The following is a 117,534-nucleotide window of genomic DNA, read 5'->3' as shown; positions in this document are numbered from 1 at the left end:
TTTTTCAACGAATGTCCATTGTGCTTCAGAATTTGGGCTCAGTAAATCTTTTGCACTTGCTCCTGCTGTGGCAATGTCATACATAACATGTGTTTTCCACTCACCCCGAACATGCCTCTAGTCCCTGGTAAAAGACGCAGTGCTAATTGCACTCTCGTTTTAAAAACCACACCCTCACCCCACCTTCATGTAAATAAATGAGAGTAGAATTCCCTGTCAGCGTTTGACACCAGAAGGACTCTGCTTAAGCTTCAGAAATGTTCAGATCACCTAAAATCCAGGCAGTCTTGCACCTCTATTAGGACAATTTTCCCCAAAATAACCACAGCACAACGCGTGTATCCTGTCAGATGTTACCTGCCCACTTCAATGCCACCCACAACTGGTAGATCCCTGCCTCCCCAGGTCTCTCCCTCCCACCTTGAGACACCTTCAGACAATTAGCCAAATCTTAGAATCCTGTGGACACCTCCCTTTGTGCGAGGACAACAGAAGGCCCATCTACGGCTTGTAGGATTTAAACGGCAGACGCAGCTTTGATGTGGACCAGCAAAAGAGTGCAGTTTGATGAAATATTGATGGTTATTCTTTTGTGTGTCCTGAGGGATGTCAGTCAGCCTTTTGAGTGCCAACGGTAGGCTACGTATCGCTGCGCCTCTCCCTGACGAACGGCGGCGAAGATCGCTCCATCACTTCAGGTAACGCTTATTGGGCTTAATGGCTCATTAAAGCGTGCGCGTCTTTCAGTTCAGTGCACATGTAATACAACCATGCTGATCAAAACAAAAGGAGCCGCTTCTCTTCATATAAGCCAGAGACCGACGAACACATCTTAAACATTTGGGAGGATCAGCCGTCCGTGAAACCTGTGGTTGAGATTAATGGCTCAGGGAATTTTTTCAGGGAATCGCTCATTATTGCACCCATTATGCAGCAGCAGTAGCTGAACGGTTAACGCTGATAAAGAAGGATGTCTGGAAAAGCTGATTTCTATTGAAAGATGAATCCATACTATTGATCCCCAACAAGTCCCATAAGGAGGTCACATACTGTAAGAAAGTAAATAATGTCACATCAATTCTCAAAGAAAATAATGCATCCTTGTCTCCTAACAGAGTGAAACTACTACTTTGTGACCCAATATTCAAATATGTACTTAGCTTCGTATCGAGAGCAGCGTGAAATAAGATTTCCAGTGGTGGCAGAGAGAGAAAAAAAAAAGTTTGATTCGAGTTTGTGAAAAAAGTGACCCACATTCTAGCAGCGACAAAAGAAGAAGTCCGTGCATGAAATACACACATATATATAATTTTAAAAAATCTGAATATTGATAATCGCCTCGAGTGCTTTTGTCTGCAAGCCAGTGTGAGCAACATCCTCCAATTGGCAGAGAAGAAAAATGAGAGAGAAAAAGCAAGGGATTAATTGTGCTTGCACGCTCACGTTCATACACAGAGATAGCCAGCCAACATAATGACTTCTGTAGAGCTCCAGCGATTACTCCAACTGAAGACTGGGAGAGAGGGAGTGGGGGGGGGGCAAAACAAGGAAAGAAAAAGGAGGAGGGAAAAAAAAAAGGAGAACAGAGAAGTTGAGAGGAGCCAGGGGCAGGAGATATGGGCTGTGAAAAAGGTCTCAGTTTAAGTGAAATTAGCATGCTTTCGCACTGGCGTCCATTAGATAATCATATTCATGCCACACAGGGCTCTGAGGCCCCTCCCTTTCATTGCGCCCCTTTAATCCCCGCCGATAAGGGGGCGCAGGCAACGTCGTTTTCATTATGTCGTCATTTGCGAAGCGGCATGGGATACCCCCCCCGGGACCTTATCATGGGGAAAATTGCTTAAATAGCCGAAGTGGATACAGTTTTGCGTTTATTATTTCTGACAGATTCAAAATAACTCTGCAAAATATCCCCTTTCCATTTTTTGGCAAAGGGGGGGGAAGTGGGGTGGGGTGGGGTTGAGGGTGGAGCCGGGAAACGGGCTGTTATCAGTCATACGCACTAATGGCCCCTCGAACACACCAAATATACCTCCAACAGGCAAAGGGGTAGGAAGAAAGGAAACGAAGATGGAAGGAGGAGGCAAGTGGGAAAAGAGGGAGATGTTATCTTCACCGTTCGCCCCAGATTGCCGTGAGGCGGCGAAAATGTGTTAAAGGCACTTGAAGCTTGTATACAGAGCGGCAAAAATAGTGCCTGATGTAAGACTGGAGTGGATCAACTATCAGTAATCTGGGCTTTGTGACATGTTTGAGCCGAGCTGCCTCCCCAAAGAATAAAGGCTTGGGAGCAGACAACAGGTTAAACACAGTCTGTTTGCGAGCTTGTAATCCCTTGCTGAGAACAAAAGGAAGGCAAACAAGGTTAAGTCAATGTTGAGACATTCCTTATTCAGAGGCGTTACACCACGAGCACCACGGAGCTTCACAAACCCTTCAGATGGGTTTTAGATTGTGCTACACAATCATAAGAGTACACTGTAAATTAATAATAATAATAATAATAATAAATAATAATAAAGTGAAGTGATTGTCACATGTGATTACACAGCAGCACAGCACACGGTGCACACAGTGAAATTTGTCCTCTGCATTTAACCCATCACCCTGAGTGAGCAGTGGGCGGCCATGACAGGCGCCCGGGGAGCAGTGTGTGCGGTGCTTTGCTCAGTGGCACCTCAGTGGCACCTTGGCGGATCGGGATTCGAACCGGCAACCTTCTGATTACGGGGCCGCTTCCTTAACCGCTAGGCCACCACTGCCCCAAAAGTAATAGTGACGACACGTTCTACATTCATTATCTTTACATGACTAATTAACAACTGGAATGAATTCTATATTATTTATTCTATGCATTGCAAGCATTGCAACGGTAATATTCGCATATATGTTTAAATTCCTGCATATTTAAATAATTCACAGTTTCTTTGTCTGTCCGAATTTTAGGCAGTTTATACAGATTTATCGGATTGCTGTATAGTCTGATCTTTGCATGCTTATCTGTATATCCGGAAGTGTGTATGTGTGTGTGTGTGTGTGTACACCACCCTGATGGTGAATATCAGGTCTGGAACAACCAGTAGTTCCTCCTTAATTGGGGTGAGATCAGGGGCTTACAGAAGGCCAAGAAGGGACCTATACCCCTTTCTTTCTCCTCCAGAATGGCTTTGGCTCTGGAGGCGCTTTTTGATGTGTGCTTTGGCTCTCCAAGTCCTACTTTGGAATATGTTCTTGGGAGACCATTGGTTACTTGCCTCCAGGCAGACTCTCAATCCCTGGGATCCTGGCCCTCTTTGATGGAATACTTTTGGGAGCGGCTAACCCCCCAATCTTCAAATCCCCAAACTGCCTCCACCCCTTCCATTCATTTCTGTTTCCCCTTTCTCGACTTCTAATATGATTTCTCTCGCTCCCTCTGTTTTGCAGATATTCATACCACTTTATGCTGTCCAGATGAAGCAATTATCCATGTCTGAGGGTGATGCTCCCTGACCCTAGTAAAAAAAAACTAACAAATGAGATCAAGAGAGATCACAAGTACACATGTGTGCACCATACACTTTGTAGGCAATTATTATATGAATCAGAAGTTCTATATCACAGCTACGATACACTGCAAGTACCCTTGATGTAGTAAACACGTGTTTTTTATTACAGACTGCATGGGCTTCAGTAGGAAATAACAGCACAACCATATGAATATTAAAATAGTCCATCTTTATCATCTCATCTCTGTGCACACATGCCTAGATATTTTTCTTCTTTTTTTCTGCGATTGAAGTCTCAAAAGTATTTGGGCTTTTTCTAGTGCGGCTTGATTTCTGCATAATTGGAATTGACTAGCTCAAGTATTTGAGACACAAGTCCACTCTAGTAGAGTCTCTCATATCTAGAAGGTGCTAACGGACCTGGTAAAACTGTATTGACTGTTTATTGAGTGCAGGCCTTCTGATCCACTGGTATCTGGCTATCACCGACGTGGACATGGGGCGCGCTAGTGGCTGGCGTTGGAGTCTTGGGTCGATGAAGCTTGGACTTGGAGGGTGAGAGGGCGGTGGTTGTGGTCCGGAGCGCGGTGGACGGCGCAGCTTCTCTCCGTGGTCGCCGGGGGGCGGGTGGTGGAGAGAAGAGGAGTGGAACTGACCTCGGTGTAGTGGGTGAGGAAGGCAGCTGGCTGTGAACGTGGTTGACTGGCTTCTTGGGTCTCGGATACAGTCTCAGAGGCTGGCCTGGAATCTTGGCCGTGGATGGAAAAACGGGTCGGTGACGTTGAAAGGCAAAAGAACAAAGGTCAAAGGAGGCCGGCGTGCTCTGTGCTGTCTTGCCTGTGGAGTCCCCTGTGCCCCCTGTGCCCCGGCGGATGAACGGCAGTCGCGACACTGGCAGAGATGTTGACCGTGTCTCACACAGTCGCAGTAGATGGCGTCCGTCGCTGGACGTTTCCTATTGGCCACACGTGAACAAACATACACAAGCAAAGCTGAACAGATTATCCTGTGATTTTCTTCACCTATAATCCCCTACCTCCTCCTATTGATTGATCACGGGCCCAGGAGCCCTTTTTACTACATAATTTCCTCGTATATTGATTATGTATATTGATTATACCTAACCCTACAGGAAGGGTCTTTTTTCTTTGCTGTTCTCATTAAAGTCTCACTTTAAGCAGAGCTCCCCGGGGCCAACGTTCCACCCGGTTTGCACTTCATAAATCTACATTTTCCTCATCATAAGTAGCACGGTCGGTCGGTGCCCCAAAAAGGGGAATGAAGTCAGTCAGAGCCGGGTGTGGTGGCTCAGGTGAGCTTAGAGGCGGTGGGATGAAATGACTGTTTATTAGGTTTGCACCGAACGTGTTACAGCTTCCCTATTAAAAGAACATTTGACTTTTTTTTAATGTTTCATTTCTTATTAAACCGTTCTGCAAGTCCTAATGTCCTGCCCTCTCACAAAATATTGCTAAAAAACTGTACCTAACTGTATTTTTTACATAAAATAAGGTTTTGTGTGTATTCCTTCTTAATGTGTGACATGCTACACGCACTGGCTGTGTTATTACTAGCACCTGCATGACACATGGTGACACACGCTTTCTAACACAAAGTGACCTCTGACCTCTAACGCTGCAGCGCATGTCCAGTTGAGTCCTGTTGTTGACTGAGCACCAGCTATTCTAGCTGCCTTGTTTAACAAAATAAAACCAGTGGTCAGCATGTTTCTCGCTTCCCTCCTCTTCATCTCATTTGCTCAGTTTTGTTAAAAAAAACTGCATTCGGGTGGCATTTTGTGCCCGAAACACTCACTGTTCCCTTATAATGCTGAGGGGTAAGAAACGGAGAGAAAGACAGGCCTGTTACCAGTACTGGAGAAGCCATCACGTTTTAAAAAAGATGTTCCAGTCTCTTTCAGACCTGTACATGAGACCTACCCATTTAATGCCAATTATGACATTTCTCTGTGTATATTTCGCTCTGGTTGGTTATCAAATAGTGGCCAAAATACAAATAAACGTTATTTCATACCTTTCTATACCAAAGTTCCCATGCTCTGTCTGTATACAAAACAGTTTGATATATATGCAGTACAGGCCAAAAGTTTTGACACACCTTCTCATTCAATGTGTTTTCTCTATTTACATTGGTAGATTCTCACTGAAGGCATCAAAACTATGAATGAACACACATGGAGTTATGTACTTAACAAAAAAGGTGAAATAACTGAAAACATGTTTTATATTCTAGTTTCTTCAAAATATCCACCCTTTGCTCTGGTTACTGCTTTACACACTCTTGGCATTCTCTCGATGAGCTTCAAGAGGTGGTCACCTGAAATGCTTTTCCAACAGTCTTGAAGGAGTTCCCAGAGGTGTTTAGCACTTGTTGGCCCCTTTGCCTTCACTCTGCGGTCCAGCTCACCCCAAACCATCTCGATTGGGTTCAGGTCCGGTGACTGTGGAGGTCAGGTCTCCACTTTTTGTTAAGTACATAACTCCACATGTGTTCATTCATAGTTTTGATGCCTTCAGTGAGAATCTACCAACGTAAATGGTCATGAAAATAAAGAAAACACATTGAATGAGAAGGTGTGTCCAAACTTTTTGGCCTGTTCTGCACATAATAGATATCACGTTTTATGCAATAGCCGATAATTTTGAAGTTCTGAACTTCAGTATTAGCCTACACGTACGCCAGAGTTGTACTCAACTCGCGAGTAAATATGTAAGTACACGAACGTATATGTCCATATGCACGAACGCGTGTAAACGAGTACGGGCCCGGCGCTCGTGCTCTCGGTACGACACCGCGAGAGCAGGAAGTTTGCGACCTCGCGCTCTCAGGAAGCGGCGCGCGGGGCCGGGGAAGGAGGGCGGGAAGGAGGGAAGGAGGGAAGGAGGGAGGGCGGGACGGAGGAAAAGAGCGGAGAAGTGGAGAGGGGAGGAGTCGGGCGGAGGAAGGAGAGCAGCCGGGGTTCGGGCTCCCTCGGCGCGAGAGAAAGTACCGTGGAGGAGCGAGAAGCCGCGTCCGTGTTTTTTTTTTTCCACGCACACACACCCCCACCCACCCACCCACTGCCCCGCACGCGGCAGGTATGTAGGCGGAGTCGGGATTTTTTAAAAACGACTTAAAAAAAAATCAAATAAGAGAAAAAAGAAAAACAGTAGACAGGCTGTAGAGGAAAGTGGGAAACGGAGAGGAGGAGGAAGAAGAAGAAGAAGAAGAAGAAACTCTTGACAGGGCGAGTTTTGGGGAAGAAGTTCCGTCTCTCGGCCACGACTCCCAACATCTGCCGGCGGCGGGAAAGGGCGACGGGAGCGACGACTCCAGCCTGCGGACGCGTAAGTGCCGCCAGACGCGGGACTCTTCACGGAGTTTCGAACAACAGACGAGGAGGGTGGAGACGGGGGCGCTTCGCCGAAATCCGGCTCGGTATCGCGTTTCGATCAAGTTGCAGCCTCGGAAAAAAAAAACTAAACGGGAAAAAAGTTGGCGAGCGCGAGAAAGAAGGGGGGAAAAAAAGCCGCAAAACTTTACAAAAGTCATTTTAAAAAAGTTGAAAACATTTCCGTTTTGCATAAATATGTGATGTTTAAAGAAAGAAAAGTGCTTTGCCCGGGTGCGGGACGGCGTGAACGGATCTGTGTAGGCCCAGAAGTTCTGGACTGTTCTGCAGGTTCTGTAGGAACTTGCGCGCCATCTCCTCATTTAAAAAAAAAAAAAAAAACATTAAAAATAATAGCAATAATGAACTTAGCAAAAGTGTAGTTTTGCATTCTGCGTGCGCTCGGTTAGACGCGGGGAGGCACGGCGGAGGTGGATGGAGAACTCCGGTCCCGGCCACACCTTGCAGGAGGAGGCGAGCGGTCTCGCGTTCCGGTTCGTGGAGCGAAAAAGTTTCTGACCCCCCGCCGACCCGGCCGATGCCTGCCTGCATTTCTGGCTCTACGCCTCCCACGAAACGTATCGTCCGTCGTTACAGCGGGACGGTAACGTGTCGCCGTCGCCGCCACATGTGTCGGTGTTCGTTCGGAACGCGCCAGCTGTTCCACATTCTTCGGCGCCTCGGGTTTCAGCGCCAATAAAACCATCGCACGCAACACGGGTCAAACAACAAAACGCACGTTTTCGTGTGTTACTTCACCCCCCCCCCCCCCCCCCCCCGTATTCTGTATTTTTTTTTTTATTATCTCACAGTTTTTTTTTTATTATCATTTTTTATAAGCGAGGCGAGAGGCGTGACTTTTTTTTTTGGCGTCGCTGTAACTTTCCAAAACTCCAGTAACATAAAATTCCATCTAAACTTATTATATATATTTATTCATAATGATTTTCTTTCGTTTATTCAATTGTAATACCAGTTTAGTTTAACGTCTAATAGCAGCGTCTAATTAACAACAGTAAAAAATGGCAGAAGGGACGCTGTGTCCTTTATTTCATTACAAATAAGGAAAATGTTTTTGATTTAATTTATTTTGCATGATCCTCGTGCATATATTAATCGTACATAATCAACACATCAATTACAATTGACAGGAATACACGTTAAACTTAATGACTGAAAGGTTAATTTTAAAAATATGTTTTACTGAAACATGTTGTTCTGAAATATCTCTTTTATAATGAGTTCTGAAATTAAGCATTTAAAAGTGGTGTGCTGTTGGTTAAATAATGATTATTTTGGTCAAATTATCGTCACTTCAAATTGAGATCAGAATTGATTTATGCATTAATTGGGTGAAAAGCTTATGTCATTGCGTTTGAAGCTCAGTAGTTCGGCGTTTGAAAAAACAAGTGCAATTTTGCGCTAACAAAAATCTTGTAATGAATAATTCATAATTGTGCTTTATAAAGCGTGAGATGGTAATCTGAGGGAAATTGAACGCTTAGTCCTCATTCCTCATCGTATCCGAGGGTAATTTGAAGGCACTCGGCTGGTATGGAAAAATTGTCCCTCGTCCCTTGTCAGATGCCGGTGGCTGGGAACCTTTTTATCTGCGCGCTGCGGCACCTTCCGCATTCAGATATGCGTTGCTGCAGCACAGCGGAGCATGAGGGGTGCAGGGGTCACCCTCTGCCCCCAAAACGCGGAGCCGCCTCGCTGACAAAATAGCTGCTGTCACCGGCTAATATTAATGCCGTGAGATGACATGCGATTATCCCCAAAGTCAAGATGCCGCTCCAGCGCGCCTTCAGGGCCGCTGGGCCGCTTCTCTGCGGCACCCGTTCGCCGAGGCCTTATCTCTGGGCTACCTGTCATTAGGGGTGTGTATTTATGCAAGACGCACCTAATGGGCCAATTGAGGTGCTAATGTGTGTTTGAAAAGCCCTTTCAGAGCGAACAAATGAATCAGCGTCGAAGGACAGATATGGTGGAAGCTTATTGCTTGCTCTGGAGCGATGATGTGTGTACAGGGGGACGTTCATAGTCAATGGTGTGGTGAAATCTCGTACTTTGTTTTTTTTTTTTGATGATGATGATGATGAATTATAAAAAAAATACGCATAATTAGCAGTGAAATGTTCATTTACCTCCGTCTATTGAACGCTGATTCTTTTTTGTCAGCAGCTTTCCTGCACTTTTTTGTTTAATGTCTTCGATGAGATGATCATCTTCACCATAACACGAAGCGGTGACCTGAGAAAAGGAAATGAGTCTAACGATGTAGTTGGGTTAAAAAGGTCGGTAGGTACGAAGGTGCGGGCCGCTGTGTCTCTGTGTGTGAGCGATAGCGCCTGATGAAAAAGTTTTGCTGGGCGGTGTCGGGAACAGCGGATGCGTCTGAAGTGTCGGAGCGCATTTGCGCCTGAGCGGCGTGGAGACGAAGGGGGTCTGTGGGCGTCCTCCTCACGGAGGCTCTCTCCCCACCCCAGCCCTAATCCCCCAGACCCGACCATCCCTTCAGGGCATGCCTCAGATCAGCATCTGCCCTTCTCTCCTGTCTCTTTCTCTCTCTCCCCTCCTCTGCCTCTCTCTCTCTCTCTCTCTCTCTCTCTCTCTCTCATGTCCTCTTTTTTTTCCTCTCTGTCGGCCCATTTAATATGCCTTGTGTTCCAGCTCCCCTCGGCTCCCAGTGTGGGACCCCAGCTCTCTGCCTGCGAGCAGCACTGCTAAAGGCATGTCTCGCTGGGTCGGAGGCAGGCTGGATGGCTGGTGTGCGGTTGTGTGTGTGTGTGTGTGTGTGTGAGAGAGCGTGTAAGTGGGCACAATCACTCCTAAACACCTACACTCGTGTGACCCATCTCCTGACCCTAACAGTTCTCGCACTCAACGGACCCTACTGCTCACGTCCGGGTGACTCGAATGCCCTCCGAACACTCACAGTCACGTCTAAAAGAATCTTTTTAGGGTAATTAAGCCCGCCTTTCCCAGCGGCTGGATCTATTCTGTCCTTTCTTTTTTTTTTTTTTTTTTTTTTAAATTCTCTCTGCCGCGCGAGCGTGTTTCGGTGTTAAATTTGACGCTGTGGGTTTTGTCATGTGAGTGTAAACACTGCCGGTCTCGTGGTGGTGAGATGTGTTTGGCAGTTCGCTGCGACTGTGTGAAAGTGTGTTTAAGCTCTCGCTGCGAAGCGTGGCGGCAAGCGGCGTATTTATTGCCGAGGAGCAGTAAACAGCTTTTGTTTTGTTAAGGCCTTGTGTTTGTTGAGTGAGGGTGTCTGCTCTGAAACCAACTTGTATCGCTCACGCACGCACACACACACGCACACACTGCTCGATTTCATGCATGTAACGTATGTGTTATAAAGGTGTAGCACTATGTTACAAGAGTTTTCTCAACCTGACTTCACAAACGTTTCTTTTAAGTCATAATCTTTTTTAAAAAGGCATTTTTCGGCAAACTGGCAACATTTCACTTAAATGTTTAGATTAGTGAAAATGACACATTCAATATTTGTAAATATTGTTGAAACGATCTTTTGAATGATCATGCTACACGAATATTAAATGAATTAAAAAGAGGGACATTTCTGCACGCTCGGTATGCTGAAGGTCAGGCTCACTTGGTGTCTGCTGTTATTTATACAACGCGATGAATGAATCCAGACAACAGTTCGCCGCTGAGCTGCTCGGCTCAGGTCGTTTTTTTTTTTTTTTTTTTTTTTAAAGCCCCCAAAATGAACTTCTGAATGAAGTTCCTGCCTCGCTTGTGCAAATTGTTTCAACTAAGACCTGAATTCTCTCCTCCCCTGAATTCTCTCTTTTTTTTTTTTCCTCAAAGAGGGGGCTACGGCCCCCTCAAATGCCCCTTAAAATTGATGAGGCTTTTTTACGGCCCCTGTTTACCCCCTAAGACAAATAATGCCTCAATTTAACTACAAAAAAAAGGGGGGGGTCTACTGTCCAGGCAAATCTCTGCTGTACCTAAAGGCCCCTGCTCCTGCCAGCAGGGCAGTTTAAGACTAATCGTTTTTTCTCATGCAAAGCGTGCTGGTTTAAGGGCCCAGACGGGGAGAGAGAGGAGAGAGAGCAGAGAGGTGGGGGGCTTTGTTTTAACAATACTCCGCAGGGAGTAAGGGGAACGGGAGGTAGGGGCTGGGGAAGGGGTTTGGGGAAGGGGGGTTGTAAGGGTGATTGAAGGAAGGGGGGGCTGTACCCCCTGCCTTTGCTCTTGAGATAAAGCCTAGTTCCTCCTTACAGGGCTGTGTGCAATGAAGAGATGGAGGGGGGGGGGGGGTTGCAAAGTTGCAGAGTAGTTCCTTGAAGGAGATGGAGGGTGGAGTTGCTCGGGCGGTGTGGCCATGGTACTCGTACCTTCTGCTGATAATCTCCAGCAGGAATACACTCAGCTCCTGGAGGAGAGAAGGTGTATGGCGGCCAGGCTACTCCACCTTGCCCGTGACGGGTGGGTTTATTAAGAGGACTTGACTCAGTTTGGAAATACATCTTATTCAGTATGTCTTATTCATGAAGGTCTCCTCCGAAAAATTCATTATTTTCTCTCTGTCTTACACACACACACACACACACACAGACACACAGATGGCCTCTCAGGTCGCAGTCTCTCCTCTGAGTATGGTGAGAGTGTATTTCTGCAGCATGGGACAGTGGGAAAGAGTCCATTTGTCAAAGATGCTGGAGTCTCTCTCTCTCTCTCTCTCTCTCTCCCCCTCATTGTCTGACTGAAGGCAGGACATTAGTCACCTCAGCGTGAGACAGCCTGGGGGCCGAACTGCTGTAGCCCCCTTGTGTGTAGTGTCTCGTCTTCTGTGTGTAGTCTTCTTCAGATCCTACTCTACTTTGCCTGACCCAACATCTGTGCGGAGAAGAAATAAAGACGATCGACATTAGAGCAAAAAGCGAGAAAGAGGAGAGAAAGAGAATGAGCATGATAAGCAGGCTAAGACAGAGCGACAGAGACATTATTAGTGGAATTAGAGAATTAGACAGAGATTAGAAGAGAGGTGAAGTAGAGACTAGTGAGAAAGTGTGTGTCTGTGTGTGAGAATAGTCAGATTAGAAAGTGAAATGAGAGAAAGAGATCGAGATGTCACCTTGGCGCTCTCACGGTCATTTCTCACTCTTCAGAGTCAAATGGAATCAGTGGTTTCTTGTGACTCTTTTGCACATATCTTTAAAGTCAACTGCAAATAACAGTGACAGCAGGGCATTTCATTTTAAAATTCTATCATTATTGTGAAGGCGTGTTATTGAGACAAAATTATGAGCTTATTTATATGTTGAATTGAGATCCTTATCAAGGCATAGAACCTAAACTCAAGCATAGTGTTCCCATGGTCATCAAAAAGCTTAACAGAACCTATACTTGCAATCCGTGGTACCGGACCAGAACACAGTGGAGTGAATTTACTCGGTGTGTGTGTCCTGTGGTTAGTGTTGTTAGCAGGAGGTGTGTGTGGAGTGTAGGTAAAATGAATCCTGCTCTAGAGGACACCTGTTATAAACCAGGGATAGATTCTCCTGTACGTTTACAGGGCAAAGAGAGTAGCCTAGACGTTTGTCAGATATGTGTGTGTGTGTGTGTGTGTGATTTGGGTTTGTTTGGTGAGGTGGGGCGTCAAGAGTGACTACAAAGTGGATTCCTTAGCTTTCAGAATTATTTATAATCTGTGGCTATTGTGTGGCAGCATAAGTCCTTGTCCCTTATTGTTAGGTCTTATACATCCACTGCATCCATTTCCACCGTGAGAACTCCCTGGCGAGCACTGATCATGAGACGTTTTATTTAATTTTTTTTAGCAAGTGTTCTAATATTGCCCCTTTATCATAACCGATCCCCAGATTTCCTGTGGTGGCATTACGCTTTTTCTATTAAGGCAAAATCTTTATGATCTGTCACGCTGAAGCAGGTGAAGGAAGCTGGGTCACGCAGGTACAAGGAAACTTATTCATCGAGGTCTTTAAGTTCCTCCCTGGGCACTGACCAATTAATGATCTGAATGATCACAGGTGAAGTACTGAGAAATATTAAATAAAAATGCTGACAGATATAAAAACACTGATTGGACCAGTCAAATGTTGGGACGCACCTACTCATTTATGGATTTTACATTATAGATCAAAACTGAAGATACAGGACTTTAAAATAACACCACATCATAGGTCATCCAAACTTCTGACTGGTACTGTATATTCATGTAAATGTTGCGCAATTAAATATATGTTTTGCATAACATTGATTATGCAAGAATATTAAGCAAATTGTAAATGATGATGGTGTGGATGTTCAGCAATAATGTTTTCTTCATACTTTAGATGCACCTATTACACGAAGATGTATAAAATGTTGAAAAACAACTTACACCCTCAACAGGTTGCTATACCACTGAAGTGAAAGTGAAGTGACTGTAGCGAAGCCCTCGTGCAGAAAGCAACCCTACCCAACTCATTCGTGGGTGTATGGACCGTATTAAGTGGCATATGTTAATATTGTTTCTATTGGCTGCTGTGGGCAGATGATTAGAACACTGTCCCAGGCTGTAGGTCCACCTGTCCCTCTGGGCCGCCGATCAATGCAAACCAGCTCACCCTGGTTAATAAGCCATGTAATGTCATTAGCAGCGGAGCCACCCGCCGCATTTACATACACTAACCATGCATTAATCAGCCGCCTGTCTGCACCTCGCCGCTCCGGCAGGAAAAAGTAATTATGTCTGTGTGTTAAGTATGTGTCGGTTAGCAGGTGCTTTTCATGTGATTTGATTTGCGGACGGGCGCGTGCGTTTGGCGGTGATTGCGTTACAAGTTCATCAGGTGCCAATGCGCGAATGCGCCATCACTTTATGAGCAGTGTGCTGATGTATGTGCGAGCCAGCGTGTGTGTGATAGGTACCAGATTGCGTAGCTGGGAGCCAGTCTGTCTAGGCCTGTCAGAAAGAGGGAGACAGAGAGATGATTACCACGCGCCGTTCCTCTGATCCGATTCATCTTTTGCTGCCTCGCTCTGGCTGAACTTATTATCCGGGATTCAGCCTCGGCGGTGGAGCCAGCTGCTCTGTACGCTTCCCAATTAACCCTGCGCCCCCCCTCTGGCCCTCGTTGCCATTAACCACTCTTCACATTCCTACGGCACTCAGGAAAGCCACACCGGCAAAATCAGGGCTAACCGAACATGAGTTTGTTAGTTGGTGTGTTTGTTTGAGTGCCGTGGATTGATGGCAGTTGGGGAGAAGGGACCAGATGCTTGGCCTTGTCGGCCTGTCTGTACATCTTGTGGTGTGTGCGCGCGCGTGTAATGATGCCTCAAAATGATTTTTGCCATTTAGTGGAGGTGGCAATTGTTTCTGATTTCAAAAGGACCTCAGATATCGCAACGTTTTTCAGTTTCATTTCAATGCTCATTCAGGTTGTGTAAAATGTGTGTCTGGGGCTCAGGTATGGTGAGGTGATGCGAGTGCTCAGCGGGTGGGAGGTTCAGGAGGGTCTGGTGTTGAGATGAAGCGAGTCTCCGTCACCTGGGGATTTTCTTTTTGTGTGTGTGTGTGTGTGTGTGTGTGCACATTTGAGTTTGATCCTCATAGTCCCTAGTCAATCCTGCATTAGTGCAAGCGACAGAGAATAGTGTCTGCTGTGAACTGTGATGGCCAAACATTCAGAGAAGTCACTTTAAGAAGAAGTTATTAGTAGAATGCAGCATTATTGACACATGCAGATAAAGTGTAAACAACAAGACTTGGTTGATTACCCGTCGTAATGTATATATTACGACGGGTAATATATGAATGGATGATTGTTAGAGTAAACAACCTTTGGATCATTGTACACAACTTTCCAATGAAGCGGTCTTACTATATAATCAAACCTTTACTATATGACCAAACTATATGACTAATGTATGATTTTTCAGTCCTTACTGCTCATTTGGGTCTCCATCGTTTGTCCAGCATATCTTCTTGCTGTCTCTGTGAGGTCCCTCTTTCTGTTGTTCCAATTGGCTCCAATATGAGATTTTGGTGGGTGACCTCTGGTTTAAGGTAACGTTGTCTGAACCAGGCTTTAGGTACCACCCAAAAAGAGAAGCCACCCTTTTCAAGCATGATGAACTTAATGAATTGAGCATCCTGAATCGGGATCAGCTCTTAATTTTTTTTTATTTGCTTTACCAACGACCATAAATCCTCAAATCTGATTCCATCTCTTCCCTGTGTTCTCTCAATTGTTAATTTTTTTCTCTTGTTCATGGCAAGAGTGTTGCACCGGGACGACTTCATCTCATTTAACATCCCCCTCACAATCCCCCCTCCTGCTAAATAAGGTTTAAATGACTGGGCCTGCGAGGGCCCAAACAAGAATTAATCAGAGCCAATAAAGAGTGCCGCCGGGCCATCCCCCGTCCATAAGTAAACATTATGACTTCTTGAGGAGGGGTGCAGTGATGAATCACGCCACGTCTGAGGGGAGTTATCTCTCGCAGATGCACTGGAGTCACACGGCGCCCTGCTTTGCCTGTCTGATTGGCTGCTGTGCTTTTTTCTCGTTTGGGTTAATCACGTTCCTCTGGCCTCCCACCTCTCCTTCCCCTTCTCTTTCTTTATTCCTTTCTTATGAGAACAGATGTCTATGTCTGGTTTTTGAGGTTTTCTACACTACATTTACATTTACAGCATTTATCAGACGCCCTTATCCAGAGCGACTTACAATCAGTAGTGGAGCAACTTAGGGTTAAGTGTATTGCTCAGGGACACAATGGTAGTAAACGGGATTTGAACCTGGGTCTTCTGGTTCATAGGCGAGTGTGTTACCCACTAGGTTACTACTTACATTTACTGCATTTATTAGATGCCTGTATCCAGAGCAAATTACAACAAATAGTGACAAGGACAGTTCTCGTGTCTTGCTCAGGGACCCGATGGTAGTAAGTGGGGTAGTAAGTCTTTTGGTTCACAGGCGAGTGTGTTACCCACGAGGCTACTACTATAGCCTATATGTGCCTGATGTGTGGGCAGGGATGTAAGGACAGAGTCTCACAGCTGTAGTGTTTAAATGTGTGTGTGTGTGTTGGGTCAGATCTCTTGTGGAAGTAGAACCTGTTGAGAAAGTTGTGAGATGTGACAGGATGGGGGAAGGGTTCTGATGGTCCTGCGGGAATGGGCAGCACACAGACACACACACTGCTTCATCTCAGTCTCTGGTGATCTTTGTGTGTGTGTGAGACAGAGAATGTGTGTTTGCGTGAGACTGACTTTTTCATCAGCAAAGGAATTTCTCTGCTTCCACTCATCCGCTCCCTGGGGTGCCTTTTCATAGTGATGCTTCTTGTATGCGTGCACAGACACACACTCCGCTCATGAACACGTTTTCTCTCTCCCACACACTTGCTTTCTCAATCGCTCACACAGTGTCACAAATACACACTCACGCACACTCACAGATGTGCACTATCTGTATCTCTGCAACAGATGTGCAGCAACTGGAGGCACTTTTTGAGGTAGTCACACACACACACACACACACACACACTCTAATGGCCAATGCACTACGAAGTGCACACACACAAACACATACATGTGTCTGAAGTAAAGGTGAGCGCTGATACATATTTCAAACCTGAAAGATCTCAAGAAATCTTCAAACCACCATCCTTCCTGTACCTGTGAATCAGATGATTATTAAACTCTACATACTACATTCTCCACAGTCTACACCCCAGTCTGTATACTTTGGACGTAGCTCAGGGCCAAATGGTTTGTTGAGACTGAAGACAAAAAAAATTTGAACCAGTGCAGTCACGTCAATTTGAACCAACTTCTCTTTTCTTTTCCTCACGAACCCTGAATTATTGATAAGGGCCTGAAGTGTTATAGAATTCTGTTAGAACAACAGACTTTGTGCCATAAGCAATGCGCAAAGTACCGCAAAGGTTTGCAGATTATTTCATTGCTTATTGTAGAAATGGGAAGAGACAGAGAAGTAGCCGCATCTTTGTGTGTCTGTCATCCCGTAGGCGTTGTGTGTATGAGTCTCTGTTGATTCGTTAATGCTTCTTGCCATTCACACTTTGGAAGCTGCCTTCGGTGGGCGTCTATGGGGGTTTTTATTCTGCTCTGAAGTAAAGTATGAGATGAAAAGATGGAATGTAGAGTTCTCTGTAGAGTCGGATTGCATATGTTGTGTTGAATTAGCACTTTGTGTTGGATAATACGCATGGGTCAGGAGAGTGGTAGTCTCCGTCACCCCCTGGACGTTCACTCACTTCTAGATACATAAGGCCTGTAAATGGGGAAAGAGCCAACCAGTGTGTTTTTTCCCCTTTGTCTTTGGTTTTTGGGGCTCTCTCTCCACTCCATATATTGACCACAATCATTTATTTAATAAAGAAAAAAACAAGCTCATAAGTACTGGATCTGGAGACTTGCATTGTGCCCTTAGCTACTGGCTAGCCCAGCGCAAAAGACAAAACGTGTAAGTGTCAAGATTACATCGTGAGGCATTTGTTGCTATGGAAGGGTAAGATGTAGCCTAACGTCTTAAAGGGGGAGGATTGGGGGACGTGGAGTGGAGCGCAATGTGATGTGAGGATAATCTTATTAGAGCCACCACTGACACTCTGTACTGGGACACAATCGCAGCAACGTTTGTCCTTGAAACCTCCCCCAACCCTTATAGAACACACGCCAACCCCCCAGCTCCTTTAGATTGGATGTGCATTTGTGTCACTTTACTGAAACAAGCACCGGTTTTCTTTTTGCATTTTTTTCTCGTCTGGCTGCTGGTGGAAATGAACACAGGGGACTTCTTCAAAGCAGCTGGAACAAAAAGCTCAGGAAGTTGTCGTACAGGGCCCATCCAGGCCTGCGTGTGCAAAGACATTTACAAAAACATGCATCTTAATTGAAACGAGACATTAAATGTCAATATGTGTGTGTAGATTGGGTTGAGGAATTTCACTTTGAAGCACCAGCTTGTAACAGCCTCACGTGTAAGGTGAAGTGGGTGGTAGTAGCCTAGTGGGTAACACACTTGCCTATGAACCAGACTTACTTACTTCCATTGTGTCCCTGAGCAAGACACTTAACCCTAGTTGCTCCAAGGGGGGGACTGTCCCTGTAACTAGTAATATTAAGTCGCTCTGGATAAGGGCATCTGATAAATGCTGTAAATGTAAATGTGAAGTCTAAACTACAATACCGTGCATTGCTGAACATGCGATTGGTCCATTGCAGCCTCGTATTCCCACAGAGCCAGAAAGCTCTCGGTCGTTTCCTGCGTAGACACTAAGTTTCAGATAGAGGCCGTTTGTTGACTGTAGCATGCGTGTGAAGCCGGAATAAAGGTAGAGGTGGTGGCACGGACATGCACAACTCAAAATTAGTTCATACCCAGCCACTCAAATTCTTTGAGTGCACATGTAAATATGCACTCAAAACAAAATGTAGATTATTTATAGAGCTCATTCAGCTCTATATATTAGGAATTCACCTATATTACGAAAGCATTATGGCTGTAAATGACATTATATTATGTATGTACGTTCTTAACTAGTGCGTTAGCAGCACATAAGAAAGTAATAGAAAATCATTCCTCATCCTGCATTTTGACAAGTCTAAAGTTTGCTGCAGTTTTTGACTTTGATGTGCCATTTGCGGATGACTTTCTACTCCGAGCTATTGTCACCAGAAGTGTATAATTTATGTTAAATTGATTTGCTTAATGTGCTTAAAATACGAATATTCTTCTCCCTTGGGAACACTGTGAATTGTGGTATTTTAAACCTGGTTAATCACGTCTCTTTTTGTGAGGGGGGATTATAGAGAAATACAAATAAGAAGAAGCCTCATTCTCCCCTTGCTAATTGGGTGTGGGACACTGTCATTGCTGGGAGTGAACATTTTCCGACGGAAATTTGCATTCATCTCGCAACAAGGGAAACACGCGAGCTTTGTAAACTATTTCTGTGCATTGTTCCCTTGTGACTAACACCAACGCGTTCAGCCTTTACCATCTATAGGCGTCATTTAGAGGTGGAACTTGTGTAAAGTAAAATTCAACTCGTCGCCGAACACAGTTTTGCTGGCACGCTGTGTTCACTTACTCGTCTGTTTTGAGGGCGAGTTCACAGGAGCAGCAAGACTCAGCACAACTCGCAGCGCTGGTGTGTTACGGGGTTGAAAGAAAAGATTTTAATCATTTTGGATGGAAAGACACAATTAAACAGATAGGAATGTTTATGCCCCCACTCTCTTTCCTTCTGCCTTTGTCCTCTTCCCTTCATTACTTGCTGCTCTCAGCTTGCCCCAGCAAGCTCTCCTTTCTTTTCTTTCTCTCTGGCTCACCCAGGGGGGGAGTCACAAGGAAAGCAAGAGATGTGTGGACTCGCACACACACCTCCGCACTCCGATTCACATGGAGTCAACACTAAACACACATTTGCCGGGGCGCACACGTGCATGTTACATCCAGAGGTCAGGGGTCTGTAGATAATGATCGCAGAAGAGCCCCCCCCCCCAGATCTCCCCTTGCCTGCCTCGCCAGGTCCCAGTCAGCACGTTGCATCGGCTAGAAAAAAAAACTTTGGGGCCGTTTCTTCTGATCTTTTTTTCTCCTTTTCACACACAGGCCACCAAGAGTTTCTATTCTTTTTTCGATTCAAGCGGCCGGGCTCCATGCTCAGCTTTCCACACAGGACCCAGCTCAGTTTGTGGCAAAAGTTTATCAGAATGTTTTTTCTCCTGGAATAAAGGTTCAGAAGCTTCCTAATGGTCTTTTCAGACAGCTAAATAAGTTTTTAGTTGAAATCTGCTTCGAGAACGGAAAGCAATGAGCTCGGCTTTGGATTGACGGGGGCCTGTGTATTCATATGGGTGCAATTAGAGGAAGAGCTCTTGTTTAATTCGGTTTTGATTGGTCGGAGGGCTGTAATTGCTCATTTTTCTTTTTTTCTCTCTCTGTAAACCAGCAGTGTTTGTAGATGTTTTTTCAGAAGTTGAAGGGGGTGACAAAATCGGTTTATTTTTAAATGGCGGCTTAAAAAAGCACAATAATCCAAACAAATAGAGATTGTCTGAGGCACTTTCGCCGCCCACATTGGCTCTCCTGGAGGAGCCTTCTATCGCCAGAGAGCATGAGCACAATGAAAAACTTTGTTAGGTAATGAGACCTCTCTCATGATCCCAAAAGTTGTGCAGACTAAATATTTCCAGTAATTAGAACAGAATTATGGCACGGTCGGGATGTAATTGAGCGATTCGGAGAAGTGGGATTCAGGCCGTTTTGCTGCTCTGTCATTACGCCGTTGCCTTGACGAGTCCTGGACCATTGCAGGTCTCTGAACTCTTGCACCAGAACTCAGTGGGACGAGCGCAGAAACTGAGCAGAAAAAAAACAACTCCAGCAGTAAAGAAGCATTTACTGGAAAGGGGGGGGAGAAAATGGCCTCAGCACCCGGCTGTTCCCAAAGGGCCTTCAAACAGCTCTTCGTTTGAGGAGTGTGAGCTTTTCTTTTTGTGTTGAATCCCTGCAAGGCTTTCAGAGTTGTTTCTGAAGCATTGTTTCTGAGGCAACTTTGGCCCATACCTTACTGCAGACTTTGCTTTGAAATACTTAACTTTATTTACTGCGGTGATCCTCCCCGAAAAATATGTTGAGCAAACAGAAAGAACCACCAGTTCTAGACTTGTGTAGGAGAGATGCTCCGAGCACAGAAAAGTAAAGAGTCCTGAAATGGCTTATTCCTAGGACAACAAATCCAGGAAAGTGGACATGTATATAACTTTTGAAGTCCTAAAATCTCACCATGCCAGTATCCTTCCTCAGGTGTCGCGATTTGATGAGGTGCTGAGGAATGCGCAGTTGCCATGGAAACCCAGTCCCAGGCCAATTCTGCAGCTGAGAAGAAGAAGAGGGTGGAGACCATCGTGGTGACCAAGGGCTCCTCCGGCCGCAGTGACATCAGCGAGAAAGCCGTGGCCTCCAGTACCACCTCTAACGGTAAACAGATCAACTCCATACCCTGCCACGCCTTGTCTTGTCCTGTCAGCCCCGCCCCCTAGACTTCTTCACACAGATTGTTTTATCAGGTTCAATTAACTCATTTCCATGTGACAAGCTGACTGACGTTAAAAATGCCCTCAATCAGAGAAACCTCGCTCAGAAGCAGACAAACTAAGACGATCAGATCCAAGCGAGTCACAAAAAGGACGGCGCAGCTGCAGAAATAAAGAATTAAAGTAGCGTCGAGTTTACATTTCAAAAACCACGTCTGCCTGCGGTTAGTACAAACAAACAGAGGAAGAGGGTTTGACCATGAGCCACTCTGCTGGACCGGCCCCGGGGCCGCTGCAGACAGGCAGTGCGGGTCTGTGGAATGTCAGACTTCGATGTTTGGGGATGACAGTGGGGGGACACTTCAGGCAGCCCTGCAGGGGGGTTTAACGACTTGTCTGGCCCGTGGTATTTACAGTGTAATCCCCTTGCTCGGGCAGGAAGTCACAGAGAGCTGCTGTGTGTGTGCCGGCTAAGAGTGCATCCTCATGATGCATCATGGGAACACTTTTGCCACACAACTCATTCCCAGATGGCCGACGCCATTTCATTAATTAGAGGGGGTGGGGGGAGAGTTTTTTTTATCGGGCTGAAAAAGCATGGATGTAATTTGGCTTTGTGATTGCGGATTTTTCTCTGTAATGCGTTGGTAATTACACCAAGCGGAGACACATGGTTTGTTTTGGAAACCTGGGCCCTGTAATCATCACAAACACACACACACACACACACACATTCACCTGAGACACACACTTGCTTGTGTTACCAACTAAAAAACTTCAGAAAGGAGAACATTTGGATTGAGGATCCAGTGCCAGTTCGGGGTGTGTCTCCAGTGAGCTCACGTTTCCCCAACATCCCCCAGGGCTCCGAACCCATTATCAGGTGCAACCCAACCCCTGCCTCAGTCCTAACCCCTTTAGCCTCTGCCGCATGCCTCCTTGGCTAACAGAAGGTAATTGTAAGCAGCTGGGCGGGTCGAGATGGTGTCCCACCTCCTTGGCCCCTGCTGAATGGATGGGGTCCCCCTGAAGGGGGCGGATACTGTACTGACACATGACTTTCCATGCAGTTCAGGAGGTTTGTGGATTTAATTTCCCTGTGTTCAATAACCACTATAATAAAATGTATCTATTTGGTGCCGATTAATAACACAATCATCCATAATATTATGCATTATGCATAAATTAACACTTCAAACTTGTTGGGGTTTTCCTCAAACCTTTCTTGAGCCATTCCTTGGTAAGTCAAGTTCTCTCATTTTCCCGCTTTCCTCCCTCTCTCTCTCTCTCTCTCTCTGTATGAGTAAGTAACAGGATGCAGCTCTGCTTTGTGATTACTCCTGTAAGGAGCGTTCCCACATGGTGGCTTCACCCCGTGTTGCATTCATCGGTGCACCCGCTCCCCTGGCCCGACAGCTCAAAAGGGCCGACAGAGCCGCAACAATGGTCTGATTGGTTCCCTTTCGGTGGGGCATGGGGGTGCCCTCCCCCCCTTGCCCTCATCATTTGCCAGGCAGGTGGACCACAAAGTCCCCTGATTCTTTTGTTGCTTTCCAAGGCCCCAAAAAAAGATGTCCGTGCTCTTTGCCTGAATAAATCCTGTCGTCATGGGATAATTTGCCAATAAAAAAAGAGAGGGAAAAAACGTGAAGGAAGGGGGAAGAAAAAGGACCTTCCATTGAGAAAGAGAGAGAGGGGGAGAAGAAGAGAAAAGAGAGCGGGAAAAGGACAGAAAGATGGGACAAGAGGAGCGCAGTAAGAAAGCATGAGTGAAAGGAGAAAGAGGAAAGAGACTTCTGGAAAATTGTGAAGGAATGCGTGCCACAGCGTCGCAGGGTGTGATCTTTGCAGCTTGCTAGAGAGAGAGAGAGAAGTTCTGTCTTTCCTTTCTTCCCTTGCTCTAATTCTTTCTCTTTTTGTTTTATTGCTTGAAGTTTTGAAGGGACAGTGACAAAGTGGAAATCAAATGGAGAACTATCATGGTGAAAAAAGTCAATGGTGTTTAATAAATATACTTACGAAAGAGATGGAGCCAACAGAGGGGAAGGAATAAAGATTTTTTTTTTTTTTTTTTTTAAGGTGGGCATTTAAATGATCAGGCGCGGAATCGAGGGGGAATGTCATCTGACAGAAATGAAGTTCCCCCGTTAGCCGCGCAGCTCAGAAAGTCATTTACAGATACGCTGTCCCGGCCCATCTTTGTGGCGGCCAGATAAGGTTCCATTTCAGAAACGGATAGCAGCCACTTCCTCCGCCCGCCCCATTCTGCAACACCTGTGATAACAGCTTGTGGACCCTAATTGAAAATGGGCTTCAAAATGGATTTTCAGTTTTCTTCCTCCAACCCCCCCCCCCCCCCCCCTTTCCTTCTCTCCTTTTTTTCCCCTCTATTCTTCCCCTCCTTCTCTATAACCTTCAGCCCACCCCCCTCCCTCATAACCTACACCGCCACCCGTTCTGTTAGCGAGACCCCCCTCCCCTTTTCTATGTAGGCGCTGACGCTCTTTTGGGGAAATATTGAATGGAGAGAATGGATGGCGTGCTGTGAGAGGGGTACAGGAGCCAGGCTGGGCGCTGTCGGTGGCTCATCCCTCAGCGCCGTGACAACCAGTGATCAGCACAGTGATCAGTCTTATAAATGAAAGCATTGATCATCTGACTGCGCACGCGATCAACTGCTCCGCTCCATCCTGCTGCCCCCACCAGCCAGACAGACCCACGCGACAGCAGGTCTTTCTGCTTCACATGCAAAACTTTCTCTCACCCGTGATATTTGCTCCATAAAAACAAATTTGCATTGAAGATATTTTAAGTTACTTAGAATGCATCTGGTATATATTTGTGAGTATGCTTGACTGATTATGGTATTGTGTGTGTGTGTGTGTGTGTGTGTGTGTATAGCAGTAGGTAGTAGGAGGTAACAGTGGAGTGTGTGGGGGAGGTCACAGAAGTCATCAGACACCCTGACCTCTAACCCTACAGGGGAGAGGTGAGCCTCAATCACTCAAAGACTTCTCTGTCTGACTCTCGCTGTCCACTCACACACACATACACAAACATACACATCTCTTTCCTTCAGTGCTTTCTGAAATGTTCTTACATTGGTGTATGTGTTGGCAACTATGATTTCATTTACTGCATCATAGGCATTAAGTGAAGCACAGCACACTGTGACACAACAAAATCACATCACTAAGGATGATGGGTTAAAAGCACCATGTGCTGCATATCACAACGACAATCACTTCACTTTCACTTGAAACGCTGGGCCACCACTACATCTACACACAATGTTTGAGTTTAGATGCACATACATACTAGCCTCCACATAGTTGGTTGCATTTCTGTGTGATTCAGAATGAATTTGTGTCATGAGTGAATGTCAGTGTGTGCACTTGAGTGTGTGTGTGAGCGCTTCCAGCCCTCCTCAGGACTCTCTCTGCTGAAGGTAATTTCCTGCAGCAGTGGGGGAGTCAAGGTATCGCGGCGGCTCTGCCGATGGCCGAGACGCTAGATAATCCCAACCCTGCTGGGGCAGAGAGTGTGATAATGTGTGTGTGTTTGCATGATTGTCGGTGCGTTCTGTGTGTTTGTGTGTATGAGCTTGTGAGCCCCCCCCAGGCCAAGCTGAGGACCAGGTGCCCTTCACCTCTGAAATACTCCTTGTGCATTTTTCCTCTCAGTGCAAGCAGGCCCTGCAAAGACAGGAGGCAGAGGTAATGCCTCCTGTTTTTGGAGACTCTCTTCTGGTTCCTGTGTCTGAGGTCACGGGAAAGCTGTGCTTCAATCGTAAGTCCCGGAAGCACTCCTCGTCTGTTTCAGAAGGAATACAGCTGAAAATCCTGCTCTTCCCTGACCGTTCGGAGTTGTCCAGATAAACTTGCACCCCCACGTCTTCTCCTTTTCCTCTCATTTCCCCTCTTCTCCTCATCTCTCATCTCTCTCCCTGCCGTTTGCCGTGTGAAAGAGGAGTCAGGATCAAAGGCCGTCTGGCGTGGCCCTGATTTTAGGTTGATTAGAAACAGAGGAGTGAAAGGAGGTCTCTGTTTCCCCCACAGTTCTTGCCGTCTCTCACTCACTTTCTACTACTCCTCCCGGCGGTTGACAGGGTGAGGAGTTTGTGTGGAGGTGAATATAGGACCTGGTATTCGAGTATTGTGGGATTGTACCCGCAAACGTCTGTCTACTCTGTTTCTTTCTGTCTGGAAGACAGTTCAGGTCAGGGGTGCGAAAAGGCTAACCATTTTGGATTTCTCCTGGTCAAGTTTGGCACATTGCTCCGTTTACACTGTGGGGTGAGTGTGAGTTGATCTGATTGTCGTCTTTATCAGATCTGGATGGCGACTATGTAAGTGCGAAGCCTGGTGCGGAACGTGTGAGGATCGATTAGCCGAAGGAAGAGCTGCTTCGGTGAATTGAACTCAGATGTGTGATGGAGGCGGGGCCTGTGCTGAGCGTCCTCTGGGGATTCGGCTTCAACCACATGTGACAACATGGTGAGGGCAGGATGACTGAACTTTGGCAGACCTCTCACTAGTTTGCTGCGGATCATTGTCAGTTTTGACCAACAAGTCAATGAGAAGGGTCGTCCTGGAGACGCGGCCCGGTGTCCTATTCCATTTATTGTTTTTGGCTGTTGGAGCAAATTTTCTTGTCTTTCTCTTTTTTTCTTTCTTTCTTGCTTTGTTTCCTTGAAGGATAAAGTGTGTACACATTCTCTCGCACGCGCACACACACACACACACATGCACACACAGTGTACACTCACGCATGGGCCTCTCTCCTTATTAACAATTTGGAGACCTCATGACTTCATTTGGGCTGCCGTGCGAGGGCCAGAGGCGGTCCACGTTACGTCTGCTGCCTCATCAATGAGACCTTTGTTTCTGTCTGGATTCCATTCAGCTCCACTGAGAGAAGGAGAGTGAGAGGGAGGTGGGGCTGTGAGGGAGGGGGAGAGGGAGGGAACATTTGGTAGAGAGGCAAAGAGGACGAAAGACGCTGGGTCACCAAGTTAATGATTTTGTGTTTGAAACATCAGAACAGAGTCGGAAAAAGAAAACAAAGAAAGGACCACGGCAGAGATGCAAAAGAACAAAAAAAAAAGTGGCGGAGAGGATGATGCAGTCACAAATCAAGAGGTGCCAACAGTGGTTTCAGTGCCCGTGTAGTGAGACAGCAACAATTCTTCAGGCGTGATTCACCAGCAAGTTTCTAACTTGTGGCTCCTGGTTCTGCCACCTGGTTGATTAAAGCAAAACCCAAACGGATTCCCACTGAAGTGAGACACAGATTTAGATTGTGGTTTTAATATGGACGCTTCATTTGATGAGTCACTTTACAGTGATTTATATGTTTTCTTACATTTATTTCCTTGTTTGTGAGTCTTAGTTCCACTAGGCTGAAGGGCAGAGGAAGAACGTAAACTTTCATTAACCATCGGATATTTTTAGTTAAAGTGCAGGATGTGGTCCACTTTTTGGTCTTCGGTATTTTGTCATGGCATTAAAAGGCCTCAAGAGTAGCATGCGGAATGTGAAATGAATGGGAGGTTAATGTGTTGATTAAAGATTATGGGAGGTTTATAGATGGAGCTCTTGGGAATGACTGGGAGGAGGATTACATTGGCTGGAGTGACAACTGAGGTCATGGAGGAGTATGTCGTTAATGGGAGAGAGTCTGGGTGGAGGAGAGAGGACCGGAGAAGGACATAAATACATGGCATATGAGGAAGAGAGGAGCAGACAGGCTACAGCACAAGATCAGTGGAATAAGTGAAGGATTTGGAAAAAGGAATGACTGGAAAGGTGGGATTAGAGGATGCTGGAAGAGGGAGAGATTAGCCACCTGGATTTATGAACCTCTGAGGTTTTCTTTCATCTAGAATATTTTCAGAGAATACTTCTTTTCTTTCTCACAGGAAATATTACTGAATTGTCAGGATCACAAGTCAATTACAGCGTTACTGTCATCTAAGCCACGTACAGCAATGGACACAGCCAAATTAATGTGATCTCAAAAAAGACAACAGCATAAACAACAGCATAACATGGGGTAATAACTCAGGGCAGTGAGTACTATATCATAATTGTAAGTTCCACAGATAAAAAGCAGGTTTGCTCATTTATAATCTTTTTTTTTTTTAATTGTTCATTTGGATGGCCAGGATTTTTTACAGACCTCAATGCAGATTCCAATAACAAAAAACGGTTTTAATGTGATCTGCCTGTTAACTGTGCTATTCAGTGCTTATTGCTGTGTGTTGGTTAATACAGTGCTGCACTGGAACCACTTCCTTCCACAAACCTTTTACTTTTCATTTCATGTACTTGACAGTGATCAGGAGCTCTTTAACCTTCTGACCACTTGCTGCCAATATTTCACAACTTTTTCACTCCTGTCAGACGCTGGGCCCCATCACACAATAGGTGTGCCTAACAGACTTAAAAAAAACACTCCAAACTTTGAAATCTTGCTGTACCCCCTCATCTTTCATCACCTTGAAAGGCATGGTGGTCTTTCCTAATCTATCTTCAGCAATCACAGTGTAGAGTAGAAACCACCACGTCACCCACAACCTCTCTCAGCTGCCTCCTCCTCAGACAGGGCCTGGCTCTGTCTGTCTGACCCGGCAGCTCCTCTAATCTGCACCCGTCCTAATGAGCAGCTCTGGCCTTCACAGCCCCCCCGCCAGCCAGGCAGAATTGTACGTCCGGAGCTGGCCTTGAGATCCCTTTTCTTCACCGACACTGGCTAGATGAGATGAGAGAAAAAGGGAGTAAATGAAGGGAGGTTGATTAAACACTGAAAGTGGTGTTTTGTGACCCTCCTCTTGGGGGTTCTCCTTGTGGTAGGTCACAATGGCAGTAGAAATTAAAAGATTGAAATAGAAAATTGTTTTAAATGCCTGCAATAACCTGTCCAACTAGAAACATCTGACATGGATTTGATTTTGTGCAGTTGTGCAGTTTGTTTTATTTATAATGCTTTTTATAACCTGTAATGTGCAGTTTGGTATCCTGAGGGTAGTTTTATGGCACTTGGAAGAAAGTTTTGAAGATTGTAGGTTTAAAGGCACTCCAGAGGGTGGTGTGTTGTAGTCATTGTTCTCGCTGACCAAACCGTGAGCGTGTGCACTGCGGGAGGTTGACTGGGTCAATGACCCTTTCAGTGGGGAAGGTAATGATTTGAACATGTTAAAAGAATGTCCAAAAGAAGAGAGGTTGGAGCCTCAGTTAGTGTGTTAAGTGTGTGTGTTTACCCCGTGACGGACTGGCACCCTGTTTGCGGGTTGTTCCTGACTTGCTGGGATCAGCTCCAGCTCCCCTGTTGCCCTGTCTTGGATTAGCCAGTTTAGAAGAGGGATGTGCTTTGCTGTTGTTTGGAGTTTGGAATGGATTTGGGAAGTGTATTCAAATGTCACTTGGAATCCAGAGGATGATGTTATTTAATGGAGTTTGGCACACAGTTCAGAATCCTGATTGCCACGGTATACTGTAGAAAAACAGCTGTCATGTTGAACATCTTGCCTAGATCCGACACAGTCACATATGCACAACTTTTCCTAAGATAAATTAACATGTATAACTGGAAATATAAGATAATCCAGCCACCTCTTTCAAAACTTCTCATTAAAAGGCTCAATCAACCATCGTGCCATGTTTTTGTCTAGATTGCAAATGTAAGACGACATTTGAAAAGCTAAAACCCTAACAAATGATGTTTAATGCATTGAAATGAATTAATTTCACAGAAAATGTATTATTTAATCAAGACAGAAAGGTCAAATTTTGGCAAGTCAAAAGTTTGGTCTACTATACAGAAATTGAACAAATTTACTGCAAATACAAAAAGCTTGAAGGACTGCATCCATGCGATTTGGCAAGAATTCATACAATTTATTGATGAAGTCATCAGGAATAGCAAACAAAGCAGTCTTGCATGCCTCCCAGTGTTTATCAATATTCTTTGGTTTCGTCTTCCATGCTTCCTCTTTCATCCTACCCCACACATGTTCAATGATGTTCATGTCTGGTGACTGGGCAGGCCAATCCTGGAGCATCTTGATCTTCTTCACTTTGAGGAACTTTGATGTGGAGATGGAAGTATGTGATGGAGCACCATCCTGCTGCAGAATTTGGCCTTTATGGTTGGGAAAATAAAAGGTAGCTAAGATTTCTTGGTATTACAGACTATTGATGTTGCCTTCCACCCTGCAGATCTCTCGCACACCCCAATACTAAATGTAACCCCAGACCATGATTTTCCACCACCAAACTTCATTGTTTTCTGGGAGAATCTCGGATCCATGCGGGCTCCAGTAGGTCTCCAGCAATAATTCAACAGAAGATTCATCTGAAAAATCCACTTTCTGCCACTATTCCAGCGTCTATCCTTTTAGCAGGCTGTTGGCCTTGGCAAATGCGACACGGTTTTTCAATTTACATTTACATTTACCTGCATTTATCAGACACCCCTAACCAGAGCGACTTACAATCAGTATTTACAGGGACCGTCCCCCCGGAGCAACTTAGTGTTTAGTGTCTTGCTCAGGGACACAATGTAGTAAGTGGGATTTGAACCTGGGTCTTCTGGTTCATAGGCGAGTGTGTTACCCACTAGGCTACTACCACCCCTACCTTCACCACCAATTGTATTTTGTTTAGTGCTGGCTTCTTGGCACTGATTCGACCATGGAGGCCATTTCGAGACAGAATCCTGTTTTGGTTGACACAGTGACTCTGCTACAGGGAGCTCTGCTGCAGTGGCCTTGGATTTTCGAGCCACTGCGGGCAGACTTGCGGGGTCTGCCTGACCTGGGCTTGTCAAAAAACGTCTCCAGTCTCTTCAAATCTTTTTTTAATCCTCTATACGTGACGCTGAGACACATTGAAGGTGTCTGCCACATCAGCATTTGATCTGGTCTTCAGCCTCTTGATAATCAACACTTTAGTCTCAAGGTGAATCTTGTTTGCAGAGGTCTAGTTGCAGTTGATGTGAAGGTCTAGTGTACTGGACTTCTTTTATACACACCTGAGACCTAATTGATCCTCATATGACAAGGTGAAAACACTTACATCTTTGCAAAAATTGACTCAATGGGCTTTACCAAGATTTGAATATTAGAATACTTTTTGACAGTTTCGTTTTGCACTTAAACATTATTACAAAAGCTGTTGAGCCATTTCTTGTAAAAAAAAAAAAATCTTGATTAGAAATATATTTCAGCGGAATTTGAGGTCAATTTTTACACAAGCTACAAGACTTTTGTCAGGGACTGTAGATTATAGTACAATAATGAACATTATTCACATTATTTACACAGGAATTGAACATTGTTTTAGTCATAGTTTAGTCATGGAAACAAGATATTTTAGCATCAACACAATACTGTTTTGTTTAAACTAAACATAACATAGACATGAAAGATACATGAAATAATCTATTAATTAAGATAATTAAGATAATAATAATAATTAAGATTGCTGTTATAGGCTAATGTACTTTTGGGAACATTTTGGGCTTTCAAATTACTTTCATGACAATATAACATATACAGGCCTTTTGCCTGGTGGAAAAGACATTTTTATTTAGAATATTAGTTTACCTTCATTTAGCTAATTTCGTTTAGTTTTTGTTTTCAAATTTTCTTATTAAGATTTTTTGTTTTTGTTCTTATGGAAGAAAGAGCAGGATTGGACACTGCATCTGCCCGTCCTGCACTGACTGTTCTCAGTGGCGGGGAGGGGAAGTTGGTGAAAGTGGACGCTCCACTCTGGGCCTAGACATTTTCTCCGTCATTGATAAACTGCTTAGCACACCAGGCAAATTAATGAATCTGGCCTGACTGAAAACGGCTTTTTTTTGCGTGGTGAGAAGGAGGGGTGACGCGGGGGTAATCCTGTTCCAGCTAAACGGCTGATCCTTCTCATTCCTCACATATCAAATGTCAGAAGTTAAATTAGCCTGCTAGCCCTAGATAGGAGTTAACATGCTTTTAAATGGGATAGGAGCAGAGAATGAAGGAGTGACGGGGGGTGTGTGAACCCCAGTCCCCCCTCACCCTCGGGATCTCAGGCAGGTGCCTTTGAAGTGTCTAATTATCTGTCCGCTGCTAAGTGCCAGCTAACTGTCTTAACGGGCCCCTTCCATCAAGGGCGCTCAATGTATTCACCCATAACATTGCAATGCTGTGCAATGAAAGCAGCATACCAGTATTCCCACAACCCAGTTATTACAATCAAGAATGGAATAATTCTTACCTGTCGTTTTGATTATTTGAAGTTGCAGTTTGAGGAATGCAGTCAGTTTAAATTACTGGCTCACACCTGAAAATGCAGCCCCTCTAAAACAAAAAACATTTAGGAATATTTACAGTACTTTTTTCTGACATGAAATCTGAAAAATTCTGGCCCTTGTGTCTGTAAGAATGATGAGGTAGTGAAGGTGTACTACTTGGGTTGATTGTAAGATTTTCTTCCCCCAGAGGACCAGTTTTTCCAAAATTACCAATTTCCAACTATATGAATGGATTGATTTAATCTCATAATGAATTAAAATATCTGAATCACACACAAAATAGAATTAAAAATTTCCTCTTAACCGACATCAGAAAATCAGGAGGCAACATTTTTTTTTGTAAATCTGAAGAGCATGCCTTGATGCACCAAATATCACTAGATGGAAGATAAGAATGTACACCAAAGGAGGCATGAATGAATATGTTAAGTTGTTTAGGTAGGTGGTCAAGGCTCATTTTGAATACCGATCTTAAACAAATAATTGTCTTATATTTTATAATACAAATAATTAATTTTTAATTTATTTTTATAAAACATTTTCAGTATTTCTCACAGAAATTCTCTTTCAAATTATCTATTAACATTGTAATGCTTAGAGGAAGCTTTTGTGGATTTGTGTTCACAGACTGTCTTTTTTAATTTAAATATTCCACACTGAATTTGAAGTAGCCCATAGGCTTAGTTAATAATGAGTGACAATTGTTACCATATAATGTAACAATTGTATTTTTCCCGTAATATACAAAATGAATATACAAAAATTAAACATAGGAGGGAAAATTCTTAATTAAAGTATTTTTCATAGGAAAAAAATATGGGAGGGGTGGGGGTAGGTTTGGACCTGACGCTGATTTGATGTGAGTTTGTAGATGGAGTGGGAATCTCACTTTGTCTTTGATTCCCCTCTCGCTCTCAGATGGGACCAGTAGATGCTGGTCTCTGATGGAGGTCCCAGCTGAGGCCCAGAGGCACAAGCCAACTGCTCAGCACCCAGGAAGGCAGGAGGGTGGGAGGAGGGTGTGTGCACCCGACCAGCCAAATTAAGATGTGTGGGAGCCGTCGAATTCTCATAGATGAATATTGAGGAGGGCTTCAGGGCTGCGTGGGAAATCAAACTTTGACAACGGGCAGCCGACGAGGATAAGCAGCTCTCTCAAACTGCCAACCAGATCTCACTTCAATTGCTGCAAACATCAGTCACAAGGTGCTATTTAAATTGTGCCCTACAATGGCCCTGCCTGGCATAATGAAAAGAATGAGTAAATGTGTACAATTTTTATATTTTGTTACAAAGTTTTTTCTGTAATTGCCTAAGCGTCTGTCTCATTCACACAGAGTAGAACAACAGATAAAAGTCCATATTTTTTTTCCCTGCCTCAGATTTAATCAAACTTCTTGGCACTAGAGCAATAGTTTTCAGTAGGGTGTAGCCAGTATCTAATGACACAAAATTAATGTTATTTGTGTGTGTCTGCAAGGGAAAAAAACGCCTGGAGAATATCTACCTAATCATGGAAAGTTCTCTACAGCCAGATATTTATAGCAGCGCAATCGCTGCCAGTTTATTACCTCTTAGTCGTAAATGTTTTTTTAATAGATATCATAAAATACTGTAATGCAATGCTGTTTATTTAGAGAAACAATAAAGGTCTGTCATAGTGTGACCATAGTGTGAATTTGTTTAATTGAAAACTGTGGTGTCTGACAACTCCGGGTTGCCAAATAACCTCTGAAGCATGGCTGTAAAATGCATGCTGGGATTTTTCTTTTTTTCCGATTGAGCGGTCCAAAAATGCTAACAGAAAATGTTATTTAATTAGTTTAATGAAAGAGAATTTTTTTGTGAACAGTTGACAAGCTTCCTGAAGACTTTTTCTCTGATCGAGTTCTCGGGGCGGCATTACAGCTTATGGAGTGGAGGAGGGGGAGGTTAAGCGGGATCTCTTGGCGAACTCTGCTCTGTGACGCTGAACCCTACACAATTGCCATAATCCCCGCGCGCAGGCTGCGCTGTGCTCCACCCCCTCAGTGGCGAAGGTGCCGCCGTCCTCCCCGTGGCCGCGCTAATCGCCAGTGATTTCCTCCGCAGGTGCCAGGCCGCGGTGATCCAGGTAGCGCTAATGCCACTAAGCCGCTTGGAGAGGTGCTCTTATTAAAAATACCGCCAGATGTGGGAATTTACACACAGCCCCTATCCATCTCATTGTTAATTGGGGGAATCTTTTTTTTTTTTCCAGCAAGTTGATTTGCACGAGAAAGAAAAAAGAGCGGGAGAGAGGAGGGGAAAAAAAGAGAGCAGAAGAGATTATCGCGCAGGAGGAGTGTAGCTTTGAAGAGTGAAGCTTTGTGTTTTCAGAGTGTATCCTCTGCTCCCGTCTCTTTCCTCTCTCCTCCCTGCTACCCTCGTGTTGCCAGGCCAGCACGCGCTATTGACAATGATGCTTTCAGAAGTACTGCAGGTGGAAAATCTGCGCGGCATTGGCTCGGTCTCAGAGCAGTGAACCGCACCTCTGCACCAGTAGGGGCTCTAACAAAGCCGGCTCGCCGGAAAACAATGTGCAACACCGCGCAACGCTGATGCAAACACCTCCCGTGCTCACCTGTGTCTTTTGAACTGACTGGCATTGACTGGCGCCACGGCTGTGGGATGCTGGGTAAAGCCTCGAGGGCGGAGACGTGATTGGCTCTTACACGCCGACCCCTGTGCACTGCGCTTAAACTGCGCTCCCCCGAGAAGCTGCGTCGTCCCACAACTTCCGTCCCGGGCCTACTTCTGACCCCGGCCCGGCTCAAAGGCCCCACTCCAACTTTTTTCATTGTTGTTTAGTCATTTGCTGTTTGTTTAACCCCCACCCATTTTTTGACGTCCAATTAATCTTTTTTTTCCTCGTTGACGCTCGGGCCCTTTTCCTTTCAAGAGATCCAAGCCAGAACCCCTGGAAAAGGAGGCTCCTAAGTATAAAACGAGAGAAACCTGTGCATTAGGATTTAATGAGGGGCTGGCTGGGGAACGTCGAGTGAGTGATTGAGAGAAAGAGAGAGAGCGGATGGATGGACGGGGTAAGAGAGAGGGGGAATGAGTGAGAGAATGAGTGCTTGAGCAGAGCACCAGCCTCCATTATACCGGGAGAGAAAGCTCCTGAAATACTAGAGCCGGGGCGTGCGCTCTGATCAGGGCGGCAGCGAGCACAATTACCTTCTTTTCAAATCCTTCAGTGACACTGCGGGAGGAAGGAGGACTTTGAAACTTGAAAGGCAGGAGTTCGCTTTCAACCTCAAACGCGAGCAGGAAAGGGCTCTGAAATTTGTTCAGTGCTCCCCATCCACCATTAGCTTGTTTCTTCCTCTTGCCTCCAGGCATTTAAGCGCTCTTTGAAAAGATGTTAAGAAATTCAATCACCACAGAGAGACCAGGCTCGTTTTTTCCCCCCTCTGTTTTTTACTGTGGAGCATGCTTTCCCCCTGGTCCATGGAGGACAGGCCCGGTGCTTTTGTGTTGGGGGGTGAATAGACCTGTGAACCGGCGGAGGCCGGGATGGGGCAATCACAGAGAAAAAAGACAGCACTGTGAAAGTGGGATGGAAAAAAGTGAAGAGAGTGATGTGAATGGGGTCTTAGGGAAATGGTCAGGGCCTGGAAGTTTCTCTGACGAGTGCTCTGTACTTCAGAGTAACTATTCTGACAACAATCGAAAAAGTGGTTTGGGATTAGCATAGGTTGTTTTGTTTGGGTAAAATTGAAATGACATATTTTCAGGTACTTTATGAAGGGATTAATCTCAAGCAAAGGTATAAATTGTACTAATGGTATAAAGTTGTTTTTAACTGCTCAGTATACTCATACATATAACTTCGGATACATTTATTATATCATGATATATCAGAAATCTGTGAAATATTGATTAAAACAATTGATGATTTGATTTGCCAAATGTAAATTAATAATTTAATTCTAACAAAGTACTCATGCACTTATTAGGCCAGGAAAAGGGGGTTTGTTCTGCAATGAGGAGTGGTTGAGAGGTTCACTCTCCTGTTTGCTCTCAGATTCGAGGGCCGTTGACCCATTCAGTGCTCAGTGTTTACAGAGACATTTATTGCAGACAATTCAACAGAGACAGACCCTCATAAGGTTCTTTACTCTAAAATAATGAACCCCAGCAGCTCTACTCATCGTGGCAATTGCAAAGAGGATGGGGGTGACCCTCCCATTGAGATCTTTTTTATTTAGCTGACCCCATTAAAAGAGACAAAACCACAGTAAACCACATCTAATTCAGAATCAGTAGTTTATGGATATATATCCCTAAACTGATTATTTATTCATTCATTTATTTGTAATATTTAAATTAGGTACTTATCTTTTTCAATGTTTTGAATCTTAATTCTTTTTTAATTATTTGTGACAGATCAATTTCATGAAATAGAAATTGATCTGTCAAAGGCTAAAAATCAAATTAACAGATTATAATTTGTAAAATTAAACAGTGCCTTCATGTCAAATTAAACAAAAGATTATTTACAGTCGAACAGTGTAGTACTGCCATAGACAACGTTCAAGGACATGTGAGTCTCTGGGAGTGTTTGGGGGCTTTGTCCACAGTTCAGAGTTCACTGCTCTAAATTAATGACACAGCCAGAGACCTCTGTGGCAGCAGCACCTCTGTCTAACCTGACCTGTCTCTATGGACATTGCGCCTCCTCAGTAATCTGGAGATGAACCAGCAGAACCAACACAAACAACAGAAAGTTAAAAATATATATAAAAATGGGACACTTCTCTGGGGTCTGATACTTTAAAATGCCCTTGAAAGAAACTATTTTATTTGAGGATTTTGGTCACTTTGGTCATAAATCTATTGGAAAACATTTAAGGTGGACATTGTTTTATCTGATAATTGAGCAAACCAAAATGGTTTGTGTGTCTGTGCATTTTTGTACCTGCTCCTATGGGATGTGTGTTTGTTCAATTCCTGGCCTCCAGTAATTTCAGTTCTGCACACTTATAGAGCAGCCTGCCATACCCACGTCTCTCAAATCTGCATTAGGAGGACAGGAACATGAAGGGGAAATCCCTTTATATTAATATTTCAGTTTGCAAGAGCAGACCTATTAATCCAGATTTAGTAGCATCAGTGCCATTATTCCCTTAATAAGATCACACAATATGCAGTATAGGATTAAATACTTACAACGTAACAAACGCTCGGTTCTCTTGGACTGAAGATGCTGCATCTCACTCTTTTTTTTAATGCACACCCTATCTCTCTCTTGCGTACCCTGTGTGTATGTAGTTATGTGTAATTTTCAGGAAATTAGTGCAGGGGAACTACTGTGAGGCATGGATGAGAGAGTTTTAGCGCCAGGAAAGGCTGCACAGTGTGGCTCCAGCACTGTCCTAATCTGTCTTCCTCTCCGGCCTCTGGTGCCTCCTCTGCGGTCGGGGTTTGCTGACTTGGCCGGGCAGCGATAGCTCACTAACGCTGCTGAGCTTCAGCTGTTGGCTCCTGCAGCAAATCCCACCCCCACCAGGCCTCCAGAACATCAGAGCATCGGCCGTGGAAGTGACCAAGTGGGGTGGACCTCCGGCGAGCTGAAGTGGGTCTGGGCTGGAAGAAGGGGATGAACTCATTGGACTGGGAACTCCGGCCTGGCAAATCTGAAATGAAACAGAAGTCCGAAATTAAGCGGAACGGAGCGAATTACTCTGAGATAAATGAAATGCTATTAAGGTATTAAAATTTAAGTATTTGAGAAACTGTAGGAAATTCAAGTTAAAAGGCATTAGAGGAATACCAGAGGAAAAATACTGCGATTAACATGGAAGGGCATACAGTAAATAAATACTTTTTTGTTATATTGCATTCGATTTTTTTTTTTTAACAACAACGAAAGCAATGAGTGCTGAGTCACATGAAGTTATTTTTTTGCACACACATTTTATTTATTTTCAGTGGTGCAGTTGAAATTCTTTTATAAGATGAAGGTGAACACAGTCCCATGTGAAAAGAAGCAAACAAACAGCATGATGAAATATACTTAGGCTTCAACGATTTACACGCTTGGTAATACATGTCAAATAAACACTTATATTTCACTTACATCATTTTACAAAGGGGTGGTAGTAGCCTAGTGGGTAACACACTCGCCTATGAACCAGAAGACCCAGGTTCAAAGTTGCTCCAGGGGGGACTGTCCCTGTAACTACTGATTGTAAGTCGCTCTAGATAAGGGCATCTGAAAAATACTGTAAATGTAAATGTACAAATGATGGACCCACATATGCTGAGATCATTTTTGGTGTTTTTTGTTATTTAAAAGTTCAAGCAGCAAAATTGTGGCAAAGCTGAACCCAAGTGTAAGTGAAACGATGAATCACAAGAAACCGTGGGCTTTTATTAATGTAGCCAATCCCAGCAGTTTCGAAATACCGACAAACACAACGAATGTGTTAATTTCTGCTGTCAAGTTTTGTATTGAAACAATGCATGTGTATTGATATCATGAAATTACTAGTTTCCCAAAAGCCCCAAAATGTCGCCTCACAGTGTTCTCTTATCCTGCTGGCCAGAGGTCGACGACCTAAAGCCAAGGTCAGGAGTCCCAGGAAACTTTAGCTCTTCCATCCACACTGGATAGAGATTCCCCTGAGACTCCATCACTGTTCTACATTGTCTTAGCATTGGAAAAGAGACTATTATTATGGAATGCCGAGATAAGAGCTACAATGCAACTGAATCAAAAACAGCAGGAGAGACTAAAAGGGAAAAGGAGGAGAAAAAGGAATAGAAAGACCGAGGTGTGTGTTGATAGTACCCATGATGACATTTAACAGCAGGTCAGAATTCCAGGGAAAAGTCTAGGCTGCCCTCTCCATGGGAATTCTTGTCTTTGAAAGGAAAAACACACACATACAGACAAGAAGAAAAAAGGAAAGGCAACTGACAGAGAGCAGTGACTTGTGGTGAAATCCTCTGCTGACTGCAGCTCAGATGTGAAGTTAGGACCTGTTCTTCTTTACAGAGAGCATCCACATGCTCAGCTAAGGAGTTGAAGGGCCCAAACTCTGGGGGGGTAGGTGGTTGTGCAAAAAATACCCACAATGCTTCATCCCAACAGCAAATGGCCCATGGAAGACTGCTTAACAGCGCTTTCCTGGGAGCTTTGAACGTGACCTGACTTGCTCCCTGCTTTTAAGGGGAAGTGTGTGCATTTGTGTGTGTGTGTGTGTGTGCTAGAGTGTGAACATGTCCTGAGAAGTTCGCTTTGACGGTAGCAAATTATTTGTCATTCAACTAAAAGCTCTAGAGTGCATGTTCCCTCTCAAAGAAACTGAGCAGGTGTGTAGGTGTGACCTGTAGTAAGCAGTGACCAATTCAGCCTGATGCTCTAATTGAATAATTTGGTCTCTCTCTTTCTCTGCTTCGCAGAAGATGAGGCCACAGGCCTGTACCATCGAGAGAGGCGCAACGCTGTCAGCTCCCCCAGCCCAGCCTCCGGCAAGCTGAGCGAGGAGCCGTCAACCTCTGAACAGCGCTCACCGCTGGTGAAGAAAGATCTGCACGGCTCACTGCCTCACATTGCCGACCACGCCCTGCCCTACCGTGGCACGCTGTTCGCCATGGACCCACGCAACAGCTACCTGGACTCCCACTACAGTGAGTGATGGTGCAGTGCAGTGTCATGGTAAAACCTCCATTAGGAGTATTTAGGGGAGTTTCTGGAAAACCAGCTTTTAAAGGGGTGTTTTAACGTGGTCCACCTACACCGTAACCTGTCACCTGAACATGATATAATGAAAAATGAGTGTGGTGTAAGAGAAAAATCTTCTGGTATGTAAACCTCTTGGACTGAACTTGTCCAGATGTGACCTGAGAAAGCAAACATGTCAATCCACCCCTTATTTTTTTGTTTTGGTTTTAACAAGCCAGGTAAGTGCACTAAAACATTCAGAAGGCCTCAGTTGTTTAGGGACAGTTTAGTGTGCAGGCTACAGTCCTCAAGCAGAATATTTTTAAAGCACATTGTGTTTTGTTTCATGATTTTTTTTTACCACCCAAGAGAAAGTAGTTGGTGATGCTTGTGCCAATCAATATGTAAAACAATTTCTTATCAATGGACCTGTGCACCAGCACATCAGGCTAAACAAACTGACAGATTAAAAAGAAACAATTTTCTAGAAACAAACAAATTTCACCCCAATTATATCTGTATGATAACTCTTTAACTGGCTAATTGCTGAGCATCACGGTGACTTACAATTTCTGAAATGTTCAAGCTTTGGAAGTTCAAGTCTTATGGCTCAAGGACACACCTGAAACATGCTCAGCAGAGGCATGTGTTTCTCCCTCCTTCTCTGTTTTAAGGTGAAAGGCAAAGCCGAGCGCTGAGTGATTGGGCATGACAGTTGACTAGTTGCCCTTTCTCTCTCTTTTTTTTCTCCCCCTTTCCCTTTTCCAAGGGAGTTAGTATGGAGGACGGCTTACGCTGCTCCGTAATTCCCTCATTAGAGTCGGCCTGAGTACCGCTCTCGCCTCTACTTCATCAACACACAGATCAAAGCCTCCAGCTCCCCCTCTACACTCTCTCTTTCATACACACACACACACACACACACACACACACACACATTCAGAAACTATTCTTCCCATTCTTCTCTCTCTGGGAAAGGAAGAAAGAGAGAAAGAAAGGAAGGAAGGATAGAAAAAGAGATTGATGAGGCAAATGTAGGGCCTTTAGGAGGTTAATTGCTCAGACCACCGTTTGCCTGGATGTCGCCCCTTGGACAAGGATTCGTTGTGATGGCTTGTTTAGTTGCGCTAAATTGGCTCTGAATTGGTCCTGACAGAGTGGTTTTAATTCACCTGACTTAATGAATAGGTCTCTCTCTTTCTTTAACACACACACATACACACACACACACACTCCCAACCATTTACTGTATCTCTATTTATTTAGCTCCTTCATTAGCTTCCTGCTCCCTGTATTGGTGCCTTGGCTGTCACAGGCTCTACTAATTCCAAAGGTTACTTAAAGTTAGACCCGCGCAGCTCTGGGCCTTTGCAAGTGGAACATTGCTGTCCATTACTGGCCAGGGCCCAGCTCAGCAAGCCTGCCACATTTGATTGTAGCAGTGGGCAGAACGGGGAGCTGGGGGTTGGTTTGGAGGGAGTCTGGCTGGCTGCTGTCCAGAGGGGTTTGATGATGTGGGGGTCTGGCTCTGTGGGGGTGGCAGTCATAAGGGAAAGTCAGTGTCTGAAACAGTGGCCGGGAAGTCAGAGGGTCCACACTGTCTTAAAAGGTCTCCATTATTTCCACATGGGGGCCCAGAGAAACTGTAAAATGAACAGGGTTAGAGGGGGTTAGAGTGGCAAAGTGCATGGGGCCCACTTCAGCATTTCCCTGTATCTCTCTTCCTCTATCTTTTACTCACTCCCCACATGCCCCTTGCACCCCTACCCCCCACCCCCACTCTCCCCCTCCCCACGACATGCCAAGTGATTTTTGGAAACTGCTTTGTTTCATTTTTTCTGTCTTGACTGATAGTGTGCCTCTGTGATAGATGAACTAAAAGCTTATGAGAACTGAAGCTGTCAGTTTCAGCGATATGGGCGTGTCATTGGAACAGACTGGTCTCACGCTAGCTCCCCTGCTTAACTGAGGATTAAAACATTTCCTTCTCTTTCTGGCCCAGTGCTTTTGTCTCATTCGGCTATAGTTGAGAGTCATAGGACTGTTGGTGCATGTCCATGGATTTTATAAAATTGATTCCGTCTCTGAAATGTTAGTAAATTTCTTAGAACAAATTGTGTTTAGGATTCATTACAACAAGAGCAATTCTTTTTGTATATTTCTTACTATGACTCCACTTCCTCTTCAACTTGGGCTCCTGCCCTTTGACCTTGTCTTGTGAGGGTCTATAAAGATCAGGGTTCCCCATTTCCCCAGTCTCTTTTAAGGAAGTCTTGGCGCCAACTGTTCAAAAGTCTCAAGGTGTGAAGAGCATTGACCCCCATTTCTGGCACCATCCCTACCCTTTGGAGGCTGTCACACTCCATCCATCACCTCCTAAATGCATCCCAGGTGTGTGCGGGTGTGATGGAGTGGAGGCCGCGGGCCGTTGTGCTGTGTTTGCATAGTGAGCTGGGCAGGACAAGAAGGGCCAGGTAAAATCCGATTACTCTTCTTTGGCGCCCAGTGACAGGCTCCTAATGTGCCTAAAACGCGCCAACACCTGCAGTCCCCCCTCAGCACACCTGGCTGGTGTGTCAGTGCAGCACTGTGCCCAGGAAACTGGGTGTCAGGTGCAAAAAAAAGTTTATAGACCTGGGTTCCCTGCCAGTCTTCTTTTCATCAAGACCTTCCTGCTCTCCCACCCTTCAGAGCTTGAGACCGTAAGTCTGTTTCAATTTTTTTTCTTCACTCCCACTTCTTCGTGTAAGTAAGGAAGCCTTGGGTGGAAAAATAGCACTTTATGATAGCATTAGTGAAGCTATTGCCATTCTTGAGCCTTAGGCTCTTTTCTTTAGCAAACACTGGATAAGAGTCAATCTCCTGCTTACCACAACGTTAAGACATGGCAGCTTTTCTGTGGATCAGCCGGTGGGATTCAGAGAGAGGGGGGGATTAATGAAATAGAACACTTCTTAAGATTCTAATTGTCAGGAAGTGTGAATGTAAGGCAAGGCATCGACATCTGTTTGTATTGTGTGCTGATTAGGGGGTCAGTGGGCTTCCGCAACACTGAGCCACTTGCTGCCTGATCTGGATGATTCTGCATGCATCCTTATGGGAATTCTCAATCAAGTCATTTTTTGTTTGCACTGACAAAATGTATTCCTCCCCAAAGTTAAAGCTTGTCCCAATCTGAGAATAAAAGCCTCTTGTTCTTAAAGATCCTTGTTGAAGCTAGGAGGAGGACTTTTGGAGGAGAAAAGAAGAGCAGTAAGTTGCTGCTGCAAACACATTCTTTTCATACACATTCTTTTGCAACTTTTGAGTCAGATTATATTTAGCTCAATGAGCACTCAGCACCACCATTCAACATTTCCTGATTTTCCCAAACAGAAAAAGTCTTGTGTCTCTGTACTTCACAGTCTTGTGTCTCCATCTTTATTACAGTTCCTTACAGTCAATATTATGACCTTGAATTGTGATGTGTACAGCTGAAGGCGTAGTACTAATTTCATAACTAACAGGATCTCTTCAGGCATTTTAAAAGTCATGTCAATTCGCATGAGTACATTATAAAAGCAGCAAATGCTTATTGCCAAGAACTGTTTAATTAAATCAGTTCTAAGAAGACTGTTTTGTCCTTTAGAATTGTATTACTGCACTAAATAATGCAATAAATACATGGAATGGGCATCTGGACGTGCTTCATTCTTGGCTTGATCATGTCCATGACCTCTGCAATGGCTTACGGGAAACTCCGATGTCAGCTGCTTAACCTACATTCTAAAGATCCATTGATGCATATTTTCATCCTTTTTAATGTTAAGACATGAAGGTTTTACTTCTTTCTGCCATTGGGCTGGTGGCAGATTTCACCCCTCTAGCAGACATTCTGCATTCACAGGCACATTCTAGCACTCATGTCGCTCTTAGCCTGACAAAGACCTCATGGTGAGGCAGGCGTCTGCCTTTGATTCTGAAAAGATGATGGTTGAACTCCAGGCCGGGTCACATGGAGCGGAAACCTGCTGGTCCGTTGCACTGAATTGCAGGGCCTGGTGTCAACCTGTCCCCTCCTCTAAATCACATTGCAACTGACCATTGAACTGAAAGAGGGAGCTGTCAAGTGCTGGAACATGACTCGCACTGTAATTCCGAAATTGTCTAGGTGATACTTCTGTGGGCGCAGATCATAGTTTTAATCTGAATGTAAAGTGGCACATTTATCAGCCAACAGTCCCGGAGAGCTGTGTCAGCTTTTCTCAAAGAAGCAAAAAATGCAGAAAAGAAAAACGGGGGGGGGGGGTGCATGTGCATTGAAGGGAGAAGAGGGGGGACGAGAGTCACTCACACTCGACCCCATTCAAGGGCAAGAGCTTGTTTTTTTGGTGATTGATTCAATATTGGCTCTTTGAAAGAGGGGCACAGGGGTGGAAATCTCGACGGGGCACGTTGGGTTAGAGATGCCAGGGGCACGCCTGCGGGCGATGGGAAGGGTTCTCTTCCATCCATCCTTTTCCACTTTCATCAAGAATGAGGAGACGTCATCAGGCAGGCTCCTGGAGCATTAGCGCCTCTACCCAGCTCACAGTGGATAATCACACCATCCCCTTTTATTCAGATTATTAAATTAATCTTACTTGGTAAGTGGGTCTTGACTTTTATTCTTGTAATTTCTGTTTTTTTTTCTAAAGACTTCAGGGTCTGCAAAGCACCCAGAATTTATAAACCACTGTGTGTTAGTCATGTTCTTCAGGACACTGATAACACTATATAATTGAACGTCTCAAAATAATAAGCAGGATTTGTTATAATTGTTTGTGTAACATCTGCCTGACTCTTTGCTCCCTGGCTGCATTTACAATGGTTAATCGGTTAAACGCACAGTGCCGACGCAAGCGAAACTACTGTAATCTCGCTTTGAAGGAACACGCGAGCTTAAAACACGCCGACGTTGAGGCTTTTCAAAGCGCCCGGCCCGCTGGGAAAGCCACCGGCGTCAGTAACAGCGCCGTTGACAATAGGAGATCTGACTTAAAGACGCCAGCAGCAGGAGCTGCAAAGTAGCGGCGGCCCAGGAGAATGGTCCTTCAGGGCTGCCACCGGGTAAAGCCACGACATCTCCAGCTTCCTGCTCCCCCCCTACCAAAATGCAGCTTTCTTTCTGCTGGATAATCAGTGTCATGGGACTGGTAGCCTTGCTTTCAACTCTCGCAGTGCACTGGGCTGGTTTTGGCAGCGACTTGTCTCTCCCTCTTGTCACCAGTAGGAAAGGTTAACACCGCGAGCCTGAGCAGAAGCTTCTGCCTGGGGATCAGCTGCACCTATTGTTGGTGGGAAGGAGGTGGATTGAGGAGCATTTGCTAATTAAAATGTTTCTCATGGTTATTACCAAGTGCAATAAGAAGGGTACATCCCTGGCTCTTGTGTTTGGAGAGTTGAAGAGGGAGATCCAACCCAGAGAGAGGGCATCAGAGTGGTACGGGGTTGGGGGGTTGAAGATGTAACAAAGCTGAAAATGAAGAGAGACATAAAAGAAACGGAGCTGAAGGAGGTCAGAGCCATCACAGGCTCAGCAGTGCCTTCAAAGATGGCTGGGACAGGTGGCAGCTCCAGACAATCTCGCTCCACAGAGCAGCATCCTCTCTGGGAGAGATAAGGGATTCCTCTGTCCATCCCCCCTTACTTCTCCTCCTCCCTCCCTCCCTCTTACTACCAATTGCCTATCCCCTCTCTCCCTCTTCTCTCCCCGGCCGGGACTCTTTGATGTGGCTCTGTTGGAGTAGGCTGCTGGGAGCGCACTCTGGCCCGACTCAATCAGAGGCTCCTCTGTGGTGCCGGGTGCGCTCCGGTCTCATTAAAGCACTCTGGCAGGGTTAATCCTCTTTAAGGTTTACACCGACCTGGTTTTGTCTCGCGGCCCAGGCAGCGAACCCCTGGGCACCACCTGGGTGAAGAGGAGAGCGAGGAAGGGGAGTGGGGTGGAGGAAATTGCTGTGACATGAGTTCTTCTCCTCTGAGCTTCTCCCTCTCTCTGCTTTTTTCTCTTCCCCTTCCTTGGTCAATGTGCTCCAGCTCCGTGCTCCACCTCTCACTAGCTCTCTAGATGCTACCTAACCCTGTTTGTAAGTCTGTTAGGATTATTTGGGAAGAATTTGTTGACAGGGATGGCATAAAAGGATTACAACTCACCCTGGGTTTTTTTTTTGGTTGGGGGGGTTTGCACACTGAGGAGAGGATGGGAAGGAGGACCGCTTCCTTTATTTTAACTTGTTGATCCTGCGGTAAAGGAAGTGAAGTTGATGAAGAGAGAGGCCAGTGAGTGAGGGTATGGCTAGAGGGAGGGTGGTGGTGGTGATGACCTCTGCTTATCTCTTGTCCGCTCTTTAAAAAATCATGGTAATTTGTCTGAATTGTTGACCATTCCTCTGCTCTAGTCTTTAGGACACTAATCTCTTGCACTGGAATGATTAATGATTTGGCCACTTTGGATTAAGCCAAGGCTAAATCACATTTGTTCTCTGTGGCCTTTTAGGCATGTGGTGTATGTTCTATTTATCTGCTTTTAACTGAACATTTTATGACTTTACTGGTTAAAGTACTTTATTCATTATAATATATTCATTATAATATATTCATTATAAATAACTATACTAAACTATAAATAAATGGCAGCATTAAAATAAGAATTAGTGCTGTGTTCAGGTTCAGATTCTTTTAATTATTAGTAAGTAAGCACATGCTTTAAAGTCTGTTAATAACACCACAAAGAAATTATTAACAGAAATCGTATTAACAGTAATGGGAATAATGGCATTACAACAGTATGATTATGGTCAGGGGTTATGTATATACTACACATATACAGTTCTAGATTATTTATGTTTTTTTTTTACAATTACTAAGGCATGCTTTTTCATAAAAGATGAAATCAGATTACAAACCTGAAAACATATAATAAATCTCATTCCCTCTTCTTTAGCTGTACCAGGGTTTATACTGTGCATAAGATGATCCTGAGGAAAAAGAACACTGCCACAGTGTCCTATTTCACTATAAACTTATTTATGGCTTTAATTGTAAGGATGGGTGTTTCTCAAACTTTTCATGTTGATATATAAGTGAAACTAAGTGCCCCAAGCTTAACCTTGCACAATTTTGTATTTGATTTGTATCTAATTAATTGTGCAGCCCATTTTTTGCATGTTTTTAAATGAGAGTTGGCCAGGACTTCATTAAAATACCACATTACCCTCCCCAGCCCCACTGTCCTGTTGAGTTAACTGGCATCTGTAATGATTTCCCTCTGTGGTTAGAGTTACCGTTGTTTTGGCTCAAGACGAGGGAGTGAAGAAAAGGCTGACAGCTTTAGCTTGCTGCTTTCTGCTGGTAAATCGCTCTGTAAATCTTGCCCACCAACTGGGACTGGAGGTAGGAAACAGAGCAAGATTGGCTGGGGAGGGGAATTTTGGGAGTAGGGGAGGGAGCGGTGAAGGCACTGCACTTTGTTCTGTTCCCCAGCTTATCCCAATCCAAACTGGAAAACCTGGAGAGGGATTGGTGCTCCACCGGGGCTCCGGCAATATAGCCTTCACTCAGAGCCTGAGCAGTCTGGAATGGGAGGACGGTAGGAGAAAGATAGAGCAGAGGAGGTGGTGGAGGAGGGGCATGCGAGTCCGGGGATGCCGGTGGGGGATGAGCGATAGAGAGGTTTACAACTCCCCTTTCACACAAAGAGCCCGCTGTTACGTTTCCGTACATTGCAGTGATAGAATCCAATGGAGAACTGTATTCGTGATGCCAGGCCCTCAATTAAGCAATTAGAATGGGAAGGACTTTTTTTTCGCGCTATGGCAGCTATCTGGAATAAAACAATAAGCTTGTTACAGACTGTCAGGAAATGCTATTCTCGTGTGACTCAAGGCTTATATGTTATGGACATAAAAATACTTTGATATTTGTGAACATATGATTCTTTAAACAAAATTAGGCATGTAATATGGCCTGTGTTCAGTTAATTTGGAGACAAATAAGAGAAATTTCGTTCTTTTTTCAAAACCAATTTCATGTGTATTATCACAGTAACATATTAACGTATAATATTAATAACTCTCTGCTCTGTTGCTTTTTAAAATGCATTTTTGAGTCTGTGCCCAGGCTCCTCATGGAGAGCCCTGCACAGCTAGCGCTCTTGGCTAATTTATACAGCAGTAATTAGGCCATTAGACCTGCTACAGTCTGGGACTGTAATTAAACAAAACACACAAAAGTCAGCAGCAACTCCCACTGAGCACAGTTAAACAGTTCCAGAATATGTTATTTACATGTCTGAACCCAATGTGTTATTTACCTGTCTAAATAGTGCAAAGTTTGCATCTAAGCAAACATTATTGAAAGGAGGGATCCCCTCACAATAATACACACACACATACACACACTCACACAGACAATAATGTATTTCTCATTAAACAAGAACTTTCCTTATGTGCTGTTCATCATTTAATTAACCAGTCATTTGACATTGTACAGTGGGTATGGAAAGTATTACATTTTTCAATCTTTGTTATATTAATTTCCTTTATTGGAAATATTGATAGAAAAACTCAGAATTGTTGACATTTTTGCAGATTTATTGGCAACGAAAAACTGAAATATCATTTGGTCATAAGTATTCAGACCCTTTGTGACTCTCATATATTTAACTCACATTCTGTCTATTTCTGCTGATCATCCTTGAGATGGTTCCACACCTTCATTTGAGTCCAACTGTGTTTGATTATACTATTTGGACTTGATTAGGAAAGCCACTCACCTGTCTATACAAGACCTTACAGCTCACAATGCACGTCAGAGCAAATGGGAATCAAAATGGGTCAAAGGAACTGCCTGAAGAGCTCAAAGAAGGATTTGTGGCATGTCACAGATCTGGCAAAGGTTACAAAACAATTTCTGCACACGTAAGGTTCCTAAGAGCACAGTGGCCTCCATAATCCTTAAATGGAAGATGTTTAGGACCAAAAGGGCTGGCGGTCTGGCCAAACTGAGCTATCGGGGGAGAAGAGCCTTGTTGAGAGAGTTAAAGAGAGGTAACCTCCACCAGTTGAGGCTGTTTGGCAGAGCGACCTGACAGAAGCCTCTCCTCGGTGCAAGACACAAGATGGTGAGAAATAAGCAGTATGTATGGAGAAGGCCAGACACTGCTCATCACCTGTCCAATACAGTCCCAACAGTGAAGCATGGTAGTGGCAGCATCATGCTGTGGTTTTTTTTTTGCAGCTGCAGGGATCGTACGACTGGTTGCAATCGAGGGAAAGATGAATGCGGCCAAGTACAGGGATTTCCTGGATGAAAACCTTCTCCAGAGTGCTCAGGACCTCAGACTGGGCCAACGAGACAATGACCCTAAGCACACAGCTAAAACATAACTCTGTGACTGTTCTTGAATAAGTCAGAGACCTGACATAAACCCAATTGAGCATCTTTGGAGAGACCTAAAATGGAGAGACCTAAATCTGCAAAAAGGTCAACAATTCAGTGTTTTTCTGTCTATATGGGGTGCTGTGTGTACATTGAGGAAAAAAGTTAACTTAAATGAATTTAGCAAATGGCTACAAAATAGAACAAAGAGTGAAAAATGTTAGGGGGTCTGAATTCTTTCAGTACCTATTGTATGTATTTGGTTGTGTATGTGTGTCTTCACATGCATTCATTCAATACTGTGTGTGCACTCATGTTGTTGTGATAAGAGTGCAATCTTAATTTATACTCAAACACACACACATTTTGATATATGGGTATAGTAGACTGGCTTATTTTGCCACTCTTTCTCCCTCTGTCTGAAATCTGTCCCCAGTCTCAGTCCTCATTGAGAGCACCGCACCATAAGGCCTTCTTAGTTTGACTCTTTCTTATTCAGCCTCCTGACTAAAGAGACTGCCACCTCCTCCGGTGTGTATCCGCCATGCTCCATTAAAAAGGAAAACGGCGCGGGCAGCCACAGGGACCGCCACAGAGCACAGAGCAAACAGGCTGGGAGCAGCGCTTCACACAGCAATCCGTCTCCACCAGAGCCTGTGGAGACTGTTTACTACCCACAGTAAATTGGCCCATTTGTGGTGGATGTGTGTTTCCATGTGTGCATGTGTTTGTCAAAGCATCCTCTTTTAGAGTAAAGACACAGCCGGAGGTTATAGGCCCAACAACCCCAACTCCCCCCAAATTCCAATATACCTTTTGCATGGGTCACCCCTTCCCCAATGCAGAATGGAAAATAAATAAATATGAAAACAAGTTATATATATATAGAAAGTGAAATCAAAAGCATTGCTTGTCCCTCCCATGTGGAATACGAAATGCTCTTGCCTAGCATTATAAACTAACATTATGTTACTGTAACCCACTCAGAGTGGGATTTGGCCTAAAAGTGCCACACAAACAAATAGTGCTGGGAAAAAAGAGAAGAAAGGAAGGTGTTGGCACCCCGTGTCTACGCTTTCCCTATTGATTCCCTGACAAAGCCTCTCCCAACTTCAGTAGCAGGAGATGAGTCATTCTCTTTAATGGCCATTCAGAAAAACGCTGCCAAACCTAAGACAGCGGCAGGCCAGAGATCTTCACAGAGGAAGCGTGATCAATAACTCTACTCACAGTGTCCAAAGATGGGGGGAACAGGGGAAAAAAATACAGAAGTGTTTTATTCCAGCCCAGTTGACTGTTGTCCACATCTGTCTTATGTTTGAAGTTTGCCTTTGTAATGATCCAGCTTAACTTTGCATTGTGGGAGCACTCCTTTTTCTCTGTCATTATTTCACATGCCAGTCATTAAGACGTGATTATAAATGAGCCTTAATGAAAGGGCAATTAAGAGTCCAACTTTGACCAAGCTCATTAATTCGTATTGGACACAAATACACAGTGATGAGTCAGAAAAACGGTGTCCATAATTGTCCCCGCTCTTTATAGGCCATTTGAATTGCTTTTAAAGAAGAGGGTGTAGATACAGCCCGGAGCTGCTAATAGCAGGATCTCCTGAATCATTTCATAAAAAGGCCTTGTTGGGTCTCATTAATGAAGTCCTGTGAGGCTGATGCTAGCCAACGCTCTTCAGCGGTAATTGATTCATCAGTCACATAGTTGCAGGAAAAAAGGTGTGTAGGAGAATCTTTCCAGTTGTGTAAGTGTTTGCCATGATAGGTGTCTTTGGACGTGTGTGTGTGTGTGTGAGAGATTGGAACATTTCATCAGATGATCCTGAGCAGTGGTCCGTTAGCGTAGCATGTCGCCGAGCCCAGCTGTGACAGGCACTCTTTAGAGAGTTCTGGTTGGGGTTCAGTAATGTGGAACATATGATGCCTGGGCTCACTCCGCTGCCGCCAGATTTCATTACAGCACCTCTCCTCACACTCATGATCTCACTGCTCAAACACGCTCAACCGCACCCACCCTCCCAGCCAGCCTACAGTGTTCAGTGTGTGTGTATCTTGACACTGTGCAATAATGTGACATTTTCAGTGATGCAGGGAATTTCTATACAATACAACGGATGGGAATCTTTAGGCACCACACGATTCGATTACGATTCAGAAAGTTGTGATGCAATTATAAAACGATTATGGATGCATCTTGATGCATCTTGAACTTTTTCAATAGAATCGAAGTGGGTTGGTGTTCATTCTGGTCCCTCAAAACACACACACAAAGCAGGAATGGAGAAACAGCTGATCTTATCAGTCTCTCGAGTGCCCAGAGATCTACAACGAGACATTATCTTTTAACCAGGGATTTAGAAAACCATGCATATTTTGCATGTTTTTTTGCAAGTAAATGCTAACTTCACGTCCAGCACAGCGTTTGGTCTGAAACCAAACAGTCAGAGACTGTCCAGGCACTGCACTTCCGTATTTAGAGTACGGAAACCTTTTTTGTTCCTCAACATTGCATTGGTACTTAACAATAATCCTTAAGTAAATCGATTCAGAATCTTTCATTTCCACATCAAGGTGCATTGAAATATTGATTTTATTTCCCACCCCTATAATCAATAGTATCTAAAGTAGTCTCCTTAAGAAACATGAATAAACACCAATTTCAACACCGTGTTCGGACCGGAGTTTCATGTTCATCCTGTGTAATGTTCCCTGATCATGTTCACCTGTTGTATATTTATATAATTGTATAAAACTATCCTGTTCGTGTCTGTTCGTCGTCAGGTCATTGTGCATGTTAATGTTCCCTTGTCTCGTGCAGTCTGCGTTAAACCCCTGTCATGTGAAATCGTGCGAATGCGTCCTCCTTCATCACCATGTCCAGCCCACCCGTGACAATTCACTATATTATCTAGTTTTTCTGTAATTTTGTATTTGCCTGGACCTCAATGTTTACTGTATGTATATTTAACTACAGCTTGCCACAGTCGGCAGCATTTAAAGCCATTTCAGCAGTTTAATGTGTCTTTAGTTCTTAAGGTCTTCAGATCTCCACAGATCCACTAATCTGTTCAGATTCGTCTGTGGGTTAAGAGTGAGGTGAGGCAGGACTCTAATGAGTGGGGTTAAACATGCCAGAGCCCAGGGGTCTAGCCGTGTTTGGCACAGAGCAGAAGTGGATCCAGCTGCTGGGCACCCCATGGCTTTGGCACCGACATGAGCAGCTCTGGCGCAAAAGGCGGGAGCCGTGGAGACACGTTGTGGGAATGAGAATGCGCTGTGTCACTAACTCCTCCCAGTCTAATTGCCTCTTGGTTGCGTGTACTTCCACTCCTATGAAAAGATAAGGAGACGGTTTAATTGCGTTAATTTTGTGTGTTTGTGTGTGAGAGCGAAAGATCAAATGGTTTCATGGTGTTGTGTGTTAACAAAATGATCTCTTTGTACACACACCAAGGCTCTGGCAAGATAGAACCATTCATTTACAATAGTATGTTTGCAAGTTGGCAATAGATTAATAGCCTTCCTTTTAAGGCTGCATCACATCATCACAGACGTCTTGCATGCATTGCAATGGTCCTTTTACTTGCAATAAAAAAGTGCATTTGTTGTAGACAAGTTGATAAAGTATTAATATGTTCTTTTGGGAAACCATTTAATCTACATCATTAGCACAGTTATTGTAAAGAACAACAACGCAGTTTTATTTTTGCATCTTTTTCACGATAAACCTCAAATAAAGTGCATAAAGGTTTTGCATTAGTTAAGATTCTTCACTTTGAGATCATGCTGATGGTGTGTGTAAGAAAGAGTGTGCTCTTCCTGTCTCATAGTTAAATATAGCCATGGCATATTATGCAAATGTTTGAATGTTTTATCTGAAGAATTAGGAAGCCTTCCTCGCCATGTCCAGCCATCGTGACACATATATATTTTATTTACAACTTACTGTAGAAAAATTAGGATCATCTTTATTCACACAGGTGCGGCCTCGTCACCAACAGTGGCAAACCAGCTCTGAGACATTTGAAAAAAGCCTTTTTATCTGACTTTATTACCATTTGTACAACCACACATGGCATGATCTATTTGCTTTACCAATATGGTTACCTGTCCGTCTTATTTCTTTACATATGTCACGACAACAGGGTGGAACAGGGAAATGAGCACGTGTAGGTAGAAACAATAACCCTAATTCCACTGCTTTAATCTACGAATGTGAGACCGGCTTGAGCCGCAACATTCACGGATGTCGACATTCGTGTGAAATCAAAAGACAAGGGAAGGGCAGGACAAGAACAGGTAACAAACAGGATATGTCTTACTTGGAGAAGCAGGACGATGAAAGGTAACAGCAAATAGTTACTGAGCAAGGAACGACAGCCATCTTGCCTATTTATAGGAGTCGCGTTTCCACGTTGCTCCCAGTCACCCGGATGGAATCACGTGACAACGTACATACATTTGACTAACTAGTAGATGCTAAAATATGTGACATTTACTTACTGCATCCTATGGCATCCCAACATGGTCACAGTGCAGTGGCAGAACAGGTGTCTAAAAATATGTATGCTTCTGTCTGCAGGTGTGAGTTTGTAACTGGTTCTGTGCTGCATGTGTTTTAACCATGTGTGAGAGTTGTGTTATTAAATAAAATATTCCATAAGAGCAAGGACATGTCAAGTAAATGTCTTTTGTGTTGCTAATGTTTTGTGTCTGTTTTGAGATTAAGCTTTGACTTTTGAATGGATGAATTTATGGCCAGTTTATGACACTTTCATGCAGAATGTTGGGAATGAAAGAAAAGCTCTCTAACGAATGTTCCCCTCTGTCTCCACAGCCCCTCCTCCATTTTTCCCAGCATTTCATCCACCGGTTCCCGTTGATGACAGACACTCACAGGGGCGCTACATTTACGAGCCCACTGCAGTTCCCCCTCTGCACATGTGAGTACACACACACCTACACAGACTCACACATACATGTCATCTGAGTTCTGTATTGCTCACATACTTTGTTCATAGTTATTTCTGCACACACACATACACGTCATAAATAAATCAATATCAATATTTTATGAACCTAGGATTTACAAGCATATTTTATTTTTTAATTAGTAGACTAGTTTGAGACCATCTTGATTGATTAGCATATGTTGCCATAATGCATTTTGCAAATGGTATAGCCCTTTGTTATTCTATTAAAATCTAATGTGACACCTATGAAAAGTCATGTGATTGAGTGGTAGGTTTGTACTCCCCATGTACCCATCATTGGTATGTCTGTGACCCACTTTCACCAGTAAGGTAGGCACCCCTACATCGATTCACAAGTGACCTAACAATAACTTGCGTAATTGATTAATTAAGATTGAGTTAATGGCCATCTTCCCTTCCTTAGTGAAGGGAGTGTTCTATGCGGTATCTTGCCAAAACACATTGACTATCAAGACACTTGTGTGACACAATCAATGGTTTGATTCGATCTGTAGCTACTTACTGCAGACAGCTACCCCCAGCTTGCCTGTGCTTGTGTGAGGCCCTTAATTGTTGAGCTGTTGGGGTGTGCTGATTGTATTGAGGGGCGTGTGAGTGAGGCAGACTGGCGTACAGCCATCCTGCCTCTCCCCGAGGCGTTTAGCGTCTTTCTCAGAGGTGAGCCGCGCCTGCTCCCGTCTCAGATCAAAAGGTGGAGGGTGCGCCTCATGTGAAACACGGCGCATTTCGTATGAACATGTGTCAGGCGCGCGCAAACGAACGCTAAGCTTGTCAGACTGAAATCAAGAGTGTGTGTGATTCTCCTAAAGTACCGTGATCAAAACTCACATCTCCCTGATAGACGTGAGGGGCGCATTCTTCCACCCAACTCATCTGCTCCGTCTCCCTCTGTCTCTTTCTGTGTTAGTCTCAGATGCTCAATCACTCACACACACACACACAAACACACACGTAAACACATGCTCACAGTTGGTATTGATATAGTGTATTGGAAGAAATTTAAATGCACTTCCTGTTGGTGTGCATAGCACAATGCAAGATCCCCAAACACACACATGCAATCAGGTCCACGCATTGTGCAGAGTTGGCCTTTTACATAGCAGCCTGTTTGTGTCAGATGTATGTTCAGCAGGAATCAGAACACAGTCGGGTGCAATATGTTCAGAAACAGTTAATAAACAGGCTTTTTGAAGTTCCTTCAATTTATTTTGTCTGTCTGTGGCCTCCTAGTATTGTTTCTGTGTAAAACTGCCTTTCTGTGCTTTCTTTGATGCACATACTCATGCAGATTTGCACCAGTCACTTAATGACAACGCGTCCGCTTGCCTATTGTGAATTGTAATGCTTATTGATTTCATTGTGTGGATTTTGAATAAAATTTTTTGAAATTCAATGTAACACATTACATTTTATTAAAAGCTCTTATTAGAACTATTAGAGGCCCATATTTTTAAGAGTACATATTAAATAAAAAGAGAAATGAGCTTATTTTCACAAACTTTCATGGATGCGACCCTTCCCCTGCAGACAGGAAGGAAGCGATCAGGGTGTGAGGGGGGTACAAATTGGATGGGGCAGCTACTTGGGTCGCATTATGTATGATATTCTTCATCATTACAGCCCCCTTCACCGCCCCTTGTCCTCTGCAGCCATATCTCCGGTACGCCGCTGTGCCACGAAGTGTAATGAATTTTTTATGTCATCTCTCGCTCTGGCCCCAACGTTAAAGTGAGGCGTGAAAGTAAAAAAAAAAAAAAAAAAGAAAATAAGGAAACATGAAAAGGTGGAGGGCAGGGGAGGGGGAACCAGGGATGTGATTGATGCCCCATGTCAGCGCAAACAAAATGGCAAATATAATTTAGCATTTAGCTTATGTGGAGATAATGGGGCGAACACGAGCCGCAAACACATGCTTAGACAAACAGCCGCGCTGCGCAATCTGTCAGCAGAGCTTTACTGGGATCAGGAGGGCAGGTTCGACAGAGTGAGAGAGAGGAGCGGGAAGAAGGGAGGGAGCAGGTGAATTCAATTAAAGGAGGAATTACTTTATTTTCTGCTCCCCGTCTCTCTCTCTTCGGACTGAAGGTGGCTTAGCGTTTCATTTGTCAGCCGTTGAGCGGACAGTTCTGTTCTCACGCGTCTGCTTTGCCGAGGCCGGGATGTAAATCAGATCACACTGCCGCTAAGTGTGGGGATGTGACAATAGAGTGATGGGGGACTGTGTACCGTCGTCATTAATATGTGTTAGGGCTGATCCAAACTGACTTCACCGTACATCACCCAGTTACGGCGCGCCATGTCTGCTAACACAATTTGCTGGGGAAGCCCGAGGAAACTCGGGAGGTGTTCGGCCAGCCATGTTATACATCAGACCAGACGATATACTGCCTGTGGCTTCACATGCACATCGCAACATTAAACCTGATGAATTTTATTCAAGAGTCTTTCAACTCAGACTTCGTTCTCATACAACAAATGTGCAACATTTACTGATGGAAGTAGCAGGATTTGTAAGAGTGGATTATAAGCATTTTTGATCATCGAGATATTTTGTTCCATATTAATTTCTTGATTTCTTCCTCTACGGAATATTCTTTAAGTCTTTTATATTTGTTTGTTTGTTTTCATTTGTAACATGTCTTTTTTTGGCTGTGTATGTGTGGAATGTACAGAGCTTCTCTGCCTTTGACAAAATATTTCTTACTACTAAATACATAAGCAACTTCTGATCCATCAAAACTCTACTTGGGAGAACAAAATAAACATATTGTCATCTGCATCCAGAACATGACTAAAAATATGATCATATGCTCTCTCCTCATTCGATATTATGGATTATCATCATAAATAATAATGAAATACCCATTATTTCCTAATTCTAATTGAGGATTATATTGACCACTAGGCTAATATTCAAAATTGCAGTTTATTTTCTGCACATATATGACACTATGTTTTTGCTGTACAGTGTACAGGAATATACAATAAAAAAAAAAGGTTTGTTCAGGTTCAGTTGCCATGTGCACTGGGGAGTTTGTGTGTGCGTGAGGATGTTAAGAAAGAAAAATAGAATTGTTTTAAGACAAGTTCCCCTTAGTGGGCAGAATTAATCGTTATTAGCACTCTTAAATATATGCCTAAGTACACACCGAATATTATTGCCGTACTTCCCCATGCAGCCTCTCATTACTGCTCGTAATTACAGTTGGTTTCGCCTCGCGGCGGTACAATCAATCTACCCAGACTTCCTCAGCCTTGTAAGAGCAGCAGTGGGCATCTGTGTCCAGAGAATGAAAAAAAAAATGGCCATTTCATTTTCCCAGCACCCGCTCTGCTGTTTGTTCCCCCAGTGCACAGCTGAACTGGGGGAGAGTCATATCCTATTATTTGGACGGGCTTAATTGAAACATGTTTATTTATGGCCTCTTGCTCGAGAAGGGAGGCTGGCATGTTAGCGTTCGAGCCGACGGGCCCAAGTGATATGAGACGACGGAATTAAATTAAAAGCTCATAAAATGAAATATGCTCCGTATTAGCTATTTGACACTTAATTTGCCTCTGAATGAGCGAAGGAAATCACAAATTAACTGTCCTTTGTTTTTTTCCTCTCCTCCTGCGGCGTTCCCATTAGGCTGGGGGAAAGTGCAATTATAGGCAGAGGATAATCGTTTGGTTTATGAATTCATACGGGGGGCGAGGCACCAGTGTGGCATTTAGTATTAAAGAGCGAGGGTCATGACTCCCTTGTGCGGGCGCACTGTTTACCAGACGAAGCACACGGGCAGCGGAAGTTGCACAGGAAATTCGTTCACTTTTTCCCCATACTTGCTGCCAGAATGGTGCGGCGGCTCTCTGTTTGTGAACGTTCTCCCTCTGTGAACACGGGCCGCTCCGAATGAATAATGTAACGCAAAAATGGATGTTTCCGTTGATGTTACTGTTCAGAGAGAGGAAAAAAAGTTCTGGTTTAGTTTGAAGATTTTTTCCCTCAGTTGTCATGCGAACTGTGGTTTGGGATCCTAGTGTTTTTATTTCACCGACAGACCTCAGACCAAGATGGGCACAGACTTAAAAGAAAGAGCGAAAGTAATAAACAATGATAAAGTTGCAGTATATGACAAAACAATTTCATCAACGTTGTTTTATGTTCCCGAGTCTCTAAGATGAGCACTGGCCATAGATTTAAAGCAGCAGACAGGCAAGTGGTATCTTAATAGCATCATATTTGCACAATTCTGCTACAGATGCAGAATATACAGCACTGGAAAAAATAATAGACCACTTCCAAAATCCAGCTTTCTATTTCTGTTTCGAGTATTATTGCATTCATTAGATTTTGAGTTTCAATACTGAAACACCTTCTTTTCTATTTTGAGCTGCTGATCAATCAAATCCTGTCAAACTAGTTTTGAGAACCACTGCTGTACACTTAATTCTCCTGTTTCATCCCATTTTGACCATTGGACCCCTTCTTGTTATATTATTTATCTAAGAATTACTGATGACTGTTAGAGTTTTTATTCAAATGTGATCAATGTGAACAATACAAAATACAGAACATTTTATACACTGACCCACATTTATCAGCTGAGAGAAAAAAAGAAAGAAAAATATAATTTTTTATTAAGTTTACTTTAGAGCTATTGATATCCCTTCTCAGAATTTTGCTCATTTTTGCTGTTTAGCTGCTTTACACTTAGTAAAGCAAAGCCTGCTGTTCCAGAGGGCTGTTTGAGCTCAGTGGTAAACTTGGCACGAGGTTGTCTGGCTGTCTTGAACTGAATAAGAGGCCGTGGTGCGCCGATGCTGAATGCCAGACGTACACCAACCACCACTCCAGTCACCGCTGCGTGTTCGCTGAATCGGTGCACCAGCGCCGCTCCTCTGAATGAAGTTAAACTCTGCATCACTGGGTTTGAAAGGGGCTCTCTTCATCTGCTCTGGGTCAGGAGGTCCGTGGCTAGCATTACCTGTCGAGCATAAGCATAGCAGCATTACCGTGGCACCGGAGTGTGCATTGAGGAAGGCTGACCTTCGACCCCCTCCGCGTCCAATCAAATGATGCAACCTCTTGCTGGTCAGAAATCAGACCAGGCTGTGGTGAAGTGCTCAGCGCTTTGACAGCACACTTCCTGCTGAGGTAATCTGGCCGGCGATGGAACACTCGCAGACTGTGGGGCTCCTCTCTCCACTCGGCTGCTCATTGTGCGTAGGGGTGGAGGAAGGAGAGAGAGAGAGAAAAAGAGGGGCACCATCCTTCTTTCATTCCAGAATTATTGCAGTGGCGCGACCCTCACTGAAAACAAAAGCTCTCTTATGGCCCAGTGACCGGTTTGTGGTCGCCCGGCAACCAGCTGGAACAAATGGAGGTATTCGCCTCAAGTCAATTACCCACGGTGGAGTTTACTTTAGAGTTAGTGGCCCTCCGGCAGGAACACGCCTCTTAAAACAACAAATGCACCCTCTCAGGGAGGCGAACTGACTCCCCACTTGGTCTGGGGTTAGGGGTCACTGGGGTTAAGGGTCACGAATGAGATCACCTTTCAGTTCAAGACTAAACAGAGGGTGGTGAGGCCGAGACTAGGCGGTGACAATCTTCCTTTTTGCTTCCAATTTCTAATTTGTTCACATAACCCAAAACATTTTTAGTACATTTAGTCAAATTGGGCTAATTCTAGTCAATGTCCCGACAATATCAAGAGGCATTATATACCTTTCAGGTCCCCTCCCCCAGAGCTAGGCTTGCATTTTGCTCCCCCAGGCAGTACCCAAAATATGTCGTAGACTGTGGCCACACCCCCATCATCCCACGGGTGCGCCTTCTGGACTTTTGGATGTGGTTTTGTGTTCCTCTGTCTCATCTTCATAATGTCCTGATTGTTCTAACCTATCTTTTATGTCTGTGCTACTTCATGGTTGTTTGCCATGTGTTCATCTTGTGCAGGTTTGGCAAAAATGAAGCCCTGAATTTTGAGCCCTTGTATCTTTGCAGTTTTACGTGGCAGCAGAAACGTGCATAGACTCTTTGTAAACTTTGTAAACTACATTCCATGGTTGACGTTCATGATTTCTGTTAAAAACTGTGAGTCATTTCAAATGTTTCTAGTTGCATTAATCACATTTCTGTGCGAGGCATTTTCAACTTCACCCTGCTGCAGCCTGGCAATTTTGGATAATCTGTAATGGATGGCTGCGGAGCACGATACTTGTCCTGTGTTCCATTTCCACACCTCTTCACGCTTCCTCCTCCTCCTCCTCCTCACTCCTTCTATCCTCCCTTGTCCTTTGCCTCTGGCTCAGTGCATGCGCTCAGAGTGTGTGTGTGTGTGTGTGTGTGTTGGAATGCTCTTTAAGGTGTGTGCTGTGTTTTTTCCCGTCTCTCCGCTATTTACATAAACCGTTGTCAGGCAGCCCAATCTGCGCATTGTGGAGCACGGCGCTGTTTAGCATAGACTAGTGTCTTATCGGAACACCTTGCGCTGCATTGCTCCTTGCTGCAATTTGGGGGACAGGTCCAGGCATGGCAAAGGCAACTCCATTACCAAAAATAAAATGGGATAGAAGGAGAGAGGAAGAACAAAAAGCAAAAACATGCCGGGGTGCAGCCGAACGTTTTCCCTCTATCTCTTTCAGGGGGGAGAAATAAACACTTTCGCACACATTAAAGATTCCCTTTGAAGATTTGCTTTTACACCTTCATGCTTCTTCCACCCTTCGTCTTTGCATTTGAATGACAGATGCGTGCCGGCCATGGAAGTTAGCTTGGCTTTGAGCTATATATGCATCCTACAAGTTACTTGATAATTTACTGGATTAGGCGGCTGAACACCAATTCACAGTTAAACATACATTTAATATATGCACTGTGCAGATTCTCTTCAGCCTGAACCTTAATGTGACCAAATGATTTTTTTCACTAGTAAAGCTTTTAATAAATTACACTACCCCAAAACCAGAAACATGTAAAAAAAAAATAGGGAGAAGTTGTCTGGCAAAAAATTATGGAAAATTATGTCATTGTGTAATTTTATACTGACATTACTTATAAATGGCTCATAAACATTTTACATTTGTCTTGCTACATGATTTACAGTTTATTTAATTTATCTGGACCATTGCTGCTGCTCTCTTATGGCCCAGATGAAGAGGTCCCCATGGACCTGCGCTTAATCCTATGCTGAAGATATAAAATAGTTGAAGACAAGGGGCTGTAAACCTGCCTCTCCTATGAAACTGCTGTAATTTGCCGTAATCTCCCATCTCAGCCCTGCAGTGTCCAGCAGTATGACTCCTCCTGAGGAAAGGCCTGATGAAGCTTCTGTCTGTGCGTGTGTGTGTGTGTGTGTGTGTGTGTGTGTGTGTGTGTCTGTCCCTGTTCCCCTCACCCCCCGTGTCCCCCTGTCCTTCTCTCCCTCTCTCTCTTTGGTGGCTGTCTGAGGATAGCTCTATGATTAATGGTGTTTATTCTTGACAGAAAGCGCCTTTTATTTATCTGCATTGCCGTTTCGCCGATACTATCAGTCACCTGAATGAAAAATATTCAGTCACAGCAATTTTGCAGTATAATTGAGTAGAGTCACTTCCTTTCACTCCCTTTCTCTCTTCCTCCTTTCCTGCGCTCCCCTCCTCTTCTATCTGGCACCCTTATCATCGCCACAGTAATTTTCGTGCTGCGTTGTTTGATATGGAGAGGCTGGCTTTAGCCATATTTGACATAAAGCCTCTTCAATTTTCACGAGAGAGAGAAGGCGGGGTGGGGGGGTATAGGGAAAGAGAAAGTTGCATTCTGCTCTGAAAATGTGTGAGGTTTGGGAAGAAAGTATCTCTTCCCCCCTTTTTTTCCCAAGCAATTTCAGGATTTAGAGAAAAAGGAGATAAATTCTTAGCGAGAAATGGAATCGGATTGAAGTAATATCCTTTTTTTGTAATACACCAGTTCCACATCTTAAATGGCGGGTGACTTCTCTTTTCCACCCTAAAGTCTAACTGAGCAAGTGGGGTATTTTGGAGGTGTGTGAGAGTACGATGGATAAAGGAAAAAGGGATGAAGAGCTTTTATTGAGACCTTGAGTAGCTTAGCGTTATATTCTTAGTCACAGACAACCATTTATAGCATTTAACTCCTGACTGTATCCAGTGGTAGCGGGAATTAATATGGAATAATGCTATTATATTCTGCAGAATCCGGTAAAATTGATTATGACTTGTCATGCACTATATGACAGCATATATGCCGTGATAAATAAATCCTAAAATTTAATTAGGAGAATTGTGGTCTAAATATTGGACAATTTCTTGGTAATTGTAATATACAAATAGTAGTAGAAGTTGTAATAGTAAACATGTGTGAGTGTGTGGGTTTGTATTCTTACCATAGTGACGACTATATCTCACAATGACAGAATGTTCATAGTGACAAGGCACATGTGTATTTAATTAAATCTAATTTAACATTTTTTACTCAAAGCTAGTTACAGATTTATAATACATATGTTAAATACAACATTAGCATTGGTCATCATTTATATATAAATACAAATGTGTCTGTGTTTGGGGAATGCACCAGAAAAAAATCACATCATTTCTGGCTGCAAAAATTCTCTTCCCCTGCTTCATATTATGCTAGATTAGAGACAATATCCTTGCTTCTCTTTGAAGATTTTCTGCTGCTGTTTATTTTAATTAAGGGAAACACACATCTTTTAACCAGATGGGTGTTTCATGGCTTTGCTGCAATGGTTAGGGTAGAGCGAATATTTACTTTAATTCTAGTCATGTTTCTCAAAAGAATAAGCATGTTTCTCATTTAGGTCATAATTTAGACAGGGACATCTATTGGGAATTCAGCCTAAAAGCAGATTGCAAGGCATAATATTGATTTACAATCTACAGAAGTTGCAAATATATGTTTTATTAATAATGCATTTGTTTAATGTGCTGTAATTAAGCATTTTGTACCCTTTCATTTTTGTAAAGACTTTTTATACTCCAGAATTTTGCTTCTTTATAACTAATGTAGTGTAATTTAATGTGGTGTCTTCTTTTTCGTGTCACTCAATTATTATGTTACAATTTATAATAATATGTCCAGTGTTTAACACATGTTTTTTTTTATCTTTAAAAAAACTGTTTACATATTAATAACCAGCTTTATGAAGAACATCAGCCACCATTGCTATACAAGAGCATTTACGTGATATGATCACATATTTGTTTGATCTGCTTATTTCAAACTGAGAGAATTCCATATTTTTTATGGTTTCAGTTATTTAAGACAATTTATATTTTATTAACATTATATCATTAATTCAATTGTGTATGTATTTGGGTCTGATGATTTTATGGTTATGTTTTATGATTTATCTATAGTGCAACATGGTGAAAGGTGGGCTGTGCCATGGGTATCACTGTTCCAAAAAAATGAAAGTTTAAAATGTTACATATTCTCTGTGCTTTGAATTAGATAAAGACTGATGGGTAGGGCAAAACAAGACAAAAGTTCTGAATTTGAACAAATGTATTGAGCGTGGCGTTTGGGGATTCCTGGTCACAGTGTGGAGCTGCAGAAATGTGTATTTTCCATTAGCACCACTACGGCAGCAGACCGTCCTTCCCACTCTGGAGACCGGTTACTGCAAGTAACGAGATTTAGGGAACAGGGTCATAAATCCTGCTTGCTTTCCACCAGAATCTCTTTCCTCCTTTTTTCCCTGCTCCCTTCCTTGCTTCAATCCATTCTTTTAACGTCATAGATAGATGTAGGGAAACTTAACACACATCACTTCTAACCATGTTTCACATAACACATAAAAACATTAAGGTTACAGCAGGTAGCATATTTACAGCCCCAGCAGGTCCAGACTACCATTCCATGTTCTTTGTTCTCTGCAGTTACTCCGTTACTAACATATAGTTACGGTATAATAAATATGATTTCTTAAGTACCAAACATTGAGGGGGTCAGTGTACCATCATCTATTATTAGTTTACTTCGTAGATACACTTTGACAGTGTTACCCTAACCTCTGACCCCAGTCCTGTTCACACCTTTTCACACCCATTCTTACTGGGGTGATTTTTTTTATGGATGGGATCAAGCCAACAACCTTGGAATATAGAATCAAACACATTTATATACACATTTAAGTAGGCTTGTGTATTGCTTTGCCTGAACTGGATACTTGTGTCACAAAGCAGGCAGCAGCTCTGTACACAGATTGAGTTTAGGCATATTCATTTGGGACTCAAGCAGGAATTTACAAAGTTTTGCTGTGTGTGTGTCAGCATGATGTACGTCAGCGTGAGAGCCAGCCCTCCCTTGTGCAATGTCTCTCATAGCCCTTGTCACACTTTTAAACAGCACAGACTCCACACAAACACACACACACACACACACACACACACACTGAAACTCTCTCAGACACACAGAAAATGTAGAGGCCCTCTGCTTGACTCACTCATGATTAAATATCGAGGTACCACACTTGACATTTTATTAGTCCAACAAGATGGATGAAATGGCAAGGATGAAGTAAAGTGTGTCTGTTCAGCGCTAACCAGCCGGCCGGCCTCGTTCTTCCTTCCCTCTTCTCAGAGGGAATATGAGAGAACGGGTGATGAATTTTTTGAGGAATTTTATCCCATTTCCTCTTTACATGCCTCTGTGTCTTAATCTGCAAAGGGGAATTAGTTACCTGTGGTTGCATTTGGAGTGGTTGCAAGTTTGAATTTAAAGCCCCACCACGTCTACACAGTGCATGATGGGTTGTAGGCTGGCCATCCATTGATAATCTATTTTATTCGAATCAAACTGTCAACCACATTGCTGACACTGATATTTGATACTTTCCAAACAGTGTGGATGAGCATCTAACTGTGGTGTGAAATTAATTTCTCCATTATTCAGCAGTGATTACCTTTTTCCGGAAATATTACCATTTTGTCAAAAATGCATTTGGAAGCAGGATGTTAAGACATTGTAATGTCTGCTTGGTTTTTAGAATATTTTGGTGTCTTTCTCCAGCTTTCTTTACTTTGCCAGTGTTGTCAACTTTGTTCATTTTGCTCAACTTCAGTTGTTTCAACTCTCATTTTCTGGTCTGTCCCCTTTTGCAGTGTACTTGCATATAAAACAAATAAAGAAAGTAAAAAAAGTGAAGTGATTGTCACATGTGATACACAGCAGCACAGCACACGGTGCACACAGTGAAATTTGTCCTCTGCATTTAACCCATCACCCTGAGTGAGCAGTGGGCAGCCATGACCGGCGCCCGGGGAGCAGTGTGTGGGGACGGTGCTTTGCTCAGTGGCACCTCAGTGGTACCTTGGCGGATCGGGATTCGAACCGGCAACCTTCTGATTACGGGGCCGCTTCCTTAACCGCTAGGCCACCACTGCCCCGCTAGGCCACCACTGCCAAATAAGCAGCCCAACCTGGCAACACTGTTCTGAATTCCCCTAAACTATCCACATGCAACTGATGTGCCGAGCTTGTAATATTTTATGTGTGTGTAAACCAATTGACAGTGAGAGTAGATGAGAGCAGATTCAATGATTTCTTGTGTGACATGGAGAACAGAAGATTGATGCTACGCTATTGAGTGTCATACCAGTGTTGACAGCGCTCTTCACAACAAATTCTATTTGTTAACGAATTAACGAATTCTAGCAAAGTAATTTTTTCTTCTTACATAGATGATCACAGTTAGCATTTTGGTTTTAAATGTTTCACAATTAAGACATCTAAAGGTTGCGCTTATGGTCATAGCTGTGTGCTATCGTCTTACCCTGACTGGAAGGACAGCGATAACTTGTTCTTTTTTCCTGCCTCAGAGGCAGACTAGCTGTTTGGCTTTAGGCTTTTGCGGTTGTTTGAGGTTGTCGGGGCCACTGAGGTATTTTTTAAGGGCAGGGAGAAGAGGATAGATACCGTTTCCCTTTTTTTTCCCCTGCTCTTTTGCTGCCAAAGTTTAACACTTCACCACACACAGGGCTCTGTCTGACACTTCTCTAGCCTGAGGCGAGCTGGAGGAGAAAGGGTCATGCTTACCTGCTTTAAGACCAGGGGGGAAAGCTCAACAGTAAAGTTATTTTTTTTTTAATCTACCTTTTAAAATCCCAAAACAAAGAAATGTACCTTTTACCTTTAACTAGCAACTCTCTTTGACAAATGCTCTTGTACTTTTCTCCCCCTGTACCAAATCATGCTGGAAGCAATAAAGCAAGTTAAACAGTGAGAGATTGTGTTTGGTTTTATGTTTGTTTCCGGTTTCCAGAGTCCCATGAAAGGGCAGAAAAAGCAGCAGACCCATTTTACTTTCATGTTGTGACTTTTTGTTTCCTGTGTAGACTTTGTTGTTGAATTCCCCCTTCCACGTCCTTATCTTGATGGCTGAAATTACATTTAATTAAGCCATGGAAATGATTTTCTAAACAGCCCGAGGAGCGAGAGAGAAACCCCGCGGAGAGGTGAACTGTAATGTAAGCGTTTTGTATGGAGTGGTGGGAAGTCACTCATTCGCAGCAGGGTTTGCTCTTTTTGTTTGATTTTTGCATCGCTGTTCTGAATTTGCTTTGCACTAAAACTGCAGCCGTTGGTTTGTTTTTGGGTGTTGGGCTGCTCTGCTTTATTCAGGTTCTTTGGAGAGATACTTTCCTGGACCAAGTGTGCCACAGAGGGACCTTCTCTTCGACTTTCACCCTTTCCATTTCTCTGCAGCCTTGGTGTCAGTGACCTCTGACCCCTACCCCCCTGGTGGAGTTTTTTTGTGGCAATCTGAGCTGGAGGCAGTGTGAGGTGATTTTGCTGCTGAGGTCTGAGATGAGAGGAGATCGCTGCTGTGATGTGTTCACTTGAACTTGTCACAGCCTCCTGACTCCTGCTGGAAAAACCTGTTATCACAGCAGCATGTATACGTGCCTGCAGGGCTGTGCAGTGTGTGTGTGTGTGTGAGGGGAGAAAGACAATAAAACATGCTTGCAGAATATGATGACATACCAGTAATAATATGCTTCGTCAAATTTGTGCCTCCATGTGCATGTGTGTGTGTGTGTTCACACAGAGTGCAGGTACGTACGTGTGGATGCCTGAGTGGCAGTGAATGTGGGTATTTACCCTCAGCTGCAGAACAAAGGCAGCCGTCATGTGGGTGAAACCCTGTCATTCTCACAGCTGAAACCACGGGCTCACAAAAACAGAGCAAACCGCGCTGCACTCTAACAATATGCATCCCACTGCATTGTAATATTATTATGTAATTGGATAACTAAAGAGCTTTTGGAGTGAGCTGAAGTGGGAAGCATGCCGGAGCACGCTGGAGCAGTAGGTCTAGGGGTGGCCAATATGTCCTGATGAACCAGCACCCTGCAATGAAATCTCCTCTGGATACGAAGCACAAAGGAGGGACCCTCTCATTGACATTGCTACACGAGAGGGCTGAACTTCTCAAAAGCACTAAGAGCACCCTCAGGGGGTTATTATAACCCTGTTATAACTCCAACCACCATTTCAGAAGCAGACAGTCCTCCTCGGTGCTAACCGAGATTTTCCATGGTGGGTGACAGGAATATTTCACCATGACCTGGGGGAAAAAAAGGCCTACCATGATTTTCTTCCTGCTGGGTCAGTTCTTGAGCAATCTTGACTTCCTGTGCCAGTAAACTTGCCTCTGCCATAGGCTTTTAACATGCACACACACACATAAAAGCATGCACACACATGTACAAATGCACAGTTATAAATCATAGGCATACGGATTTACACACACCTCACAAGCCTTTGTAATGTATATAATAATAGTAGTAAAAATAACCATAATAGTCATTTTTGGAAAAAGTGGAAGTGCAGCTTAAATTCACACACACTGAAGCGCATTGGGCCGGCCCGGCAAATCTGAGGGACTAAACGATCTAATCTCCACCATAAAACAATGTCTTCTCCTGGTAGCACGAGCATATTCACACATTCTTCTCTGCTTCCCCCTTCCCTCTATCATGCTGCCCATATCTCTCTATCTTTCTACCTCTTGCGCAAACCATAAATCAATCTCTTCTCTGGCATGCCCTCTCTGTCTGCCGTCCTCTCTCGTCTCCCTCTGTCTCCGTCTCTCTGGGTCTCCCTTTCTCCCCAGCGTGTGTTTTTTTTTTTTTTTTCACCCCTTTCTCTCTCTCTTTTCTGTGCTTGTCTGTTTCTCTCTCTTGGCGCTCTAGCCGGAGCCCTTTGATCTCACAGAGAGAGGGAGCTTTAAAGTGCTGCTGTTTCCACCTGTCAGGACTCCTCTCTTTTCTTTTGCTCCTCTCTCTCTTTCCCTCTCTCTCCTTGTCCTTTTCCCAGCTCCCTCTGTCTCTCGCTTTTATTCTGTCTTTCTCTGTCTGGCTCTGTTCCTCTCTCTCTCTCTCTCTCTGTTGAGTTGCGTGGGGCTCAGACTGCAGAAGGCCTCCTGAAAGGCATGGGGTGGATGGGAGTGTGGGATTTCAGCCCCGACTCCTCACCTCCGCCCTCTGCAGGGGAGCACGAGGACCAGTGGTCCTGCAGTCCTGGAGCCATGATGTCTTATTGGTCAGGACCATGCAAAGTCTAAATTGGTGGTTAGAGCTCGGCCACGCAGTTTCTGTAAACTTTTGAATGTGTGTTTATGTGAGCATGTGTGTGTGCATGTTTACGATTTGCTGGCGTGGGTGTGTGTATTCATGTCTATGAAGCGGTCTACGGTGAGCAGATGTGTGTGTGTGTGTTTTAAAGAAAAGAGACAGACGGGCAGTGTGTGTTATGCCACGTTGACACCGCTTCTTATCATTTCCTGATTAAGAATGTCAGTAAGCTCTCTGCCAAGCTGAAAATTAAACATATTAACTCATGTATGTTTATTCCTGCTGCATTAACAAAAATAAATACAATGTGAAAATGTTTTCCCTGCGTCAGCTCACTCCAGAAAAAAGCAAACAAACTCAGAGGACGAAAAAGGAAATGGCTACCATATGTCAAACCCCTTTCATCGTCCCGGTGACCCCACACCCCTCAGCCCATACGTCAGGATCTAGTCATCGAGGGCTTGTAATAGTTCAAAAGAGGAAGAACTATTTCTTTTTTGCTGCTTTTCTCTGTCTCCATGCTTTCTCCCGCTGCATTCCATGACCCTGGTAAGCCAATCTCAGCTCAGGTCTCAGCTCTGTGTAGTGTGCCGTGAGTGTAGGTGAAACACACACACACACTCCAGACTACAAAGTAGTGATGAATGGGCCATCAAAGGAAAATAAAAGAAATGCAAGGTGGTCAGTAAATACTGAAAAAGCTTGCATGCCAAAAAACGCTCACACACGCCACAGGTCTGGCTGTTTCATGGGCTCATAGCTGCAGAGGTCACATAAAAACATGTTTTGGTAAAAAATGCTGGGAATTTCATTTGTACATGCATCCTTTGCTATGATATTTGTGTGCGTGGGTGATATGCAGTGTCAGTTTACAAGAGCGTGTGTGCTGACCTCAGTTTCAGTTCAGTGCCCGGTTGGTGGTTGCAAGTGTTCTGATCTGCTGAAGTGAGGCGTATCATAGTGGCGCTACCAAGTCACGTACTCAACCTGCAACAATAATAATGTTGTGCTGGATATGTACCGGGGTGCATCTGTGTGTGTGTGTTTGTGGGCTGGAAGAGGAACAGTAAAAGCATGATCATGACATTCACTGATCAAAGATTAACCTTCAAATAAGTCAGTTGAAGGAGTTCCACATGCACTGTAAAGTCATCCAGAGAGATGGTGAAACTGCAGAGTAAAGCAACAGTGAAATTATTCATCATAATAAGGATTTGTTTTAAACAACATTTGTTTTGCAGTGTCTAATGCTATTTGTATGGTGCATAAATAACTGAAGGTTACACTTCAGTCAGAGCCAAGAAGTATGTTTACACTTACATTTCACTTACTGTTTAAAAAAAAAAACAGAAGATAATAATAATCGCACATCCACGCCAAAAAATATGCAATTCCCATTCTGTCAAGAAGTGCACAACCCCAAATGTGCTGATTACTCGATATTTATATAGATGTTTCTTGTGTTATCTGTGGAGATCACTTTCTTTAGCTATAGACTTTCTTTTCCTAAAAAGGGAACAGTGTGCACATTTTTGTGCAGTATTATTACAGAATATACTGATGCTGTCTAATTTGAATTGCCACAGTGGAACACAGCTGCCTTTCCTTCTGCAGCTTGGGATTCTATTGCAAGAACCCACCATAGATGCTACAAGAGCTGAGTAAATCCCACTTCCTCACCATGCACCTGCAAGGGGTTATGGGAGTTCTCTCTACACACAGCCGCCCTTGTGTTAAACACATTCATGCAACTTGCGCACTTGTTAACATGCTTTACCTCAGGAGTTCATTTTAGGGCAGCAGAACCGCACTTGTCTTTTATCCCTCTTGAGTTCAAGTCTGAGAATTCCTTGAGATATAGATGGAAGAACAATTTTCTTTTCCACGTTTTTTTTTTTTTTTTTAATCTGTCCCTTTTATTTCCCTTCCTGAGCCTTCATTACTGAGCCCTGGCTGTAGCTCTTTCATTAGTTGCCTGTGATGTGGACTCTGGAGGCTGGCAGAGCACCAGAGGGAGTCTGGACCGGGGCTCAGGGGCGTAATTTGGCCGTTCCGGTCCTCAGGCCTGGCTCAAGGTCACTATTCGTTGTCAAACTTCTCTTCAGGACCTTTACTCTCTCAGCAGGACTCACTTTCAATGCTGCTGACTTTTTCTCTCTGTTTCTCAGGCTTTCTCTCACTCTACCTTGCTCATTTTTTCTGTTGCTTTTGTTCGGCTCCCATAATGCAACAATTGTGGTGCTCAGATTTCAAATGTTTCCCATTCTGCAGATTTCTGAGGAATGTCTTTTTTTCACAGGGAGATGCTGCATTGTTCTTTTCTAACAATTAAAATAGACAAGACACTGAATGCAGTGGGATTAAAGAATCACATCTCAGGAAAATACACTTAAATACATTTTAAGCAACTTTGGCAAATCTTTTGGAACAAGCAACAGCCTGGTGTTCCCGTCAGACGAGCGACACCCTCTACATTTGGCGACAGCAGAACTCGCTCAACAGAATCAGCATTTATAGCTGGTTGCTATCGGAGGAAAACACTGCAAGGCATTGTGGGTAGCGGTGAGAATTCTTGGCCGTCTCCACCTGATTAAGACACAGCGCTGAAAGCCGTCTTTGATCTTAGGAAATGTCTGTGAGGGAAGCAGTTGGAATTCAGTTTGGTTCCCCTCTGTCTTTTTCTGTCAATCCTCCTCCCCGACTTGGCCCAGCAGATGGGGGCAGATAGGCTGTCAGCGAATGCTTGTACTGTGTACTGATTCCAGACCGCATTAACTGGATATTATCATTCTCCAGTGGTGTCTGTGTACTTTGGGAAATGAAAAATGGAAGAGATTTGATTCTCCCATGGATGTGTTCTGACAGACTTTGCCTCTATAATGTGTTGAACTTCCACTTGATTGTAAAATGGCAAATTAATAGAAGATTTACCCATGGCACATTCACAGTGTGCAGCATTGGTTTATTTCCCATGTATCAATGAATGAACAGCAGTGTTGATTCTTCTTCATCAGACATATAAGTTATAAGATATGTGATAAAAGCATTGCAGATAAATCTTTGCTAATTGCCTTTCTATATTCTTTAAGGCCTCCAGCACTGGCTGGCAGCCCAGCGTTTTCAGACATCTCCCTCATTCGGATAACACCCCATCGGAACCCCTCTGTCGGTGCAGATTCTCCCTTCAACCCACCGCACCACTACATCAACCCCTATATGGACTACATCCGCTCTCTCCACAGCAGCCCTCCGCTGTCTGTGATCTCAGCAGCCAGAGCTCTCAGCCCAGCCGATGGTGAGTTCCGTCCTTCTAGCAGTTCTGTTCTCCCATGGATGCCCCAGAGAATTGTGACACTTTAAAACATGTGGAGACATTTATAAAATATGAGAACAATAATAATGATAGCTGTAATAGACTCTTATGCAAACTATAGTTCATGCAAATCTTGGATTTTGTGTATTGTAATTAAATATAATACACTTTTGTTGGTGTATGTACATTAAAAATCTGTATGAGGACATCAGTGCAACTGCTTGACCTTAGCACGGAGACACTGAGAACCAATCTATCTCTCTTAAAGTGTGGTGTCCAGTGTGTCCTTATCTCAGAGAGTGTGTGAGCAGCTTAGAGTAGCAGAGGAGAAATGCTGCCATTTGGTCGAGGTCATTCTCTTTGATCTCCATTTTGCTCTTGCACCCTATGGGGGAAAGAAACTCGAAGCCAAGGGTCAGGTTCAAGGCTGGGGTCAGAGTTCAGAGGTCAGGAATGGGGGTGGGTTCATCGGGAAGACCAGTGGACACTTGGTAGTAGCCAGTTTCCCTTTGGTTCCTACAGTGCACCCAGACTGGGAAAACTATTACAGGGTCAAGAGCCGATGTTTTTAAAGAGCCTCTGCTGTGCACTCAGCCTCTTGGCCTACTGGAGGTTTAATTGAAGCCTGGAGCTCAATTACAAAAGGAGGCCAATCGAAGTGCACTCCCAGAGGCCAGTGATAATCACCACCATATCGAGCCAAGAGGCTGTGCCTCGCATCAACTTTTACTGCCAAACATGGCCAAAACCAAGAGCAATGGAAACAAGCAGAAAATATTGAACCACTCCTGCTGTTGCTTCCTCAAGGTGGAAGATTCAAATTAACAGCTGCATCCACAATATTTAGAGTGGAGACACAGTGCAAAGCAAGAATCTGTAAGAATCTGTGAACATTTAAAGTTGCTGAGATAAGTGCTTATTCCATGTGTGACTGAGTGATATTAGTTACAGATAATTGTGCAGAATTATTGCTTCAAAGACAAGTCAAAATGTATTAATTTATTATTTAATTCCTTATGGCATAGCATTTACTCTCATTTAAATACTCTAGGTAGTGTTTTCCAAATGGAGAGTTGTGAGCAACCATTTGTCATTTAATCTGATTAATGCATTCAGGCACTTTAATTACAGAATCAGTCATCGCACACAGTTCAGGCTGCAGTTACTCACTCATCTTATTAATTCAGTGGCCCGGGACCATCGGCCACCTTTTTTATTTTATAGACATAAAAATAGGTTTGCCTGATGGGTTGATAAGGGCTGTTTTGGTTTATTACTACACACAGATGATAACGCAGAGGCCCTATCTCTCCATCTGAACGCATTTCAGTGGCACCAACTCCCAGAATCTCATTGTTGTATTGACGGAATGCCCTGTGGGTCCAACAGGCCTACTTCCTTTCCCAGCAACGTCAGAAGTGCCACAGATGACAACCCACCAACCGGCAAACCCGCAACCCCCCTCAGACACCAGAAACCTGTGTGCCGATGCCAGCTTTTACGATTTTAAAATTTCTGCTCGTAAGTGGAGAATGGGGCACATTACGGCTCAGTGCCACCACAGAAGCAGAACAAGGAGACAATTATGAGACCCCCCCTTCCCAATCCCACCCCTCCCTCTCTACTTAAGATGTAATACCCAAATCAAATTAATTTGGAAATATTCCTTACATTCACATAAGCAATCAGGGATGCATATTGCACGCATACGGACCCCTCTTCAGAGGAGATCCCTTTCATCCCCTTCATTTTATCTATTTATTTCTTCCTCCCTCTTTTTAAGAAGAACAGCGAGACAGAGGGGATGGCTGGAATTACCCATAATACTTTGTGGTGCTAAACTGATTTTGTATTTGCATCCAGAAAAGCAGTGTCAGTGTTTTTCTTCTCTTTTCTTTCCTTTCCCTCCACTCTCCAAATGTAGGCACTTTTTGCCTTCACTGCGGTGTTATTTGCATATGGAAACACATTGCCAGATGTTTATTTTTAGGATTGAGTTCAAGGACTAAACAGTGTTCTATAACTAAATAAAGAGATAAGAAAGGAGAGCGTACAGAATTGAGGGAAGGGGGGGTTAGCAGAACATATTTTTGTTTCTTTATGTATGCAGATCTGGGTCTTTTGTTTCTGATAGTTTTAAGTAGTGCAGTGAATGAGCAGGTTGGGAATGTGCGGCTCTGCTCTGCACGATAACATCCGCCAGCATGCTTTGCTGTTGCTGCCATCGACACACACTGGCAAAACACACACACACACACACACACACATACACCATCGGGACACACAGAAACACACACAGCCGGATAGAATCATGAATATTATATGCCTAGTCTCTCCACAAGAGAAATAAAATTGGAGACGCAAAGTCATGTGATTGGATGATTTCCTGTAATCTGAGTTTTTTGTGTTTCTAATTTTAGTCCAAGTGCGCATGTGGCGCGCCTATGGAATCAAGCATAGAGAATACTGATCTCTTCTGGAGGGCTTGCCACACTGCTCCCTGCACTGACTTGCTTTATATTTCCTTCATAAGTGAGCTTTCAGAAAGAAATGAAATTAAATGAATTGGCCCTAGGCTAGAGCAAGGCCAGAAGACTCTGCTGCTTCAATGCGCGTATTATGGATAAAACTGGTAGAACCGTGTCAAAGCATTTTAGCGCTAAAGAAAAGTCTTATTTGGTGCCGCTGAGTACATGGGTAAATGTATGTAGGCCCTGTTTCAGATCGCACAATTCAGGGGGTTCAGGGTTTTTTTTTCCTTTTAATAAGAGATAATCCCACTCTTTTTATATGCACCTCCATGATATGTATGAATCTCTATAGCAAACTGTTATAGCAAACAAAACCATATAAAGATTTTTGTGTGGTTTTAATGGTTTAATTGTAATCATCTACCACTTCACCCCAACTCCTCTCCATCCTATAGCTCCCCATGCTGGTCTAACCACAGCAGAATACTACCACCAGATGGCGCTGCTGGCAGGACACCGCAGCCCCTATGCTGACCTCATCCCATCTGTGGCCTCCACGGCTGGGGCTGGGAGCAACGCCCTTCACATGGAATACCTACAGGCCCTGGAGGGTGAGTTCCAAGATCACATCATCCATGCTCCATTCAGACTGTACGAACATCCAAGTTCCTTAAACATCTGGGTCAAGTTTGGGCTTCCTTCCTTTAGAGCTTAAATAATGAATTCATCATTGAAATATTGAATTAATATTTTAAATACTAATTTCAAATTAGTTGAACTCAGACTAGCATTTTAAATGTCAGGATATCAACTGAAAACTATGACATCATTACTCATTTTAATGATATTTAAGGACTGCCTTCAATACAGCACATTTCTGAGCATTCTTTAGGTTTGTTCCTCAATGCATATTGGCAAAAACCTGTGCACTGGCAAGAGGAATAACATAAAAATCAAAGCCAAAAACTGCCTGGAACTTCATTGGTAAGACAAAGCTCTGACAGATATGTTCAAGAGCTCCTCTCCAAATGTAGCCAGCAGAGGAAACGCACGCAGACTGTTTATGCTAATGAGTTATTTTAAAGTGTAAGTAGGAAATTAAGTGCACACTGAATCTCAGGAAGGTCGGACAGCCGCACCCGGCTGCCTTTGATGAGTATGTATTTAGTCAGCTCGTCTCGGCTTTCATGGAGAAGCTGGTGTTGAACTTCCCCTTTTGCTTCCATTGCGAACTAATTAAAACTAGCCAAACTTGCATGGCTATCAGAAAATTAATTGCTATTAAGTGGGAATTGGAATGTCCCACCATTCATCACTGGTGAAATCCTTTCTTCTGTGTCAGTGTTTAAGATTAATAGACGGAAACAAAACAATTAGGGGCAGTTTTTCAAATGAAGACGCCAGTCTCTTCACTTCAAATCGCCTGTGATCCTGGCTGGTAATAACTCATCACGTTTCAACAATGTGTGTTCCACGGCAAGAAAATTAACACTTTAAAGCTCTCTTTTATGATATATAGATATCGAGGAGGCTGGGAGAGGAAGGATTATTAAGAGGAGTGTGAATCAAGAGGCTTTTGTTAATAATGGTCCTGGCCCAACAGTGTGGCACTCATAGTGAGGCCACATCAATGTAATTACCACAGTAAAGGCCCAGCTAATGAAAGAATTGGCTTGTTCTGCCTGTTTGTGTTCTGGAAGGCCATTGTCCCTGTATTTTAGTTTCTAATTAGGCAGCGTTTATGAGCGCTCTGTGCTGACATCTGTATTTGAGAGCATGCAGAGGTCTAAATACGGTAGGTATTGCTGTTGCGCACTGGCTTCATTTTGCACTTGTGATACAAATTATGGTACTTGCCGGTATTTTATAATATAATGTAATATAATATAATTATATGTTTTAAATGTCCCTTAACACTCAAGAAATCAATATCATAGACATGTCCCCTTTATATGTCCTTATTACATGTTATGAATGCAGTAATTAGATGGAATAAATACACAGGTGTGAGAAGGGTTTATGTAGGATATTTAAAAAAAATCTGTGTTTGTGTTTGGGCATATGCACAGGTGCTACCCTGTGTGCTATAGTCAGGGTGTGTGTGTGATCATGTGTGTTTGTGTATGTGTGATCATGTGCGTCTGCAGGTTTATGCTGTAATGTTGTCCATCCTGCTTGTCTGCTCTCCACCCCCCTCCTCTCCGTCAAACGGAATTAATGATCCTCCTCCTCACTGTGTTGCCGCACGTTCTCTTCATAAATCACGTTTTGGGGGGGATCAGAGGGAAACACTGCTTCCTCTCGCCTGGTCCGATTTATCATGTGGCTGCGCATTAATAAATTTGGTCCCATGAGATCATCCTGAGATGGGACACCCCACCCCAACCCCCAATTCCTTCCCAGCTCCACCCCTGTAAAACTCACCACAAGTGGAGCAAGGCTAAAGGTCAGAGGTCAGGTCTGTTGCTCCATCATCACAGGTGAGAGTGAGACATCACTCCAGGTGTATGTGTGCACATGGCTGTGGAAAATTTACATGTACAATCTATGTAAGTAAAGTGTGTGTGTGTGTGTGTGTGTGTGTGTGTGTCATGCACGTGGATCCTCTACCCCAACCCCCCAGCATAAAGCAGGCCAGAGTCACAATGCAGCAATGCAGAAGGGGTGTTTCTCTCTCACACACTCACACGAATACACACACACTCGCTCCATAATTTACATGTGAATGACATCCTCAGTAATCGCTGGATGTGTCAGTCGGGAGAGGAGGGGAGGTGTGTGGAGGCTTGGTAATCTGGTTTTGTTTCTCAGCATTAGGGAAAAAAAACACCAGACAAAAAATATACACTGACTGAGTCACAAAGTCATTGTGTCACTCTGAGCAACAAAAGAACAACATCCCCTCGGCGGCTTTACTGTCTCCTCCTCCTCTGTTTTCCCCGCTTCTTCACCCTTTCTTGTTTGTGACATCTACAAGTGAAAAGACTGTAAAAGTCATTTCTTAATCTATATATGCCAGTCATTGTGTGTGTGGTGAGGGCCTGTCTACGTTGTTTGCTACTTTCGAGTGAAAAGGGGAAAAAAAACACCCCTCAGTAATTTCATTCAGCGCAATTGCACATTTGAATAGAGAGCCAAATTGGACTTGATTAAATATTGCCTTGACACAACCAGTCAAATGTTGGAGACAGAAAGCCTCTATTAGCCTGCTCTTGTGACGAAGGGAATGAAATGTGTCCACTGACAGCTGGAATATACTTTTCTTGTTTTTTTTTTTTACTGCAAAACTATACACAAAAAAAAGTTGTCTAGTCCATGGGCACAATACAAATTTAAATTAAAGAATGGACAGACCAGCAGAAAGTAACACATATTTGTATTTGCAGAAAATAGTTTTTTCTCCAAATATTAAATAAAAAAAATCAAGGACTATCCTATTGCACATTTTGCATTGCATTGACACATATTGCAATTATTTGATATTAATTTGTAAGACTAAAACTTGTAATGCATATTTAAAACTCTGACAGAGGAACTAATGTGGGAAATACACAATCCCTTGGGTTCTGATGCACCACAGAAGTGTTATTATAGCACAATATTAAACACAAGATAAATAAACATTTTAAATAAAAAAAATAATTGTAATATGTTTATTGTAAATATCCACAAATATCTTTCTCATTATCTCACAATTTTTTCCCAGCTGTGCTCTAAATGAGATGTTTATTAATATGATCCACTTTCTCTATCCCTCCATCACTGTGTTCTTCCAGGCTCTCGTTTTCCTAGCCCCCGGCTCCCAGCAAGGCCCAGTCGCAAGCGCACTCTTCCCATCTCGCCTTCAGACCCTGGCTTTGATCTCCAGGCGATCCGAGCCTCGCCCACTTCTCTGGTCACCATACTCAGTGGCTCCAGGTCCAGTTCCTCCACCAGCGGCTCTTATGGACACCTGTCGGTTGGGGCCATGAGGTACCCAAACCTATTCTTTTTTTTCTGCATGTGTTTTCAGGAGAAAGAGAATACAAAGTACAGATTTATGGTACTTCTTTGGGTTTTTTTAATCAAGTGCTGGTTTTTCCAAAAATGCATTACAAGATAACGTTACAAAATGTAAAACAACAGATTTTAATGTGTAATTACATACACTATATGTGTAATTAAATAGAAGTTTCAGCTAAATAACCATGCTTTCAAAGCAGCACAGATTCACTGCCTCACATTTTTTGTAAATGCTTTCCAAAATCCTCTTTAAAGCATGCAAAGTGTCATGCTTGAATATCAATGCTCTAAATGTCTGGCAGGTATGTGACATATTCAACAAACAATAAAGTGTTACTACAGACTATAAAACTTTAAAAAGCAGCCAGCTGAAGTTGTTCTAAGTAATATTTTAAAATAAACAGCACATCATGTATTTATAACGTGAATATTTCAGAAAGATGTGTGTTGTATCTATTTTTTATAATGCACATTTCTAGAATACTGGAACAAGCATGATAATAGGATTAATTTTAATCCTAAATTTTAATGGCCAGTTCAGTCCTCCTCTCTACTCCTGCTCACCTTCACATACATGCACATAACACCTCTCCTCTACTGACCGATGAGACGAGACCATGGCTTCCTAATCACCGTCCTCGAGGGCTGCAGGTGCTCAATCCCAGCATGCTCCCTTTCGGCTGATGTGACTAATTAGCTTGTGGCTCGAAACAATGCGAGTGACTAATTAGATGAATAAGGTGGAGTTCATCTCAGCTGGAAACTGCACCTGCAGGACCCTTGAGGAAAGTCATCGGTGACCCCTGGTCTATTGATACTGGCACGGTTCATAGGAAAATATTTTTATTGTGTCAAGGTATTAACCAGGGACAAGAAAAGACAGCAAGAAAGCAGAGATGGTGGTTGGAGGAATAAGGAGGAATTTGTTGCATTAATGAGAGAAGAATGGAGATAGAGGGTGGGGATGGGACGCTCGACCACGGATGAGCCGAACGAGTGATGAATGAACATCCAATGGAGGCATAAACGGGAGAACATGAAGCACGCTATTAGGCTGAAGCGTGTGAACATACTTACGGCCCTCCTCCCTCTTCCTCCTTCATTCCCTCGCTCTCTGCTCCCATCTGTCTGATAAGTATCACCTGATTAATGTGTTTGCCATCAGCCTCGCACGTAGCTTTACCCTAATGCCACCGACATGCAATCCTTCACGCCGAGTAAGAGTAGCACTGGAGGGATGACAGATGAAAGGGTGAAGCACACGAGTCCTTTCACAGAAACAGGCTGAAGAAGAATGAAAATAAAGGTATTAAAGGAATTAACAGTTCTAGTGCATCTTTAAAAATTGTAATATTGAAAAAACAAGTTATTCATTTGCAGTCCTTCAGCCCCTGCCAACCACTGAATATAAATGCATTTCAGTTTTATGTATTGTAAATCCTTTTCTGATTGGATTAAAGTAATATTGTGATAATTTGAGATACTGGAATTTTCATGAGCTATCACCAATGATCATCAACATAGAATAACATAAAGTAACTTTATGGATGTAGTATTTTTCAAGGTTGAAAATTATTAATACAAATAATGAAAATAATTTAATTTTTCCTAATTTTTACTATTTTAGTATTAAAATAGTGTTAGAATAATAGAAGACTTTGGAATATTTTCATCACATTTTTTGTTATTAACAGTGAACTAATTCATCAACAGGAAGACTCTGAAATCAAATCAGATGTAAAGTAGTCGATCAATTTCATTGATTAGATTTGTTTCAGCACCAACGTTTTACTCTTGTTCACTTGGCAAAAAAATGAACTATGGACTACATCTCAGTAGAATAAATACAATATAAAAAGTCAATGCAGCTATTTTGCATTTGAGATCTTTATTCCCAAAGGCCATATTTGCTGTTTTCCAAGTGAATTTAAATTGTTTACTTAGAGCAGAGTTCAACATCATATCCTCTCTGGACATTTTTCTGTTTTCACTGATCTATGGGCTTTGTTTTGTCTAGTGGGCTTAATTCTCCAAGGGATGTTAAAAAGATTATATTATTGGCTTGTGAGGATTATTTATTCCTTTGACAGATTATTACTATTTGTTAATTCCTGCATGCTAGAGTCTGGAAAATCAGGCACCATATCCCAGAAGAGAACCAACTTCACACCATATTTTGGGAGAGAGGCAGATTTTTTAAAACAACAACACTAGATTTTCATCTGTCAGAACCAAGAGGACCTGAGGGGTTCCTAGAGGCAGAATTGGTGTTTGTGAGACACTTAAGATTTTTGGGCGTCACTACCAAGGGCTTCTACCATTCACAGCAGTGTGTCAGTTAGTCAGTGGTCACCATGGTGATGATTGGCTTACAATATAGCATTGCTGAGTGTGAGAGCCCTACGGCCCCACCCAGGGCGATTGATTACCAATTCGGCATGAAAGCTGATCAATCAGCTGCCTCCACTGACAGGACAGAGATGGTCTCTTTGTGCTGCTAACAGATGAGTAGATGACCAGAGAATGGGTGCCTCACTCCATTGATTTCCACTCTGTAAATAATAAGATCAGCAGATGTATGGACCCACGTAGGGCAGCCATATGGAAGGGGAATGAACTGAGCATTGGTCTCCATTTGATCCTGAGTTCAGGGAGAGTGCCAGAGTTTAGAGTAGACATTTGAAAATGAATATTCTGTCATTTGGAATTGGCAAAATTAGTTATAAGAACTAAAACAAGTAATCTCAATTTTCATTTAAATAAAGACCTAACCTACATTGTATATTCATATTCTTAAAATTATTGGCTGCTAGTTCCAAATTCCAAAACATGTACTTTTTTAGAAATAGAAATGCAGCGCTGCTTGTACATTTTTGTCTGTCAAGCTGGCCATGCATGCATGCCATGCCTTGTCTCTTTTAACATAATTTGCTTTAACCATTACTTTTGTCCAACTCCACAGTTTTCAAAAATACGTTTGCAGTGAATAAAATGTATAAAGATCCCAAACTTCCGAAATGGTAGTGAGTGTACAGGTCCTGTCTGGGCTACAGGATGATTTGAACTGGGCAGCTGGAAGTGGTTACATCTGATTGGCCATGACTCTGTCATTGTGAAACACAGCACAGCACACGGTGACACGACGAAATGTGTCCTCTGCTTTTAACCATCACCTTTGGTGAGCAGTGGGCAGCCATGACAGGCGCCCGGGGAGCAGTGTGTGGGGTCGGTACTTTGCACAGTGGCACCTTGGACTCGAACCGGCAACCTTCAACGTTGCATTTCCTTACACGCTAGGCCACGCTGGCCCGAAATTGTCTCACCAGTAGCATGAACAATCATTACCAGCAGTAAGAGAAAGTATATATGGTGTATATTTCTACATGAATTCCAAGTGACCGTTTAACTTCATAAACTTGCACCTGGTTCTGTTTACTGTACATCCTGCAAACACAAAGCTCCAGATTACCATACATGGATGCTGACAAAAATGTATATACCCTTACAGCTGTATGAACATGCATTAATGACCCTTAAGGGGTCATGTATTAATAATGAGCTTCAGTGGGATAAAGGGTTGATCACGCTGGTGTCCGTGGATCTATATGATGAATATTTACCACGTGGCTTCTGTGATGGAGAGATATATCATACAAACAGCTGTGCTTTTAAATGGTAACAAGATGAATATCCTTAAGCAGGGGTCTCTGTGGACTCTCTCAGCTCCCCGGCTATCACTGGCTCCTTGGGGACATGGAGAGAAACAATGATCCATTTGTTTATCCCATTTTCTGTCTCTTTTGCTGTTAGGCTACCTAGAATTTCTTACCATAACCATGTAATGAGAATTCAGTGATTTAATCTGAACATTGTTTGCATATATTTGAATGAATTCATTTATATGAACTCTATATGAACTCTTTCCAGACATCCCACCCTGCACTGTTGTTTAGTAATTGTCTGTTTTATCGCTTGTAATTGGTGTCCCTAACAGCGTTTTTTCCTCCTCTGCACAGTCCCGCTTTGAGTTTTGCCTACCCACCAACCCCTGTGGCACTGCAAATGCACCAGCAACTGATTGGTCGGCAGCCTGGCATTGTGGGATCAACATTTGGGCACAGTCCACCCCTCCTTCACCCCACACCAGCCTTTCCCACCCAACGCCCGGTGCCTGGCATCCCTCCTGCCAGTTTGGCATCCACAGAACGCTCCACAGCCTCCAGCGACTTGCAGGTAACCCACAGCCAGCTCAGACTGCTGTAGCTTGTGATCACGCAGGGGTTTTAGCCTCCCAGCATGATAAACAAGAGCTGGGAATCTCACTGTAGGTCTTCAAAATAGTCCCATGGGACATCCCCATGAGGGAGCGCCACCCACCCCTCCACTATTACGGTTGTCTATGTTGCTTCTGCCAGGTTTGGATTCCTCAAGAAATTCCTCAGAGGAAATATCATGGCTGCTTGTTAGCAACCAAATCCCACTGCTAACACCATAAATCACACTGGTGGAAACTGAAGGAAAGAGATATTTACGGGATCGCTTCCTCTGAAAAATGGTTCTGGGAGTGTTTTATTCCTCTTTCCCACCATCCACCATCAGTCCCCTCTGCGTGTGGTGGCTAATAGTCCGTATCCAATCCTGAATTATCCCTTTTCATTTGTATCGATCCTCCTGTTTATGTTCTGGCCAGTTTTTTTGGTGGCACCCCGGCTTCCATGTCTGCTGGTGGACATGATGGTGAATGAGGCGACACAACGCCAATTCCTCTTCCTAAACCATTACAGTGCTCTATCCTAACCGAACTGCCACATCATCCATTTTAACTGGCGGCCCTTTATAGACAGCATGGTGCTGCTTTAATAGAAGTGCAACGCAGAACATTTGTCTGGGAAGGTGTTCCTGTAAGAACAATTAAAGTGACTGGACGAAACACTGGACCATCGCTCACCATGACAGATGCGGCCAAAGACGATGGTACGCATTCTCATGGTTCTTCCGAAAAATAGGGGAGGCCTGTACATCAGCTGTAAAAAGTCCAGGGTTGTGTTCAGCAGTGCTGACTTCATGAAGTAGGGTCCACACAGACTTGTATTATTCTCATCAGTGGAGTAATGGGGTGTGAGGAGATGTTTAAGAACCTAGTGTTTTGTACCTTACCGTTGATCTACTGTTACAAGTTCCTCTATACATTTGAAGGTGCTACGGTTTCCAGATGTCAATTGCTTATTGTATGGAATTTATACTGTGAAATGATCAAGTCTTGATACATGAAATGTAGTTGTCTTGTGATGAGCCTTAATAAAAGTCAAGCTAGAGCTGCTCAGGAAACACACACAGCATAACTGGAATGATCTGTGACTTCTGCCTGGCAAGTCAAATCATGGTCAGCAGCCAAGGAATTCTGCTTTTTTCCCTAAGGAATGTTCTCTCTCCCTCTCTTTATGTTGATTTTTTTCCTGGCTGTAACTGGGAACTTCCAATTGGCTGGGAAATGCAGAAAGAGGGAGAGACAGAATGGGAGGCACAAAGAAATATGAGGCTAGGGCACTGCAGTTGGGTTGGGATCAGTATAAAGTACGAGCCTTTTGACCTTATGAATGGAAATCATTTGACATGCAGATGTTGAATGCATCTGAAATATGAGTTCATGGATCCTGCAATATTTTTAAAAAAGCCACCTGACATGAGTTAAGGAAGCACTGACAACTCCTCTCACCACATCTTCATACAGAAATTATGCTTTACTTTTATTGCCATTTTAGCTATGTGATTTATGATTTTCATTCTTTGAAATAAAGGGGGTACAGGAACCTAGTTCTGATGAACTGTGCATTTAAAATTATTTGGACATCCCTTGGATTATTGTCTGAAAGTAATTTCGCATTTTGTTGGGTATTGTGTATAGTAGATATTGTATTGGGATGTTTTATTTTAAATGCTGCTAGAAGGCACATTGTATTCTATTTACTATTTTTGTCATGTGTTCTATATTTTTATCATGTGTTCTATGCATGACTTTCAATAAAAATGTCAAAGGTTTTGCTAAAGATACTACTTTGTTCTGTTTCTGTAGATGTGATGTTTCTGTTTCTTTTTGTGATTGACAGAGCAAGCCTACCAGTGAGTCTGCAGTGAGCAGCACAGGTGACCCCATGCACCATAAACGCTCCAAACTGAAACCTGATGAGGACCCACCCAGCCCTGGAGCAGGAAGTCTGCAGGTCAGTTCCAAATGGCAAAATCCCATATTTCCCTAATTTATATCACCTGCCATTAATTCCCAATATTATTAAATGATGCCCCACCCACACAACGCCAGACACATGCAGTAAAGTGCAGCAGCAAGGCCCCATTATGATGCCTCATTCTGATGCCTGTTGTTGCTGCTGCCATACAGGCGATAAACTCCATTGATCTTAGGGACTCTTGAAGGGAATTGTTTTCCTTCTAATCAGATGGAAATGGAAAAAATGGAAAGCAAAATTAGACTATGGGTCACACACAGCTTAACAGCGCCATCTGTTTTAGTGAGTTTGCACACTGAAGGTATCTTTGGTCTGGTGGGCTCATGCAGTTGTGCCTCTCGAACATCTGTCGCTATAGGAACATGCCTGGTTTGTCTCTTAGTGGACTGCTGGCAGGTAATATTTGCAGCAGTGCCTCAGTGAACTTTAGGACATTGTTGATTTCCTCCAAAGTGTCCCTTTGACACCCACATTTCAAGATTTATTGCTGCACATGCTCATGTCAGCAACATGCATGTGTATTTTACCTGAAATCTGTCCTATAACTCCAAAGAGAGGACAGCCATCTGCTTCTCCCTCAAACCTTCAGAGCTGCAGTATAAATAGTGAGATCCAGCTGAACCCTTGAGCACTTCAGTCATGACCCATCTCATTCCTCCCTCCCCTGAACCCCAAAGTGCAGTACAGGTGGGGGTGTAGATTCCTCAGGCGCTCAGCCCATGACCCTGCAGCATATCTGCTTAAGTATGGTGGTTTGGGCTCTCTAATGGTACGTTTCCACTCAGTTTCTCCTCGTGAGGCCCATTTGAGTGCATTTGCTGTGGCAGTGGAATGTGCCTGGGACCTGTCTGGCTCATATGTGGCAGTGGACCTGAGAAAACAACTTTGAGCCTAAAACCAGTTTCCATTTAAACAATTTTGACTTTGAGAGAAGTCACTGGTTGTACAGGGTGTGATTGCTTTTGCAGACATTCCTGGTTATCTTTTTACTTTTACAGCCTCTCAAAACACCATTTCATTACATTTTGCTATTTATGCATGTCTTAGCAAACAAGATGTGTCAGTTTGTACCTTACAAAAGTTCTTTAAAAGAACCCATCTCTTTGTCAGATGATAGTGTTATTGTTCCTGTTTTTGTTTACATGAAACAGTTGCAAAAACTCACACCCACACAGCACCCCATCAGCATATAATACTTATACAGCCACCTTATTAAATACATAAATAGAGCACAAAAATAGGTTAGACTTATTCTGAACTTAATCTGTTGTCTGGTATGCAGAATGACTGTAATGCATTCGCTCCTATTGCAGATGCATTAATGTGTATAGAGACACTATGACACTTGCGACACACACTCCACCTGTCTGTGTTCCCCCGTGGAGCCCCAGTGGTAAGAACCAGCTGGACGTGACTCCCAACACTCCTAACCTTTCCCCCCTCGAGTCAGCTGCTCATTTGATAAATAAAAGTCCCGACTCTGACCATTGTGCGCATTTCTTCAGGGGCAACCAGAAGGGATGACCCTGGTGAAGGAGGAGGGCGACAGGGACGAGGGCAAGCAGGAGCCAGAGGTGGTGTACGAGACCAACTGCCACTGGGAGAGCTGCTGCCGGGAGTTCGACACCCAGGAGCAGCTGGTGCTTGTGAGTTTAAGACTTTTAAGATCGCACTGGGGGACGCGCAGTGGCCCTCACAGTCACCGCCCGTCTCAGATCCGGCCCCGCTTCACCCAGCTACTTACCGCCAGAAGCGCGGAGAAGAGCCCCTCTCCTGTTCTCCAGAGCCCCGACATGAAAGCCGGTGTCTGCTGTTGAAAAATATACCTCTGTGTCCCCATTTAAAAACCTATCATCAACCCCTCTCTTCATACACACACACACACACACACACACACAGCACCCCCATCAGCACAGCATCAGATAGAAAGATCCCTAGCTCTCCACGGCTGTCTATCCACAGTCTGACATGGCAATCGGCGTCCGCCACGCTAACCCCTATCTATAATTGATATCCTCAGCCAGGAATGGGCTGCCTCCTGCGTTTGAAGGGCTCTGCTCAAAGCCTCAGGATCTTGACAACTTCTTGCCCCTGTTTCTGAGGGCAGCAGGAATTGTGGAAATGTGTGTGTGTTTGTGTGCCTTTCCCTCTGCAGACAGGCCTGTTTGTGTTGAACTCCACAGACGCTGTTTCCTCTCACTTTCTTGTTTTCTCTCTGGCTAGATGAACACCTTTGGCCCCACCCATTTCCTTTGACAGCACAGGAACAAAACAAAACGCATAAGAAAGCCATCAGCTGCCCACAGAGTCATAATCTGCTTTTGTTCTTCTGGCAGGCCTGTGTTTTGTTTAGTTTTTGTTACTGGATTTTGTTTCTTCTTTACGGTAATTGTGCTTTATTTTTTCTGGTTTCTATGCTCGTGCTGATACTGGGGACATGCTAATAAAACCACTTGCCTACAGAGTCCCGCTCCTCTAAATCAGTGGAGTTGGGGCGGGGGGCTCTTATCTCTCCCCCCTCAGTAATGGGATAAGTACAGTATTTGGACCACAGTGGCTCTTCTCAAACACTGGGGGCTGCTGGGGGGGAGGGTGTGAGGCGGGAGGGGTTGGGGGAAATTCCGTATATCAAAACAATGGGACGACCCCTCCCCCCCCCTTGAATCAAGCCCGTCTTCTCAAATGGCTGGGAAAGACGGGGTAAAAACTCCGTCCCATAATACGAGCTTTTAAATTCCCTGCGTTGACCCCAGTGATCACAAACACGATCGCACACACGCACATTCTCAGCTGCAGGTGTTGTTCTTATGATAGCTCTTTGACACGCTCCAAATTTAAACAGTTTTAACAGTGTTACACAAATATGGTGATTAAACATCTGAGCCTGCTCTTTTTCTGTTTTTAAGATGCCCTAATTTTACATTTAAAGCACACACACACACACATACACAGTACTTACTGCATCTCCACCTTGTTGAAAAGCATCCCCGGCACGATCCTGATGCTGATTTGCGGCGTGAACGTGCTCGCACCATGACGCTCGGCGCCGCGTCTTTATCGAGTGTGCATAAGCGCTCTCGGTGCCCGCGATAAGATAAACATCACATCAGCACAATTTAGCGCACTTATCTGCCTTGTGCAGTCAGCTGAAGGCAGGCTGGTGTCAGCTCTCACTCTCCCCTCCATTTATTTTATTTAACACACTCCGTTGCAATTATTTTACCCTCAACTGTCTATTTTTCCATCTGTTCATCAAAAAGTCATTTTTGTTAAAAATTTTCTTCTTCTACCATCTATCTTTGGTGGTTCAAATGCATGAAACCTTTTATTTTAAATTGAGGCTTTTTTATTTTAAAATGAACTATGGTCAAATAGTTTGAATTTAGAAATTTATTGCAAAATGAATGTCACAATTTCTCAGCGCTATTTCCATCATTTTGTAGCCAGCAAAACATTTACCTAATAAACGTATTAAATTGGGCTGCCTCTGTAGCTGGGTTAGAGTTTCACAGGTCAGAAGGGTTCTTTGGTGAAGTTCGCGTCCATGTCGGTGGTAGGAGATGGTGTGGGGCGGATTTCGGGTGGTCGTTGTTGAAAGTGTTGAATGCTTGTGTTATGGGGAGATAAACACAGGTGGAGGGGGGGAAAGGCCCCCTCTCCAACTGCTGGCAGGACCACTTTAATTGGTAAAATGCAGATTTTTTTTTTGATCAGGCAGCGGATTAGTCGCCTTATCTGTCAGGAGTATCTTACGCCGAGATGAAAAGCCCGAACTGAATTACACATGCCAATTTCAGCCACCCGCCTCCTCCCTCTTGCTTTCTTGCACTCGCTCTCTTTCTTTTTCTTTCCTTCTTACCCACACTTACTCCCTTTGCTTTCTCTCGCTCTCGTTCTTTATCTTGCTCCCTCACCTCCCTTTTTCCCCCCTTTTTCTTTCTTTACACAAAGCTCTTCAGCAATTGACATCACAAAAGAGCATATGATTTATTAGCGTGCGTTTGATCAAGTCAAACTGTGTTGTGGGTCCCCAGCTTGGTGAAATTGCCTTGTAAACAGGCTCTCTTTTCATGCACGCCTGCATTTTAATGGGCCGGGGCTGCGTCCCAGAAACAGCGAGATAAGGAGACAATGTAGATGGATTTAAAAGTGGGTAAGGAGAGTGGAAAATGACGAGGTAATGAACGGTACCCATGTGTGAGAGAGACTACCAGTGTCCTTAATTTAGTCTTAACATAGGAATCTTAAAATTCTAAAATATTTGCTTTTATTCGTGTTTGCTTGAGTTTTACGTAGAGACAAATCTGAGCCTTTATCTGAGCCTGTGTGTGTGTGTGTGTGTGTTAATCCATCTCTGTGTGTTAGTACACTTGTTATGTGATTAGCTGCAGGTTAGGATGAATGGTGGCTCTTCAGCTCACCACTATCAGTAGCTGTTTGTCCATTTCCCCGTCCCTCAGCATGGACATTATTGATTCAGTTAAAAATTTCCATTAAGCCGCGCCATTAGGCCACTGTGTCCCTGCCCCATCCCTCCTTTTCCCGTCCCCCGTCTGAGCAGAGGGGGTCTGGCCGCAGATCCATCACCGCTGGACTCATTTGTAGGACGTGAGCGGTGGAGTCCTGGTGCTCTTGCTTTCTCCCTCGCTCATTCGCAGATATCGAACACAGGGCATCGCAGACGGATAACGTGCCAGAAGGAATCCCCTTTTCCAAGGGGAGGGAGTTGTTCTAAAGCACGATGGGCCAGAGGCGTCCGTCTTTGGGACCTTTGAAATTTTTTTCTTAAAAAGACACTCTTCTGGCTTTTGCGTATTTTTGTTTTAAAGGCTGCCTCTGGGGCTGCTTGTGATGCAAAGATTATAGAGTTTGACCCGAAATCCCTGTGTTATTAACCATGGGTGTCAACCTTGGAATACACTGGAGAACCTGGTAGAGAACTCTAGAGCCTTGGATTTCTCTGTGGTACTTACTCACAACAAAAATGCATCACCTGAGGATTTCATTTAAATGAGGAGAAATAGAATACAGACATAAAGGTGGCACTTTGTAAGAGACTACACTAAAAGTGGGAACAAAGTAGGAACTAACAAGGAACATGTGAGAAGCAAGTGAGTTCATAAACAACAGGCAACTACATACATCTGTGGCAAAAGATTCAAATAAAAATTTTCAACATAACAGGCTTTTTATATTATTCAATAAAACACAGATTTCAATACAGTAAAGGAGTGTATGGGTGGCAGTAACCTAGTGGGTAACACACTCGCCTATGAACCCACTTACTTCCATTCTGTCCCTGGGCAAGATGCTTAACCCTGAGTTGCTCCGGGGGGGACTGTCCCTGTAACTAGTGATTGTAAGTCGCTCTGGATAAGGGCGTCTGATAAATGCTGTAAATGTAAATGTAAATGTAAATGAGTGTGCAGGTTGAGGACAGGGAGCTGAAACATGGCTCTTTTCTGTACATTTCCTGGTGCAGCAGCCTGAGAAGCCCTTATTAAAAGGTACGATGGGCACTGCAGTGTACAGTTGTGTTTTCAGGACCTCACTGGCTCTGCTCGCTGTAAACTCGCTGAGTTCATTAGAAAACTATTGAGTCTATACTAGAGCTGTGTGTGAAAATCCTCCTCCCCCTGACAAAAGAACAAAAGGCTCTGTGAGCGCGTCAGACGGGGCACAGAAGGCCACCGCAGGGTGTGGCAGATTTGCACCAGAGGTCATGCCTCCGTCCAGTGAGAGTTCAACTTTTGAGGGTCGTCTTAGGTCCAACTTCTCGAAGTGGGTCAGGTTGCCCTTTGTCAGTGGCCAGAGTTTGACTGTTGTGTCTGTCACATGTTCGGAGCAACAGTGCGGCTTTGGGGCAGGACAGCGAGTTGTGAAAGTTGAGTGGAAGGGTGATGGAGAGACAGTGGCAGCTCGTCTTTTTGTGCCATGAAGAGGAATGTTGGATGAGGTGCCTCCTGTGTCTCCACTGCACCTCTCTCACTTATTTATTTCTTTTACGCCTGTCTTCGCGACCCCCTCTTGCCTATGTGTGATGCAAGTCAAGGCTTTTCCTCTCTCCTCCGTTTTTAAGCCCACGTTCATTCTCTTTACTTCCCTCTCCACTCATTCTTTCCTCATTCCGCTATTTCATACATACACAAAAGTTCTCTGCATCTATTCCTTTTTTTTTTGTCTTTCTCTATACCTCCCTTCAGGCAGAGGTCTCCTCCTGCTGAAGAATGTAATATTATGAGTTCCCTTTGGTCAGGATATTGTGTCTGCCTCCTCTGAGCTGCATGCGTTTCGTAAAAAGACTCCAGGGCTGAGCGCAGTACACTGCTGCCTTTATAAGGCGGCCAGATGTTGACTGCGTCCCACAAGCTCTAGTTTGTCTGTGTGCAAACGTGAGGCAGACCAAGTAAATACGAAGTGAAAAGGGCACGTGGGTTAAAGAGTCAGTCAAGAGAGGTAATGCTGGAGTAAAAGCTCTAATGTGAACTTTTGATTTTTTCCCTACACTTTCCTTTAAGCCTCAGATTAGAAGTTGCCACGGCAGCACAACTGTCAGCACTTGTCATGGCAGGGTAGAGACCAGTTTGATGGGAAGTGACAAGGTTTTATTTGAAGTTCCGAGTCAATGGAGTCTCAAAACTCACTTTATTTCTAAAAGTAAAATTGCAATTCAGTAAGATTTGTTTGCACAAGAATAATGATATTCTACATTAAACCAGATTTCAAAACATTCTTGCACACTCAAAATGAATATTGTTCATGAATCTTGTGAGATTTCCATTCTAGAATGATTCATTAGTGTGGCACAGTAAGACTAAATAATGATTAAAATGAGTGAAATTTGAACTTTTTTTCCCACTGACTATAACCCCGTAAACCAATTTTCTAAAATGTTAATTGTGAACTATTTGGCCCCCTTGTGGTTCTCACATGTCATTACATAAATTCAATGTTTTAAGATATAACTGGGAAATTAAGTAGTTTATGTTATTATAAACATTGTTTGGCATATCTTCTATTTGATTGTGCAAACTGAAAAATTGCATAATTACTGTATAATGCATTAAATGCAACGTATGTTAACATATTAACATACGTTGTACATTGCAGATGAAGGTTTTATAGATTGAATTGTATAATGTTTTTTGTCTGTACTGAATTATGTGCCATGTTATATTTTTGTAGCACATCAACAATGACCATATCCACGGGGAGAAGAAGGAGTTTGTGTGCCGCTGGGCGGAGTGCTCCCGGGAACAGAAGCCCTTCAAGGCCCAGTACATGCTGGTGGTTCACATGCGGCGTCACACTGGAGAGAAGCCTCACAAGTGCACCGTAAGAAACATACCAGCCAGCATGCACTCATGCACCCTGTATAAATGTGGCCCAATATGTATATCTTGCTGTTTGGAGTTTAATAAACATTTTAATTGCTTATTGCTCATAATAGAAATCTGAACAGATATAATTTTGTAACCCTTGCACAATGCATATGTGTTTGTGTGTCTCTTCCCTACAGTTTGAGGGCTGCGCTAAAGCATACTCTCGTCTGGAGAACCTGAAAACTCACCTGCGCTCTCATACAGGAGAGAAGCCGTATGTGTGTGAGCATGAGGGCTGTAATAAAGCCTTCTCTAATGCCTCGGATCGTGCCAAACACCAGAACCGCACACACTCCAATGAGGTAAATTTACAACCATAATGCAAGAACACACAATATCATACAAATAAAAACACAGCATCACAATCTTCACCCAGTGTAACATACATTTACATTGTCTGGCCTTCTCAATGTCCCACACAGAAACCATATGTTTGCAAGATTCCTGGCTGCACTAAGCGCTACACAGACCCCAGCTCGCTGAGGAAGCACGTTAAGACTGTACATGGCCCTGAGGCTCATGTCACTAAGAAGCAACGAGGCGATGCCTACCCACGACCCCCTCCACAGCCACGGGACCCTGGGGGTAACACCCAGGGCAGGTCACCAGGGCATCTTCCTCTTGGTGGGTTCGGAGACCAAAGGGAGTACAACCATGCTACCTCGAAACAAGACGAATGTCTACAGGTCAAGTCCATCAAGACAGAGAAGCCAATGGTAAGTCCCTCTTTGGGACAGAGGGAACAAAGCTGGTCACACACTTTGCCTCTTAGCAAAAAATATAGTAGCACTGCTGTAGTACTTAGTACTTACCTTCCTTACTACTGCTGTAGTAGGGAAACCCTTTGAACCTCATTTTAGAGAATCCTGTCTGCCAAGTGATCTGTGCCACCTCAACCTCTTTCTATATCTGTGACATGAGCTGTGGGCAAGTCTGCTTTGATCTTACTCTCCCTTGCCAGTGTAATAACTTACTGTCTCTTCTGTCTAATGCATCTGGCATTACTTCTTCCCCCTTTCTAAGGACAGTGGGTAATCAGGTGAGCGTGGGATTGCATTAACTTTTCACTACATTAAGATGTCATTATTTAGCTTTCTCTTTTTCATACCATCCCTTGCCTGCCAGTTTTTCCCCAGTTTTCCATGTGTGTTTATGTCCATTCAATGCTAAAAAAGAGGCTCTGTTGGACCCTCCTCCTGATGTTCATATCTGTGGTCTGCCCAGAAGAGACACTGTCTCTTGGTGTTTTTCTGGTAACGTGCAGTAAAAACACAGGAGAGAGTGAAATTGCATCAGAACCAACTACTCAATAAGGCACCAGCAAGCCTCAACAACTTCCTTATTCGTTCAGTGCAGCACATTCCTCTTTTATATAAATTGTACAAGTTCTTTGTTTCTTGCTATGGATTGGAATGCCCATTTGCTGTTTCAATAGGTAGTTCAAATCAGAAAACAAACACTTGAAAGTGGACCAGGATCTGTATTATAAAGTATTCCTTACACTACTCAGATTCTAGGTGCACATATGCATTTGCATTCCAGTCGCTGACCTTAGAGGAATGCTCTACCTTCATAGACTGTTTCCGTGAATATGCAAATGCTGTTTAGGCAAATATCTGATCATGAGAACATTTTGTGCTGTCTTAATTATATGTTGTGTTTTGTTGTACTGTTTCACATTCATTTACGATTCATGTCCACCATCCAATTAAACATGCTGCCCATGCTGCCCATGATAAATGACAGTGTGATGAAACATGTATAGTACAGGCTGTTTGTAATATTTAATTACTTATTTTTCTGATCTGCCCTCTTGTCATCCTCTCTGCATGCCATCTCTTCAGACGTCTCAGCCAAGCCCTGGCGGTCAGTCTGCATGCAGCGGTGGGCAGCTCTCCAGCTCCACCCATTCCGACAGTGGAGTCCAGCTTACTTTGAGTGCCCCATGGCCAGTGGGAGAGGGGGAGGGGGGAGAGGATGATGATGATGATGATGATGAGAATGAGGAGGGAGAAGAAAGGGAAAATGAGGTCCCCATCATGGACTCTACAGTGTCCACAGCAACGCTGGCGCTGCAGGCACGGCGCAGTGTAGCCAGGCCATTTCGATGGATGGAACATGTGAAAATGGAGCGGCTGAAGCAGGTGAATGGAACCCTGCCTAGGCTGGGCCACCTGTCCCCTACTCCTCCGTCCAAAGGCCAGGCTCTGCCCACCATTATGGGAAAGGGTAAGAATCATCTGTGGGTCTTCTGAAGTGCTCAGATACTAGAGGTGTGAACCTTCACTTCTCTCACGATTCAATCTGATTACGATTATCAATGAATCCCATTCAATTGTCTACATTACTTCACATTATGTTTTTATATACATCAGTGAAATGAGACTGAAGACCAGGTGTTTTTCTGGCAATCGTGGCGTCAGTACTAGAAGCGTGAACCTATACGATTTGATTACGATTGTCTAAATGTCGATGCATCCAAATCCATACCATAAATTTACTATATACCCACATTATGTTTTCATATACAACAATTACGGTCTCTGTGGATGCTATGAATTGCTACAATGAGCAAAAAAATGTCTGTGTTCGATTCCACATGGACTGAACACAGACCGGTTTTCTGCTCATTGGAGAAAAGCTACGGCCATTTTTCTAAACTCCCGGTAAAATGATAATGTCGTGTTGTAGATCTCTGGACACTCAGAGAAAGATCGGCCTTTTCTCCATTCACACTTCGTGTTTGTGTTTCGTAGTGGCAGAAAGAACGCTCGCACGAAAATACGGCATGCAACAAACGACCGCACCACACAGCATGAAATTCCTACCCGGAGTGGTGACTACCGGCACTACTTTTTAATGAGAATTTTTATACCGCGGCAGAAAATCACCAAGCAACGTCATGATGATATAATCTTCTTCAATGATATAATCTTCCATGTCTGCATCGCAGTGCATCGATTATACGATTAATTTCAACACCCCAAGACTGTACTCAGGCAGCCACAGTCACTACCAGCACTACTTTTTCTTCAGCGCTGCATCTATGCAGACTCGTCCACATCTACATCGCGATGCATTTCAGCACCCCTATTCACCCCTAAAGAATAAATATTTTGAAAAGCTAGAGACTGAACCCTATTCTTGTGTAATGGATTTCCTCTGTCTAACATAGCTGTTTTTTGGCCCTCAGGCTCATGCCTTGGTAGGAGGAACAGTGGGGGGGTGCACCTACCCCAGCCTTCTCCAGGCCATCAGGATTCCTGTGGCTCAGACCTGACAGTGCTCAGCTTGTTGCGTGACCGCCGGGATAGCAGTGGCAGCACAGCTAGCTCTGCTTACCTGAGCAGCAGTCGCCGTTCATCTGGCATCTCCCCGTGCTTCTCCTCCCGGCGTTCCAGCCAAACTTCCCAGGCTGAGAGCAGCCACCACCGGAGGCTCCACAACCTCAGTGCCACAGACTCCTATGACCCCATCTCCACTGATGCATCTCGCCGCTCCAGTGAAGCCAGCCAGTGTGGAGGACCAGGAGGTTTGGGTGGAGCATTGCCAGGTAGATGGGGTGTTGGAGGAGGAACAGTCAGGGTGGGAGGTAGTGGAGAAACAGGAGGAGGGAGATCCTGTGGAGGTCTGCTGAATCTCACTCCAGCACAACACTACCACTTGAAGGCCAAGTATGCAGCTGCAACTGGTGGCCCTCCCCCAACACCACTGCCCAACATGGAGTCCCACATAGACATGATGGGTGAAGCTCAGGATGGCAACAGCTTCTCACTACCCCCACTAGTCAGGCCTCGTCGGTGCAGTGATGGCACTGCCAATGTGTATGGGAACCTTGCAGGATCCAGATGTAGGGGCCTGTACCCTGGGGAAGGACCAGGTAACAACACCCGCAGAGCTAGTGATCCTGTACAGACCCTGCAGGAGACACCAAATCGCCCCCAGAGATACAGCAGTTTGAATAACATCTTCCAGTTACCTCCTCTATTGATTAACCATGCTCTTGCTGGAGCAGAAAGTAGACACCTTGGTCTGCAGAACCACACACATTCAGAGGGTAACTTGCAGCACTCCCCTTGCCATCCCAGTATTATTGAGCATTCAGCACTGGAGGCCCTGGCCATGGAGGAGGATAAAGGTTTACTGCTGGGTGATGAAGACATGCTGCCAGATGACTTGGTACAGTACCTTCACTCCCAGGAACAGGAGCCCATTTATGGTCTACAAAACCTTCATACCAATAATGGAAGTGACTTGGACCATCTTCAGGCCACATCATTAGGTCAGATCTTTAACAGCCCCCACCAGGGAACCACTGAAAGGGACAAAATGGTTGATGAAGACAAGCCCATCCAGTGGAATGAGGTTAGTTCAGGAAGCATCGATATGTCACCCTCAAGTCAGCAGCAGGCATCACCACATTGTGGAAAGTGGTCAGAAAGTACAGTTGTCAACAGGGGCCCATTTGGCAGGTTTGCCAACATGGTTGTACAGCAGCAACAGCATCTTCCAGTAGAACACCTAAACCAACAAGGTTTCCAGCACTCAGTGAACCAGGGCAATGCATATCCGTATACAGAGAATGGATCAGGCACTTCACGTAGACCATCTGGGTCCAGGGTCCCACAACTTCTGTCCTGCAAAGTGAATGGTAATGTGAAGTTAGAGGCATTAAGCAATTCTTGCCTTGGTCCAAAAAGACCCAGTCAAGCAATGCAGAGGCCGGGTCCACCAGACTTCTCCCAGATCTCACTTGGGCCGTTCAGACAGCCCTGTGGACAACAGAGCTCTCCAGCATTGCCAAGTCACTCCCTTCAAAATAATTCCAACACTCAGAGGGTTAGTAACAACTTGATTCCTCAAGCATCTTCAGAAAACCATCTCTCCCAAACATCACTGCTTCCTCCCCTTTTACGTGACCCCAGAAATGGTCAGCTCAACAACAGTAGCCTCAAATGCTCTGTCAGACCTCAGCGGTGTGAAATTAACGATAGACACAACAACCCCTGCATTTTGAGGAATGTTAACCCAGCCAACTGCTCCTTGGCCAATCACATTTCTGGACTGAAAATTGAATCTCAGGATCATCCCCAGGCGAGCTCCTGTTCTTCGGTACAGCAGCAAATAGGATTCTTAAGGTATCCTGGTTCATGCTCCAGCCAATCTGTGGCCAATTCATCAACCTTCCACTCCTCAGAAGAACAATGTTTAACGGCAGCTCAGTCTGATGCTCCCCAGCCAGACCTCCTCTCTCCTGGCACTGACCAGGTGACAAGTACAGTAGATGAAAGCCCAACCAGAGGCATTCTGGATAATGTCAGTCTGGACTTCTGCTCCATCCTTGAGGATGGGTATGACCAAAGCAGTCTGGTCTCAGATGTTGTGAGTCCCAGCATCTTCCAGGGTCTGTCACGGACATCATCCCATGTGACTATGTCTCGAGGCCCAGCCCCTTTTGCCAGTGTGCCACCTGGGGTCAGTAACATGGCCATTGGTGACATGAGTTCTCTTCTCACCACTCTTGCCGAAGAGAGCAAATTTTTGGCGATAATGCAGTAGCTTCCTCCTTACCGATCTGAATAAAACGGGGGGAAAATAGGAAGAGAGATGGAAATGTAAAAAATGAACTATAAAAAAATTTGTTAACAAGAAAATGTTCATGTTTAAAAAAAAGTTGTTGAAGCAGATTTATTTTGTAACTTTTGTCCCCCTAGAAAAAGGGATATGTCAAACATATATATAAGAATATGAAAATATATATTCCATTTCTGGAATGAAGGCTTTTTTTGAAGCCCTTAATAAATAAATTTCTTTATGATGGTGGTGGAGAAATCTGTCATTTCCCCATCATTTCTAAACAGTATTCAGTGTGACGTTGGCCCTTTTTTGTATTTGTCTTATTTCGGTTCCATTTGCTGTACACTGTTGGTATAATTGCATGTTCTTGGTTTTTTTTTTTTTACAATCAAACGTATACACTGTATTTTATAGTGGATAGACTAGTTTATGTGCCAATGTACCTTGGGTGAACCATCTACTGTACAGATGGTGCAACCACTCCTAATCCCGATGTATGAAACAGCTCACACAGGGTCTTACATCACAACGGACAGGATATGGTGTGTGTGTGTTTGTATATATATATATATATATATATATATATATATATATATACACACACACACACACACACACACACACACACACACACACACACACACACACACACACACACACACACACTTTTTTACAATGTTGTTTTCCCGGAAGTATTTTATGTTTGCTAAAGTGTAAATTGTAGTGTTTTAGTGGTTTACAACAGTCTTCAGCTTTGTGTTTGTGAGTATTCCGGTGTAATATTGATTCCAAGAAGAAAAAGGGCAACTTTGACAGTCCACTGAGAAGCCCTTCAGTCGGTTTTCATTTACTACACCCACATGTATATGACATGTCTTTCTTTATTACATTGTATAAAATATGATGCATATTAGTGTTTTAAATACTAGTGCTACTGGCACTATACAGCACTATGTCACTAAAAAGAATTTCAATGTGGCTTTAAAAATATTAATGTTTATAGACTTTAGCATAAATAACTTGAATGAACAACATTTACAACTAGGTACCAATTGTGTGAACAAATTCTAAAAAGGGGAAGCCTTTTCTATTTTATTTCTATTTTATTTTTAATTAAAATTCCCAGAATCCTTGGTCTTTTACAAAAATACAAACTCATTACATATGCTGTGATGATTGGCCCAAGACTCTGTGGCATTGTTAACAGTATTAATATTAGTGTACAGGTTCAGCCTGCTTTTGCAGAATCCTCAGCACCACTGTGTAGCGTATTACTGTAGGTACCGTTTGCTTTGTTTAGTTTCCATACGTTCGACTTTACGTTGTTATTGAGCATTTTTTCCTTAGAGATGTGTGCTGAACGACCCATTCCCTCAGGCATGGAATGGGGGCTGGTGGGCTTGAGGTATGTGCCTTAACACTGCCTGATCATTTAAATACAAATCACTGCCAATCTTCCACAGTTACTATGATAAATATAAATGTTACATGTTGAGTGAGCCAATAGTTGAAATAAAAATTGAGAAAGTGTCTGAGTAAGGGACAAATAATACAAACTTTATTAAATATGTAAAGTATGTTAAATAATGTTGGTAAAGTTATTCAGTTCTTGCCTTTTGTTTATTGATTTTTATACTTGTAAATATATATCCATTCTGTAGGTTTAGGCTTGAGGAGGTGCCAGGGGCCAAACAAAAGAAAAGATGTTTAAAGCAGGGATCCAGGGGCCCAGGTTACAGTATGAAGCGGACAGTGCTTGGCACATCCAGAATGCCAACGGGGCCTCTTTTGTATCTGACCACAAATGTTTGTATGGTTTTAATAAAAAAAAAAAAAGGAAATTATATATGTCTTGGTGCTTATTGTCTGAACATGCATGCCTTTATTATGGGGGATAACAGCACAGCACGGTGTTGTGGGTTAACCCTGCCCTTTTGCGTAAGTGGATCCTTAACAGTTATGGGGATTCGCAACGGTGCAGCATTTAATGCATTTATTGCTGTATTCGTCAATGAAATGATGTGACTGTTAATAAACTCTGAGAGCTGCAGCTTTTACACTTCAAACTTTGGTCTTATAAACTACTGACCACAAGGGGGCGACATAATCCTCCTAAACTGGCCTAGGCTGGAGTCGTCCTGCAAAGGAATAAAATGCAATGCTCATATTGTTACTTATTTATGCACACTCACCAATTAAAACCACCATCGTTGTGTATACGTCACGGTGGGATATCCCGGTCACATATGCTTTCATTAATCTGTAAAGACTACTATAAGAGAAAGTGAAGTGATACACAGCACTGAACACGGTGACACAACGAAACGTGTCCTCTGCTTTTAACCATCACCCTCCCCAGTGTGTGGGGACGGTACAGGCTCAGGATTCGAACCGGCAAACTTCTGATTACCGCTCGGAAGAGAAGAAACACAAGTACAGAGCTTTTGGATGAATCATTTCATGACGCTCCTTATATTGACCAAATCTGGTTGTCGCGTCAGCATTTTCACTTTATTAACATTATTTGATTTTGCAAAGGTGCGCAGTCAGTAGTTATTTTAGTTCTTGGCACCTCACCCATTACCCGGTTCTTCAAAACGGCACCTTATGCGGCCGTTTACCGAGTTTAATACGTTTACTACGTTTACCGGGTTTAATACGTTTACCGGGTTTAATACGTTTACCGTGTTTAAAACATGTATTACGTTTACCGGGTTTAATACGTTTATTACGTTTACCGGGTTTAATACGTTTACCGGGTTTAAAACATTTATTACGTTTACCGGGTTTAATACGTTTATTACGTTTACCGAGTTTAATACGTTTATTACGTTTACCGGGTTTAATACGTTTATTACGTTTACCGGGTTTAATACGTTTATTACGTTTACCGGGTTTAAAACATGTATTACGTTTACCGGGTTTAATACGTTTATTACGTTTACCGGGTTTAATACGTTTACCGAGTTTAATACGTTTATTACGTTTACCGGGTTTAAAGACTCGGTAGTCGGGGTGGGAGCGCCTGCCCGCCCCCCACCGTGCGCAAAGGTCACAGCCTAAATAAGGGACGTGGACGCGGCTCCGGCTCCGGCACCGAGTGCGGCCGAGTCCTCCGCGACATGGCGAGGCCGGAGCGGACCCTCTTTCGACTGGAGCGAGGTACAGCAGGACTTCCACCCACTTTACTCCGCAGGCAGAGTTGTAGAGTAACGCTTCTCTTTCAGAGAAGGAAAAGATTATTATGGCATGGAAATAATTTCACTAAGACGTTGTCAGATGTTTGCGTGAAGCAAAACCTTGTTTTACTGTGTTGTGTGAATAAAGTTTAATAATCACATGCACTTGAAAAAGGTAAAAGGTCATGAAAAGGAACCGAATTCGGTTCATTTAAAAAAAACGCGCTGGTGCGATCTGGTGACGTCCCTCGCCGTGCTGTCACCTTCCTCACCTGCTCGCCTGTGTCCTACTAGGCTTTGAGCTCCAGTTCAGACTGGGGCCTACGCTCCAAGGGAGGGCGGTGCGTGTGTACACCAACTACCCTGCACAAGGACAGAAGTTCGACCGCAGCAGGTTCAGGTCCCTGGAGTGGATCAACCCCACCAGGGGAGAGGCCGACTCGGAAAAGTTCTGTAAGCTGGACCTGGAGGTGGCTGGATCCTACCAGTACTACTTCGGCTGTGGGTGTGTGTCTGCGCTTCTTGTTGAGGTTGAGGTTGAAGTTTATTGTCATATGTACAAAGTACAGCGTACAGAGCACAATGAAATTCTTACTTGAAAACCACTCCCACTTAGACAGAACATAGAACATGATACATAGAAGACATAGAAGGCAAAAACATAGAAGACATAGTTGTGCGTTTGCTTTCTCGATCTGTTGTTTGTGGTCTTGCATATTAGCTAAGCAATGATTTTGATATTATCTATTAATACTGGACATATAATATCATATGGTATTATATTATATTCATATTATGAAATATGAAATTAACACGTGAGCTTATGTAATAAACAAAAAAGTGCAAACAAGACAAAAAATTTCAGCTGGGTTTTCAGTCTCTTCGAAGCAAGACACTTTTGCTGTGATGGCAGCATTTTTAACACTCTTGGCTGCTTTCCACCACCATAAGTCAGACAACAGATATGGTTTGCAATATTCATGAAGGTTTATGCTGAACACTTTCTTATCATTCACTCATGCTAATGACCATCTCATGGAGCAGCTTTTTATGATGAAAATAGTGAACAAAGCAGTCTAAATGTGTTGCTTTTATTGGATTATTCAAACTGGATTATTCTCCATAACGTCCACAGAGAACGTCTACAGGTGTGTTTTGATGAGTGTGTGTATGTGTGTGTGTGTGTGTGTATGGCTAATTAGTTGCAAATATATCGTTTTCCACTTCTGATCTAACATGTGCATGTGTGACCTGTGCGTTTGTGACGGAATTCTGTTTCAGACACATGATCCCTGGATATCTTGTCTTTAACAGGGATGAGGACCGAGCAGGCAGCGGCTACATCGTGGTGGATCCCGTGCTTCATGTGGGGCCCAGCAGTCAGGTTCTCCCCCTCAACTGCATCACCAGTCAGACCTACCTGGCCAAGTGCCTGGGACCACTGGACGAGTGGCTGGACAGGCTCCGCGTGGCTAAGGAAGCCGGTTTGTAGATATGTTACTGTGTGTTCTCTGACATTGAAATGGTGATTTTTAGGGCTGTCAAAATTAATACATATGTAACATGCAATTAACTTCCTGTGTGGGGTCTGACCTATGACACATCATAAGCAGAGACCTACATAAATGGAGGCACACAGGAGCAGTGAAAATATTTAAACACACCCCATCCCATCTGACTCCCGCCTCACAGCATTTTGAGCCTATTATCTGAATCAGCCCATAGGTGGAAATTAAATTCTTTTTTTTGCCAAATACAAAAATGTATTTCCATTTTATTTACTGAGAGAGAGTGCATGGTGTTTTATTTAAATGACCTGATCATCTTCTGTCTGAGCCCCTTTACCACACATGCTAGGCAGCGGTGACCTAGTCATGGCTCATGGGTAAAATGCAGAGCACCCATTTCGTTGGGTGTCACCGGGTGCTGTGCTGCAGTGTTTGACAATGACAATCACTTCACTTTTGTCTTCCGGGGGCAGGGGTGGCCTAGCAGGTAAGGAAGCAGACCCGTAACCAGAAGTTTGGGGGTTCACATCCCGAATCGCCCATATACTACTGAGGTTCCCTTGAGCAATGTGCTGTCCCCTTTCATGGCTGCCCACTTGGTTAAACAGAGAGACCACATTTCACTGTGTGCACTGGGTGCTGTGCTGCGGTGTGTCACATGTGACAATGGATCACTGTCAGAGTTTCATTGCGTGTATTATAGCAAGCTTTAGTCTTAAAATTTGATTTCAGTTAATTGCAGGGTATTAATTGCAAAATAATTCACACATGCCACCTTCTTTCAAGGCTACAACATGATCCACTTCACACCTCTACAGCCTCTGGGGCAGTCGCGTTCCTGCTACGCCTTAACTGATCAGCTGGAGCTGAACCCAGACTTCTCTCCGCCTGGGAAGAGCTACACCTGGACAGATGTGGGGAACTTGGTGGCCAGAGTGAAGACGGAGTGGAACGTGTTGTGCATCACCGATGTCGTATACAATCATACGGGTACAGTCACACTCTGTGGTGGGGTGTCTCTATGTAGAATTCCACCAAGGGATCTTTACCTAGTGGGTGGTTCCCAGTATGCATTTCGGCCTCAGCTGTCCACAGATCTTCTTTCTAGAGGCTTCCTAAGAAAGTGACCTTGTAAACTGTTTTTTTTTGCCAGTACTGAAAGCCAGTCAGGTCAAAGTTATAATGGTGTGAACCTTTGCCATTTTGCTCACATAAGGTGACAACAGATGTGGCTTATAGTGTAATCTCTGACATTATAGAATTTCATTTTGCCTTTGCCAAGAGTGCTTTACATTCCTCATGCTGCATTAAAACATGTAGATGTAGAGCGCCCTCTGCTGCCAAAAAATTGGAAAAGACTTTCCTTTTCACCTTGGGTCGCTTGTCAAATCTAACTTTCTTTTAAATTTACTCTAAAAGACTATAGTTAGATTGACAATATATACTTTTGAATAGACCAGTAAATGTCTTATGTAATGGTCTGGTTGACGTGTTGAAAATGAACATTTAGCACTCTTATCTATGACATCAAGCAGATGCACAAATAAAAAAAAAAAGGAAAGAAAATAAATGGGTGTTTGAAATTGGCATCATGAGTTCAGGCATCAATTTAATTCGTTTTTCTCACAACTAATAAGCATGAGTTATGCAGTTGAAGACCCCAGAGTCTCTGCGGTTCAGTGTTACAGTTTCTTTAAAAAAAAAAAAAAGAGAGACATGATTCTCTATGGGTGTACAGCTGACAAAGCCCCTACCTGCCATTTTACATTCCTAAATCTCTCACTTGTTCATTCATAACGACTCACATGAGTTGTACGCACCAGGGCTCCCATTAAGAAGGCAATGGGGGTGACAGTACAGAGACCACTGAGGCATATTCATCAAGTAACAAACATCCCTTAGTCAGGGCTATTAACAGGCATTGTGGGTACGAATGTTATGCCAGCCACTCACTGCATGAGCTACAGACATGTACCTCACCGGTCACTTGTGCCAGTGAGCTGGTAAAACAATTTTATTTGTTTACTGGTATTTCCTGTGAAAGCCGTGAACAGTGAGTGGCTGCAGCTCCACCCGGAGTGTGGCTACAACCTGGTGAACACTCCGCACCTGAAGCCCGCCTGGGTTCTGGACCGGGCCCTCTGGCACTTCAGCTGCGATGTGGCTGATGGAAAGTTCTGCCACCAGGGCCTGTCGGCGCTCATAGAGGATGAGAAATCTCTGAGTGTGAGCTGAAAGTGAAAATTTACACGCGTAAATAGCTCAGTAAGCTCAGTAAGATGCCACACTGTCTCTCTGACACAGGTATTACGGACGGTTCTCTGGAAAGAAGTCTTCCCTCAGATTAGGCTGTGGGAGTTTTTCCAGGTGAACGTGGACAAAACTACGGAGCAGTTTAGGAATTTGCTGAAGGAAGGTAAGACTATGTTGCTCCCCTGAAGCCTAAGCAAAGGAAATGCAATTCCAACCATGTCAATATGATATAATCAGAAGTATGATTAATTATCTGTACCCTACACTGCAACAGTTTTAGTGTAAAATATTCAGTTGTTTCGGTCCATGTTAACCAGGCTGTAAACCGGTAAGCGGCAGCGCAAGGGACCTGCCTGATCTAAATGTAGTTCCAGACCCACAAAACAGGCGCTTTGGCAGCACCGTGGATATGAGTGCAGCGCTGGAGCACTTTGCTAGGAATGGGTGAGGGAACAACCTTTTTATTGCAGTTAAAAGAAAGAGGCTGCATACAAATGCTAGTTGCTTTGGTGTTCATGTCGTAATTGCATAGCTGTGTACATAACAAAAAATGAGTTACTTATTGAGTAATAATAAAATATTATTTTGTAATAATAAGCGCTATAGTCTGTTAACATTTTACAGTAGCGACATCCCAGAATGCTGCATGATGTTCAGGAGGAGGCTGGAAGAGATAAATGCAGAGTTTTACAAGCAGATGTGCTGCCATCTGGAGCAGGTATGGAGGATAAAGCTCTGCTCATCTAAACATCACTGCTCACTAATTAACCATTTGCCCTTTCCTCTGCCGTTTTCTTTTAGGCAACAAACTGCATTGTGGGAAATGTAGTTTATGAACGTCTTGCTGACCATGGCCCTAAACTGGGGCCTATAAGCCGCCAGCACCCTATTGTGACAATGTATTACCACTTTATACCACCTGAATGTTTTATTTAATTTTATTTTTTATTGCATATCTTGCATGTTTCATGTTGCATAGGTATTTTACCTTCCCGTTTGAGGAGACATCCCTACAACAGGAGATGCATCTAATGCATGAAGCAGACAAAGCCTGTTACTTCATGACCCTTAATGGCTGGGTGATGGGGGATGACCCTCTGAGGAGCTTTGCAGAACCGGGTAAGACTGTTTTAATATTTTAGGTTTCATGCTTTTGTAGCTGTAAACTATTCTAAAATAAATACATTCATAATTTAGCTTGCTAGAGCCCCTTTCTCCTACCTGTAGGGTCTCATGTGTACCTGAGAAGAGAGCTGATTTGCTGGGGGGACAGTGTGAAGCTGCGTTATGGGGAGAAGCCTGACGACTGCCCGTACCTCTGGGCCCGCATGAAGGAGTACACAGAGATCACAGCCAAGCACTTTGCCGGAGTCCGTCTGGACAACTGCCATTCCACACCGCTGCATGTTGCTGAGGTACGCTGGGATGAAGATACTGGTTATGTAATTGGTCCAAAATATGGGTTTGCGATTCACAAAGGTATTTTTAATTAACCTTAAGAAAAGAATGATTTCCATCTGCTTCCTCTGTGTCTGTTAAGAGTGAGAAATGTCCTTTCCCTGTCCTGTCACATCATTCCATCATCATCATCCTATCCTGTTGTAATCTTGGGGGTGGGATGTTCTTTGTGCAGTACATGTTGGGCGTGGCTCGTGCGGTCCGGTCTGACCTGTATGTGTTGGCTGAGCTCTTCACCGGCAGCGAGCAGCTGGACAATGTGTTTGTGACTCGACTTGGCATCACTTCCATCATCAGAGGTAAACCGGTCCTAAAAAATCTTATTATAGTAACAGTGGTGACCTAGCGGTAAAGGAAGCGACCCCGTAATCAGAAGGTTGCCGGTTCGAATCCCGATATGCCGAGGTGCCACTGAGCAAAGCACCGTCCCCACACACTGCTCCCCGGGTGGCTGTCATGGCTGCCCTCTGCTGGGTTAACACGGTGCACTGAACGAAATGTGTCCTCTGCTTTTAACCCATTACCTTCCTTACCCTGTAGGCCACCACCGCCTGACATTTTAACGCAATATCACAAAATTACAAAACACCCACACTATCGATAATACTGTACTTTTATGTTAGTCAGCCCTAAAAAACGAAACAAACAGAAACATTATAAACTGGCTACACAAAGGATTTATTCCCTAATATGCACTATATTTATCCCAAGAGGCCATGAGTGCTCTGGACAGCCATGAGGAGGGCAGGCTAGTCTACCGTTTTGGTGGGGAGCCCGTTGGCTCATTTGTCCAACCCAGCCTGAGGCCACTGGTGCCTGCCATCGCCCACACCATGTTTCTGGATGTCACCCATGACAACGAGTGCCCCATTCAGGTTTGTCTAGCAATAATACCATATACCCAATATACAACAATATATCCTAGCCTACCTATTTTATTCGGCACGCATAGCTCTGAACATGATGTGTGCAACCTAAATGTTCTCTGTATCCATCTGTAGGTCCGATCTGTGTACGACACTCTCCCATGCGCTGCCATTGTCTCCATGGCTTGTTGTGCCACAGGCAGCACTAGGGGATATGATGAGCTGGTCCCTCACCAGGTCAGGTCTAGCCAAAAGTAACTTTAGTTTTGGTCACCATGATGCTTTATTCCTTGGGTCAATTGTTCACTACACAACATGATTGACGTTACAGAACTGAGGACTTCTGGGAAGTATTTCTTGAACATGTTTTGTTCATAAAAAAGATTTGTCATAAAAATATGGAAACATGATTTTGTAGATCTCAGTAAGGAAAGAAGAGCGCTTCTACACTAAATGGAATCCAGAGGCGACACCTTCCTCTGTCGAAGAAGTGAATTTGCAGACAGGCATCATAGCAGGCAAACTGGCCTTGAACAGGCTGCACCAGGAGATGGCGACTAAGGGCTTCACTCAGGTGAGTTCAGCGTGCCGGTTGCACTGACGCAGACACAGCGATGAAGACTCAGAGGCCAAATGTTGTCTTCCTCCTGAACTCATGCAGGTTTATGTGGATCAGGCAGACGAGGACATTGTGACAATCACCAGGCACAACCCACACACACACCAGTCAGTGGTGGCCGTGTGCCGAACTGCATTCAAAAACCCAGAGACACACCACTTCAGAGAAGAGGTTCCAGCTGTGTTCATTCCCGGTACACCCCCATGTACAGTTTATTATATAGTCCAAAATAATCAAAAGAAGTTTTCAATGTGCTCTGAACGTATGGTTTGAGGTGCGGCGAATCATTGTGGCCCTAATATGTTCCCTTTGGCAGGTCAAGTAGAAGAGGTGATGCTGGAGGCTCGGACAGTGCAGAGAAACACCGTCTCATACGTGAAAGATGAGAGGAGCATTAACGGGCTGCGCAGCTACACAGTAGAGATCAGAGAGAACATTCAGGTGACGTGAGCTCTGCCAGGGGCTAAATTTGTAGTGTGAGAAGACTGTGTGAGCTTCGTACTGTTCCGGCCACAGATCTTGCGTGGCAGTCAGGGTCTTGGCCCTAACACCATTCGGCTTCCGTTTATAGGTTTACAAATATATAGTACAAAATTTGCACTGTGAAAATCAGAACCATGTGTAGCCCCCAAAAAAGGAGCGTCAATGCACACTCTGACTTTTCGGGTTTGTGCTAATTAGAGTTCAGAAGTTGGATTTCACCTACATGCTGACATGCTAAAGCTGTTTTATTTATGTGTCCAACAGGTGCAAGACAGTAATGTTGTGAAAAAGGCAGAGGTGATTCCAAAGGGTCACGGTGAATTTGTGCACAAGATAGAGTTTGGCCATCTCACTCCTGGAAGTGTTGTTCTTTTCAGGTAAAAAAAAATTACACCAAAATAACCTCTATTATTAAAAAAAAATAAAAGAAAGTGAAGTGATTGTCACATGTGATACACAGCAGTACAGCACACGGTGCACACAGTGAAATTTGTCCTCTGCGTTTATCCCATCACCCTGAGTGAGCAGTGTGTGGGGACGGGAAGCAGTGTGTGGGGACGGTGCTTTGCTCAGTGGCACCTCAGTGGCACCTTGGCGGATTGGGATTCAAACTTTGGACTTTCTGACCAACAGACCACAGCATGTAAGGTCAGGCCACATCTGCTCCACTACTGTCATGCTCAGCACTGGTGTACCACAGGGCTGTGTGCTGAGCCCCTTCCTCTACTCCCTCTTCACTCATGACTGCCGACCTGTGTATGGATCAAACTCCGTTATCAAGTTTGAAGACGACACCACGGTGATAGGTCTCATCGACAACAACGATGAGACTGCCTACAGGAAGGAGGTCCAGCATCTGGCCACTTGGTGCACAGACAATAATCTGCTCCTAAACACCACCAAGACCAAGGAGCTCATTGTGGACTTCAGGAGGGAGAGAGGAGGCTCGCATGATCCCATCCACATCAGTGGGATGGCTGTGGAGCCTGTTTCATCCTTCAAGTTCCTGGGGACCCACATCTCAGAGGACCTGTCCTGGATCATTAACACCTCCAGCCTGGTCAAGAAGGCTCACCAGCGCCTCTTCTTCTTGAGAATATTAGAGAAGAACCAGCTATCCACTACCATCCTGGTGAACTTCTACCGCTCTACAATAGAGAGCATCCTAACCAGCTGTCTCACACTGTTGCTGAGCGTAAGGCGATGCAGTGGGTGGTGAAAACTGCCCAGCACATCACAGGGACTCCACTTCCATCCATTGAGGACATCCAGAGGAAGCACTGCCTGTGTCGCACTCGCAGTATTCTTAAGGACTCCTCCTACCCTGCCCACCGACTGTTGTCTCTCCTGCCTTCGGGTAGACACGTTAGGCTACCACGGACAAGAACCAGCAGACTTAGGAACAGCCCCCCCCTCACACACTCCTGATAACCACTGTACTACCTAATCTAGCACATTTTTGCACATAATCATTGCACTACATTGTCCATAGAATTCTGACTATACACTTTTTTCTCTATAAATATGTTCATATTTATCCATCTCCTGTACATGTCACCTTATGTATATACATAACTTATTTGACCTTTATCCTGCACTTGCTGCTTATTGCACTTCTGGATAGACCTAAACTGCATTTCGTTGCCCTGTACTTGTACATGTGTAATGACAATAAAATTGAAGATAATCTAATCTAATCTAATCTTAACCGCTAGGCCACCACTGCCCCCTTACTGATATTTAATATAAAAATTGCACAAACATTCATAATGAACCAGTTGGAGTTCACACCTCAAAGCCATCCAAAACCTCATGAGCAGGTTTTAAGTTCTTCATAATAACATATATGTTCTTTTTAGTGTATAGCCTTTGTGCATCCAGATTGATTTCTTATGTAAGCTATGACCCATCTATTCTTTCACAGGGTCAACCTAGACCTCAACTCCCAGGAGATGGTGGGGATACTGAGGGGTCACCTCGCCCAATTTAGCCAACAGTACAAAGCTGGGAGCCTCCCTGACCCCAAAGGGCCTGAAATACTGAAAACGAACCTGAAACTGTGAGTATTACTGTTGTTCCAAACACCAAGGAAGTAAGTTAATGGTCTGAGACTTTATTTAGTGTTATCTCATTTCATGAAGGCAGCTTTCCACCTTAATCATGTTTTTGTCAGTCTTATGTCCAAGTTGAGCCTGGCGGATTTGAACATGCTTCTGTTCCGCTGTGAAGCTGAGGAGAATGAGGACCGAGGAGGCTGCTACAACATCCCTTCCTGGATGTCTCTGAAATATGCTGGCCTGCAAGGTACCTATACAGATGTACAGATGAACACTTTTGTAAAACTGTGTACTGTTGTTTGCCTTTTTCATGTCTTTTTTTCTTTAACAGGCATGATATCTGTGATGTCCGAAATACGTCCCAAAAATGACCTGGGGCATCCGTTCTGTGAGAACTTGAGACAAGGCGACTGGATGATTGACTACATCAGCAACCGCCTGGTGACCAAAGATGGACCCTTACAGGAGGTGAAAGACACGCCACTTTACTGTTTATTCCTTAGATCTTATTCGCTGCCTTATACTTATTACTCCTCCTATCATGCAACCTGTCTCCTTTCATACAAAATGACTGCAGGTGGGAAAGTGGCTTCAGGCCATGTTAATCCACCTGAAGCACATGCCGCGCTACCTGGTCCCTTGCTACTTTGACGCCATTCTTGTTGGGGCATATTCCACTGCTTTAGATGCTGCTTTCAAGCAGATGTCAAGGTTGGTGTTGAAAGTGCTCACTCAGTATGGTATAATCATATTGAATATGAACATTATGTACTTCTCTCTTAGAGGGGTTGTATGTTTTGGACTATTTGGACAACAGAAACAGACAAATGGTGTCCAATAAGAGCATCAGTATATGTTAGAAAATGGGGATATGTAGATAAATACTAATCAGACGCTTATTTTGATGATATTGTGTGTTGCTTTTGCCTGTTGTCAATCTATTTGAAGGTTAGCACATTAACTGCCCTCCACTGAAATGTTCTTCATTTTCAGGTTTGTGCAGAATGGCTCCACCCTAGTGAAGCAGGTAGCCCTTTGCTCAGTGCAGATGTGTGGCGTGGGGCGTGTTCCTGCACTGCCATCCCTCTCCCCATCTCTGCATGACGTCCCCCATCGCCTCAACACAGTAACACACCAGCAGGAGCAGTGCTGTGTTTCCATTGCTGCAGGTCTCAGCAATGTTTAATAGCCAAGCAAATTAAAATGACCTGTAAAGATATTTGTTTAATCCAGGAACCCATTTTTACAGTACTAGGGTTCTTATAACCAATCGTGTTGTCGGTTTAGGGTTGCCTCATTTCTCCTCTGGGATCTTCCGCTGCTGGGGACGGGACACTTTCATTTCCTTGCGTGGACTCATGCTGCTGACCGGACGCCACCTGGAAGCTAGGTCAGGCTGACCAGTCTACCAATCTGGGGAAGTGCTGCTTTCTGTTTCTTTGTGGGTGTATTACTCTTCACTGGCCCCTGCTGGTAAACAATTAATATATTGTCAGAATTTTACTGGGCTTCATGTGAAAGAATTTTGTTTAATTAGACTATGTATTAATTAACAACCCAGCCATTGTGGGTTGTGTGTCTTGGTTCCAAGCCAGGGTAAATGGGGACAGTGGCGTAAGGAATGGCATCTGGCGTAAAACATTTGCCATGTCGATTGTGGGGGCAGCCAGATTGGTTGATCCCCTGTGGCGCCCCCTAACGGCAGAAGCTGAAGGAGAATCTCTATTGATTTAACAACCTTATAACACGTAGGAGTGCTTCTGCAGCACCGAAGGCTTTAATGGGAAAACTCAGATAGGTCTGAGCTGAGAGTCACTGCAGAGAACACAGAATGTAAATTGTGGCCAGCTATAGCTTCTGATAGAAGATGTGGATGCTCCACAGGAATATCATCCTGGCCTTTGCTGGCACTCTGAGACATGGACTCATCCCTAACCTGCTTGGGGAAGGCGTGGGTGCCCGCTACAACTGTCGTGATGCGGTGTGGTGGTGGCTTCAGTGCATCCAGGACTACTGCAAACTTGTGCCCAATGGCACCAGCATCCTCACCTGCCCGGTGTCGCGCATGTACCCCACCGACGACGCCGACCCACAGCCGGCAGGAACTGGGGTGGGGTCTTGGGGAAAGCAATCACAGAAAAAAAATATTATTCATAAAGGGCCTGGTGCTGAATTTATGCAGAACTTTTGTCCTACAGGAGCAGCCACTGTACGATGTCATCCAGGAAGCCATGCAGCGCCACATGCAGGGGATCGAGTTTAGAGAAAGGAATGCTGGTCCACAGATTGACAGAAATATGAGATCTGAAGGTCTGGTCGCAATATTCTAATTTTCCATTTGATGAAGCGTGAATGATAATTGTCCAGGATTACCTCTGTTTCTTCACAGGTTTCAATGTTGAGGCTAAAGTTAATCTCGACACAGGATTTGTTTATGGTGGGAACAGGTTCAACTGTGGCACCTGGATGGACAAAATGGGAGAGAGTGATAAAGCCCATAACAGAGGCATACCGGCCACGCCCAGGTGCAGAACAGCCCTGTATTTACACTCTCATGCACACTGTTTACTACCAACACTCCAGGATCAGTGCTCATCATGGTTAATAATTGTCTTCATGCCATTCAGTAGAGATGTGTTGGAAGTTAACTGCGTTCTGTGTTCAGATTTGACAGATTGTTTGAGTGTTCCAGTTTTTATTGAGAGTCAGGTTGGTGTTTCCCCTGCAGGGATGGTTCTGCGGTGGAGATTGTGGGACTCAGTAAATCTGCGGTGCGCTGGTTGGCAGAACTCCACAGGAACGGTCTTTTCCCATATTGTTCAGTCACCATTGACAGAGCTGGTACATACTTTTTATTAGATGTTTCAATTCCATTATTTTCTAATGTAGCAGTTATTGCCTCAGCTGATCTGGGTTCTGTGGTTCTCCAGGTCAACTTGTATGTGTGCCTTACGAAGATTGGAACAGAAAAATACAGGAGAATTTCGAGAAGCTGTTCTTTGTGTCACATGACCCAAACGATCCCAGTGAGAAGCACCCTGATTTGGTCCATAAAAGAGTCATTTATAAGGACAGCCTGGGGGCTTCCAGCCCATGGTGTGATTACCAGCTCAGGCCTAATTTTACGATCGCTATGGTGGTGGTAAATCTCAACTTACTTCACATTCGCATCCCAGGATACACATTTTGACGTTTTTGTCTGGGTGACTCTAGGTTTTCTGTGTGAGTCTAGGCTCCTGAGCTGTTTTCAGTGGATAGGGCTTGGAAGGCGTTAGAGATGGCAGAGCAGAAACTCTTGGGTCCCTTGGGAATGAAGACCCTTGACCCAGAGTGAGTGGCGAATAACTTTTTCCCTTCTTCTGAAATTCACATTTTTCCTCCTGATGTGAACTGGTTATCTTCCCACCCCATAGTGACATGGTATACTGCGGTATCTATGACAATGCCCTGGATAACTGCAATTACAATGTGGCTAAAGGCTTCAACTACCATCAAGGGCCTGTAAGTATTGTTATACTGAGCTTAGCTTGTGTTTTTCCTGTTTTACAGTCTAGTCCTTCTGTTACAGGAATGGCTTTGGCCGGTGGGCTTCTTCCTCCGTGCCAAACTCTGCTTTTCTAAGAGACTTGGTGAGGACGTCTATGGTCAGACTGTGCGTTTGGCAAAGAACGTTCTTTCCCAGCACTATCTCCATTTAGAAAGGTAAGGACGTTTGAATCTCTGGAATTGTTGTGGGCTTGCTAAGTAATAATTAATTTAATTGGATGTTTTCTTTTAGGTCTCCATGGAAGGGTCTACCAGAACTGACCAATAAGAATGGGCAGTACTGCCCCTTTAGTTGTGAAACCCAGGCTTGGTCAGTTGCCACTGTTCTGGAAGTTCTTTATGATTTGTGAAGGGGAAGTGTTTTATGTTCTTGAAATGCCTTTTTATCAATATGTTTTGAGTCAATAAATGAAATACATTATTTACTAAACATTGTTAAACATTATATTGTACTCTTTATTCAATTCTGTCGTTAATTAAATAATTCAGGTGATAAGAATACAGAAATCTTTTATATACACATATATGCATAAAGGGGTGTTAAAAAAAAAGTTTTTGCCCCCTCTGATTTCTTAAATGTTTCACATCATGACAAATATTAAATGTTGGTGAAAGACAAGACAACTAAACATCAAATGTGTTTTTAAGTGAAGGATTTTATTATTACACGTCTGCATTCAATATCTTGAGCTACACCTGTTTTCAATCAAGAAATCACATAAATAAGACCTGGCAGACTAAGTGATGTAGACCAAAAGATCCTCAAAAGCTAGACGTGTAAAAGTCACACCGCATTTCAGAAAAAGAATATCATACCAGCAGTAAAATATAATGGTAGTAGGGTGATGAATTTAGGATAAGTCAAAGTCAAAGTCAGCTTTATTGTCAATTCTGCCACATGTACAGGACATGCAGAGAATTGAAATTGCGTTACTCTCAGACCCATGGTGCTTACAAGTAACATTAAATACAAACAGTAACATTAAATACAAAGGTATAAATACAATTTTAAAAACACAATATACAGATAAGGACACATGGTGGAGAGTGCAAACCATGTAAACAATGTGAACAATGTAGTGCAAACAGAGCTTGTAAGTGTAAAAGTGACAAAGTGAGGTAGTTGGCAGACCAATGCTGCACAGAGTGAATGGTGCACGGTCAGTTTTAGTTTTAGTTTTAGCAGATTTTGAAAGTGCACCAATTTTAGAAGAAGAATGATCCAAGATATTATCTAGTCAGCATAATATATATACAGGGAGTGCAGAATTATTAGGCAAATGAGTATTTTGTCCACATCATCCTCTTCATGCATGTTGTCTTTCTCCAAGCTGTATAGGCTCGAAAGCCTACTACCAATTAAGCATATTAGGTGATGTGCATCTCTGTAATGAGAAGGGGTGTGGTCTAATGACATCAACACCCTATATCAGGTGTGCATAATTGTTAGGCAACTTCCTTTTCTTTGGCAAAATGGGTCAAAAGAAGGACTTGACAGGCTCAGAAAAGTAAAAAATAGTGAGATATCTTGTAGAGGGATGCAGCACTCTTAAAATTGCAAAGCTTCTGAAGCGTGATCATCGAACAATCAAGCGTTTCATTCAAAATAGTCAACAGGGTCACAAGAAGCGTGTGGAAAAACCAAGGCGCAAAATAACTGCCCATGAACTGACTGCCCATGAACTGCCCATGAACTGAGAAAAGTCAAGCGTGCAGCTGCCAAGATGCCACTTGCCACTAGTTTGGCCATATTTCAGAGCTGCAACATCACAGGAGTGCCCAAAAGCACAAGGTGTGCAATACTCAGAGACATGGCCAAGGTAAGAAAGGCTGAAAGACGACCACCACTGAACAAGACACACAAGCTGAAACGTCAAGACTGGGCCAAGAAATATCTCAAGACATATTTTTCTAAGGTTTTATGGACTGATGAAATGAGAGTGAGTCTTGATGGGCCAGATGGATGGGCCCGTGGCTGGATTGGTAAAGGGCAGAGAGCTCCAGTCCATAAGGTGGAGGTGGAGTACTGGTTTGGGCTGGTATCATCAAAGATGAGCTTGTGGGGCCTTTTCTGGTTGAGCATGGAGTCAAGCTCAACTCTCAGTCCTACTGCCAGTTTCTGGAAGACACCTTCTTCAAGCAGTGGTACAGGAAGAAGTCTGCATCCTTCAAGAAAAACATGATTTTCATGCAGGACAATGCTCCATCACACGAGTCCAAGTACTCCGCAGCATGGCTGGCAAGAAAGGGTATAAAAGAAGAAAAACTAATGACATGGCCTCCTTGTTCACCTGATCTGAACCCCATTGAGAACCTGTGGTCCATCATCAAATGTGAGATTTACAAGGAGGGAAAACAGTACACCTCTCTGAACAGTGTCTGGGAGGCTGTGGTTGCTGCTGCACGCAATGTTGTTGGTGAACAGATCAAAACACTGACAGAATCCATGGATGGCAGGCTTTTGAGTGTCCTTGCAAAGAAAGGTGGCTATATTGGTCGCTGATTTGTTTTTGTTTTGTTTTTGAATGTCAGAAATGTATATTTGTGAATGTGGAGATGTTATATTGGTTTCACTGGTAAAAATAAATAATTGAAATGGGTATATATTTGTTTTTTGTTAAGTTGCCTAATAATTATGCACAGTAATAGTCACCTGCACACACAGATATCCCCCTAAAATAGCTAAAAATAAAAACAAACTCAAAACTACTTCCAAATACATTCAGCTTTGATATTAATGAATTTTTGGGTTCATTGAGAACATGGTTGTTGTTCAATAATAAAATTATTCCTCAAAAATACAACTTGCCTAATAGTTCTGCACTCCCTGTATATAATCAAGCCTCCCATATTAAGTGTATGTGTGGAGAGAGCATGATCAGGGGAAAATAATTAAAAATCATTATCCCAATTAGGTGCATATACATTGGCAAGAATGACTGGATTCTTATATAACTGTCCACATGTCCTGTCATAAAAAAATCTCCCATTAGGATCTTGGATAACATTAGAACATGAAAAAGGAACAGACTTATGAATTAAAATTGCTATACTCCTCAAAAAGAGCAATGGAACATCTGACCAACCCATCTCCTCTGCAATCTAATGTGGCTGGAGAGATCTAACTGAATTTCTTGAAGAAAAGCAGTGTGTCCTCTTAATTTCTGAAGGTGATGAGGCACATTAATGCCCGTAACTGGGTGATTTGCACCATTACAGTTCCAAGTAATTCCTTTAAGACCAGTCCCTGATTGTTGTGACGACTTGTATGTAATATTGTCTTAGTCTCTAACAACAGAAATACTATAACATGAAAATAAAGGTGACCATGCAATATGAAAAACCAAACATTACTCTCAAAAAACAAAAAAGAACCCCCTCCCCACACCCCGACCTGAATCGGCCTTCCAACCCATACGTGAGCAAAAACCCAGAAAAACAAAAAACTCCGCAGCAACATCTCAAATAGAGTACCTCAAAGCCTGTGATATATGAAAATCTGTAGAAAACACAGTAATAACATTTTAAAGTCACTCAGATAAATAAAGTCTAAAAGGCAAGTAGAAAAAAGGCTCACCAGAACATCAAGACCATTGAGGTAGCCCGAAAAAGCAGCACTCTTCTTGCCAGCTGCTTAAAACTGATGTTACTTGGCAGAAAGAGGCATGGCAGAATAGAGGTTAAAAGAATGAACAGTTTCTACTTTATTGAAACCAGTAGATTACTATTGCATTTACATGTAAATATTGTATGTAGAAAAACCCAAAATAAAAGAAAGGAGAAAGGGATAGAGAAAGATAGAGAACAGCTAGGAGCCAAGCTACAGAGAGGTCGCCTGGTCCACGAGAAATGGGGAGAGGCAAAGGCCCAGAAACTGAAGGGAAAAATCCCCCCAAAAGAATTGGCCAGAGACCACAGGAGAATATTCTTTTATACATTTGACTCCCAGGAAGTTGCCACAGACCAGTCTTTTTGTTGTTTCCACCCCGTCACGCCCTTGGCCTCTCCTCTCCAGGTTTTCACACTTGTCCATTAGCAACTGCCCTTGAGCTTTCAACGTGGACACCATAGAATTTAGGATGGTTAGAGAGTCACTGTGGACCGTGGATGCGCACTCAAGTTCCACGGTGAGCTAGTCATGAGAACAGAGTTTTCGCTGAAAACAGGCTTAATGGCATGTCTCAGCTCCTCTCTCACAGAAGACAGACAAAGGGTCTTGCTGTTGTTGTTCATCAGTACACCCTTCCGCTGCACTGACCCTGGCGCTGCGCAATTGACCTCCTGCCAGTTAAAACACCTCCTTGGTCCCATATTGCATCGGGCAATGGAGGTATACGTGGCCGAGGCCCTGTGTCAGGGTTACATTAGGTGTTCACCTTATCCCGACCTATGCCAGGTTTTTCTTTGAGAAGAAGGACAGGGGTCTGCTTCTGTGTATTGACTATTGGGGCTCAATGAGGTCACAGAGATGTACTACAGCAATGGAAGAAATCAAGGTCCAAACAGTAGCTGAGTGGACTAAATCTGATGCCATCAAGGGGCTGCAGAGCTTCTTGGGGTTTGCAAATAACTACCGCAAACTCATTGAGAACTACAGTAGGTGGCAGTGCCGCTCACGTCCCTGATTCGAGGCTCTCCAAATAGCTCCA

The 117,534-nt window shown here is 43.7% G+C and overlaps 2 protein-coding genes across 7 annotated transcripts; both read left to right on the top strand.

The window, feature by feature from the left end:
- Window positions 1–6,573: 6,573 nt before the first annotated feature.
- On the top strand, window positions 6,574–98,760 carry gli3 (GLI family zinc finger 3). Of its 4 annotated transcripts, XR_003748857.1 has the most exons (16): window positions 6,574–6,838; window positions 20,712–20,885; window positions 38,672–38,899; window positions 53,181–53,286; window positions 71,016–71,221; window positions 74,166–74,321; window positions 77,487–77,682; window positions 81,729–81,945; window positions 83,820–83,933; window positions 85,463–85,603; window positions 91,143–91,292; window positions 91,477–91,641; window positions 91,762–92,055; window positions 93,184–93,568; window positions 94,533–98,321; window positions 98,578–98,760. XR_003748857.1 is itself a non-coding variant. In XM_028969774.1 (15 exons), the coding sequence occupies exons 2-15, from the start codon at window positions 20,753–20,755 to the stop codon at window positions 96,896–96,898; spliced, it is 4,854 nt and encodes a 1,617-aa protein (XP_028825607.1). In that variant the 5' UTR covers window positions 6,574–6,838; window positions 20,712–20,752; the 3' UTR covers window positions 96,899–98,760. The 4 variants fall into 4 exon arrangements, 3 of the variants coding, with proteins under 3 accessions (XP_028825607.1, XP_028825606.1, XP_028825608.1); XM_028969774.1 differs by having other exon boundaries at window positions 38,675–38,899; window positions 94,533–98,760; XM_028969773.1 differs by having other exon boundaries at window positions 94,533–98,760.
- Window positions 98,761–99,865: 1,105 nt separating this feature from the next.
- Window positions 99,866–113,330, top strand: LOC114784304 (glycogen debranching enzyme-like). 3 transcript variants are annotated; one of them, XM_028969589.1, is made up of 33 exons: window positions 99,866–100,078; window positions 100,390–100,600; window positions 101,410–101,579; window positions 102,390–102,593; window positions 103,648–103,829; window positions 103,908–104,019; window positions 104,174–104,300; window positions 104,463–104,574; window positions 104,658–104,755; window positions 104,836–104,975; window positions 105,084–105,271; window positions 105,490–105,613; window positions 106,026–106,189; window positions 106,316–106,417; window positions 106,599–106,754; window positions 106,842–106,992; window positions 107,116–107,240; window positions 107,547–107,659; window positions 109,207–109,341; window positions 109,456–109,586; window positions 109,671–109,807; window positions 109,917–110,050; window positions 110,333–110,508; window positions 110,627–110,729; window positions 111,224–111,449; window positions 111,538–111,649; window positions 111,729–111,864; window positions 112,068–112,180; window positions 112,270–112,481; window positions 112,572–112,669; window positions 112,753–112,840; window positions 112,908–113,041; window positions 113,118–113,330. In XM_028969589.1, the coding sequence occupies exons 1-33, from the start codon at window positions 100,039–100,041 to the stop codon at window positions 113,233–113,235; spliced, it is 4,572 nt and encodes a 1,523-aa protein (XP_028825422.1). In that variant the 5' UTR covers window positions 99,866–100,038; the 3' UTR covers window positions 113,236–113,330. The 3 variants fall into 3 exon arrangements, with proteins under 3 accessions (XP_028825422.1, XP_028825423.1, XP_028825424.1); XM_028969590.1 differs by having other exon boundaries at window positions 99,867–100,078; window positions 104,481–104,574; XM_028969591.1 differs by lacking the exons at window positions 99,866–100,078; window positions 100,390–100,600; window positions 101,410–101,579; window positions 103,648–103,829 and having other exon boundaries at window positions 102,429–102,593.
- Window positions 113,331–117,534: the final 4,204 nt, after the last annotated feature.

This window comes from Denticeps clupeoides, chromosome 2, assembly GCF_900700375.1.
Source record: "Denticeps clupeoides chromosome 2, fDenClu1.1, whole genome shotgun sequence".
NCBI classification, from domain to species: Eukaryota; Metazoa; Chordata; class Actinopteri; order Clupeiformes; family Denticipitidae; genus Denticeps; species Denticeps clupeoides.
Note: the sequence above shows the minus strand (reverse complement) of the source record. Positions and strands in the feature narration are given on the sequence as shown.

Bases quoted from the DNA above. Each gene is read 5' to 3' on its own strand.
- gli3 (XM_028969773.1), top strand. From the start codon at position 20,753: ATGGAAACCCAGTCCCAGGCCAATTCTGCAGCTGAGAAGAAGAAGAGG. The intron at 83,934-85,462 runs GTCAGTTCCAAA...GCATTTCTTCAG, and splicing joins CTGGAGCAGGAAGTCTGCAG to GGGCAACCAGAAGGGATGAC. The intron at 85,604-91,142 runs GTGAGTTTAAGA...ATATTTTTGTAG, and splicing joins CCCAGGAGCAGCTGGTGCTT to CACATCAACAATGACCATAT.
- LOC114784304 (XM_028969589.1), top strand. From the start codon at position 100,039: ATGGCGAGGCCGGAGCGGACCCTCTTTCGACTGGAGCGAG. The intron at 103,830-103,907 runs GTGAGCTGAAAG...TCTCTGACACAG, and splicing joins AGGATGAGAAATCTCTGAGT to GTATTACGGACGGTTCTCTG. The intron at 109,808-109,916 runs GTGAAAGACACG...AAATGACTGCAG, and splicing joins AAGATGGACCCTTACAGGAG to GTGGGAAAGTGGCTTCAGGC.